Consider the following 144179-nt stretch of genomic DNA (forward strand, 5'->3'; position numbering starts at 1 on the left):
TGTAAACATACATACCAAGACAGGTATGGACAACAAAACTAAATTAAAAATAAACACTTAGAAATTAATTCCCCACACAGTCATAGTATTGACAAAGCAATACTAGAGAGGCGAATGGTAACAGGCACAATATCTAAAGCTAATAGGATGAAGTATTTTAACTCCGACTATTTGTAATCCTACTTTCCTATGGATGTACCAAAGCAGTATACAATTACCATGATGATAAAACTAATGGAGAGAGTGACTATTAAAGCATTCAGCTGTGCTTAAAAACCCTGCAAGACCACGTAAGCCAGCAGAATCAAAATGCGGCTTACCTTGACTCGCCTTGGAGAGCACTTTACCGCCTGCCGGTCCTGGACCGGCCACGTAACAACAGGCAAGCCCCGCCCACCAGGAAAATCTCTGGCCCACAGTAAAAAGGCCTGGTCCTGCCTTTTAAGTCATTTCTACTTACTGTACCCTCTATTTTATTGTGTTATTACATTCTTTTACTGTAGCTTTATTATTCATTCATCATTTTATATTGTTGGAAGATGCTTTGAGCACTGTAACTATCCTGGTGGGGAGGGATATTATTTTCCTTAAATAAATATAAGCAGACAAATGTCCTCTGCTGGGCATACTTAGTTTGAAGCTTATGAAGCTGTGGGTTGTTTCCCTACTTTGGTTTGCTCTCTGTCGTGACATTATAGCCTGTATTTCTTTAGGGTTTCTATTCACATTACTGTTAAAATATGAAGCTGTTTATTTCTTGTTAGCTAGCAAACCAATGTCAAAATAGAAGCCTTTTAGCTCTGATGAGGTCCTTAAATATATCAGGGACTGATCCTGGAACTTCTATGCATCTCAGCCTCTGCACTTGCCTTCCTCAATGTGGTGCTTTGTGTAGGATTACAATTCCATAATTCCCAGACATGCATTGGCCATGATGACTGGGGATGGTTGCAATTCAACACATCCACAGAACCTCACCTTAGGGAAAATGGCACTGAGAGGCAGTGTGGTGCAGTAGTTAGAGGATCTAGCCTCCTTTCAGCCATGAAATTCATTGGGTGGCATTAGGCTGAATATCAGTGAATGGCCTAAACTACCTCACAGGATTGTTGTGAGCAATAAATGGAGATGAGGACAATTACGTGGGCAACCTTGGGTTCCTTGCTGGATAAAAGACAGGGTATAAGCATAAATTTATGGCAACTTTTCTTCTTAAAAAGGTTTTTGATAATCAGCTGAAACACAATTTCCACAGAAAACAATGCCGTTAAAATGGTGAGCTCTTTTACGAAAAGCTCTGGCATTCCTTTGTGACTGACAGTTCCCTTGTGTCCTTTCCACATTTTGCTAAATGGCAAGAACCTGTCTTTTGGTGTATTGGTGTTTCAGATAAGCCTCCAGTCTCTATTATTTTGCCTTGATTTCTATCTGCTGATGCTTTCTATTGATATTGTTACTGTGTTAACTGATGCTAGCAGTGGAGCCCAGCTTTCATTCTGTAAGCTGAATGCAGGTCAGTCAAAGAAGAGGGTTTTCCTTTTACCACTCCCTACAGTAGCCACAAGGGTCTGTTCCCGGAGTACGTGGGGATCCTTAGGAACAGTGTGGGATATAATGCTCAGGATGCAACTGGAGAGGAATGTTGGTAGCAATTATACCCTTTTTATGGGAACTATGGAAAAAATTAAAATCCAAATAATTTTTCTGTTGTTCCCCCCTTCCCCAAATATTAAGACAATCTTTTATTTCCTTCTTTGTAACTGAAACATTGTTTTTTGTTTATTAATGATTAAGTCACCTTGGACTACTTGTAGAAAGGTGGAGTATACATTTCCAAAAATAGATAAATCTGCAATGCTAACATTTTGATTCATGCAACAAACGATATGTAGATCACTGTTAATGCCCAATGATATGTCACAGTATGCCAAAATACATTCGTATTTGAAGTTAGAAGAATTCATTTTACATTTAATGGCCACGGAATGGTGGTAATAAATACAGCATATAAATATGTTTATTTGAAAAATAATAAATCAACCAAGAAATAGTAGCAAAACAAAATTATGGGTTTTTTCCCTTGGAAAGCAGTGTTACATGAAGTGCATATTTCTATAGGCATTTCTAGCTGGTTCTTACATGGATACTTACCATGGAGACTTGTCCCTAATATGAAGCCATTCAATACATAAAATGACATGCAATGGGTCATTCTCCTAATGTAATTAATACTGTGACAACTTGGCAATAAAGCTAGAGTAGAAAAGGGTCCCTTCAGGGAACTGCAGGTTTTAAGCTCCAAGGAAACTGTCAAAATTTTATATTATATATCTACAGCAACATATCAACATCCAAAGATTTCTGGAAGGCAACCACATTCAAAAGAGAAATGGTTAGCATAGAAACAGTACTCAAGTTACTGAAAAATGAAAAATTCTATCAAGCCTGAAATAAGTATCTCAAAGGTGTCTTCAAGTTTTTTCATCACACACACACACTTTTTAATTTTATGGTTTCATTCCGCAGGAAGACTTTCATACATAGGCAATGTATCTCTTGATAATTTTATCTCTTGATAATTTTATCTTGAGAGATGAATAACCTAATGGCTAGGTTCACACATAACCTTAACACATAGTATGACTGCTTAGTTCTGGGTTGATATGATGTGTTAAATATGGTTGCAGTAACAAACCATTATTTGTTAACCACAGACAACTAAAAAAAAGAACCTATTGTTTATTGTTAGTTATTAGTGGGGTTGCATGCAAACCAAGAACTGTGGTTTGTTCACCAGGTTACAGAAGCAGCAAGCAAGAACAGTCAACAATGAATGCACCCAGACACAACACTACAGTGCTGTAAAGGCCTTTGAGATACAGAAAGGGCACTGACAAAGGAGAAAACAACTCAGGACTGAGAAAACAAATAATGATTTGTTCATTCTTCTTCTGGGCAAACCATGGTTAAAGAAGCAAACTATTGGTTAGCAATACCCTTTTCGCCTACCAAATCAGGTAACAACTCTACACAATTCAGCAGATGCCAAGTATGTTTGTGAGGAACTCTGTTGATTACCAGTCTGAAACCCAAATCAGGCAGGAGTCATCTGCCCCCATTCTGTTATTCATGACATGATTTCAAGTGGGGGGAGGGCCATTTAATAAGAGGGGGAAACCAAATCCAATACATTTTGAGCAGCTATATTTCTCAGGGGATGCAGAGGAAGAACTTCATAGTTGAATAATGTATGTCAGCCTGTATCTGTAAGCCAGAGTTAATGTATTTACTTCACTTGTCTTGATCTCTCTCATTCTCTGACATTTGCAGCCAATACATAATTGTGTCTTATTTTATTCCAGATGTAAATTTCAGCCTCTTACCTCTTCCAAACCTCTAGTGCCTGTTCAATAAAACTTTGGTTATATCTGAGATATTTAAAGATATTGTCATTTTCACATTATTCCATGTGGGTCCCATCTACAAAAAAATATTCTGTGCCAGTTACAGATGTTGAATTTGGTTCCAGTCAGTTATAAAATGATTCCCATTTACATAACGCATTTAAAAACCAAACAGGATGATCTCAGTTTAGCATGAGCCCAAACAATGTACTGTTAGCTGAAAATTACAACCCACTTGAGAGCGCCAGGCTGATGACTTATTTTATATTGTTAATTCGTTTTATATTTTTACTGTATTATATTTTTATTGATGTTTTGTGAGCAGCCCCGAGGCTTCGGCGAATGGGGCGGCATAGAAATTTTCTAAATAAATAAATAAATGAATGAGTATTCATTTTGTTAGAGAATTAAGCTCAGCAGAGTGGTAAGTGCTCCATCATCAAATAATTCATAGCTCTCTGCCTCTCTAAAGCTAACAGCTCTGCAGCTGGCATGTTGGGAGCAGTTTCCGATGTGACAAAAAATGCAGATGACTAGATAGTGCTTTTTGGATGTCTGCAGCCAAGTCTAACAGTGAAGATGATATTCTGTTCACATATGCAGCTTTGGCATGTCACCCATTGAGGTTCTCCATCAGGTATTATGGTGGAAGCTGACCAAGCACAGTTGAAAGTCACTCCGGCATCTACTCGCTGGCACATCTTTTAATCTTATTTCCATATCTAAGTCATTGTACCACATCGGTGTAATTGGTAGGTAGAATTCTGCCCCAGTGAGAATTTTGACTGGAAAATTTAGTTGCCACTGAAGTGGAATGATTTCTAGATGCGTTTGTCTTGCTACATTCTGGTGGGCTGCACATCCATTCATAAAAAAACATAGTGATCCCAGGCTTGCACTAGCACTTGCCTCACAGAATGCATCTCTGCTTGCAGGGGGTCACTCACAGCATCCAGGGCACTGCAAATTGTCTACCTCTATCTTAGATCAACACAACACTATTTGTGCAAAGAAAAGAAAAGCCAAGCAAAAATAATGAAGGGGCTGCAGGGAGAAGGGATGTTTGACACCTTTTGTGCTCTTTCTAGCTGGGGAGGGGCATCAACTGGCCTCCAGGCAGGTAGCAGCAGTAGTGGCTGAACAAAGTAAAGAAAATGCTGTATTAGCTAGTCTAAGCTGCAACTGTGGGTTGTTTTAAATCACAATATTTTGCTTAATGTGAGAGGTACAGAGTTGGTCTCACTAGTACACTAATTGTGACTAGTGCTCCAGAACCTTTATTGGCTGTGTGTCTCCAAAGTGGGATCTGATTGCTCCAGCTCACTGCCTCTCTCATACAAAGGAAAATATTATGAGATAAAGTGCTACCCAGCTGTAGCCTAGACTCACATCTACTGTGTAGTAAGCCTTGCCTGGCCTGCTCTGGGCTTGTCTGGGAGGCTCTGACACCATAGCAACAACACTAACTCCTGCTGCCAGCAAGGGGACAAAAGACTTGCAAGGAGAAGACAGCAAGTGGTTCTCTTTCTTAACTCCCCCCCCCCAACTGCCATTTTCATCTGCCAATAGGTTTTTGCATGTATTACCGTTTTGCTCTAACAACCTATGGAACACACACATAAGGAAAGGTACCTATATGTTTCCTTCCTGCTGTAACGTGAAGTGGTGGGAAGTGAGCATTTAAATCTGTATCTTGCCCAAGGAACCAATCTGCCCCCCTCTTTGAACCAGCCCTGTTTCTAGGGCTAAATTTCTGTTTCTGGAGCCTCTAGTACCACCAAAATCATCTTATAGAACAGTACTTGTGGGGAAAGGCAGCTTTAGGAAAAGTAATCTCTATGGTAAATAATGTCTTTACCCCCAAAATTGCCTTTAAATGGAATTCTTTTACTATCCTAGTCTTTTTAAATATACTTTCAATTAAAAGGACAGGTTCCAATGTTACAGTCTTCTCTCAGGCAGGTTAGGCACAAACAACCGGGCAACTTTGATGTCAAACTCTACACCCCTTTTTAAGCAGCCCACATTACCATAAAACTCAGAAAGGAGCTTGTATCATGCAGTCCTAGAAAAGGTTGAGGATGCTTAGAGAAAGGCTGTAATGAAAACAATTTCAGACAAACAAAAGACATGAGAAAATGTTTAGTTCAAAGATAAAAATTGCCACTACCCCCAATTCAGAAGGGTGAAAAAAATAGGTAGAAAATGTACTCATCCTACCCCTCAACTGAGACAACTGGAACTAAAAATATGTTTGAGGGGTGAAGCCACCTCATGCTTTAAAAATTCTAGTCCAGCAACTGGCAACTTCCATAAGCCAGTATGGCCAGTGGTCAGGGTTTCTGGAAGTTATAGTCTAAAACTTCTGGAAGGCAATACGTTGCTTTGGAAGAATCCTCAGTTTGACTTGTGCATGTGCAAATCCCACACAAGGGAAATTCAGGTGGGTTCTGGCAAGCAGTGTTTGTGTCTCCCAATACATGTATTGTCTTGTACTTTTCAGGATGCAAAAATTCAGCACATCATCCACATATGACAAGATACTGGAAGCTGCCCCAGTTCACAGGCATTCTCTCCAGGTTAGATATCTTTTGATATTATGTGTCAGTGTATCCCTAGACAAGGGGGTAATTTTCTGAAGCACACAGTCATCTTTGGACATGAATGAGATATGACATCTTTAAGAACTGGATGATTAGTCAAAACATTTTTTAAGAAAAGGTTTTAAAAGTGGATTTTTTCAAAAAAGTTATAGCAGTTATCTGTTGACTAACACGGCAGAATCTTGGAATGAAAGAAAGACATCCACCAGCTTGGTTTTATGTTTATTGCATTTGTTATACCAATTTCTTTTAAATGGTGGCCTTTGGATCGAGCTGCTTTAGCAGACAAATGCAAACAGCTCCCATGGAGAGGAAGTGAAAAGACTGGGCATACAAACAATGCGGCTGCCATGTTCAAAGCACAAGGGAGACTTCACCATAGCACAAAATGCGGTCCTTAGGAAAATGGGATTCAGGCAATTTCGGTTTAAGATAACATCATTAAAAGCCGAACAGATTGTGCTCAGTCCCTGCTGTTTATAATTAACACATTCCTTCCAAATACTCCAGGGTCTCAGGTTAAGAGTCCTCTGCTCAGATCCATCCAGACCAACTAGAGTGTTTTCATCAGATCCCATGCTGAGCCAGCACCTGTTTTGGACAAATCCAATAGAGCCCAAAGTCTCCTCTCCCTGGATGGCTGAAGTAGATAAGCAACATGGCTTGCCTTAGTTGTCATCACAGCATATGTATGGACCTCACAAAAAGTCATACAAGTACTTTATTATGTCGAAGTTCACAGTCCTGCAAACAAACAACACAGTATGTCAGCACAGTTAAATATCTACTCCCCACTGGAAGTCACTACTTCATAAGGTACTCTTGTGAGCAAACTGATGCCTCAGAGGCAAATAACATTACTAAGCTTGACTCCTGCCTAATTCTTTAAATATGAAAGGTTAAATTACAGAGTCCCAGTTCACAAATTTACCTGCTGGCACTGCCAAGAAGTGGACAAAAAGGGTCACCTCTCCCCTGTGCAAAATTCATCTGAGAGGGTGCTCTGCATGCAGGCCTGTGTGCTGGCGTGGTTCTAGACCTGGCCATGCTCCTGGAGGGACAAGTGGCAGCTGCAGCCACAGTGCCTTTGCCTAGCTTTGGCTAGTGTACCAGTTTTGCATCTCCCAGGAGTTGGTGTATTAAACCGCAGTGATCAATGCCTAAATCATCTCCTGTTTTGGTTACAGCAGTGTATTCTAGGTGTGGCTGTCCTGAAGTGTTAAGAAACTGCAGCTAGTACAAAATGTGGCAGCTGGATTGCTTCCTGGTATGCACCTTGTAGATCATATAAAACCAGTCTTATGCCACTGGCTCCCAATTTGTTTCCTCACTCAATTCAAGCTGCTGGTTCTTATAGTTTAGGTTCTGAATATTAAAGGATTTCCTACCTGTTGCATGTCTGTTGGCCTGTTGCTGGTGCCAGGATAAATTAGGTTGGGGAAAAGGAATTAAGAGATGGTGGAGAAATTTGTTTACTCTGCATTTTTAAGCAAGTGGACCTAATTTGCACTTCTTGGTCAACGACTATACTAATTGGAATGCTATCAGCCTTTGGACTGCATGCTTCTTCGTATGTATTTTGTTCTTAAAAAATTGCATACAAAATGGTTATATTAAGGAAAGTTGTATACACAAATGCAAAAATAGAAAAATGTGTTACAAATGTGTATATTAGGGAAAATGGAATTTGATAATAAATGCACGTTTTCCTGAGGATCTTTTTTTAAATTCACAAATACTGTTTGGAATGGACTTATGATTTATTATCTGTGAAACTAACTCAGACCAGATACTGATTCATCCATCCCTACAAAGAACAGGGCCTTTTCTGTGCAGCACTGATGTCTCCCCTGCTTAGCTTTAGGGAGGCCTTAAGGACTTTAGACTATTTCCATAGGTTATAACGTTTTATTCTTCTCTCGAATTGGTTTAGAGATGATTTGTTCTTGATTGTTCTGTGTTTAAATGTTTCTATTGAGATGGACAGAAAGCTGCTGTATACCTACTTTAATCAATAAATAAAATATGCCCCAAATGTGATTGTTATATTGTTACTCCTCCCCACAATAAAGGAGAAAAAATTTCTGCTTTGTCTTCCTATGGAATACTCAGATCATGTGATACAATATTGGGGGTATACCAAGAGCAAGACTATATCCCCACTGCTGCACAACTTGGCTTAGCTGCATGTATGAATTGGATATGAGTTTTCCAGATGCACATTTTTCCAAAGATTTGAAGTTGTTCATTCTCAGCATTAAGCTGTAAAACAAATTTAGCTGAAGAATAAAAGGGTGTTGGGTATTTTTTAATGCCTAGTAAACATGGCACACAATTTGGAGATGCAAAGCAGCAATCTTGTCAGCTATTGAACATTCTGTCCATCTTCCAAACCACCTGTTTCAGCATTATGTATGGCACAACTCCTTCATCTGTACTAATTTGCAATCTGTGTCCTTCCACTCTTGACAATAGTTGACCCTTGCTTTTTAACTACATTTGAACAATGCAAGAATGCTCAATAGGACAGAAGATTTGAGAGTATTTTTTGTTCTTTGTTAGAATGAAGAACGATACATGGGGACCAGGGGAGACATCTTTTCCCTTCTTTCGAGAAGCATTACAATGAATACAAATAGCATTCCAACATAGATGTATTTTTCTTATATAAAAGGTTTCACCGCAAGATATGACAAAAATGAAACATTTTGTAGAAGAATGCCATACTGTGAAATGCAACTGAAGGTATAATTCTGAATTGGATCTCTTATTTGTCAGGGTACTTATTTCTAGCTCATACGTCATTTCCTAATTCCATATATTTATATAATCTCTGGGGAAGTATGATACAGAGTACATGAAAACTTGAGATATTTTGCAGCTCTGCAACCTGACATCATGCTCACAAAATATTCTTAAGTACTGCATTACATACAGTAAAAGATAAGTGCTGTGTCATATTTAATATGTTATGCCTTCATTAGAGAGATACAAGACTGAGTTCTCTGGAAAATATTAAGCTTACTAGATAAATACCACAATCAACGATTCAACTTAATAAGTATCCGGGAGAAGCTTTGTTCAGATATTTAGTTCTCTAACCTAGCCATTTGCACTGCTGTAGGAGAATTTTAAGTTTATAAAAGAAAAGAGAGTTGAGTCCACACAGAGACACAATTTTAATTACACCTGGGGCGACTTCATAAACATAAATTTGTTACCATTAATTTTTGTTCTCAAAGCCTTGGAGAAGGCATTCCTTAATCTCAGGGTGACAATCCCTTCTGGGGCTTATAGGTGGAGTCAAAGCTGCTTCTTCCAGGCAGAACAGTTAATCATTTTCAAAGTAGGACAAAAGAGGCCAGTGCCCTAAGCCACCAGGACCTTCTGTAGTACATCTAACAGCTACATCTGCGGAAGCAGCAGCATTATTTCTATGTTGTTATGTGTTGTCAGGTAGTCTCTGACTTATGATGACCCTATGGATGAATGCCCTGCAAAATGTCCTGTCCCTGATGGCCTTGCACAGCTCCTGTAAGGTGGCTGTTAATTTTATAATGCTTGGTAAAGGCATGAACAGATGCCCCAGTGGCAATGTCGATTATATGAAAATCCCCTTTAAATGCTGCAGAAGCAGCTGTTTCCCCAAAGGACTGGTCTCCTATTCCTCCTGGAGGCTGTGTATCCAGTGCCTGGAAGCTACTCCTTCAGTCAATGTGAGATAGTGGTTTTGACATCATTTGTCCCAAAAACCTAGGTTGGAAAGAGTCAGAAAGAAACTTTGACCTCCTAATGGCAGCAGTTCTGTCCAAATAAAATTAATGCCTGCTTTACATCCAGCCTGCCAGTTCTTATCAGTGAACAGGCCTGGGACAGAAAATGGGGAACAAAGATCTTGAGTCCTGTGCAACAAAGAATGAGACTTCAGGAAGAAAGGTCAGTTTGCAACACCTTATCCTCATGGATAATGTGTAACTGTGGATTTGCAGGCAGGACCCCCAGTTGGAAAATCCTGCAGGTCAAGGTAACCGCAACTAAAACCACTCTCTTAAGAGTGAGGATTTTCAAAGAACTAGATGCCATGGATTCAAATGGCTTGTCAGTGAGCAATGTAGGCACTCAATTGAGATTCCACATGGAAAAATGGTGCACTAAAGGAGACACTCCCTCACGAAACCTTAATGTGGGGATTAGATGAAAGAGATATGCTGCCATTGCATGTCCATATGCTAATCAAAGCTGTTGTTTGGTAATTAAGAATATTAGTACTCAAACTTCAAAATTCAGGCTTGCCTGAAGAAACTAAGACCTCCATAACCTCACTGAAAATTAGGCACCCATTAGCCCTGCTAATTCAGGAAGGACCTTCAAGTTGTATTGTAAATTTTGTTTGTAGATATTTGTCTGGATAAAAAGATCATTTGCAAAACTTCTGGTGAGTAGCTCAATAGTTCTAACCACTGAGTTTCAGCCTCTAGATTGCCATTTTGAAAAGCTCTGAATGAAAGTCTCTGCAGGGTAGATCTCTTTTAATAGATTGCCTACACAATTTCTGTTGAGACAAGCTGACAAAACAAAAAGGTTTTCAAGAAAACATGGTCTTCTTGGACAAAGAGGTGCAATAAGAATAATTTCCATGGATTTTCTGGATCACAGGGTGGGAAAGCACATAGGAGACCACCTGGCCAGGCATATTCCAATATATTTCCTCCTCCTGCTGTGGAACATTGAAATACGGAAAAGAAGCATGGTAGATGGGCAATTCCCTGGTGGCAAACAGATCCACCAGAGAGCTTCTAAACCTGAAGGATTCAGCTGCCACTTTGACTCCTGTATGGATGTACAACTGAGCCAATCTGCTCTCAAACAGGATAGATAATCTGTCTATACGGACTTTAGATGTATTTCTACCCAGACTATCTTTTGCCAAGCAATTCAGCAACAAGGACTAAGTCGCACACTATTTGTTCTTGTATGCCTTGCCTGTGGTTTTGTTCCCATCCCAACAGTGGATTTCTGAAGCATCTGTAAACTCTTGAAAAGCTAGGTAGACCACTTTCAGTTCTAGCTAGTTAATGCTCGTTAACATGTCCTTTTCTGGCTAGGTCCCCTGTGCAAACTTGTCATCAGATGGGTCCTTAATAAAAGGGTCAAGCATCCATTGTGATAGTCTTTTTCACCAGTAGGAGCTCTACTGACTGGCCCCATTTATATTTCATATATTCCAGCTACCAGAAAATTTGCCTCTTAAGTGATATTGGAATCTTTATCTCCTTGGGTGCTTGGGCAGGTATATGATACCAAAGAAGAAGTCAACAAACAGGAAAGCACAAAACTGTAAAGAAAGCAACTAGAGTTGGAGTTTAAGAACTGTAGTTCAGCTCAACTGTTTAGTCCAGCAGGCAGATCCAGTCTGAGGTGAGGCTTGCTTCTGTTCCCATGAAGAAGCAACTTTAGGCTCTATCTACAAGCTCCAAAAGGAGGTGACATCCTGAGGTTAGGAAATGGCCTTTGTAAGGTTCTGGAGAACTTTAATTTTTTTTACAAAGTAAAAATTATAGATTTTTTAAAGAAATTCAGAGATTAAAAATCAAAATGCCCATAAATAATTGAAGGAGAATTATCTTGGTCATTACCAGTCTTGAAGTAGGTTGCAGCCTTATGGGCTCTGTAATACTTCACGATAGTTGCACACTTTATTATTTACATCACTGCAGAAAACAACTTTAAATAAGTGCAAAAATAATTTACATATGGAGCTGAACTCTCCATGAAATTGAAGAGACAAATCATTCCTGTGGGGAGAGCTTTGTTTGTATACATCAGAGCTTCCGTATCTGTGGCCTCCAAGACCTCAACTGCAAATTTATCACAGAAAAATACATCCATTCCAAACATATGGTTTATACATAATGCATGCACATTACTTGATTAAATCAATTAGATCTTTAAATCAACTCCATTGAAAAGTGCTATGTCGGAGGTGTTTCGAGGTGATACAGAAAGTCTGTATATCATGTCTGATTTCTGATGGTTCATTCACACATGAAAGTAGATCTTTGAAGGCTTAAGTGTGAAAGTCTTTTTTATTTTAATGTTATGCAATGCACAATCTTACCCAATACATGAATTTACTGGGCATGAGTAGATCTGTAATATTTAAACCAGGATGCAACTCAACATCAACTATCAAATGATGAGTACACACAAGTGAAGCGGTTCTTAGGGAGCTGGAAATTCATCTATGGACAATTTCACTCAGACTGAGATATTTGTATAATTTATCTGTTAAATGTTTATCCTTCTTTATCTCCAAGAAGCCCAAGGCATGGTCCTCCTCATCTAGGCTTAGAGTCAGTGACTGCCCCAAAATCACCCAGTGAGCTTCATAGCTGAGTGGGTTTTATTACATGACACGAGCTATATTTTTCTAAACCAACTGCTGAGACCCTTCTTTCTCAAGCAGGGGGAAACTGAACATGGAGTGATGCTTTACTGAAAGCTTTATTACAATGGAACTATTAATTTTTAACCCTCACTCCACACAGAGCAGCTGTGCTGTTTTATTCTGATTTGATGATGCAATTTCTATTATATCATTATGAATTACTAGTGTACATTTTTCATTTCTTTAAAAAAAGTCACTGGCACAAATGATTGTTATGATTCAAAAAGGTTTACATTTTCTCCTTCTAGAACAAGTGAAAATCCCACCACAGACTAAGGACAATCCAAGGAGATTCCAACTTAATAAAATATCTCTTGAAGTACCCAAGGGATGTAAGGTAAATGCAATTTGTGACTAATTTACTTTTGGGAGAAGGTGCCTAAATATTTAACAAAATGTTTCTGAAATCCTTTGGGCTTTTGATTTTAAAAACTGATTCTCAAAGTAATAAAAAGCATATTAGAAAGGAGATATTCTAGCAGTCTGATTAGACATTATGCAAATTGTCTTCTATTGTTTACCTCAAAGTCCAAGACAGTGATGAACTCAAAACCTAATATAAATCTGGTGATTTTTCTCTGTAGTTTTTGCCATGTTTACTTGAGCTAACTCTGAGTGATGCTGATGAATTAACCATTTCAAGGAGGAAACAAACAGAGGACAACAAACCATGCTCTTGCCTAAATGTTTCCTAAGCTTTGAGAAGCATAGAAATACTGTATGGATTGTAAGAGAAGAGGTTTCCCTCTCCACTGAAAAAATACAGACTTATAAATAAAATCTTGAAAAAATAAACTGATTTCCCAGAGATTTCAAGATTAAAATCTAAACTGTAAAATCTACCAGCTATCAATAAATGATAAAAAGGAAACAAAAAGAAAAAATGCAATCTTCCTACACTAACTTGATTGTTTCATTGTTTTGTCTAAGAAGTTTATGAATTTATTTTATCTTTAATATATCCCTGATTTGTAAATAAAACTTTTTAAAAGAAAAATAAAATCTTGTGCATTAAAGCTATAAATGACTAAGGGGTGCAGACAGGCAACTACTTGAAAGGCATGCATTTATGTTGCTCTATGCATGTATACATCTGAAAATACTGTGATGAACATATGTTATCCTATGGATAGTGATGTGTAATTGGTTGCAGCTCCCTGTGAAGCACAGGTGGGTTTGATACTGAGTAATGTGTGAAATGGCTTTTAATCCATAGCTCAGGAGGAGAAAATGTTCTTTTGTTTCACATCTCACAAGTGAGATGTTTCATATGCTTGCACAGAATCTGTATTAAAGCTCAAGTCCTCACTTGCAAATACAGTGAAGTCCAAGTCTGTAAGCTGTTTTTGTTCATATTCACTCCCCTGCCTTTTCTTCCTCTGTCAGACCCCTCCCCACCTGCACCTTCCAAATCTAGACTTTAAGCTCATTAAGGCAGCAAACTGCCCTTTCTTTTTATGCCATTTGGTAAAAAACCATGCTGTTATAGTGCTGTATGCATAAGCAAGTAAACAAACAGATGACATTATTAACAGATCCTCTTGGACAGGGATCCACAACCTGTAAACTTTCAAATCAGACACTGTCCAGCAGCCACCCATGTCATGACACTACGCAGGTACAGTACCACTTCACACATAGTGGCAATCTATGGGTTGTTAATCTATGGGTTACTGGGGTCACAGACAACCAAGTGAGCATGTTGCCTCCTGTTCACTCACATTTTCCACCCTGCATTTTGTTTAACCAATAACCCAGCATGCTCCTGGGCTGTTTGCTGGAATGTCCAAAACTGACACATTGGGCTGTTGGGAGAGATAAAGCCTTAAACCTATGGTTAAAGTTAAACCCATGGTCATGTTCTTAGGTTAAAACTCTAGGTTGTTGCTCCTTTAACTGGGATCCCACATCATAAGAAATTATCCAGGAAGAAGCATTTCCTGAACTGTTTTGTAATTGGATATAAAATGATACCAGCTCCTTCATGCATGCTACTGGCCAATTATGGGTTAATTGTTTGTTACATGTAAACCAGAAACACTTATGCCTCCTGTGGGTTTGTCAAGCAGCATAACTGTTGGACTATATTTGTTTGAGAGGTCACACAATGGGTATGGATATTACTGAAATACAGCTTGACCTCTCTTTTTCATTTCTATAAAAGAACTTCAGAATTTTTTGTTATAAAGTGGCACTGAAATGACATAAATAAATATATAACTTTGTAGCCACCTTTTATTCATATTGGTCATCCTAGGATACACTTCCAGGAACAGCTTGAAATGAAGAAATGACTGTCAGCTACAATACTTTAGTTGATATTTAGATGTCATTTTCCCCATTGTAAGAGTTTGTGAATATAGCACCAGGAAGTGTTAATACGACTTACCTTGAAATAGCTCTGATGAAATCTAGATTGACGTTGCACTTGTATCTTGGCCCATTAAGCTGGTCATCATGGCCTACCAAGGTTAACAGCTGAAGAGTCACAAGGGAAGTGATCTAAAGAAAGAGAAGAAAATTCACTCATTTTACCTTCATCAAGTCAACTATCATGGCACAGTGCATATGATCACTTTCTTAATTAGCCTGTTTTATATACTGCCTTTCAGTTGCTCAGATGCAAACAAAGTCTTAAGAATGAAAATGAGACAGTTGTTCAATAAGCATAAACCACAACAAACTGAAACTAGCAATAAAATACAGCACAGGTGGCCAACCTGCAGCCTGAGTGCCACAAGTGGGAGCTTGCAGTAGGCTTAGGCCAGAGTAGAAGCACCCATTGGCCTGTCTATTGCACAAGTAATTCCTGCACATGCCAAACTACCTTTCCAACAGTGTAACCATATGTGCTCCACGATTTTAAACTAGACATGAAGCCACAGCAAGTCACAGTGGACTGTGTACTACTGGTTGTGCAGGCTGAGGCCAATGGAGGCTGAAGTCCAAAATTTCTGGAGGGCACCAGGTGGGGGAAGTTGGCTATCTAGTATCAGCCCAGTGGGCCTTTCCAACATCCTATCGTTATAAAACCTGAAAAGTCTATCTGTTATAAACTAAACTGTTCAAGATACCCTTACCAAAAGAGAGATGCTATGCATAATATAAGTCTGAGTAATAACATTTTAAAATTGTTTTGCTGTAGACATCTTAGTTACTCAGGTTTACAAAACAACTATGTTGAGAACACAATTGATGCTTTATTTTGAGCAATGTAGAAAAGGAAAATAGAAGGAAATGGATCCAGATTTGCCATTCAGAAATTATTTTCACTATAATTTTTTCTTCTACACCTTCCACATTGTGTTGGGTGTGTGCATGTATGTGTGTGTGTATATATATAATACACCCTCTAAGTTAGGGCAGAAAATTGTTCTTCATTCACTCAGGCTCTTATTCAGTCAACGATGAAGCATAATGGAGTAATCTGTTATTACAACTGCTCTTTTACACCCCAGTGCACCATTATTGGCTAATCATTTTTGCAGGATACGCTTGCAGCTGGCCTCTTACACTCAGAGACTACCAATGAAAATAGGTCATATTCCACAGCGGGAATGGCATGAGGCTCATAAAAGCTCCCAGCAAACATACCAGCTCAGATGACTTGGAGTTGGACCCATCTAAATATTATGGAGGATGCAGAATTCAAAAATGACCTTGCCACTGCATTACAAATGTGCCAGCTACTGCATTAACAAAAAATAGTGATCAATTTCCTCTTCTTTTCCCAAAATGCGGTAAAATGGAACAGAAGGTCAGTATTGTAAAATTGCTCTCTAAATCTTCAGGCTATAAATCTAAAATGGTGTCAACCTAGATATGAAATTTCTGATTAATGTGTGAAGAATAACATGCTAGAGAAGATATAAAAGCTTTGGTTGTCATTTAAAGACAAGACAAGGTTGCTTATCTGGGTAACCTGCAGTCCTAGCCACCAGGTTTCATTTTCATAATTCTGCAACAATAAAACTCAAAGTAATTCACAAAGAAAGAATAACTGTTGGTTCTCTCTCTCTCTCTCTCTCTCTCTCTCTCTCACACACACACACACACACACACACAGAAGCATGCAGATTCATAGAACAAACCAACTTTCTCCATTTGAGCAAAACTGCTAGGATCCTAAATATGCTAGAATTTATGAAACATCTATGAAATGCAGCAGACTTTAAAACAAACAAAAATTAAATTCAATTAATGCCATGGATAGCCAATAGATGTATGGGGTAGAATCCACACAAAATTCTATCTTGGATTCATTAGATGAGGGAAATCCTGACTACAAAAATAAACACAGGACTTCCCATTTCAGTTGTGACCCTCACGAGAAGGAGCAAGAGTCAGACAGAAAGAGGGGGAGTAGGAGTATGAGGTTCCACATGAAATGTGTCTTAAATATAATCCTGGGCATTGTGACTGGACAGCCTCTTCCTCAGTACTTTCAAGAAATATTGCATCACTTTTTACTGGCTAGTATATAGTACCGTATATACTAGCATATAAGGTGACTTACGTATAAGACGAGGTCAATATTTTGGGCTGTTTTTCTGGTGTATATGATAACCCCCAATTTTTACTTTTCTATTTTTGGTTTCGGAGGGGGGGTTATACACCATTATGTATGGGTATTTGTCATCTGGAAGCTTGTAAACAGATACCTGTGTGGAGAAGGCTGCCCTTCCCGTCAAGGGCAGGCAGTGGACTTGGGACTGAGTGTGCAGCCACATGCAAGGCTCATGATGCCAACGACAAACTATGGTAAGAGAAATTTTTCACCTGGCATGTAGAACATACCCTGATTTCTGTTTCGCTAGTTTTGGTTTCAAGGGTAATCTTATATGTCAGTATATATGGTAAGCAAATATAAGCAGAGACCTGCAAAAAAATGTTGCTGTATATCATTATCTCTTAGCAGGAGCACTTTTGCTTGTAGCTTCAGCCAGTCTTCTACAGTGCTGCTTTGGGCTCATGGTGTTAAGGATAACATTTCAGGAGAGGGAGGAAAGGGAAGTGATTTATTATATAGCAGGCTGAGGAAATTTCTAGTCAGTGGAAAAGGAAAAAAGGCGTGCATTCTTGAAAGATCTTCCTATAGTGGAGAGGACAGTCTTTTAAGCAGGTGACCTTATTTCAAGTTCAGAGGCAGATCCTTTCTTGGTTGGCTGGCTGCCAAAACACCTCCATGCCTATCTTTATTTTTTTTTTAAAGTTGAGCTGTGGTGTCCAGGTGCTTTCCTCCTTTGTATTCTCTGGGGCAGCTGCTGCTGCTGCACTGGGAATGTTCTTTCTCAATGTGACAGATCCATTTTTTAAACTATGCATGGTCATGTGCAGAGCCCTGAAAGGCTTTCCAAGGCTGCTCAACTGTGGGACATGCCTGGTGTCTTGAGGCACTCCAAATAAACTAACTTACCAACTAGCTAACTAATTCATGAAATTTACTCAGAGTCTGTGCTATCCGATTGGGGGAGACCCCTTTGCTCCACAAAGGAGGGGCTCTTTTGTAAGATGGGTTGTTGCCCATCAGGACAATGCTGGGTGGCTCAATGAGTCAAACCAGCCAATCCGTAAGTGAGAACGAAAGTGGGAAAAGGAAAGATGAACAAGTAAGGAGAGAGGAAAAACAGTGTGTCTGAGCATTCATGCTTGTTTGCTCAGAATTTCTATGTTTAGTTTGAGGAACCAGCTGAATCCAATTCTGATATGTAAGCTTCATTAAATAGGGAGTAGTGGGGATGGAGAACTATGTATTACTTTTGTTACTTCTATTACTAATACTATTCTTCTACAACTTCCTCTGCTTTAAGTTTGTAGTCTGCCACAAATTGGTTTCTGTGTTGTTAGATACTCTGTGTGTATATAAAATGGGGGGGGGAGGTTGATAGTAGGGCAGGGGTCTCAAATTCAACTTACCTGGGGGCCGCTGGAAGTAGAGTCTGGGTGAGGCTGGGCCACATCAAGTATTCCACCACCGTGGGGGTGGTGGGCCGCTCATCCCACGGCTGGCCCAGGCGCCGCCGGCGCTTTAAAGGCCACAGGGCCCCTCCCCCGCGCCCCGCCCGTCCCGGCAACTGGCCCACGGGCTGCAAGTTTGAGACCCCTGTAGTAGAGTGATCCTTTGTAGGTCTACCCAATCTCAATACATTCAATGGGATTTATTCCCATGTAAATATCCATAGGACTGAAACTGTTAAGAAAAGGGGCAGATGCATCTTTCAGGGTAAATGCTGTGTGTGTATTTCTGTGTGTGTGTTTCTTTCTGTGCAAACACGTTTTAATTTGTATGTGTGTTTGCATGTGCACGAATGCCTTGGATGTTTTGTATTGCTTGTATTGTCTGATACTCCACTACCACCCATGAACAAAATTGGCATTCATGATTTCCAAAAATGTGTAATCTACTCCCTTCTTTGTGTGATGTAGAATTATCTTTATTGCATTTACTTATATATTACATTTATATCCCACCAGTTACCTTCATGGCCAAGTGGACAGTAGAACCTGGATCTTCCAGTTCAAATAATTTCAAAAACCAAACAATCAATCACTACACACTGGCTCTAACCACATGATTGATACTGATACTGAAATTTTAAGTGTGGCTTCATGGGAATGCTTTTGTGTAGATTATTAGAACTATTGTAGCAATTACTGTTACAACAGGCAAAAGATTCATTTTGAATGTTGTGCCTGATTATGTGTTCTGTTACAACTGCAAGTGCTCTACAGCTGTTACACCTCTGTTGCTGGGAGGAAGACCAGAGTCATTATGGTGTAGTAGTCCAGGATTCTTATCTAACTATTGGGTTGGTTTTTTTGTATTTTTGATTTTGGGGAAATGGACTAGTGGGGGGATAGTACTGTGAAGACTTCAATAAAAAGAAGGCTATTGACCTTAATTTTCTATGTTAAGGATACAATCCTATGCACACCTAGACGGATTTAAAAGTCCCACAGTACCAGCACTCATTAGCCAGCCATTCTGGGAAGAGCATGCTGGGAGTAGTAGGTTTTTATGTTGAGACAGGCATAGGACTGGCTCTTACACTGACTTCTGACTTTATGGTTTATTACACACAGTATAAAACCCTAACAATCGCCACAGCATGCCATGCATCTCATGAAATGCGCTGCACTCCACAAAAACTTGTACCAGGATAAATTAGAGTTTTTAAGAGAATTGCTACTAATAAAATGTCTTTGAGCTGATGTTCCTGCCAAAGATAGAAGCATATAGATGGGACATATGAGAAGCAAGAAGAATTGATACAAATGTTGTCTATTTACTTATCTATCTCGTAATACAAGATATGAGAGTTTGTCAGTTTTCTAAGGGTCTGTACAAGGTAAATATTGGCCTGCATTTCAAAATGCTTGTCTCTAGTGGATACACATGAATATGTGCACCCAGTAATACAATACAAAGAAGGCTATTTTGATGATGTGTAAGAAATTTGGTTTGGGGGTAGGAATCCATCAGATATTCCTGCCTAAGTTCCATGGACTCCAGCCAGCTTTCGGTTTGACCCAATCCCAATTTTTGCTGAGCATCTGTGTGTGCATCTGGCAGGAAGTGAATCCATGCAAGGCCTGTTTGAGCACATGTTGCCCACTGTCCATGCACCCACAAGTGAGGTAATCCATACTTTGTGCAAGAGCAAGTAGTTCAGTGTAAAGCAGAGGTCCACTAGCATTTCTGAGTGTTCATGGACTTGATGTCACCTTGGCTTTCTTTCTAAGCCAGGGCTGAGCACAGGAAAAATGACCAGTACACACTGAAGAGCCTGATTCTGGCTGAATATTCACATCCCAAAACCATTTTACATGCTATTTAGGCATATTAGATCATCAAAATACTTTTTTCTAACATTATTCCCTTTATTTTATTACATTTATGTGCTGCCTTTCAAGAAAGTGACACCATCAGTAGCCATGACCTTTTAACTCCGCTCCTTCTCAAGTATGTGCAGGCAGGGCACCATTTAAAGACAGGGGAGAACATGTGAGAAAATGAGAACAAGACAGGGGAGAACGTGTGAGAAAATGAGTTGGATCAGGTGAAACACAGATAAAAACTTTGTACTATATTTGGAAACTGATAAATACTATGTCAAATTAATTGTCCTCCTTAGTAGAGGGGACACAAACCTCAAAGGGCTTCTTGTTATTGTTAAAAGAGCTTCCTTTTTTTCTTTGTGCCATATCTTACATTTATAATATTTCATTGTCACTAATAGTGTAAACATCTGACAAGGACTTAAACACACCAAGAAAAAATGGTATAACTTTGGATTAAAAAAGAACTATAGCTAAGTATAATAAAATATAAAAAGTGTGTGTCAATATATTATAGACACATATCCATCATATTCCTGAAGTGTAAGAAGAAATGAGTTTGAGATGAATAAATAGTTGGGTTGAAGCACTGGCAAAGGCTTACAGAGTAAATGGTTGCTGTTGAACTTTCACTTGTGAATGTAATCCATATAAATTGCTAGGAAGAAAATGATAGCTTAAAAAGTAATAAATTCTAATACTGTCTGCTCAGAAATTCTGTATTATTCGATTGAACAGGTGAACAGGTAAAAAAGTCTGTTTTGATATAAAAGGAACACAATCAGATAAACACCTTTAAAAATGTAGAAATCATGGTTTAAAGTCTTGGCTGTTTCCTGATTTGGATGGAATAGGAAGGCTATGGTTAAAGATTTCTTAGCTTATTACAGGTCAAGGAGGAGATGTGAAAACAGTTTGTGCAGGCAAAATGATCATGGATATCAAGACACAAAGCTAGTGTATAAATCATACTTCGCCATTCTGTCTGAATTCACAAACCAATGACACAACAGTTACTTCCACTGCTCTCTCACAAAAGCTACTGCCCATGGAAATGGCAGCGGTTCCACTTTTAGCGACTGCAGCATCACAGAGTGCATGAAGCAAAGTGCAAAGTGCAGAATGGATAGGAAATGGAAGGAGACAAGCAGCACATATCTGTGGCATACCTGTGGTACATTTGGAGGCTCATGGTTTAGGTTCCAAACATGGTTCAGCAAATGGTTTGGCATGATGCTTGCACTGAGTCATGATGAAATGCCAATTATGGGAATTAGCAGGGCCCAGTGAACAATACTGGATACGAGTCTCAGTTGAAGTAATGTATGTCTTGGGTAGAAGTGAAAATGTCACTTTTCATCTTTAGTTCTTTAATATATATGTGCACTTATCTATCATATTTAAATTCCAAGGACCTCAGAATAGTACTGCAGCTAAAATCCTGCTGGTTGTTACCCTCAAGGAAACAAAAGGAAATACGAGACTGGCAAACTCACAAGGAAGCTATATATAACTTACATGAGGAATGACTCATGCTTGGAAAGCCTAAACAGAAAGGTGTACTTTAATAAGGACAGAGAATCTGTCTAAAGGTTAATCCCCCCCCCACCCACCAGAGAGGTCTACTGTTTATTTTTGTAAGGCATTATGGTTGTAAGGACTAGGACACACAGGGTAGTCATAAAAGACTAGCTACACTCACAAAATCTTCCATGGATAAATTCACAAACCCAGAACAAAGCATGCTACTGGCAGAAAGCAGGAATAAATGAGGTGGATAGAACCAATGATGCTGCAGAGGGCACAGCTCCAGATTATGCAAGTTATGTAAATGAAGGCATCTCACAGAAAAGGACAAAGACTGAATACCCCAGAAAAGGCAGTTTTGGGAACCACAATTTACCACCACGAAACAGTGAGCGACTAAGCCAAGAATCTGGAAATCTCTATGGCTTGTACACTACTGTTCGTACTACTAGTCACATGTCTATTTCAAAAAGGTTATACTATTTTAAAGCCTAACTTATGGCCTATTTGCTGAAATACGTTGTATTATGAAAATCACCTTTCCAGTGTTTGAGTCACTTTCTTAAAGTCATCTTCTTAACAGAGTAATCCATACACAGCTTTCTCTGTTCTTTAAAAAGAAGCCCAACATTAAGTAATTTTGGCTGCACTTGTTCAAAACCCACTGCTGCTGGTACTTAAATTCATACAGATGTTAAAACCACTAGTATGTAACAGAAAGCATTTTGAAAACCAGATGTCATTTTGAAAACACATTTCAGACAAAGTGTGCAGAACTAGCCTCATGGAATTAAATTCAATGACGCTTGCACAAATTTTGCTGGCATAAAAAGTCATTTAAGCAGTTTGCAGCAAAGCAAACCTATGCTGACAGAAGGAAATAAGGCGGGGGGAAAGGATAGACTATTTCTTTAAAACAAAAAGACGTTATTCAAATTCCAATTTAATAATCTTTGATGACGGACTCCAGAGATTAAGAAATAGTGTAATGAGTAAAAGCCCATATGCGTAATGAAAAGAGACTGCAAAGAACTACCTTATGCAAAGGATGCATTCTGTCAGCAAAAATAAGCTTTAAAATGATATGGAATTTTAGGTCCTGTGTAATTTCTATGTAATTAAGTAACTTGCATACCTAAATTGATGCATACTAATTTGGCTAGTCAGAGAAAATACATCATCTGAATGCCAATGTAAAATGTCTATTCCCTCTTCCCAAAAATGTGTCATAGGAAGTAGATTTATCCAGCATAGCCATGGATGCTGATAGTTGTAGTCCAACAAAATCAGGATGCCATAATGCCTTACAACAAATTCCCTGCCCCTACTCTATACTGGGTGGCTGAGAGGCAGAAGGAACAAACCATCCCCAAGGAAGAAAATAATATAGCTTTCTCTCTACTCACAAGTGCCTAAGAGGGGTCAAGGAGAAAAAAGGATGTTTTTAACACACATACCAATATCCCCAGGGTGCATGAATATTGAGCGGCCACATAATATGGCTGACTGCAGTAGGAGTTAGGGATGGACTATCCCTTTTCTTTCTGAAACATCCTTCCTTCTTTCTTACCTTATCTCTTTCTCCGCCTGTGCCCTCTTCCTTCTCTTTCCCCTACCCTCAATGCTGAAAATTCTGCTGCCCAGCATGGCAATTGGGCAGAAGGGGAGAAAGCTCCCAGTTTTTTCTAAGACCTACTATTATTTTGTGGAGGGGTAGGGGTGGGCAGAGGGTAGAAGAATATGGGAAACAGAGAGTTAACCATTCATCTCTTTATTCTCTCTTGTACTAAAGCCACCAGCATGAAGAAAAGCAGTGCTAAAGTTTCATTCATTTTTGATCATTATTAATTTAATCTCCCTGTTCACTTATTAATGGACCTTACTCTTGCCACACTATATATTCACTCACTGAACAGACCTCACTGAGGTCTGTTTTCACAATGTCTTGAAGGAGCTAGCATTAATTCATCTGGATTCATCTTCTGCACCTGCTTACATATTCTAAATGATTCAGATTAAGTTTATATATTTGTATTGAATGCGTCACTTAACTCCATCCATCCGTCACTCACAATGGTCTCCCATCTAGATGACTGATCAAGCATATGCTTGTTTATCTTTAATTCTGAAGCAGTACAGCTATGCCAGCTTTCCAAACATATTGCCCTCCAGATATTTTAAGCTACAATTTGCAAGGTTCCTGTCCATTGGGTATATTGGCTAGGTTTGATGGGAGATGGCCACAATTTCCAGAAAATACTGAGTTCAGGAAGCCTGGTCTACACCATACACTAAGACATGTATCTGTATTTTTCTGTGGCTTTATCTTTTCAAAATGGAGTGCAAACATTGCAGTCCATCATAAAAAGTCATTGGATCCATTCACATATGCCTGTTTTCACTATGTAGCGAGACCTCATGACAACATGGCAATCTCTTCATGTGAATGATGCAGAACAATGAGGTGGTCTTGGTAATTCCACTGTTTGCTGTGGAGATAGTGTAAGATAAACCTGCAAGTGCAGAAATGCTGCTGGTGGTCTCTATGCACTAGGCTGACTACATGCAGAGGAAGAGAGGCCTCCTGTATTTCAAACAGTGGTACAGAACAGGACATTTTTACAAGTTCAGCTTTCTCATGGAAGAATTAAAAAAGTGAAAAATGCTGAACATCCCTGTCATGCAATTATTAAAGGTATTCAGGTGTTATCCTTTGTCCCAATCTCAGTCCACTGTATACTGCCCAGCAGATCACTGCTGTCTCTCTCTACAGCCATTTATGCAGACAACTATGTGGGAATAATAGGTTGGGCTCATGATTAAAAACAAGCGAACAGTTCTTGTGAGCATAGGACAGAGTAACCTGAGGCTCCTTCTTGAGCCCCTGCACACACCGTTCCTTGTGCACATTAGCCGAACTACTGTAATCATGGCGCATCTGCCCCCTCTCCCTAGTGGCTCTGCCTGTTCAGCAGTGTCTCCTCCAGAACCAAACGTGGTCTGGTTCTCACCAGTCACTTGTCTTCTATCTTGGAGCCCACTGGCCTTGGCAATTCAGTTAATAAGTCTAGCCCCACCACTTCTTCCAGTTCTGGTTTAACTACCTTAGAATGCTGCATTTTAGGGGAAATGGGCCCAGTCTCTACAGCAACATGCAGTGTTTAAAACCTGTGCTTATGTAGCTTTCTCCAACCTGGTGCCTTCCAAACGTTTTGAACAACAACTTCCAGTATTCCTGGCCATTGGCTGCAATGGCAGAGATTGACCGAAAGGAATTAAAGTCCAAAACATTTGGTAGACACCGACTGGCTAACACTGGTATATGTGCAAATCCTTTCCTCTACAGTGAATATCAGCAAGTCACAACCCTTTTGTGCATCCATTTTATCTGCAAGATGGAATAGGGTTGTACAAAAATAATTGTGACAATCTGACAACAGTGATAAAGTGTTAAGAGATGCTGTCACATAGTATTTCAGATTTAATAACATGGTAATTTTATTGTCATGGGAAACACCTGTTCTTTTTCATATGAATAAAACTCATTCTTTCTCTTATTTTAAAAGCTCCTTAGTTAATTTAAAAATTCAGAGCTGTATGAATTGTTTCAAGGAAGTCAGTAGGAAAATTTAGTTGTCCAGTATGCAAAACTGAGTGTCTAACACATCAGCTTTTTTCTGTTCCAATAGGTCTAGAAAGATCCTTTCTTTCTTATTAGCAAAGGGACTCACTTTGGGATTTTCCTTGCTCAGCTAAAGGGGGCTTCAGCTACAGAAATTGTGTATGAACTTCATGACGCTATCCCTTCATGTTACCTTCCAGGATTACCAAATATAATCCTTCCACAAATCTTTCCTGACCAAGCAGGAAGATAGTTAAGCTAAGAGATTAACTGCAAGATGTTTTGATAGTGTGAACCTGTCCTCAAGGAGGGGTATATTGAAGCCAACCCCTTCAGTAGCCTCCATATTCACAAGACTCTAAAACTAAACTCAGGGAGTCTTTATTTGTAAATCTCTGCCTCTCGTTAGCATACTGAGGCCCAGCCAGACTAGAAGTTTTCACTCAGGGTAGGACAGACAAGTGTGCCCTCCTTCCCTTCTTCCTGGCTTCACATTCACAAAATGCCCAACAGCCTTTGTTGGAGGTACTTGCCCTTTTGGTGGCACCCCTCCTTGGAGGCACGCTTTCCCCAGCCTCTCTGTGTTTAAGGTTTCTTCCCTGCTTCCACACAAGGTCCAGGTTTGGATATACCTGCAGTCCTTCTGTCTCTTTCTGCCGAGTCCTTCCAGACTCCTTGCCAGGGCAGGGAGCTGCAAAAGGGATAGGCAGGTTGCTTACCTGTAACAGTTGTTCTTCTGGCACGGCACACAGCAATTCCCTCCCTTCCTTTCTCTTTATACAGCCCCTCCTGCTACATCCCAGTAGAATACCAAGAGCCTCTTCTTTCTAGTTGCTGGGACACTTCAAATGTGGTATCTGCATTTTAGAGGGTCCACCCTTAAAACTTATTCCCTACATAAGCAAAATATCTTAAACTTGCTTTAAAAATGTAAATACTCTGAAGTTATATGTCCTTTGGTGACTGCCTCTGCATAGTAAGAGAACACAGCAAGATAGGAAGAGGATTCTCACACTTCCATTATTTGTTACAAACTAATGTTGTGTTCACACATAACGGTAACTGCACAGCATGGCATCTCATGTCATGTCCTGGCTTCACACATTCATGTGATTTCTATGCAGGCATGCTTCTCTATCTTGTCTCCAAACAGGGGCATGTATCCCATCAACCTCCTTGGCTCAGAATCAGCTCCAGAGTGTACTGCTCCTGTCTGTATCACCTGCTGCTCCCTCACTGGTCCACACATTCCCCTGCATGTGGTCTTGGCCACCTGCATTTCTGGGTTTTTCTTCTGCTGTTCTTCTTTCCTGGTCAATAGAGTAAAACTGTTGCTCTACAGAAGTGCTACAAATACTGCTCTGTGCTGCCCTGCTCTGTGTTAACGTGCAAGATTGTGATACTTGTGCACATCCCACACACTCCTATTATGCAAAGCTGCAGAGAGCAAACTTACAGCCTTTTCAGAGCACTGCTCCAGCAGTGTGTACTGATCAGACTGGAGTGCCAAGTTTGGCTGACTCCACGGTTGCTACTGCTCAAGATGGCATCGCATGATGCCCTGCTGCCACTGATATTCCAAAGCTGTGGCTGGCTGTCGGGAAGACAGCACACAGACAGGAAAGAAGTGGCACAAAGCAACCAATCAAGCACAGCTGCAGCCGCTTCAGCAGTTGCTAGGCAGAACAGGACAGAGAAAAATGGCAGATGCCATTGCATCTGCTGCAACTATGACAGCTCTTGCTGCCAAATCCTATGGTGGAAATGGCTTGGAAACATTGTGAATAGGGTCACGCTTAATAACAAGCTATGGTGAAATACGGAAACCCTAAGGAAGTCACTGTTTCTCCACATGATTTCATGGAAACTAAAAGTGTCATGCTTCACCATAGATGCTGGGCTCACATGTAACGGACAAGTCAAACAAGTTTCCAACAAGCTTGTCAATGTGTGTTAATTTAGCCTAATTCTACATATTGCTGGCTATGTGTCATGATGAACTGCCCATAAATAAAGTAGATTGAATTTGTAAGTTCAAATGCAAGCCATGGTTTCTTTACATATCTCTATCTAGGGACAGCACTGACATATTGACATAATTAGTAGACTATAGAAAATTGGATATGCTCCTCAGTATTAGGTCTTCATCAACACATTTCTAAACACATTTACCTTCATGCAAAATCATGCTTAACAAATACAGCTTCCAATTTTTATTTAAAAAGTGTGAAAAGAATGTGTTAATTGCTGTCTATTTTAAAGGATTATGATAATTAGAAGCTGAAAGGGTATTGATCCAATCTGGCTCAGGGATGCAAGACATTAATAATGTCTAATTACAAAATACCACCCACACACCAAGAAGATTTGGTTGATTATGAGTTTTGAAATGCACCTATATCTTAAAAATGTTATTTCGTGTTGTAGCCTACTTTCAAACATGTCATTTCCAAACAACACTACTATGTGCCATATTTAGTATCTCTCAATATTTCCAAAACAAGTCAAAAGACACTGTGATCTAGGCAGATGGTTGGAGATTTCTGGTTAAATGTTAGTTTAGACAAAGTTTTATTGGCTAGACAAGCTCCAGTCAAATTTGAAAATGACATGATTACCTAGCCCAGCCAACTCACAATTTAAACCCACCATTAAATGGGCTCATTTCCATATGGAATACAAAGGCAACTACAAAAGAAAACACATCCCTCAGTTCCAGACATTGTAATTGTTTATATATATATAAGCAGCCATCTACCACAGTTCTTTTAGGTGTAAGTATTCACTGTCTACCAAATCACAGAAGCTACCAGAAGAAATTCAGGAAGCAGTTTTATAGAAAGCTATACAGAGTCATGGGACTACAGGACCACCTACAACCCTATACTTGTCAGATTTCTGTATTAACTGTGTTGTAAAATTCACATAAACATGTCCTTGAGCTGTATGGTGTTAGTATGTTGCTGTCAAAATCACAAAAGTCCTGAAGGTAATATAAGGAGTAACATTTTATTGAGGCAGGAGCTTTCATAGACTGCATACAACTGGTATTAAGATTCAGTCTTGACCAATTCTCCTTGAAATGTGAAGATATTCTGCTGCAGTGGTGCTTAGTGCATTGGACCTAAACAGTTAAATCCATCAAGACAAAGGTCCTGGGGTATTCACTGCACTTTGGTTCCCACTGTGCATTTCACACATTGATGAACTTCTTCCTCCCCATGTTTCTAACTAAGGCAAGAACTCATTTAGAAGAATGAGAAGGATGACCCCCAAATACAGCAGGGCTGGCTTACCCATTTTAAAATGAAGTCATAAACAGTACAATTGATATTTATGGCAGTGATTGGAATATGAGAAGTCTGAAGACTAAAGCAGGGAAGGTCACCCCTTTTCCTGCAGTCTGTTTGTGGCCTGTGAAGACTCCTACCCTTTCTCTTCAACAAGCTGCTGCCAGGCCTTGGGGACTTGTGGTGGGCAGAGGAATCCTTTTGTGATCTGTGATCTCTCCCCATGAAAAGTGAACAGTGTGCAAGCAAATTCCTGGTTTGCGACAGGCAATGACAAGGGGTTGGCAGAGTAGCACATTGGCCTTCCTAGCATTTCCCCAATGAGACAAAGCACATGACAGGCAAGACCGATTCCTGCTAGCTATGTTGGGATGATCATCCCCAACACTATGGGGTGAGTGTGCATAGGGTTCCCACATTTATTTATTTATTAAAAGCTTTTGTATGCTGTCCTATTATACAAGATCTCAGGATGGCTTACAATATTTAAAAAGACAATTAAAACAACAATTTCAATAAATAATAAAACTGAACAAAACAATAAATCACAAAACAAACAGAGCGACTCAACTTAAAAACTATTTAAGTTTAAAATACTGTTTAAATAAAAGGGTTTTGGCCTGGCGCTGAAAAGAGTATAAGGTGTACCTCTCTGGGGAGTACATTCCAGAGTCTGGACGCCACAGCAGAGAAGGCCCTACTCCGAGTTGATGATCTTTTTACTTCTCTTAGAGAGGGTTCCCAGAGGACTTCTCCCATAGATCTTAAGGGGCGTGAGGACATATAAGGAAGGAGATGTTCCTTCAGGTATCCTGGTCCCAAGCCATTTAGGGCTTTATAGGTCAAAACCAGTACCTTGAATTGGGCCTGGATTTCAACTGGAAGCCAGTGGAGCTGGTAGAGGACTGGTGTTATGTGAGAGTAACGGCCGGTCCCTGTCAGCAGCCTGGCAGCTCTATTCTGTACCAGTTGCAGTATCCGGACCATTTTCTAGGGCAGCCCCATGTAGAGCAAGCGTGAAGTTACCAGAGCATGTATCACTGTTGCTAGGGAGTGCTTATCCAGGTAAGGATGCAGCTGATGGGTCAGTCGAAGTTGAAGGAAAGCACTCCTTGCCACCACTGCCACCTGGAACTCCAGTGACAGCTCTGGGTCAAGGAGTACTGCCAAGCTGTGGACCCTGTCCTTTAGAGGGAGTGCTACCCCATCCAGAACTGGATCAAAAACACCTACCTGGAGACCTGCACTGCCCACCAGCAGGACTTCCGTCCATCTGGATTGAGGCTCAGTTATTTGTTCCTCATCCAGCCCATTACTTCGGCCAGGCACCAGTTCAGTACAGCCACCGCTTCACCTGGAGCAGATGTAAATGAGAGGCAGAGCTGGATGTCATCAGCATACCGATGACTCCGCAGCCCAAACTTCCTGATGACCTCTCCCAGCGGTTTCATGTAGATGTTAAAGAGCATGGGGGACAAAATAGAGCCCTACGGAACTCCATGGCAAAGCTGCCATGGCGCAGAGCTATAGTCCCCCAGCACCACCATCTGGAATCGGCCAGCTAGATAGGAGTGGAACCACTGCCACGCAGTGCCTCCTACTCCCAAGTCAGCCAGCCTATCCAGAAGGATACCATGGTCGATGGTATCGAAAGCCACTGAGAGGCTTTTTACTACATTAAACTAGCCTGTCACCAATCTAAAATGACCTAACTGCATTACTGTTTGAAGAATAATAGGCTCCCAACAGGTGGCAGTGGAAAGGGTAGCTGTGAAGGCAGAGGCTCCTTCTCCATCCTCTCCTTGTTATCCATTCTCCACATCTCTTCTTGTGCTGAAATGCAGCTAAAGAGAAGCATTGCATTAGATGCCACTCATGAGTCACATCCTGCATGCACCATTGTAATGAGTTTTGCAATCTACCCTCTATCCAGTCCTCCCTATTTTTCTTGTAACCTACCGGGGGGGGGGGGGGGGGGAGGAACTACCTTAGTGAGGTATCTGTGATGCAATCAGCATGAGCCAGGGTCCAGAAATTAGCCTTTTTTTAAGGGACAAATGTATGCTGCAGGGGTCTCACATTAATACCAGCCACTTCTAAAGTAATAATCACCTTCCGTGAGGTAAAGCTCTTGGTCCCGCTTGTACTAATTAGCCATGAAATATTAATAGCTGTTTAACCTCCTCATTTCTTTAAATACACATGCAGCACATAATTGGAAGGCATTTGAGAACAGCCTCTCCAGTGAAAGCCTGCTGAACAGCAATCCACTTGCTATCAGTTGTTCCATACTCCCATTCCCTTCCCAGTAAAGGCATGCTGTTACCATCACATAAACAGACATGAAACCAGCTCGCATTTCATTTAAACACAACCTACTCTTCAAGTACAACCAGAAGCTGAAAAGGCGCCTGGGGATGAGCAACACAATACAAGTTTTGCATCCGAAGCTGCACTAAGTATAATACGTATTGCTAGATCAGGACAGAGAAGCCATGTTGCCAAGCTCAAACAGCCTTTTAACACAATAAACTCAGGCTGTGGGTAGTACAGAACAAGGCAATGGATTGGAAGCAGGCTTGCCAGTTAAAGGGACGTTGGATTAAAAGGTCAGAGTACAGGGAAAGATTCTATAAACATGGTACCTCAGAACTATTTTAAACAACTAACAAATCATAATGACAATCATCAGCCAATAGAACAGAATCCAGTCCATAAAAGTTTATGTATCATGCTAGTTTATTAAGGTGCCATAGGACTCTGGTTTTGCTCCAACCTAGTATTGTGGCTACCCCATTACAAATTATTCATACAGCTTTACACTTTGTACATGAATGCCTTAGAGAATAGGCAAGAAGTATTCAGATTTTTGTAACAACAACCTTAAACTCTAAATGGACAATAGGAAAAACAAAAGGTGGGGGGAAGAAAAGTGTGGCATAGTGGTTAGAATGCTGGACTGGGGATCTGGGAACTCAGCCACTGAGTGCTTTTGAGGCAGTCATGGACTAGCCTAACAGAGGAGTTACTGTGAGAATAAAATTAAGAGGAAGATTATGTATGCCACCTTGAGTTCCTTGAAAAGAAACAAAGTGAGATATAAATATATTAAATAAAAAAGGAGAAAGGGATGAATGCAGGCAAATGTTGCATCTGCTCAAACTTGGCTACAGCTGAAAATAAGGGAAGACTTCCCAATCATTGTGTCCTCAGATGCTGCTATTTCAACTCCCATCATCTATGGCTGTTGGTGATACTGGCTAAAGATTGCAAAAGTTGTACTCCAACAACATCTGGGTCCCAAAGATTGGAAAATGCTGGTCTAAGCCAAATTCCTCATAAAAAGGTGGATTTATGGGTTTTAAATTAGTCCTTTAAATCAGCTATATGTTTATGCTGGAAGATTTGTCTTTTGGATTAATTGTTTCTGAGTAAGCAATACATATTATTCTCTGGACAACTTGCAAAAAAAATTAAATCCCTAGAATTATCATTACAATGTTTTAAAAACTTGTGAATAATCATTATCATAAAAATAGAAACTAGAAAATCATAGCAGATCAAAAACAAATCTATTAAAATTGCAGCCACATCAAAACAACAGGTTAAAAGTATCTGGTTTTAAAAGTCTGAGCTAATAAACTTTATCTTTTACAAAGGCTATAATATAGGTGCCAATGCTAAGAACGCCCTTTCTTGTGTGGCCACCATTTTACTCAGCTCACAGAGGCATCTGCAAAAGAATCTTGTCCAGCACAAGATCAAGAAGTGGTATGGTTCAGGATTTTAAGCAAAGAGGAAGGTTTCAAAAGAAAGGTAACCTTGTACACTTGGTGAGGCTGAGTATGAATTGATTTTTTCCCTTTGTGAACTGGATTGTTTCTTGCTGTCCACAATTTATCCTTAGGTAGTTAAAAAGAATCTGTATAGTTTCACTTCAGTGCCAGCACTTGGGACCCATTTTGGTTTTATGAAAGGCATGGGAAACCAGCAGCATGCAGGCTGGATATGATTCACAGAATGTCCTGACCCAGCCTCCTCGCAGAGTTCTGACCTGCTCTGTAAATGCTTCTATACTGAAGGTTTGGTCTGCAGCACAGACTGGTAACAGATTCACAATTTTCTGTGAGGTGAGAAAGGGGCTTCATCTGTCAAAATGCAGTACTGTTATCTCCAATCACCGTGCTGTTCTTCACAGTGACAAAAAAGCACCCTCCACCACTGTAAAACATGGAAAGGCTACGAATTTGTGAAGAAAGGGAGTGAATGGGGACCCTATTTCTTCATCCTATCCTGCAGAGTTTATGACTGTCTATTTCCCTGTCCCCAATATTGCTCAAATTTAAAGTTTAAATAGCTTTAAAGAAAACTTTAAAGAAGTTTTTAAAAAGAACTCTTTCTTATGACAGCTCTTTCTTATGCATAAAGACAGTGGGATATTGATCTATCTCTTCTGGAGTACCTCTGGAGTGAAGCGAAGCAACACAATGAGATGAAAAAACCTACAGGTTTATACCACACTGTGGGAAAAGTATTTGCCAACCCTTGAGGTGGAAGAAAAAGCTTTACTACATTGCTTTTCAACTGACAGCTCACCAACTGACTGCAGTCAAGAGTATGCAAAACCACTTACATGCAGCCTCACTTGGCCAATGTCCATGAGTAATGGATACAACATTTTGACAGGAGGCACTTGCCAGGATAATGGCCAGGCAGGACTCCACTCCAAAGGGCTGTTTGGGCATCACTGGGGTGGCTGTCATTGATAGCAACATGGAATGCTAGGGGCGGGGAGTGCAAAAGGGGGTCATAGCCAGAGCAAAAGGGGAAAGATAAGTTCTATCATGTAGACACTGGGATACCAACTGGAGAATGGGGGAAGAGAGAGCAACTTATGGAAAGCCTGATCATCTGTCAGGTACACTCTGGGCTGTTCCATCAACAGCCCATACTGTGCTACTTGTTTATGCAGTCAGTTGCTATGCCATGCAAACCTGCATACCACTATCTCTACGGAAATTGCAAAGTATGCTCAGTGCATACAGTATGACAAAGAGACGCAAGGCTTGGTTATAAGACATAAACAATGCAACTATTTTTCTGTTTAGTTGTAAATTAACATGGTTTTGTTACTCTGGTTTAGAAACACGATCAACAGCAAACTTAATTTAAATTGGCCTTTTCCTTACTAATTTAAATTATTGAGCGAAACTGCTATAATTTAAATCAATTCATCCAGATTCAAGGTGCCAAGAACAGACTACTTCTTTAAAATTATGCTTGTTCCTGTCATGCTGTTTATTCTATTAGCATGTCAGTGATCTATGGTCCAAAGGAAACTCAGAGTAATGTGTGAGTAGTCTACTTTCCACAGCATACACAAGTTTAAAGAGTTTAAATGAGATGCTGGCCCTCAATGGAATCCTGCACAGATAAGTGCTTTCCTCATGTCCTGCCTGTATTGGGTCCATCTCATAGCATCTTTGTGCATCATGAAAAGCAGCCACTAGTTTCTAAAATAATTAAACCAGTCTTCAATGAAATATGGCCTTAATATGATATGCCTTTAAGGGACACAGTCCTTAAATTTTTCTGTAACTGAAAACACTCCCTTCTTCTAGGTCAGTCACAAGGTTGTTTGATGCTACTTTTCCATTTCTGGATGTATCACATGCATTATTTCTTCCATGTAATGAAGACAAAATTCATGCAAAGAATATAAAGTATAGAATAAAAAGGAGAAATACATATGAATATTCACCAAAATTCAGTCTACCAGTTTATTATAGGCCTGGAATCCAGCTGTGCTTATATATTCTTATATACTTGCTGACTATAAAATAGTCAACATGTGGGTGCATCTGAAAGGATTGTGTTGTAGACCAAAAAGCAATTCACATTTAAATCCTGAATGCTATATGTGACACAGTCCCTGGCAGTCATTCTTCAGACACCTGTAAATGCTTTGTTTGTGAACAAGATGGACAGAAAAAGAAAATGTTACTTAATTTGGAGAGTAGAGTTTTAAAGAGACACTACCAAAAGCAAAGAGTTTTGTCTGAAACTGTTGTTCATTAGTAATTTTCTCATTTTAAAAATTATAATCACAACTGCACCATTAAAACAATCATCAGAAATGGATTAAATTTTACTTTTTGTAGCAGTTCCTTTGAACAGAGCTCAGTTTTAGACAAGGAGAGAGATAAAACTGAAAAAAAAAAAAAAAACACATTAGGCGTGCACGGAACCCCAGGGGAAACCTTCTTGCCACCTGACAGAGAAGAACAAGTAACACCAACTTATTGAAACCCACATCACCTCACTGTGCCATCTTCTTCCATCCCACACCTTGCTTGCCTATACCAACCCACCAATTCTACAGAGAACAGTGCAGCAACTACCTGTGTCCTGTTCTCTTGCCAGTTCTGCAAGGGCAACTGCTCAGAGAACCACACTGGCTGCTCTATCCCTGGGGCAAATGTCATGACAGGTGAGCAGCTGGCAGAGCTCCCTGAAGCAGTGGAAGTGGGGCACTCCTGGCAGATTCAGGGGCTATCAGCTCACTGCATGATTTTCAGCCAGTCATGGACTCTCAGCCTAACCTACTTCACAGGTTCTTGCAACGCTGAACTGGAGAGGAGGTAGATTATCTGAGTCTCGGGTTCTGTGCAGAAAAAAAGGTGGGACAGAAATACAATCAATACATACATTCCTTCCACCCTGTCACCTTATAAAGGCAGTTCTACCTACTTCACTGATGGGCTGTCCCTGCATTCAAAAAGCAAGACTAAAATTACTAAAGCTGTATAACACTGAAGAAATGAATGTTTCAGGTTTTTAATTGTTTTCTTTCTCCACTGAACTCAGGCTGAGATAATGTGCTGGCTCTGATATAATATTGAACTGTGGACTAGCATAAGACCAATGAGCCTAGGCAAGAGAGAGCACAATCCAGCTGTGAAAAGTTTGCAAGTTACCTGTTTTAGATTAAACACAGCTTGTTGTGTCATCCAAAACCAAACAAGTTGTGGTTAATCTTAACTGTGGTTAGTAGAAACAAGTCAACTTCAAACCATAGCTTATGAAACTGGTTTCTTTTCAATGATATAGTTAAATTGGTCATTTTTTCCAAGACTGGATATTTTAGTAAACTGTGGTTAATGTAACCCTGAAGCAGAAGCTTCAAAATGCTAAATCATGGCTTAGTATTTTGTGTGTGCTGGACTAGTAACTTGTCCAGCCCTATGGAGTTTGACTACTGACTAAGGATTTTTCCCAGGTGTCCCTGGAAGAACTCCATCCCTCTACACTTTACTATTTGCCTAACAGACAAGCAGCACTTGATTCTCTTATAGAGCATTAGGACTCATTCCACACTACTTTTCACTGTTTGTCCAGAGTCTGAGGCAGAGGTCTCTATCATCACGTCTTACCAATACAGTGGGGAACTTCTATTATTTCAAGGGCCAAATTCAATTTTGGGAAAAATCTTAGGGCCATATTCTACTCTTCGATAGGAGTGAATGCAAAAGGGGTAGGCCCAAAATAAAGGCTACCCACCCCTAGCAAATGGTAACATAAAAGTTTGTTTGTTTAAACCATTTCTATGCTGCCCCATTCGCAAAAAGCCTTGGGGTGGCTTACAACATTAACAAACATAAATCAACAGTTATATAATTAGACTTAAAAAACCAGAAACATCTCGGCACATACATAAAAACCCAATAAATACAATTCACAAACTAACAATTAAAATAACTTTTAAATAAAAAGGTCTTGGCCTGGCGCCGAAAAACACATAATGACAGCGCCAGGCGGACCTCTCTGGGGAGCGCATTCCATAGGTGGGGCGCCACTGCAGAGAAGGCCCTCCTCCGGGTACTCACCCTCCTAATATCATTCACAGAGGGTTCCTGGAGAAGGGCCTCTGCTGCCGATTTCAAGGGGCGGGAGGGCATATATGGATGCAAGCGTTCCTTTAGATACCCAGGTCCCAAGCCGTTGAGGGCTTTATAGGTGATAACCAACACCTTGAATTGTTGTCAGTAGCTAAGTTTTTGGAGACACATGACCTGTTAGGAGAAGATGCAGAAAAGCAGTGCTTGGGAGAAAGAGGAGCCAGGGCATCTGGGATATCAGAGATCAGGACTGAACCCTTTGGCCTAAGATTCTTCATCACAACTTACCTTCGCCTGAAAATCATAAGCTCTACCACTGAGCTACTGCCCATCACGAAGAACTCATTTATACTATACACATATATATCTACCTATCGCGAGATCTGACCCACCATTCCTATGCTTCACATCTGTGTGTTTAGTGTACACCCTTTGATTTCTTCCAAATAACAAGACATGAAAGCTGTGAAGTGGTCAGCTAACCTACAGGGGTAACTGACCACCTAACATGGTCAGAAGTTAGGGGTTGCAGACAGATATGAAAAAATGATCAAATCAGGATGCCCAGATGGCTTAAGAATCTCCTTGCAACTGATGCCTGGTGGGCTGTTAAAGGAAGCGTCTCTCCTCCAAACACTAACTTTACAATAAAAAAGAATTCAGATATGTGCACACATTCTCTTTGGAACAAAGCCTAAATTTTCACAATGTTATCAATATCGATAATGGTAAGTGAGGTAAATAAAACAAAGGTAGCAAGTTTTTAAACGCTTTTTTTAACTGGTCCTTTTGGGGGCCAATTCCTATTAATTTCCATTCTGTACATTTCAAGTTTTAAAAGGAAGCTACATCTTTCTTCTTACTGAAACTAAATCAGAGAATGTATCCATTAGACTTGTTGAAGCATGGCTTTTCCTTATACACATCTTGATTATCACCACTCTATTTGCACAGCAAATGGTATCAGCAGCATGGGTGAAGATCAAACAAACGGGCAGCATCACCCTGTGACTCCCATGCAGTGTTCAGCAGGCCACAGGATTTATAAAGTCCACATTCTGATGCGGGAGCTGAGACTCCTGGGTGTAGAGACCATATATGTGATGCACAGAGATTATGAAGAACTGGCCCATTTTCATTATAATCCAGTTCTGCAGTGACATGTAAACATAATACAAAAAACGCATTAAATCTGCACTTACGATCTCAATCTGAAAGCAGGATCTTTCAGTCAAAGAAACTGAGTTAAACCCTGCTTTTTTACATAAACAATCCTAGGTTTTGAGATTAAACATTATAAATATGACACCAGTCATATATTGTATTTATTATTGTATACTTGTTTCTAGTACAAGGCATGAGGCAAATCTCTCTCTCTCTCATTTATTGTTAAGTTAACAAGATTATCCTAACCATTGCCTATATCCATTAGCAACACCAAACACTTGTGTGAATTGTATGGAGGATGCTAAATTGTTATGAGATGACAGCATTTTTTTGACTCTGTGATATAACTTCACATGGCATGAGTACTTATGCATCTATCTTGTGGATTTTCCTATTTATTTCATTTCTATATTATTTCTACTACTCTTAGTTCTATGGGTAAATACAGCTTTAATTGCTACTGAATATGTAGAAATCCCTGTTTGAAAGTCACATTATTTTTTTAAATTACCATTACTCAACACTGCCTGATTGCTGAACACTACAGTGGTTGGATATCAACAACAAGTAACTCAATACATTGGAAAGAGATGGAAAGAAATTATTGGTCTGAGTGTGAGGCAGAGGGTGATTAATCATGAAATATTCTGTCTTAATTACAATTACTGTATCAAAGGCAAGACTTAATGCAGAACAGAGGAAGTAAGGATCAAGGTTAATGTCTATTCTGTAGAGAATTTACATAAATTAGGTCCTGCTACTGAACTGAGAAGCTCACTTTGCCAATTTATGCTATGTGAGATCACAGCAAACAGAGACAGCAAATTCATATTTATAACACCTTCTCTCTGCTCTCTCCAGGCACATTTGCAGTATTCAAAACTATGTTCCTCTTTAATCAGAATCATTTACTTGTGGACATCCTTAGTTCTCACTCTGCCTTTGAATTTATGTCCATACAATATTTGCTGAGGCAACCATCCTCACATAAATAGCAAAAGTGCCATTTAGCTGAGCTAACAAAAAAAGTCATTAAGCTCGGCAGGGAAGATGAAGGCCACATTCATTCTTAGGGATTTTTTGTTGTTTTTAAACTGTTCTGTATTAACTGGAATCATAAACACTCTGAGACATATTAGACAGCTGAGAAGTTTTCATTAAAGACACCTGCCTTATTGATTTTGTATTAGGTGGCAAGACAAGATCACTAACAATGCAGCGGAACAGAGCTAACAGCATAAGCACCAAGGCTATCCTAATCGACACTCAGCTGGGAAGGACACATTGTTCAGACGCATGACATCAGAATGGAGCAGGTGCTAAGCTGGCAGGTGGCAGAAAGAAGCAAGCTGCATAATGCAAGCTATAAAAAGGACTTCACTGAAGAGGCTTCTGTGGGATGCAGTATGGATATTTTCTATGAGAACACTTTTGTTTGTCCATGGACAGCAAGAGACAGCTAACTGGAGAGATGTCATATCTTGCCTCTTACATACCTCCTTCCTTTTGTTATAACTTACAGTGCTTTTCATTGCCAGCATTTGGATGGTAAGTTTCAAAGGGGGGCATCCCATCTGTTTTGCTTCCATGATATAATCTGTGAAGTGGCATGTACCCTGATGATGCTATTGTTCTTAGTCTCTCCCATTTGTAATGAATGAATGTACAAGCATTGACCATTGTCCTTTGTTTTCAGAGGTTCCCATAACTGCATGTGGCCAATCCCCTAGGCTGGCAGGCAAGATTGCATCTATTACAAAAATATTTGGGCATTGTGAAGAGGAAAAGACATCAAGCATGATGCTAAAATCCTGTGGTCTTCCAGGCACCATCAACTATGTCAGATTGCTTCTCCTGAGGCTGAAGAAACTCCCAATTACCTTAGCAGGCAGAATCTAACATCAATTCATTCTCCCTTCCTCACAGTTGCAGCAGAAAAAACCATAGGGGAGAGGTTAAAATGTGGGTAAGAGAGTTACTGTCGGGTGCTCTGTGTTCCTGAGGGCTGGGCTGGGCTGGGCTGGGCTGTGGGTGGCAGCAGGGAAGGGCAGAATGCCAGGTCCAGGGTGCAAGCTCAAGCAGAGCTTATTATGGCTCAAAGGGTAGGGGCAAGTCAGTGGGTCCAGGTCAAAGGCATGGAGGAGAACAGTCAGATTTCACATGTACACAGTGTCAGAGCACAGTTCCAATGTTAGTTTACCAGTGAGATGCTGCTCCAAGGGTAGGAGCAGACTGGAACGAGGTGGGGGTCTACTCAGAGGAAAGACAGGAAGAACAGAATGGGCACAGGCTGGAGCAGGGCAGGAACTAACTGTAAAAGGGCTTGAACAGGACTGGAATGAGACAGGAACCAACTGGAACAAGGCATAAAGATGCAGGACCAAGCACAAGGAGTCACCAGGACAACTTGTACTGAGTGTGGCAAAGAGCAATAGTGCAGGGAAGGCTTTTATACTGGTCTCCAGCTATACTGTGTAATTGCTTCTCAGGTGTACCTTGCAAGTGCCTGCAAAGGTGTTCCTGTTTCTGCAAGAAGTTGCAGGGCCACTCAGGCCCCAATCCTGACAGGGTTTGACTAAAAACCATACAGCTTGGGAGTGGCTAGAGGAACTTGCTCTGGGGTTTTAAGGCCAAACCATCTTTTTCAGGCACAGGACAGGACAGGAGGCATCTAAAAACTGTCCTGGCAATTGCCAGACAATTAGAAGCCTCTATACAGGCTTCAAAGCATTATCTAAAAACTATTAGCCTAGCCTACATCCATTTGCAGAAAGCCGAGTACCCCCAGTCTCCTGTAATTTAAGCCTCAATTCTGAATCATTTTAGAATCAGTTATGGCCTCAGCCTTGAATTAATATTCCTAATAAATGTAAGGGCATACACTGTAATCCAAAGACAATTATGTGTTTGACTATTTCTATTTCTTATTGTATAAATTCAATAAGGAAAGAATTCAGCTCACAAGAGAAACAAGTGATGTAGAACTGATGAATTATTTTTAAAATGAATATGCATAACATGGTATATCTCAACATGAACTATATTGTTGATGAAGACCAGGTTTATGACCAGAAGGCACTAATTCCTCATCTAATGTGTAGTTCTGTTAAATTGCCCCAAGTGGTTAAGTCTAAAACCTTAGATGACATTTAAAACAAAAATAAAATAACATCTGAACAACAGTTACAGACCTTACAAGAAATATTCAGGAAAAACAATCTCTTAGAATCAGATGAGAAACAGAAATAGCATGACCTTTACAATACATTAATTACAGAGGCTATGTCTTATTTCCTAGGAGATACAAAGAAAAGATACCACAAAGGTTTGAATTTTCATTAACCAGGTGAAAATTCTATGAGACCTCTCTAGAGTGTGAGGGAGTCTACTTTTGCTATAAATTAAAAGCCATTTATCCCCATTAACCACAAATTTACAATATATGTGGGACTAATTAGCCAAAAAGGTTTAAGCATTTAAAATACAGGTAATCATGTGATTTTTAATTACTCATTAATGTCCTTATTTTGCAAACCACCTGGCTTCAAAATTTCTCTTTTGAAGGTCAGGTCCAGCTGTCCTTTATTAACTGTTAAAGGTTCAAGCCTTATTTGAAGGGGTGGAGTGGGCAGCATGTTATTCAGATTGCCAAAGTACTTAAAATGGATGTGCACAAAATGTGTGACCAATTATTTTCTTAAGTTAAAATGAGTTGCCTCTTCACGTTTGCTTAACCAAACATGACATACTGACTTCTTTCACATTGTAAATTTAATTCGAGTGACAAATCTGGAACATTTCTAAAATGGCTGCTTCTCCTGAACTAAATATCAAAACAGCTGCCACCAACCTCCACAATCTTTCAATGTATCAGCAAATGACATGCGCATAAAGTTCTTAATATTAATTTCGGCACAGTACCAATGTCAGCTCTTCTTCCACTTTTGTTATTCTCTGTCAAACAAGTTTGGTTTTCCATCCACTTGTGCCAACTTGGCTGTTCTATTGAACATATTTCCAGAATATATCATTCTTATACTTCACATAAGAGCATTATTAAATGCAATGAATATTTTTGTCAGGCAATTAAATGGATTTAGAGAGGCCTCTGTTAGATACCCAAATGTATCAGGCTATCGGAAAGGTGGAGGGAGACCAACTGGAATATACTGTCCTCAAATTCAGTCTATACAGAAGGATACCAGAGGCAGCAGTACTGAATGCTGCCATCAGGTCTAGGAAAAGCAAAAAGATCTCTCTCCCTCCCTCTCTTGGTACAGACCAAGCATCAGGGAAACCAAGCCTTCTGTTACAATCTCTAAAGTGAAACCTCAACTGAAATCTAAATAATCCATATAATCCAGAAGAGCCTTGAGTTGGCATGCCAGAGAAAAATTTAAATAAAACCTATTAGCACCTCCTTAAAATACAGGTGCCCCTGTGAAAATGATGAATGACACAAAATGTGAGTTATATAGTGTTAACAAAGTTATCATGCATTGTTAGAAGAAATAAACCTTGTTAATATTACCTTTTAAATAATTAATGCTGGGGAAATGAACCACTGTGCATCTATTTCCATCACACTGCCATTGTGTTTGCAAAAGCTGCACCTGCTAAAATTCTCTTTTATGTAACTATTATGAGAACAACTTCTGTACCCAGAGCTGCCTCACCGTGGATTTAAAAAAATATTTAAGAGTTCAACAGAAGTAAGGAGAGGTGGCCATTTCGTTGTTCTTCACATGCTTCTACTAAAGACTCTACATTGATTGTAGAGTCAAAGTCATGATGGCTACATGCAATGTTACTCTCAAGTGTCATACAAATGCATCAAGTCATGAGACTTAGTTCTACTAGAACTATCCCAGGGACAAATATCATTTCAAAGAGAAGAGCTCCACTAAATGACACTGAAATGATGCAATGAAGGAGAACAATTTCTTTAGTGTCATCTCTACCAGAATACAGAACCAATACTGGGAACTTACCTGCATTTGATCAAATTTGTTATGATTTTTTCTCCACCTGCATTCATCTGTCCACTTACTTGGAAATGCTCCTGTCCACTGTCTGAATTTTCTCACTGTTCCAGTTGGCAACTATGACTCTGACAAGAGTTCCAACAAAACTTAGCAAGATTGTTTTCCAGAACCCTCTGAAATCCATCAGCCTCTAGTACTGGACCATTTCAATAAGTATGCTGCCTTTGCAAACTCTTAACAAGAAAAGATCCAGTCATGCCATGGGAACAGGTGTCAAATACCCCATTTTCAGAACAATATTGCCCTGGCCAGCTGGGAAACCAAATCGAGTATGTGTCCTGATTTGGCTGCTACGTAGATTCATAACATGTAGGGACAACTCCATAACTTTTACAACAATCATGGAGTCCTGGAATAGATGGAAAACCACATGATAAGCATCCAGGGAGTCCTCGGTCCCATTCCCACTTCTGTCATGCTCACAGAGGAGGCTGCTGGGCAGTACAAGTGCCTAACACACAATAGAAACACTATAAACTGTTATTCATTCCGAAGGCTTACAGAGGAAGGTAGAAATCCTGCACATGACAGTGTGTTTCTCTTTTTCTTTCTTTTGCACATACCTCGAGACAATGTGGATACTGCACTAAATACTCAGAGAGGCACAGCTGAGAGATTAATTTCTCCCAGCTTCCCTACCCAGGTGTCAGTAATATAAATTAGGTCAACCTGCACATCCACAATTAAATCTTGGAGGACAATATTCACACCTTCTGTTACCTAACCCAAAGAATAGTAAGTAGTCCTTTTGGTATGACTTCATGGTTTGCAACATTTGCCTATCTGTAAATTCTACTGTATGTATTTAAATTTAGTGTTGCACTGAAGAAAAATAATGGTACATTAAATGCACACTGTAATTTGCAGTTTAAAACAAAGAATTATTACTATTAATGGGTTATTAGTGTTCTGTCTGTGGGTAGCAGCAGGGTCTGAGATTAGCCTTGTTCAAATATTTAAGGCAGTCCCATCAGGTATTGAAGACAAACATTACTGAAGAAAAAAGCCACATTTGCATTCAAGTACTGATCAATCAGGCACTGCCTCGAAATATGCTTAAGCTGTTAATTGCACCAAAACTGCTGTTATGAATCAACTCTCAAGGTTATGCATTTAGGACTTCTTCTTGCCATGGGAGAAACTATAATGTCCTTGTCTTCTTGGCATTTATCTGTCGTGTAACAAGAGGCTTCTGAGTGCAGTGGGCCAAGGTCACTTTTCAGAGTGCAGCCCAAACAAATGAGACAAGTCTGGAGAGGGGAGCCCAGAAGGATCTGCAAGGTCAGGAAAGCATAACAGAAGCAGGCAGGGCCAAATGAAAAAAGCAGAAATTGAGCTGTATGAGGACCTGTGCAAAATGAGGCCACAGAAAGGGGAAGTTATATAAGGACAGAAAAACCAGAAGCCTGAACCTAGAAAATCCTCCCAAGTTATTCTCTGGCTTTTCATGCCTTCACCATTGTCAGCTCTCTCTCTCTCACTCACTCACTCTCTAGCAACGAAGACAATAAAAGCAGGTTGCTTACCTGTAACTGATGTTCTTCAAGTGGCCATCTGTGCATTCACACATATGGGTGCTGCGCCTGCGCTGGAAGATTACAAAGCTAATGGTTTTGGCGGGGAAAAAGCTCCGCTCCCCTCCCCCCCTCCCCCCATAGTATAAATAGAGCGGAGCATCTGCCATTTTATTCAGTCTTGAAGACCGACGTTCGCCCCCTTGCAGTTAAAGAGGGCAGTACAATAAGTATCATTGGTACCGTAAGATTGGTGCAGAACTGATGAAAAAACCAATTCCACTCACCGACACCATGCAGGGCCGGCGGGTGGGTAGTGTGAATGCACAAATGGCCACTCGAAGAACATCAGTTACAGGTAAGCAACCTGTTTTTCTTCTTCGTGGCCTCTGTGCATCACACATATGGGTGATTAGCAAGCTTACCAAACTCGGAGGAGGGAGGTGTCGTCAATGAAGAATGGTGGAGAGGACTGCTCTACCAAAGGAAGTCTTGTCTTGCACGTACATCAAGCCGATAATGCTTGGCTAAAGTACATGGAGCAGCCCAGGTTGCAGCTCTGCAAATATCCTGGATCGGAACACCTGCCGCAAAAGCCGACCAAGTCGCAACTGCTCGCGTAGAATGGCCTCTTGGAAGTGTAGGCAAGTCCATCTTTGCTAGCTGATATGCCAGAATTATGGTCTGGACAATCCATTTAGACAGTCTTTGAAATGTGACTGGAGAACCCTTGTCATGATCAGCGTATTTAACGAAGAGTCTATTAGAATTCCTGAAGGATTCTGTGCGAGACCTATAGAAAGCCAGGCAGTGTCAAACATCGAGAGTGTGGAGAGAGCGTTCAATCGGAGTTAATAGGGATGGAAAGAACACGGGCAAGACAATGTCCTGATTCAAATGAAACGATGTAGCCACTTTAGGAAGGAACGTTGAATCCATCCGAAGGATGACTTTTTCTTTGTGAAAATTCAAAAACGGTGGATCTATGCGAAGAGCACAAAGCTCACTAGCCCTTCTGGCTGAAGTGACTGCAACAAGAAAGGCAGTCTTCCATTATATTAAACGCAGATCCACTGTCGCCAAAGGTTCAAATGGGGGCTTTGTAAGAGCTTAGAGTACAACAGAAAGACTCCAAGTTGGCATAATGGGACGGACTGACGGGTGCAAGTTCTGTAGTCCTTTTAGAAAACGGCGAATCATAGGTTGAGAAAAAACTGATGAGCCCTGTATGCTGCCCCGATAATGTGAAATGGCAGCAGCATAAACTTTTATAGATGACGGTTTAAGTCCCGAATGGTGTAATTCAAACAGGAATTGTAAAATGTTCTCAACAGAGGCTGATCCCGGAGAAAAAGAATGGCAGTCGGCAAAGGATGAGAATCTTCTCCATTTCGCCATGTAAGATCGACATGTAGACGGTCTTAGAGCAGATTCGAGAATTGCTTGGATATCAGGATGTAAGGCCGTCAGTCCTGAAATGGTTCTTGACGGTCCCAAAGGAAGAGTCGATTGTGTACTCTGTTGAACTGAGTATTCGTTTTGTCGAGATGCCATCGGGATCGATGGAGCAGTTAAGTTCAGCTAATGTTCCACACTGTCAACTTCAGAGAAGCTAAGTCTGGGTGCCGGATCTCTCCATTGTGCTGAGTCAACAAGTGAGGAACCATTGGAAGCCGATGGAAAACCCCTTTGGACTGGATGAGGAGAGTGGTGAACCAAGGTTGTCTCGGCCACCATGAGGTTATTAATATTTCCGTAGCGTTGTCTTGAACAATCTTCAATACCACCCCCATCAAAAGGGGGATCAGGGGAAACGCGTAGAAAGTCACGTTGTTCCAATTGATCATGAGGGCATCTCCCCTCGAGTCCTGTCCGATGCCTGCTCTGGAGCAAAACAGTTTGCATACCCTGTTCTCTCGGGTAGCAAACAAGTCTATGTCCGGGTATACCCACATGCGGAACAGTTTGTCGCAAATCGGTCGATCCAACTCCCACTCGTGGGTCGTTGACATCTGTCTGCTCAGTGCATCTGCTTCCACGTTGTCGGTTCCTACAAAGTGTACCGCCAGTAGCATTATGTCCCTTGGGATACACCAATCCCAAATTTGCATCGACAATCGATGTGTTGAGGCGGGGTGCTTGGAGGGCGCGGCCAAAGAAGAGGCGGAGCGCTGAGAAGGCACAGTCGAGGAAGAAGTAGGCCTTGAGACTAGTTGGTCTGATTGAAGCAAGGCCTGGTCCCACAGCAACTTGAGGAGACGATTCTCCCTATTCTTCCTGGCCTGTTTAGTAAAGGCCAGGCAATGCCCGCATTTGTCGGTCCTATGCCCTTCGCCAAGGCAGAGGAGGCATAGGTCGCGTGGATCGGTGGGAGACATTTTTGAGCCACACTCACTACATTTGTGAAATGCCGCCTACTGCGCCATCATGAAAAGGAAAAAGATGATAGTGCAGAGGGTAAAGAATAATATTTTTGTTTGTTTTGTTTTTTTTAGGAAGAAGAAGAAGAAGAAAACTACAACACGGATAAGAGGGAAAAACTGGGAGTATAACAAGGTGAGTATAACAAGTATAACAAGGTAAGTATAACCAAGGCAAGAATCTAAGCGAGAGATGAACAGGCACGAGGCACAGCAAACAGCGGTCGCAAAGACTGAATAAAATGGCAGACGCTCCACTCTATTTATACTATAGGGGGGAAGGGAGCAGAGCTTTTTCCTGCCAAAACCGTTAGCTTTCTAATCTTCCGGCCTAGGCACTGTGCAGGCGCAGCACCCATATATGTGATGCACAGAGGCCACAACGAAGAATCAACTTTTACAATGACTGCTAGATTCTGAAGTCTATGCTAGATACTTGATTCTGCAGTTCTGTGGTCTGCTTGGCAACATTCAACCCTGCTTAGTGTTGAGGGTCACACAGACCGGCTTTTGCATGAGAATGCTTGGCTTTACCACTCTGCAACTGAGGCATTTCAACTGTGGAGAAGAAAAGTGAGTTCAGACCTCTACCCAAACACACAGTATGCTTACCTAACCTTTAAGACAACTGAATTGCTCTGAATTCAAGCTGAGTAAAGAGATTCTGTGGACTTTACATGCCCAATGAAATATTATAGGAAATAACTAGGCCTTTATTATCGTCCACAACAGGTCAGGAATAACAATCAGTTACAGTGCATTCTCGTTGTTATACTAAAGAGATGTTGGATTAACAAAAAAAAGCTTCTCTTGTCCACAGTATTAGCTCAGGTCATAGTGTTTTCTAATATAAATTTGCATAGGATTCTTACCAAGAGAGAATAATTCAAGTCAGTGACTGAATGAAGGACTGCACACAGTTAGATGTTGTTGTTACATGCCATCAAGTCATCACCAACTTATGAAAACTTATGAATGAATGCTCTGTAAAATGTCCTGTCACTGACACCAATGCTCAGTCTGGTAAAATCAAGACTGGCTTCCTTTATGGAAGCAATCCATCTCCTGGTTGGTCATCTCCTCCTCCTCCCTTCTGCCTTCTACTTTTCCTAGTATTGTTGTGTTCTCCAGTGAACATATTTAAATACTGAAATACTTTCTCAAAGATCCCACTTTTTATATATTATTTCCTGTACTATTTTTAGATCTATAAAAATCAACATGAAATATGAGGGGCACTTTTACATCCTTTGGATATAACAAAGATCAAACATTCAGAACCAAAGATGAACATATGATAGGAGAGTAAGGACAGAGTATCGGAATCATTAATGAGCAAACAACTGTTTCTCAAAAAAAGTACAACTGCAGCTAACACTTGTAAGTCACCAGCAGTACTGAATCCGATAAATCTTAGCAATCGCAATAATCATTATAAAGTACATCCATTTATGACAGGTCCAATCACAGACTACAGGGCTGTTTTCATATTAATCGTAACCTTAAAAAATGGTTTTAAAAATGATCATGGATTAACCACTGAGTTGTTTAACCTATTAACGACCCAGTGGTCTGCAGTCACACATCATGCTACTCAGCTGAGAAGGAACCCATCATGGGTTTATACTGTCAAGTGGAAGAGGTGGGCACATTTTTTAAACCAATAAGCCGATATTACACATGAACCAGGTCATCATTTTTTGATGGAGACAAGTGTCTGAAAGGATGCACAAAATTGCTCAAGCTGCACATTCAGAAGCAATGAGTCTAAAATACAGAAAAATATTCAGGAGCAGCTCTTCATATTGTCAAGAAAGAGATTCACACATAGACTGTACAACCGTATATTAATAGATTTGTGAAATTGCCTTATTTAACACAAAGTTAATGACTAAGGAAATACATACTATATTGACTTTGCTGCATTGTGGGGTCTAGAAATAAGCAGAAGGTTAAGTTGACCTTAGCTGAACAATTAGTTGAGCAATTGAACAAGGGCTCCAGGGAGGTTCCATCACCTTCCTTCTAGAAGCAACTCCATGTTAATAAGTACAAGCTGTCATGAGCCACAGTTCCTCCTCTGCTCATTCAAAAACCACAGTCCTCTTTATCGACTAAAAGCACAAACCACCCAGAATGAATCTCTGAGCATACACAGATTGGTTTGTTGAACCCAATCTAGTAATCACCTCCATGAATTCTCTTTATGAACATGCCTGGGCACCTTCCTTTTCGGAGGGGCCTTCTGAAAGCAAGCATTCCTCCTCTGCACTTCTGCTTCTCTAATCTCATGTTTTGGCATGGCCCATGCTCCCAAATTAAACCCCAGTTCTGCTTCATGTTCTGATACTTCTGAACCCCTGGCAGCAGTCCTTGAGAACGAGCACCCAAAGTACCCGTCTTTCTCACATATTATATCAGTAATTCTTTGAATACCTTAAGCCATAATTACAGATAATACTTCCAAGGAGCAAAATAAAGTAACTATGTGTATGTGAGGGGGCCATATATAAAAGTATTGCTTAAAAAGCCTAGAGGTGAAAAATTTACTTCATATTTACTAAAATGAGGCTCATCACTTACGAGCCCTAAGGACAAGTGTCCATTAGAACTTCTTTTCCATGCAAAATGAACATTTCCATCTTGCTCTGCCTTCATTTTCAGGAAGAAGACTTCATTTTGTTTTAAAACATTTGAATAAAAATAAAACTATTTCAATTCTGGAAGGTTCACAAAGAATATAGACCATTCCTTGCCTCAAAATCTGAAAGAGAGAATCTCTCCTCACTTGCATTTGAATGATATTTTCATTCTGGTCTTTTAAATAAATTTTCTCATTTTCAAGCTTGCTTTATATAGAGGAGTTATTAAGAAAAGTTGCACCATTACCACTTAATTAATCTTTGCTCTACTAACAGATAAACCAGATGTGCTATTATGTCTTTGTTCTTCTCTACATGGAGATGAGCTGATTATTTATCTCCAAACAATAGGAGTTTGTGTATAACAGCAAGATTTTTAAAAAGAAGAAAAACAAGTTTCAGATGGATTTGTTTCATGGAAAAATATAGACACAACTCAGGGGAAGTATTTTTTGTGCAAGTCTCACTGAAAATGGGAGCTGCTCTGTTAAGACATGCCACCAGTCCAAGGTTTGTACTAATATTTGTTTAGAATCCAATCTATTGTTTGACCTTCCAAAAACCTCAAAGCGTGGTTTATCTATTTTACTATCCTCTTGCTACTCAGCTTCCACATTTTGGGGTGCAGGAGCCCTCAGTAGTACAGCCATAGCCAGCATAAGGATTAAACAATTCAAGCACCACACCCGCCATAGTTAACTTTATTTAACCATAGTTAGTGTTATCCCTAAATTGATGCAGTTGTAGCACTTACACTGGTTACATTTATGTATTTAGTTTTAGGTATTTCAATCTCTGTTGCTGAAAAACAATAAGTAGTACGTTTTCAAACATCCTTTTTAAAAATAGACTTCCCACTCCATGGCCACATATACATACTAGTAATTGGGAAAAAAGACACTTGCAATAAACTCCACACAAATTTACCAGACTGCAGAACTGAGTACACATAACACAATAACCCACATTCAAGGGTTCAAACTGGACTGAGTGTGGGTTGTGTTGAATTAGGGGCTTTTGTTGAAACATGGCATATTCCACAAGCTGCCCTGAGGCTTTTTGCAAAGGGGGCAGCATAAAAAAATGCTCTAAATAAATAAATAGCTGAACCCAGCTGCCCTAACAAGCCATGGCTTGTTAACCATAAACGACCCATGTTTTGTTGCTAGGATGTGAACGGTGTATTGTTCACCATGGTTGAATCTTGGCTGGATTCAGACAACGTAGCAACTCATGGTTCAACAAAAATCCACACTCAGCCCTCTTAGTATGTTATCTAAGCCTATTTGGTAAAGACTGCACAAAGGCACTTAATACAAAGAGAAGGATCAGCTAGAAAATGGAATCAAATTCCACAATCAAAGACTTTGACTGGAACACTATTTCAGAGTCAGAGCAGAAATATTATCAAAACTTGATTGCTGGCTTGCATTTGGAGATTCATTTACTAAAGCAGCGAAGGAATTTCCCCTCCCACCATGCATAATTCTTAGGCACCAACAACCATGCACAGGGCTAAGCATTTATTTTAAGAACTTTGAGAACTACATAGTGGTGTGTCTGTTTCCAGCATAGCTCTTTTCCAGTCTAAATGTAATTAAATGGCAATGAAATCCAAATTTTCAGGTAAGACCATATCCATACCTACATGCTCAATGATAATATGAGATGGTGTATCTTCAGTTTCCAAGGAAGACAGGACATAATTTTCTAAATTTCTCTTTAATCTCTACTCAAAATCAAAAAGGAAAAAAGAATCTAAGGCCACTCTGATAAAAGTTGGAAAATAGATACAAAAAGTGATATCAATACTTTTAATGGAAGCATAACTCATAATTAGAATGATTCATTGAATATAGCCTGATTATCTGCAAAATATAAATGAGGAAAACAATGCTTCTATCTCCTGATGAGAAGTATGTTTTAAAATCATTTACATGCATGTGACTTATTAGTTATTGCTTCCTATCATCTTTAATTTGTAAAAATACAAAAAACAAACAAAAATTACACACACAACCCACCATCCATTTTAATTAGAAATATGGTGTTTTTCTTTTTTCTTCATTTTCTTCTTCTTTTTGTTCACACCAATGGCAAGCCTTGATGTTATTCTATCAGTAATTTACTATAAAAAGTACAGCCTGCTCATTTTCTTTAATGCAACAGCAGGTTCTTTCAAAGTGCCACATTTCATACTGAAGTGCTAACCAAAGCTACCATGCTGCGCTTTCTACACTGTTCCCACTTCTAACTTGAATGTTCTTGCCATAATTGTCACAACTGAAAAGTTTGCAAGAAATAACAAGAAAATTGGGGGCTTTTAAAACTTCTTTTCATCACTCCTTTTTCCTAAAATACATAGTATACGTAAGCCAAATGTGTTGGTGCCTAACCTAAGAGGTAGATTTTTTTTTGCAAACTGCTATCAAAGTCAAGGTCAGACTTCCATAAAATATTTCAGTGATGGAGGACTTATTCCATTCAAAATCATAGTCCAGTCTAATTATTTGTTAGAAGGGAAATACTGTCAAACTATTCAGGCATTCCCAATGTAACAATGTTCTAGAAGGTCACTGGGGACTGACCATTTATGAAGACAGCTTGCCATTCAAAATCTCACAAACACAGTAATAGTGTGCATGAGCCACTGAGAACCCTTCCTGTGCAAGAAAATATGGAGACTCATAAAAGTTCATCTATACTCTTGTGTGGAACCTATTTATTTCTTATAAAGGAAGATAGGAAAAGAACCAATTTGGGATGCAATTTACAGCATCAGTAGGAAACAAGAATTATTGTAGCTTTTACAGGGCCTAGGAGAAGCCTCTAACTATCCAACAGTATCCCAACTGACCTATTTCTTCAAAAGACATGCAATAAGCAAGGCTTCCTTCCAGTCCATGGAGACCACACCACAGACTGCTTCCATGGACAAATGAGACAGAAAATCCTAAGCTTTAGGCCTTGTTTTGGAAACAAGAGGTTATTTATATCTAGCAAGCCCTTTGGATGGAAATTTTTATTTTGCTGAGTGCATGCAACAAGTCTCCCTCATTGTGTTTAATTTCCACATAGACTTTGGGAAATAATTAAGAACATCATAATTGGAGCTTGCCAAGTTCCATCCATTCAAAACAGAAGAAAAATCATGACAGGGGGATAATCTGTCACATTGTCCCTCCTTCAAAAGCCCAAACATTTTGGTTGTTATTCAGATTGAGTCCCTTTGGCTCACTCCAGCTGGAAGCATGGTGAAAATGCTGCTCATTATTTTGACTGAGTCACATCGGATTAACATTCAGCATATCAGTTTAAGTAATATAGCAGTAAATATGAAATACACTCCTAATCAAATCAAAAGCTTAAGTTATATTTCATGGCTAAGTTTCACTTAGCAAGAATGAAGTCCAGCACAGTGGCTCATCAAGAAATCCTTTGTCATGATGACTAAGAGCAACAGTGTTGGGGTTTTTGTTTTTGTTTTATAATTAAAGGATACACTCAACTTTATGGCTTAAGGTCTGTGGCAATGTTGTAGAAACTTAAATACTAAGAGTTAAACTGAGATGAATGTATGCACAAGCCAATGCTGGAAATGTGCAACTTACTAATAATTGGGTACAACAAAGTTAGATATCAACAGGAATATGCTATGGGAATATTAATAATTATACATCATCAGAGGAATAGATTAAATAACACTTTTCTTTTTTTGGCATCAGTATTTATCACAGGAATAAATTAAACAGCCCCTTTCTTTTCAGGTATCAGCATTTTTCACTCACCACGGATATGAAAGTCTTGTACTATCCAAAAGAAATTGAGGGAGCCATGAAGATATGAAATAGTATGTCTATGTATTCTGATAACAGTGCAAAAGAGCAATTTATGAAGAATACAGGAAGAATCAAATGGAATGAAGGACTGAGTTTTCTCTCTTCAAAACAGTTGCCAGTTTTGAGTAGAGCAATTCACTGAATGGTGTAAACTGGGGTAAACTATATTTAAATATCCACCAGCCATGAAGCAGCTTTGGTGATTCTTCATTGGTAGCAATCTCTTAGCATAATCTATCTCTGCCATGAGGATATCATCAAAAACCTCACAGGAATTGCCCTGAACATCATATTTGGATATAAATGTAAAAGATTTATATAGCCTTATGACCAACCCGTCCAGATCAGATGAAAGTCTAGGTTAGTGTTCTCTGTTCAAACTCTTTACATCTTTGCTACCCTAAAAATAATGTGTTTGTGGAATATACCCTGTAACTGAGGACATAAACTTTACATGCATCTACAAGCTCATTACACAGGTTCAACCAGCAGTGCAGAGTTCTGTCTTTTGGTTCTATTTGCTAAATATTAGAAAAATGTATCTATGAAATTATAAAAGACTTTGTCTACTCTCCTTCTCAAGAATGTAGCTACAGTTTAGTGCTTACCATCAATTTCCTGTTATCCAGTTTAATGTGTCAAGAAATGTTATCTGCTTACAGAAAATGAATTCAGGGATACATAACAGAAACCCAAGGGACATTATTTAATAGCTACACAAAAATATCCATTTTTTTTATTTCCAGACACAAGTTTCCTCCTCATCAACTGTAATCATCCAGTCAAAAGTGATATAATATCAAGGTAATAAGAAACTGAACATTTTCCAGAGTACATCATCCGAAAGAAAGAACCCTGTATAAACTAGTCTTGCATAGAGAAGACTAATTTCGTTGCTGCTATTGTTAAACAATTGGAAGTCAGAATCTTGCTGAATACCTGGAGATTTACCAAAATACAGGCCCACCTTCTATTAGTCCCTGTACTCTATTCTTTGCTTTCCCAAATTATACTGTAAAGCTCTGTTTACTTCTAGTACTCAAAAAGAAACCTAGATTTATGTTTAGTGGTATAGAGCAAACCCAACTATAGACATTAGAATGCTAGGCTATGGGAGTCCCAACAGGAGCAGGCCATTTCCAGTTGTGGTTAGAAACGTCCATCTTATCTTCCAGCGTGCAAGTTTCATTGATTTGTATCAGTATGAAGTAAAAGCATCACTTGTTCACTCTCCAATGATCAAAGCATTCAAATGGCTAGGGGATATCCCAATGAGCTAGAGCCTCGATAGATGCTGCATATGTGGCTCAGGGCATGTCATTTATTTGAAAATTTGGAAAATGGCAGAATTTTGCACTTAACAGTCAAAAGCTGGGGCATGGTGTTTACCTCATTACAGAAGCAGTATACCAGCACAGAGAATGCCAAATGATAAACAGGAGTGTGACTTCCACCACATCTTCAAAATTGGATGTGGGGAAGGGGAAAGCCAGTTGCAGGAAGAACAAAGAACTATGTTTGCGAAGGATATGCATCATGTACTTGCAATCCTGTAAGGTCAATATAGTATTGCAAAAACATGTGAAGAGCACTTCTTTTACTGTTACTATTTAAAGTGATTTTGGATGGGCACCAAAGACAGATGAAAATTTAAAAGGGACAATCTTAAACACTGAACTGGAAGTTGCACCTTCATGTCTAAACTGCTTCAGTTCTACCAAACAGTCTGTGAAATGCTTTTTGGCAGCCACAGATGGCTGAATATGTACAAACTAAACAAATTACATTTTAACTCTTTGAACCTCAAAGTTCATTTACTGAGTCTTGAGGAAATAAATGATAACTGACATCTTGAAGCTTTAACTTGAACTACACTAGATCTTAGAATTGGGAATGAATTAAAAATCTGTTTCTTATTATTCTACTAGTGAAGAAAATCTTTCAAGAAGAATAAGACTAATGAGGAGAATTCTGCATGAGAGAAACACAGCAGAGATATGAGACAATCTAAACATCTATCAATGATATCTGCTGGCACACACAGTCATCCTTTGCTAGTGATTATCATTCTCAGCTGGAATTTAATAAACACCAACCTGAAACTGATCCAGTATTTCTAGAGAATGCATGGTGAAAACAGATTCAAATATAATCCTTAATGGGTATATAGCACCTTCACAAGAAGTTTGTGAAACAATTGCAATCATATTTTATTTACCTGTGATTACAATAAAATATTACCTAAAGCCATTCAATTAAAATCATTTCTGACAATATATGAAGCAAAACAGCCTTGTAAACAAGGAGTCTTGTTCACTGCAGAGTCAGGATACTTGTGTGACATGCCACATTCCCATCTAAAGTATGCCATTAAATATGACTTCTCCAGCTACTATTCCCTACCACCACCACCACCCTATCTATGTGGTTTCTAGCACACAGCAAACACTATCAATAGGGTTTCTAACATGAGTTTTATCTATCCTATCCTCACTCCTGCTAGGGTGGGAACTGGGTTGGAAGACCCACGCACTAGTCTTCACAAGCATCACCCTGGTATAGTCTCTCCCCCCGCCCGCCACACACGTGCATAGGAACACAGAGTAATGCGGGACAGCACCACAGAAATAGCTCCAAGGCAGCTCTTTGTGCATGGGCATGGGCACATATTGGGCTTCTGTTTATGGACACACTTTAGACTTCATTGTGTTGCTGTAAATGAAATGAAAAATAAAATAAAGGAACATTTTAATCAGTTTCACTTTGTTAAAGAATCTGCCTAAAATGCAGTTTGAATTCTTTGACAAAACTGCCATCTAGTGTATATTCTGAAACAGAAAAATAGCAAAATCTACAAAAATTGTAGATAGTACTGTAAATCTATTGGAAGAAATCCAAGAACTTCAGAAGGATAACATCTTTATTAGAACCAAGTAAAAATTCACAAAGTATTGAACAACCTTTTGAGTTCTCCAGAACTCTTTTTCAGATTATTATTATTATTATTATTATTATTATTAGATCTTCAGAAAAAAACATGTTAGGATACATCAAGTATCATTATGCAAATCTTAGGATCTTGGAACGGCAACAAGATGATCTTCTACCCCTAAAGATAGTACTCAGCTTTTGTAAAGTTAACCATTATATGTATGTGTGTGTGTGTGTGTGTGTGTGTATTCCCAATAATATTATTCAAGAGAATACTTCAACTGAAGACTTTAACAGCACTGCTATCTGGCCAGAGGCTGTTCCAGTAATTGATAAAATCCTAACCTTTTTGAAAGTCTGGATGGAATTCATTTTTGCCTCCATAGCAACTTACAGCATGGCAGTCCAAGTCTTCTTTTTCCCATTAGACCAGATATGGTATGCATGTTAATTGCCAAGTTTTTAGTAAACAGATCCTTGCAATTATTAACATATAATGCACTATCTCCTCTAAATAGGCTTCAGCAAGGGGCGGCATAGAAATGTTCTAATAATAATAATAATAATAATAATAATAATAATAATAATAATAATAATAAATCTCTAGGAATCTAATCTTTAGTGTATGAAATTACAGCAGTTCAGACACTGTAATTTCTCTGAAACTGTGTATTATCTCTCCAATATTCTTCAACAGTATTATAATGCCACCATAAATTCCTCTATCATTACACCTTCAGCACTTGTTACCACTGGAAACATCCTACACATCCTGACTGCTGTTTAATGCCACATATAAAATAGTATATAAGATGCTATTAGTCACACCTACTACGTTCCTACAAATCCTTAAGCAGACATAACTATATTGCTCCTCTAAGACTTCTTCTTGTACTTTTGTTTAGTTGCCTCCATTCCATTATCATATATATTTATATACTTTTTCGTAAATTCAAGTTTAATAGCCTCTCAAAGAAGCTTGAGTTCTCTTCCCATGTCTCTTCCCCTAATTACTTCTTGTGTATAACGTCTGATTTGCAAGCACCGAAAAAGGGGATTAGGAACAGAGTTCCTATGAGAGGATGGCTGATGTCACTGTTGGGGCACAAGGCAGAAGTGGTCCTTCACAGTAAGATGTTGCTGTAGCACACCCAACAAATTGCTAGAGAGAACATTACTAGTTGCTGTCTCACTACTGCAAATGTCTCTTCTTTTGGGCTCTCCAGAAGACCTGCTGGAGGAGGGTGAAAGGCAACCTCTTTGTTTTGTATATACCAGGGGTCTCAAACTCGTGGCCCGCAGGCCAATTGTGGCCTGTGGGATGATATTTTGTGGCCCCCACTTGATATCAAAGTTTAGTGATAGCGCGGCCCGCGTGTTTTTCTCACACGCACCTGCGTGAGTCGTTACCCTGGGCACAGTGTTCCCTCTAAGCTGTGCACTGGGACGGGCGGGGCACGGGGGAGGGGCCCTGCGGCCTTCAAAGTGCTGGCGGCACCTGGGCCGGCCTCTGGGAGCGACGCGGGATGAGCGGCCCACCACCCCCGCGGTGATGGAATACTTGATGCGGCCCAGCCTCACCCAGACTCTACTTCCAGCGGCCCCCAGGTAAGTTGAGTTTGAGACCCCTGGTATATACTCTATTACCATCTAGTTTTTGAATACAGTTTATTTTCTGCATCTTCATCTTTCAAAAAAGTTACGAAGTATTTTTCTGGCTTGTTACCAAATTCAAACATTCATTGCTTTGACCAAAACATGCTTTGGCAGCCAAACAGGCATCCATTAATCTTAATATATCACTGACCAGAACTTAATACTTGTGTCACAGTTTGAGTGTGAAGCCAGTTGGAGTGGGGGTGGGGATAAGTACTTAAATGTTGATTACACCTTGCTTTAAATCTTGGTTGAAAATGGCATTAAGATGTCCTGCCCAGATGTTGTCTTTCATCCAATACTAAAGCTGTAAAATTGAATGTCTCTAAAATTGTGTTTGTCCTGATTTTGGGGCATATATACAACCTAAAGTTAAGTTCGTCCTTTCTAATATACCCTTAAGAAAAATTAAATGCATTTCAAGGTCTTTCAGTACTAAGGACCAAAGGATGTTTTTTCCTAGAGGCCATCATAACTCATTTTGTTTAAATAAAGATAGACAAATGATCCATTGAACACTGTCCTAAGATACTTTTCATATTCTGTTTTCAGTTTTAAGATCCTGTTTAATCTCCTTCTGTAAGAAATATTAAGACCATCTATGTTTATTGATAAAAATGTACATTATCATTGCTGTCAATTTATATATATATATATCTAGAAACAGAGACAAATTGAAGAAGATAGACAAGAACATAAAAGCAACTGCACATACAGCATTCAATGAAATGATGACACACTAACGTAAAAAAAAAAAAAACCCTCCATAGTTCTTATGCACGTTTACTGCGCTTGATAGCTAATAAACCAACATAGTCTAAGACAGAAATAAAGATAATTTCTAGCTCCTCATTCTTCAGTATGCTACAAGAAATATTATGTTTTACCATGTTACTTTTCTCACTGGCTTCAAATATAATTGAGCTGCCAAAAATCATTAAATTTATTTCCAGTTTGGTTATTATTGATGCTTTATCCAGTACACCAACTAAAATTATAGTTCAGCTTTATTAATAAAAGGAATATTTATCTATCTATTTAGATAAATATTTATCTATTTACTATTTCTATATTGTCCAATAGCTGAAGCTCTCTGGGCAGTTCATGGCCATACATCTCTCTAATTTTGCATTCTGCCCCACAAGGGACCTTTATACTTCACTTAGTGCTGGAGAGAACTCTGAAAAACTGCTGGTCTGTAGGGGGAACGGCCATGGTTGTTGCCTGTTATTCAGCCTTGCTCTAAAAGAATGTCACATCTGATTTTCCAACTGACATTGGATGATGGCCACAATGTCTGGATAATCAAATCTGAATAAAAGAAAAGTTGCTTACCTAAGTATGTGCAGGTATGAATATATGAGAATGTACAGTTAGTCTGGATAATCAAGACTTGAATAGGTTCGAGTAGAATAGGCTCTACTTTGCTTCTCAAGTGTTGGCTATTAGAAAGCAGCAATATAAAAATTGAGTCACTACCATAGAGCTATATAGAAAACATGTTATTTCTGCTTTCTGCAGTGGCCTGAGTCATATTCATATATAAGAAGGGGAAAGCCATTAGGAATACTAAACCTGTGAAGAGGAAACCAAGTTCTAGAAAAAGTTCTAGTGCATCCGTGTTCCTCATAGGCAGACAAAAGCATTAACCCCCTTGCATCACATTTTGACAGGATTTCAGGAGAGGGTGGTTGAAAATTGGTATAGTTCAGTGGCTGAAAACACTGCTGGCAGGCAACTAGACTGGGCACCTCTGGGGTCTAGTCCATGTATGGGCACAGAAAGCCAATCTTTTGGACTTGGATAGATCCAGGCAAAAGTAAAGATAACTCTGTAAGTCTTCCGTAGTAGTAATGATACTTGGACATTCTCCCAAACTTCACACACTGCTTTGCTCCATCTTTGCCAGCCAAGTGTTCACTTCCCTTTCAGTTAAAGCATGTTTCTAGATGAAGTTCCCCTATAGCAAAAGGCCTGCAAAAGCCTCGAGTCTGATTTGGTTAAGCACCTGCTTTGTACCTCTAGTTAAATGACCTCCAGTAATAGGGCTGAGAAAGATCTCTGCCTGAGTACGATTGGAAAGCCAATAGTACTGAATTGTCTGATCCAATGTAAGGCATCTTATTTTAATAACTGTGCAGACAACTTCTCTGTCAACCAAAACACAACTTAGAAGGTGGCCTTGTGTGCTCTTAGGTCTGCAACTTCTATTCAATGTGAAAGGCAATGTTAGTGCCCTTAGATCTGCTTTTGTTTAGTAGGTTATGCTGCCATCTAGTGAAAAATCACAATAAAAATTTCAAATATAGTAGTAATAGACAACTAAGTATACATATATTACACACACACACATACACACACGCTAATACTACCTTTATATATCTAGTAAGACTTAAAGGTTTGGTGGTGGTGGGAGGGGTCAAAAGGAGAATCCAGTTATCAAGGAGGAACTCTACCAACGCATTGCAAGAAAAATTGTAATCTTAAAGTTACTCAGGTGAGAAAGAACAAAGCTCTCTGAGGTGGTCAGAAGTTACACATTGAACAAACTGATGCATTCATAGATATCCAGCCCATTAATGTGATTCATGGTAGCCACTTGGAAGCAGCTGCCACGGACTGCGAATTGCAGGTTCCTGAATTGCTTTAGGAGTTTAAACTGTTCTGAGAATTGGCAAGAGACACTTTGATCCTGGAAATGTTCTGAAAGTTCTCGGACACAAGAAGTGAGGTGAATGGTGTTCCTAGTACATACTACTTCAGGGGCAAAGAGAAAAAAGTATTACTGGCAATTTTTCAGTAGGTTATACAAGATGCTACAAGGGGGGGGAACAATGTGTTTTGTGCTGTCTGGCAGCACTGGCCAATTGCATCTGTTTGGAAAAGATAGATTTTGGAGGTTTTCTGGAGAAGCCAGTTTGACATTCATAATTATGCTTTGTAATAGATGAGAGATGCTTTTTCTTTTGGAAGGAAAGGAGCTGATTCTAGTGTCTGTCACACTGGTTGCCAATAACAATAATTCTCATTCCGTATTCTAGGGTACCTCATAGGGTACCATGTAAATGAAGAGACACCTTTAGTTGGGGTCACTAGATACCCTGAGTATTTTTCACTTATATGACCTTGTCTAAAGCTAGTTGCACTTCTCTGTTGCAGTGACAAAGGCAGAAGCCAAGATACATGAAAGCATGACCAACCTTTTTGAACTACTCATTCTTAAGCTAACCCTTCTTTTCCATGCTCCAAGATTCTAAAACCCTTGCATAAATTTGGAATACTTTTAAAAACAGTTGCTCATTTAGAGTCAATGGACAATAATCCAAGCATGCACATTTATTATCACACAAGTATGTTATTCAGCTTGCTACAACGTGGTTATTATATCCAGGTAATCAGTAGTGACTGAACACAGCAGATGGATTTTACACAGCAAATACTTGGCTGAAGTCTGCACTGAGAATACTTTAATTCAAATCTTGTAGTCAACAAATGTGGTGTGGGGGAGGGCCAAGAGCATGAACTTTGGAAGTTTCTATTACTGACTCTTATTCAATTTCTCATTACACGTATGAAGTACCTTGCTGTGAATAGTTACGGCACAACCCAAGCTTGTGATTATTCTGTAAAAACAGCTCAGTTTAACTCACCTGGGAAAAGATATTAGCAGTTGGAGCAACTCTGCTGTCAACAATGCTGTATAATATTGCCAACAATCTGTCCAGCGGGAATGGCTTTGGTCCAAGAAGGTGATTGCTGGTCTGTTTTTAAAAAAGTATTTTCATTAGCTGAATATTCTTTAAAGTAATCAACCTATTTTTTTGCAATGTCTACTCAGAAATATGCCTCACCAAGTTCAATGAACCCTCACCCAAGGTAAGTACAAATAGGATTGTGACTTTAATTTTCTTTCTTAAAAAACATGTTCTAGCTGGAGAATACTGGGAGTTGTGGGACTTACTTCTGGCTAAACATGCGTAAGATTGCATCCTTAATTTACTGCTTGGCTGATTATAAAATAATGGGATTTAATTGAACATTCTTTACCCATATTACTTTTGCCACTCAATCATAATAAATGAACAAAAACAGGCTATTTTTTCCATCCTTCCCTGGATCATGAAAGACTAAAGATGGTATTTACATCCTTCAGAAATGCTGTTCAGATTAATCAGAACAAGCAAGGAGAAGAGCAGTAGTTTTGCAGAAGTCAACAATAAATGCCTTTAAGATCAATTAAATCCTGCACGAGAGGCCCTAGATTCCTTTTTGCCATTTATCCCCTTAAATCATTATAAGCTCTCAATGGTCACACGCCTATCTAGTATGATCTGGTATATCTGTGGAAGAGATGTTTTCAGCAAAAAGGAATTTGTAATGCAGAAATACCAAAGAAGAGGGTCATTTTCCTTGGAACAAATATTTCAGCTAGACAGGTACATAGTCCTCTATTAAGAAAAGAACATCTGTGTACAGCATCTTCTTTTAACTTCAAGATTAAAATAATTATATATTTAGTGGAAAAAATTATGGGGCCTTGGAGAAATATTCCTTTCTCATCTGCCTTTTTCATGTTTTGTTGTGTTACCATCTGGAACTGAAATGGATTTAATTACCATTGTTACTAGTTGATGTACACCAGATACTCAACAGTGTTCGAATGCAAAGTATTTTTTTATTGTGCCACAAAAGTAAACAAAACCAAACTGGCACTAGGCAAAACCAACCCAAGACTTGGACTATCCATGACTCATTCCCTTTGTCATGAGTTTTAAAAGAATCACCACACACGTCAAAGGTATTCATAACAGAGAAAACCTTTCCAAGGAAGACTAATGTCAGCAATTGGACTCCAGTGTGAGTTTTTTAAAAGTCTACACACAGTTTTCTAAGATCCTTATTTTGGTATATGCCAGAATTTTTTCCACATTAGGACAGTTCAGTTATTTCCCTGTGTTAAGCTTACTTTCATCTGATATGGATTCTTGGGAGAGCAGGGAGGAAGGAAAACCAAGAAACATCCTTTTTGTTCTAACCAGGGGTCCTCTGAGCTTGGACATGACAGAAAATTCTGATTATTTTAAAAGTAGATGCAAAAACATCATTTTATAGCTCCTTTGTCTTCATGATGCTCTTTGTTTAGATATGCTCTTCAACAAACCCCGGGGCTTTAATGTGTGGTCACTAGAAGTGGGTTGTTGTGAGGATAACATGGAGAACAGAACTATGTAAGCCATCTTGAATTACTTGGAGGAGGAAAAGTGGTAAGACAGAAATCTCATATTGATTATGACTGAGGTCTATAAATGGAGGAAGGGGGTAGAAATGATCAGCAATTGTAACAAATCATTTGTCCTATGGTTCCTTTATTACAAATACAAATTTATGAAATATAAAACTGGGGACAAGGAAGTATTTCTTCCTCACTGAAACCAGTATTCTATTTCCACTTCCCTTTTTGCAATACACATTAATTATTTTTTCTGGCAGCACAGCTGTAATTAGAGCAAGATCTTCCCATATACACCCACCCGGACCATAAGCTCATCTAAGGAGATCCTTCTTTGGGAGCCACCTTTAAAAGAAGGAAGGAAGGTGGGCACAAGGGGAAGGACCTTCTTGGCTGTGGTGCCCTGACTATGGAATCAGTTCTCCAGGGAAGTGAGCCCGGTGACAATGCTATATCTTTCAGTGCCAAGTCAAAATGTTTTTTTATTTTAATTTTCCCAGCATTTTAATTGTTAAATAATGCCACTGGATTTTATATTGGTTTTATCTATATAGTCATTGGGATTCTGTGATTGGTTTTATACTTGTATTATACTGTTATCACTTATTGCCATTTGGATATCATGCTCCAATGAACATTATTGCCCTGTTGATAATATATGTATATTTGCATTTAGTTTTCAGATTGTTTTAATTCTTGTACACTGTTTTGAAAGTTGTTTGCTAATTGAATTACTTATATCAGTTTTAAATAAATAAATCTTCAGGCAAGAAAACATGCTTCTAAATCTTAGGGAAGACCAACTATCTCAATAGAAACTTAAGCATTTCCGCTGTGCAAGTTACCTGCAGCCCTTTAATTTTAACACAGCTGTTGAGTGTGTATGGGGTGGGGGAAGAACCTTCCTTCCTTCCTTTCTAATTTTAGGCCGTTTTCCATATTCTCCATAATGTTATCCATGTAATATATTACTTCTGCAATCTATATAAATTGTACAAAATGTTTATTCTGTTAGTGTAGTACAGGGTGAAACAAAGCAATGGGCAGGGCACTGAAGTTTGCTTCAGACACCTAGAATGCTTGCATGTGAGGAATTCCATATGCATGCCTGGGCAGTCTGGCACTGGTTGGGTCTTTCCGACTCCAATGAAACAAGTTACTGCTCAAACTAAAAAGGCTCAAACCTTCAGTGACAGAACCTGCTACAGCAAAACCATGTTCCACCTTACAGACTGCTGTTTCATAACAATGCCAATCATATATTCTTCAATCAATCTCATGGTATTATTTAAGCATACACCAAACTGGAGAGAATCTATAAAATAACATCTCAATTCCGAATATATTTTTTTCAGAAATAGAAACCTGAATACCTTTTCATGTTTTTTCTGAAAGTTTTTCTTCCTGATTTTTCCATGATGCTGCAAATGAAAGAAAAGAGTCAGTAGTTCAATTGTAAACTAACAATCATGCATACTTTTATAGGAGGAAAACAGACCAAGTACTACCTCACAACTCATATCTGTGGCTGAACTACTCTATTCTTGAATACTTAATTATTTCAGGATTATTTCTATTTATTTTTCACAATGTATTTGTAGAACAACAATGCTGAAATATGGCCAGGTTTGGTATTCCTATGGTGCCTCACCCGCTCTTAGATGTCCACTTTAACAGGGTGAGGGAGTTTGAGAGTGTCAAAGAAGCCGAGAGCAATGCTGTCAGGAGGCCAGAATAGTTTCACTAGGCTGGTCTCCTAGCAGGGTCACCCAAAGCGGGATGGTCACATTTGAAAGGCTAAGATACATCCACCCTCTTCAGGAGTAATGGTCACATCAGTAAAAAAAGAATGGCTCTTATTAATGGTGATGCAGGAGGATAAATGTCTGAAGGACAGCAACTGGGCAGCAGTGGTATTTGAAGAAGACACCGGTGGACAATCTTTTGCAGACAACAGTAGTGACGCTCAAGCTAACTCTAGTTAATATCGTGCAAAAGGAGAATGCAGTAATTCACTTTTGAATTTTCTTACTTTGAGAACCCCATGATGAGACAACACAAAATGAAACAAGAGATGAGAAACCCCACCCCCCTGCCTAGCTTGGGAGACATTTTGTAAGTTACTGGGGAAGGGCAAAGGACAAGTGCAAGTGGCGCTCTCACTAACAATGCTATAAATCAAACCTGAAAGGAAGATTACTGGGTGACATTCACAGAGGTGAAGGGAAGACCTGAGTTTCTCCCGGATGTGCCATACATTATTTATTTATTTAAAACATTTCTATGCTACCCCCATCGCAACAAAGCCTCGGGGCGGCTCACAACAAAAACAAACAAAAGCATATAAAAATTATACAATAAAAATATTAAAACCCGGTGCATCTCGGCTTAAAAATTTTTTTGTTAAAAAACCTACATAATAAATTAACAATTAAAATAAGTTTTAAATAAAAAGGTCTTAGCCTGGCGCCAAAAAACAAATAACGACGGCGCCAGGTGGACCTCTCTGGGGAGTGCATTCCATAGGTGGGGCACCACATGGTTTAGTAAGGAGATGGGTCTGTGACCCTGAAAGACAAGACTATGCCAGCTCCTGTTTACACTCCTATAAAATGTGATAAGGGAAGTTTTTTCCCCTCAGGGCTCCTTTTTGTCTCCTTTGTGCATGCAGGCCCTTTTTTTGTAGAATAAAGTTTTTTCCACCTCACACCCTGAAAAGTTTGATTGGCTATTGCACCTGCCAGGACCAAATCCCACTTTTGTGGACAACAGAGATGAAAGTTAAGTCTGACGCTGCACAACACTTACAACTAGAACATGGAACATAAGAAGTATAAATCAAGGCAAGCTGGAAATTGTAAAGCAAGAAATGGAAAGAATGAAGATCACAGTACTTGGTGTGAGCAAACTAAAGGACACTGGAATGGGACATTTTCAATCAACAAACACAAAGTGTTTTACTCTGGAAATGACAAACTCAGAAGAAATGAAATGACTGTAATTCTGAGGCAAGATGTAGCACAGGCAGTAAGACAACGCAAATGTGATATATAATGAAAAAACTGACAAAATAATATCAATAAGAATAACTGGAAAACCTAACAATATAACTATCATTCAAGTCTACACTCGAACAATAGAAACTGAAGAAACTGAAAACTTTTATGCAGGTGTTCAAGAGAAAATTGATGATATACCAAAACAAGACATACTGCTAATCCTAAGTGATAGGAATGCAAAAGCAGGAAACAAATAAGAATCAAATATTGTTGGAAAACTTGTCCTGGGGTAAGAAATGAAACTGGAGAACAACTTGTAGATTTTTTTTTTAAAACAACCTGTTTTTTGCAAACACATATTTCAAGCAACTTTCCAGAAAACTGTACACATGGACATCACCAGAAGGCCAATACAGAAATCAAACAAGTTATGTAACTTGAAGTAGAAAATGGAGAAACTGTATTCTTGCTGCCAAAACAAGACCTGGAGCAGACTGCATTAATGACCGTCAGTTCTTGATTTCAAAAATTAGAGCCAAGCTAAAAAAGATCACCAACAGAAACATAGCGCCAAAATATAACGTAAATAATACCCCTGAATCCACATAAAGAACAGTTTTACATTGCTCAACTTAATTGACCACAAACCAGAATAACTGCAGACTCAAACCAGAGACATTACTAGAAAAGAATTCCAAAAGACAATTCCTGCAGCAACAAGAAAGAAAAACCCTAAATGGATGGCAGAAGAAACATTCACAGTTACATAAAATAGATGAGAGATGAAAGCAAACAGCAAACAGGTCAGAATCCTTAATGCAATTTTTCAGTGACTATTACATAAAGACAAAAAGAACTATTATAACAATCAGTACAAAGGAAACAGAAGAAAGCAACAAAAGAAGAAAAATAGGAGAGATCTTCTAGAAGACTCAAGAAGTTCAAACATAGATTAGGAATGCTAAAGACAAACTAGGGAACATAGTATCTGACCAGGTGAAAATAAAGAAAAAGTAGAAAGATTATGCAAAAGAACTACAGGGAAGAGATGAAAGGATGATAGACTTCTATGAAGAAGAGTCTGCAATATTAGAAAGAAAAATGAAAACTGTTCTGAAAGCTCTCACAAAGAATAAAGCATCTGGAATAGATAGGACACCAATGTAACTATTCCAAGTGGCACAAAATGAATCAGTCAAAATCCTAATAAAATATGTAAACAAATATGGAAAACAAAACAATGGTCCTTAGACTGGAAACATTCAATATATATTCCAATCCCCAAGAAAGGAGTTCCAAAAGAGTGCAGCACTAAAGTGAAAACTGGCAGGAGAAACATCACTAATTTAAGATATGAATATGATACCATAATACTGGCAGAAAGCAGCAGTGACTTGAAACCACCCCTGATAAAAGTAGAAAAGCAGGACTGCAGCTGAATGTTAAGGGAGCAAAAAAGATGCCCACAGAAGAATAACAGAACTTTACTGTTAATAATGAAGAAATCAAAATTGTGAAGGATTTCACATATCTTGGCTCTGTCATCAACTGAAAGGGACACTGTAGCAAAGAAATTCTAAGAAGACTGAGACTTGGAAGGGCAGCAATGAAGAAATATTTATTTATTTATTTATTTATTTATTTATTAAAACATTTCTATGCCGCCCCTTGCCAAAGCCTCGGGGCGGCTCACAGCACAAAATAAAATACAATAAAATACAAAAATAACAGTATAAAATTAACAATATAAATATAGAAGATCATAAAGTGTAAAGACATTTCACTGAAGACCAAGATTATCCACAGTATTGTATTGCCAATCACAATATATGGGTATACAAGCTGGACAGTGAAGAAAGCTAACAGGAAGAAAATTAATGCATTTGAAACATGGTGCTGGGTGAGAGCTTTGTGAACGCTTTGAACCAATAGAAAGATGACAAGTGGGTCCTAAGTCAAATCAAGCTAGAGCTTTCCCTAGAAGCAAAACTGACAAACCTGAGGCTATTATACTTGGGACACACAATGAAAAGGAAGACCGATTAGGAATGAAGGCAGAAGACGAAAAGGCCAAGTATGAGATTGATTTAATCCATAAAAGAAGCCATAGTGTTGAACTTGGAAGAGATGAATGGAACTGTCATGGACTGGACATTTTGGAGGGTTTTCATTCATAGGGTCATCATAAATTGGAGATGACTTGACTGCAAATAACATGTTTTTTTCAACAATGACTGAGAGTGTATATCAATGGAAAGATGCAATCATCCTAAAAGTGGATGGCAATTAGTAAAGATCAGAAATAATTGTGTGCATTCATCAGAAAACCATTATCCACAACCTGAAAAGCCATTTCATTAACTGAATTTATCCCATTTCTATACTGCCTAACAGCCTTAAGCTCTTTAAGATTAGAACCATGCAATATAAAATCCTAAGGAGAAAAAACCACTGAAAACAGGAAAAAAACACAATAACAATATTACAAAATCCTAAAAAGCAGTAATTCCTTTCTTAAGAACTAAGCAATACAAAGGGCTTCCCCGAGTACTAAGAAAAGTGCAACATGGGCACCAGACAAGCCTCCCAGGGCCATGGGGGGCATTCCACGGCTGACATGCCACCAGTGAAATGGCCCCCTCTGAAATATGTCGTTCTTCCTTGGTCAACTATTAGAGCAGCTACTTGAGAGAAAATATTTTTCTTTCTATCAACTAACAAGATGAATCATCTACTGCTTTACTTTAAAAATGCTGTCAATATTTCCTTGCTTCTTTATCCAATCTAGGTAAAGTAAAACTGTTTGAGGCAAGAGCCAAAATTCACTTTAGCCAATTCTGGGCCCTGTTCAAAATAGCAAGTGATGGCTGGCTGGCTGGCTGGCTGGCTGGCAGAGGTAATTGCCCTGGAGTGTTGCCAAGCAACTGTCTGTAGCACCTACCACCCAAATGGGAAGTTGCTTCAAATTATGATAATTATCTACACTAAGCCAAGTTGTTATCTTGCTATGTCATTTTATTTTAAAGATTGAAAATTATTCATAGTGATTGAAAAAGGAACAAGAATTACATATAAACTGTTACATTTATATTTACATAGACATATGTTATATCCAACATTATAAGCATAATAAAAATAACATCTTAGAATCCTTTATTTAAATCTGATTATTTAGCCTTAATTTATGCTTTTTCTCCCAGTACTCGAAAACAGTACCCACTGATCTGATGTCCTCAATTTATTTAATTTTTCCTTCTCTAAATCTCAGATTATATGTTGGTTTTAAGCACATTATGGCTGACCAACATCACTTTTCATGGGTCCTCACTGCATTGTGGGTTGTATCCATGATTCAACCTTGCACTATAGTTTAATGAAGGGTTGTTAACCAAGTACAACCTGGGAAGAGAGCACATTTGTGGTTAAGTTGTGAACTCTGGGTTGTTTGCACAACCACATTTAAACCATAAACTTTTGTATGTAAAGACAATTCACAATTCAACCACAACCCATACTGAACCCAAACTCTAGGTTATGTATGAACCTGAATATCAGCAGCTCTCCAGGGTTTCAGGCAAGAATATTCTTTCCCCACATTACTTGGAGATGCAATCACTAAACTTGGAACTTGTTCTCTGCCACTGAGTTACAGCCAACCCATTCCAGAAGTACCCATTATATAGGCTTGGAATACATATCTGGATACATTTATGCCATGCTCCACAGAGTAAAATGCAAACATGCCAAGATCTTACAATTCTGAGAAAGGCTGTCACAAGGCAACATATTTGTGCTTCTACACCATAAATATGTCCAAATTTCCTCTAATAATCCCTATTCAAATTCATGTTCTAGAAAGTCTCAAATTCTTTTTCCCCTCCCATCCAGTTAACTTCTCTTATACCTAGTGTGAAAAGAGGAAAATATTGAATAAAGAAAGTATTTTTTTCACTCTGTTGCTTTATTTTATTTTATGGTGCATTAGTGCTTAATTTTCTCTTCATGAAAACATGTTTTCATCAAATAACATTTTCAGTGGGATCTAAAAAATGCACCATCTAACATACATTAATTTCCAACCACAAAATTGAAAAGGAACATTAACACATGTAAGGTTGAAAAAGAGAATACAGTTTAAAGATATTAAGAGGGTTAATGAACCACAGTTCTAGTTCATACCTAATGACAGTCCTTGGTTTAAACAAGCAGGAGTTCACAACTCCCAACAAACCATGGGTTTTCTTTCTCAGATGTCTGTATGATAAGAAACTATGGTTTGTTAGCAAGGCTGGATTCACACAAGATGCCAATTTGCAAAGAAGTCCTTATGTTAGGGCCCAAGTGGAATGATTCTCCAGAACATGATCACAAAGGGGTACCCGCATCACACAGCCCATAGCACAAGTTCTGGTGGCACAGGCGGCATCACAATGCATTGAAATAAAAAAAATGCAAATATGATGTTTGATTACTCCCTTATGTTACAAACATTCCAATCTAGTTTGAATGCAACAGCAACAAATAATAGATTAATTAATCCACAATTTGTATAATTAGTTGTTTCATGATACACGAACTCAGACATTATGGGTTATTCAAGGAGTTAACAACCTACAGTGAACTTATGGTTATTCTTAGGTTGATGGCAGATTTTTAATCCACAAAAAACCCATAGTGTCAATGCTCACAGATCATGAAGCAACCTTGAGTGAGCAGATCAAGTAATTACACCAAGCAGATACATGGGGGTGGGGGTGGGAGGGGAGGGATTTGCTACCATTACATCCAAACAAAGCTACTGACATATTTTATTAAAATCATGTTGTGGCATTGTTATGCTCTTATAACACTATGCATGCACGCACATGCAGAAACTTAACAGTCAGGCTATACAGCAATTGATCTGTATTTTTTTCAACTGTGATAATCTTCACTCACATCAAGATGAATTTGGTACTGCTAGGAATCAGTTTTCTTCACTTTCCCTGCTGGAAGATCAGGTTCCAGCAAGTGACAGAACTGAAAGTGTACAGGCACATAAGCATGTTGAGCAGGCTACTAGTTTGGTTATTGTTAGGCACACTCAGCCAGATTTGACCTTTTCTTCTGTGACTATCCTTCTTTTGTGCCATACTGCAAACTGCTTTTGAAATTTCACTCTATTTCAACAGTAATTTCTCATGCAAAATTTGGGGCTGGGGCTTTTTGAGAAATAAATGCCCCGCTCAGAGTGTCCAGAATTGGGCCATCTTTGCTTATTTTATTTTGGGTACTGGCCATGATTTCTACTTTTTAGGCAGATACTGCAAACAGAATGTTAAAATTAAACTTTTAGTAATGTAAAGCACAATTAAAGCAATGAACTTGAAGCTTCCAGATAGGTTAGGGCAACCCCCACCCCAAACATTACCTTAACAAAGAACCTTTTATCTGTCCTGGCAGGATTGTAAGAAGCAAGGTAAGCAGCAATTAAAAGGAACTTGGAATAATATGGAAGTTCTACATGAGCATGGGCTGAAAGTCCTAGAAAGAAAAATAAAAGATAAAATATAATATTTTGAATGACAAATTTAATGGTGCACATGATTCCCCACCAAACACAGAAAAGAAAAATACATATTATGGATCTTTGCAGCCGTTTCTGTATTTCTGAGCTGTTGGCAAATTTGAAGGCGCTTACTAAGAGACACTACTGTGTTGCTTTCAATTATACAGGTATTTTATCATCAATAATTAATTCTACAGAACTATTACCTCTACACATACCTTTTAGTTGTCCTGGTTCTCCATTATCTTGCTGCAATTGTTCCCACTGGGAGCTAAAAGACAAGGCAGCCATTTAAAAGTAATGTATTTGACATGCCTAAAAGCAAGGCACTTATGAATTTCAACTGCAAAAGCTGGATGCATTTGTGATATCCATGAATAAAAGGAACAGTACAATTAAACCTTTCAACAGTATATGGAGAACATGAACAGAGATGCTGGAATATTCTACTAAATAATCAGTGATCTAAGCAGATTTGTAAAAGCTATTAAGGGAGCAACTTTGTACTTTGGTTTGGCCACCATGAAGGTCATTGGCTTAATCTAACTCAATATGGACCTACTGGGCCCACAGACAAGTATCACTAATACAGAGTGGATAGAAAAGCTATCCTATGATCCCTAACATTGTCTGTCTGTTTATACCACAGGATTTATACTACATTGTCTGTTGTTTATACTACAGGATAGCAGGATTCCCCTTCTGGTGCCAGAAACAGCACACTGACATTTGAAGAAGAAGTCAAAGAGCTGAACCCCTGTCCTGCCCACTAACAGCCAGCATGAAAAACAGCACTGCATGGCTTCCAGGGTAAGAAAATCTACCTCAGGAAAAGATAGGCAAATCCTAGAGAGGCCAGGCCATGAGGTTCATTCCTTCGTCCTCCTCCACAATTGCATTGCTATACTTGCAAAAAACCTGGTATAGAGAAAAACACAATGACTGGAAGATGGGAAGGCAAAGGTTGCCTCAACCTCCTGCCCTGCCAGCTTCAGCTCAGAGGGCACTGGATACACAGATGCTTTTGTGTTTGGAGGCTTCTGCCTTGCAAAGGTGCAACACAGCAGGTTACACAAGAAGAGTATCAGCTCAAGTGTCTCTCACTCCTGTAAACCATGTTCCTATGAAGGTAAACTTCTGCTCAGTCACTCTCCTGTAATATGGAGATACTGATCTACAAAGCAGGGTAACTGTAAGCATTACTGAGTGAAAGCTATTTGAATATTCAAACATACCATAAATGATATTATTGATCACATATACCTATATTAAACTTTAAGAATGACAAGCATGAAATGAAACAAACATGCTAGCTGCTAGGGATTTCAGTATTTCAACGACCTTCCTAATAGACAGCAATAGTAGAAAAGACAGACATTGATCCATCAAATACAAGGAGCCTTGAGTAGGGAACTTCACGGGGCATGGAGAAAAAATCTAGCTAACAACTCAAGAATTTATATTTATGGCTTGCAGCAGTAAAAACTGCAACAGTTATTTAAATTAAAATGGATAAATGCTATGTCTGGGTAAAACAAAATTCTGAGTTATAATCCATTGTTAACAGAAGGCTTGCATCAAGACTAAGTTTATCTCTAAACTTAGAGATACAAATATTGAACAACATGATTCAAAATTACTTTAAAGCCATAATTGCTAGAGGTTTTTTTAAAGTGCAAATGTCTTATCAGTATAAACCAATTTAACAGTATTATCTGAGTATCCAGGACTACAAGTTTGCTTTAACTGATCAGCTTCTCTCTGATCTCATTAGCATTCAGATATACAACCCTGCAGATGTCCCTGACAAAAAGAAATCCTGAATAGTCCTGTTAAAAAGTACAGCGATAATAAACTTTTTAAAGGAATCAGAGCTGTGTTGGTTATCTGTCAAACTTTTGTTCTACCATAAAAGAGATTTTTGAATATTCATTAATGTTCCTATTTGGTGGTATCTGTACATTAGCAGGAACAAACTATTTCTAAATTTAAGTAGATTTAAAAGAGTCAAGGTATTATTTTTGGGAGGAAAGAATGCCATTCTTCACTCACTCTTGACATTTTATGCAGGGTTCCTGACAAGCAGTTCTCCAAAAAATAAATAAATAAATAAATAAATGGAAGATAACAATTACCTTGATATTTCTCGCAGATAAACAGTCTGCATAGCTCTCTTCAAGTGGGACTCAATATTTTTCCAAAGTCGGCGTGTGTCACGTTCATTTGCTACATTGTATGCATAAACACACAGATGGACACATAAACACATAGTATTAATTCAAGATGAACTTTGAAACATGCAGCAATTGTTTGACTTCATGCAGCTAAGAGACTAAGAACCACAATGTTTCTTTTGGGATTCTAATACTGATATTTTCATACCATCATACTATAGGACCACTGTATGTTAAACTGCAACTATAAAAATATTATACATGATACCATTCTTTGATAATCTGTGGTCCATTCTCCCTGTTCTGTCACCATTCTTTTAGCTGAAAGGATTGTTAGTCTCACCCTTGTCTTTTGATGGCTAGAGGCTCATATAACATCCCCCAGTGAGAGATCAGAATTGCTTCATGGGAGCATGTGTTCCCTCGGCTCCCACGTTTCTCACTTTTTCTCTCTCCTGCAATTATTACAGCATTTATCCTTTCCACTTGTGAAACTCTAACTAGCACTAACCACAGCATGAGCTCACAAGATAAGCACATATAACACTGGTCCTTTACCATCTACACTGGCTACCAACTGAAGTCCAGGCCCAATTTAAGACCTATAAAGCCCTAAATAGCTTAGGACCTGGATATCTGAAGGAGCGTCTCCTTCCCTATGTCCCCTTAAGATATGGGTCAGAGGTCCTCCTCCAGGAGCCCTCTGTGAAGGCGATTATGAGGGTGGCCACCTGGACAAAAGCCTCCTTTGTGGTGGCACCCTGGTTGTGGAGGTGCACCTGGCACTGACACTTTATTCTTTTTGGCACCAGACCAAAACCTTTATATTTTGCCAGTATTTTAAGGTTTAGATTGCGATTGTGTGTTTTTATTGTATATAATGGATGCTGTGCTTCACTTTGTTTTATTGTAAGACCACCCTGAGACCATTTGGTAGTGGATGGTATACCAAAGTTTCAAATAATAAATAAATAAGTCATGCCAGATGTGCTAAACTATGCGTAAAGGACTGGGCAGTGTTATGTCTGCACCTGAAATAAAAAAAAAGGGGGGGTGACTAAAGTCCAAATCACCATTTAAAACCTCTTAACTATGGCTTGGGAGGTAAGACTAATAAACAGTAAGTCCTAAATGCAGGGTGAGGGAATGTTCATGCAAGAAGCAAGGAAGATGAGCTAGGTCCAAGTAGGAATAAGCTCAAATGGTGCTCCTGGTTGCCTAATCATGGTTAGGCAATTGCATGGTTAGCACTGCATCAGCACGAAGCTGACAAAAAGCACATATAGACTCAAAAAAGGGTATGTTCTTTTCCTGCCCAAAAAGGAGAGTGATCCATTATTTATTCATAAAAGGCAAAACACTCACCTTCTCCTTGAACCACGGGCTCACAGTATTTCGAAAAATTGAGTGCTGCCTACAGGATAAACAGTAAGAGGTAAGTAAGTATTACCCTAAGTTTGCAATCGGCATGTCCCTAGATTTACCATGTGCCACTCTGTCAGTTACAAAAGGATTTTACCCCTACTCAAGAAGAGCTATACCTTAGTTTTCTAATCTTGACAAAAGCCTATTTACAATTACATAGACAATAAAATGAGCAAGGTTTGAAGAGACAGGTGGACGGTCAATTGTTGAGACCTGGGAAAACTGAAATCAATTGTGACTGGCACAGACCAATGGGGCAGTTAATTACCGTCTCTGCTTGGTAGCTCTAGATGGGCAGACTAGTTTTAAATATTAATTATTCTAGTCAGCTCACAACTGAGACAACCAAGATAGCACAAGCACATCTTTTGGAGCTCATCCAAAAACTGGAGAGGCCTGGAATGATCCAGGTATCACTTTAACTATTGGCACTGACAGCTTTCTACATCTTTACAGCTGGTTTCTATATTCCGTATTAGACTATGAAGATCTCTACAGATGATATTTATCCAAAAGTTCAGTGGCAGCTATTTTTAAGTGATGTCAGATGAATGACAAGCCTGCCCAATTCTAGCCCTTCTTTCCTTTATTTTTGGGTGGTACAGATGAATGGCATCTTGTCTTGCTTGGTCTGCTTGATCTGTTACCACTTCCTACTGGCTTGGCAGTGGAATCCAGTAAGTTAGGTGTTGGTTTCCTGAAGCAACAGTTGCGTATCAGGAAGGGAGTAGAATCAGGGCGTTATAAATTGAGGTTGGCCTCCTGGCCAACCCACTTGGTGGATATCTGGACCTCCAGATATAGGGAAGGCTATGAGTCATAATTTCAAGTTGATATATACAGGGAATGGGTGGGTTCACATATTGTACTAACTCACCCTGTCGATAAATCATGGCAAGTTGTCTGTCTTGCCAACAACCCAAATAACTGGGTTCACTGTGACTTGCTCTCCCTTTCCTTCTCCCTCAGCCATCCAAACAATGTGCCAAGGAACACCATGGATGAAGCCATCATGTATTATCTCCCTCATTCCCTTTTATCCTGTCCCCCCTCCCACCACAGCAAATATCACCTCCTGCAAACTCCAAAGTGACAGCCAGCGATAGTTCCACCAAAGTGCCTTAGCAGGACACTGCAGGAACTGTCATGACTTGTCACTTATTTTTTAAGTGTGCTTTTTCCATATTTTTTTCCTAGTCAAATTTAGGCAAATATGGGGTAAGTACTGCTGCAGGTTCAAAACAGGAAGCCTCACGCAGGCAGGCAGTACCTGCTATCAAAGCAAAACATATACCTAGTCTGGTCATTGACCCATAGAGGTTCCATATAGGCTTATTTTTGATACTGTTTTCAATTAACACCTGTCCAAAGTTGAGCTTGAGAAGAGGAGGATGCAGGGCAGTAATTCTGACAGAACAATAAGCATATGAAATCAGGGTACTTCCATCTCTAAATTATCCTTTTGTGCCCTTCTTTAATTTCTGTTTAAAAAATTCCCTACTTTTGAAGTGAGTGTCAGCAAAAAGGGGGAAAGACTGCATTTACCTTCTCAAGCACTAAGTGTCTCAAGAATGGGTGGAAAAGTTGGGGGAACTGGGAGGGGCACATTCAAAACTGCAGGAATCTTGCTGCAAAGGGAGGAGAAGGCTCAGGGAAAAAACAACCCCTCTGCAGGAAGCAGTGTAAATTTTGACAACATAATAACCCACATGATTTGTTACCTATAATGGGTTGTCATTTCATCATAACCAAGTCAACATGAGTGAATATCACACTCCATCCCCTTAGGCTATTCTTCCTACCCAATTTATACAGGAGGTAGGCCATGTCACTTTCCCTTAGTAGCTGGACTATCAGTATTACAGTCCACCAAGCTATTGTGTCAAATTAAGGAAGCTGTAAGCAATTGCAGATATTTTTCAAACCAGCTCAGTGTATATCCCCCATTATTTCCTTGTTCGCTACCCAGTGCAGACAGAATGGATTCCAATTCTGTTACCCTCTGGCCTGGTGTAGGATCTTTTAACCATGATTAAGATCCTACATGGGCTTTCAACTTTCCATGCATGGAATGCACCCTCTGTGAGGGATGAGGCTCCACCAGTGTAAACTACCTTTGGGACCTACCTTTAAAAACTGACACTTGTTTATGATATGGCAAGGAAGGATGGGCAATGCTACCCTACAAAAAGAAGGTTAAGTTCAACCAGGCAGGCATAAGCCCTTTGGGCTTAGTTCCTTAGTTTGTGACCTTAACAGACTACATCTGGATAGATGCGAGTCGTATGAAGGAACAGCTCTATTATATATCTATATAGGACAGGCTATAAATTTCGAAGCCAGAAGCAAAACTATGATCTCCACATTTATTCGGAAAAAGCCCTAAGAGATCTCTCACCAGATGTCGGAGTTCCTTTAGGTCCCTGCAGACAGGATAGAAGACACCAAGTAGAATATTTATATATGCAGCATAAAAATCAAAAGAATACTCTGGAGGATGGTCATGGGATAGAATCTTCTGTAGATGCCCTGTTTAAAAAATAAACCAGCATATTTTTTCTGTAGAGCAGAAATCTGACTCAATGCATTGCTTGCAGACAAAAAATTAAGGAGGAACTAGCAATACTACCTGGCATTTATAACAGCATTAGTAATTCTTTACAAGCAGTTTGTATTGAATACTTTTTAACTAGCTTTGGATAATTCAGTATAGGTCCAAGCACATCATGGAATCCTTTATGAAAAAGCATCTTTGGCAAAGGGACAAAAGTGCCTTACTTCCAGCCAAGCTCACCATGCCTGATGCAGAGGGCAGCCTGCACAGCATCTCTTGACACCGAAAATGAACATGCTTTTAGCTTCAGGCAGCTACAAGTACACTGATGTGAGCAGGTCAAAAGACCTCGGGAAAAGCCTCAGCACTGAGCTCTTCTCTACAGAGGCCCACAGTCTGATAACTAAACCAAGGACCAGGAAACTCTTTCACTCCAAAGGCCAAATCCAATTTTGAGGAGGAACTTGGGTGTCACAATTTAAGCAGTGGGTGGAGACAGAGACAAAAAGAGTGGGGTGTAAAATACAAAAAATACAGGTATACTATAACATAGCAAAGCTCCTACTGTCAACTACAAAGTCAAAGCAGAGGCATTCTGACCTTTTAGAACAGGAAAAGATCTGCAGTGCACAAAAGCTGGGAAGTGCAAGGTGCTTGGGGGAAAGGGACCAGGCCAGGGTGAGGAAGCCACATGTCTGGGAAACTGAAGAAGGCCAAACTGGGCCACATTTGGGCCTGTGCCTAAAGTTCCCCACATCAAACCTAGATTCAAATTAAAGACCGAAGTGTCAGAGTCACTTCTTTCGCTAGTCATACAGAAAAGATTAGCTTCAAACATCCCTCCTGCCACTTTCCCTCTCTCTAAAGTATATGGAACAACAACACAGTTCTTCTTCACTTCAGTCAATTTGTGTTTCAGCACCAGATAAAGTATTTTTAACTGAACAAGGCGTTTGGATATTGTGCTAATTTTTACAATGGATAATAATTTCCTGCTGTGATTACTATGTGCTGGAGCATGAAGAATGGGGGAATGGAGCCCACAGAGGGAGCTCAAGCCTCTATGGGCCAGATGGGCAATCTCAGTGGGCCTGATTAGGACATAAGTACTTGTGGGAAATATTATGAAAATGTCCAGATATAGTACAGAACTGAACCAACTGTTATCCTATTTGCCCATGTGAAGGCTGAGGTTTCTCTTGATGAACAAGATTAATCATTTGCTAATTGCTGTCAGAACCATGAGTTTTCAGTGGAAACAAAAATCCTTCTCCTTTGAGAGATGGGATGCCGAGAATATGGAAAATAGTTTACATGCTAAAATTTACAAATATTATACAAATTAGAGGAGACAGACAAGGAATAAGAGTTTTATTTGAATGTGGTCTATCCCTGTGTTTTAAAACAACAAACAGCAAGACAAACTACAACCATATGATTTATTGGGAACACTATAAAACAATCAACAAACTGTTTGTAAGCCTGACTTTTTTTCTTTTGATAAAAGCACAAGCCAATGGGCATGCCTGTAAGCTTCCAAACCTAGAGGATTATAAGCATTCTATGCTGAGTATACTATCTTGCACTATCACTAATGTAAATTATGTTGCAGTCAAGTTATTTCTAGCACAATGCCAGCAGCATTGTGGCATGATGTGTTTAGCAGTAATGTTGAATGGGTTGTCATTATATGCCATCAAGTTGTCATCAACTTTTGGGGACCTATGAATGTAAGTCCTCCAAAATGTCTTATGCTTGCCAGCCCTGCTCAACTCTTCCAAATTCAAGTCTGTGGCTTCCCTAAAGGAGTCAATCCATCTCATATTTGGTCTTTCTTTTCTTCTTCTACATTTCCTAGCATAGCTGTCTTCTCCAGGAAGTCTTGCCTTCTCACGACGTGCACAAAGTATGACAGCCTCAGTTTAGTCATTTTTGCTTCTAGGGAAAGTTGAATAAGTAGTGCCACATACAGAGATGCACAGATACAGCAGTTTCCTATTCATCTGTGTGTGTGTGTGGTATGCATGAATATTCCCCCAAAGGGATTTTTAAAATACAAAAAAGTGGATTGTATCACTGTGGAGGACTACCTCTTCATTCATGAAAGTCTAGAGACAATCCCAGCACTCAGAACATGGGCTAGGGGCAGGGAGTTGTGAGTGGCTGTTTCACTTTCATTCTTGTCTGGGGATGGTGTGGGAACCTTCCAGTGGCAGAATCAGCAGTAGCAGCTGGAAGGAACTCTACCTAGAAAAGCTACCTCAGCCTGAACTGAACAGTTCCAATTGTTCTAAGATAGGCAAGCAGCTGAATGTACCATTTGTTTTCATCTGTCCAAATAAACTAGTTTTAACTTTTAATCCTTGGTGTGAGAGTAGTGACTAAGAGAAGGAACATGCATGCTCCTGGGAACTATCCCAACAAAGAAAGAAGACAGTGACAGGAAGGGAAAACATGGTATTCAGGGCTTTACCCTAGCTAGACTGAGGCTGTTGGGCCTAAAGGTTTGTGGTGAAAAGAGAATGCTACCACCAACTGCTGGTGTTGCTGAAGAACTGGAAAGGGAAGGCTAAGAGAATTAACAACTTCTGTAAATGCCAGGTAAGAGACAAGTAAGATACCTGAGGGGAGAACAATGACCTGGGTAAGGCCTGAGTACAAAATCCAACAGCCTGAGCATGGGAGCTGTATGCACAAAAGATGTATGTGGTTACAAACCAATAAACCTGCTACTAAGTGGTTCGACAAAGGTGGGGCAGTGCAGTGCAGTGTGGCAGTGACACAACCATTCTGCTAAACACACACACACTCCTTCTCCCAAACTAGGAGTTCTGAATTCCTCAGACTGCAGTGGTGGGTGGGAGTGCATCAGAACTGATCTCCAGAATCACCTCTGCTTGCAACAGTAGTCAGCCAAATGCTTCTGGAACCTCACAGCAGGGAATGGGCAAGATAGCCTTCCCCTGTTTTTCCCAAGCACCTCAGTCTGCTGCCTCTCTTCACAGAGAAGGCATGTGGCTACCAACCACTGTTAGACCCAATAATTATATAGGCATATATTGCATGTTACCTATGCTGTAGTCTGGAAAATATATTGGTAATGGCTCAAGGCATCCTGTAGCTGGACGAAGAAGCTCCCACACAATTTCACTCAGAAGAACCACGGTCACATTTCTCTCTGTCTGGAGAGGAGTGGAGTAGGATATTGGAGAAAGAGGGAAAGATGACCTTGAAATTACATTTTTAGTCATAGAAAAGCATTTCAAGCTTTCTAAAAGACTGAAATAAATTAATCTGAGTCAGCATTTTATAGCAAAATTATTTGCATAATCACAAGCCCTTAGACAGCCTAATCAAGCAGCTAATACACTTGAAGTTTTTTAAAAAAAAATCAGAAATCTTTTATTTCTCTGTATTATGAAAGGCTACATAAAGTCACACATCATAATTGCCATCATAAGCCCTACTCATAGTCAGCCACTGGGGCTAATGGGAGATGTAGTCCAAAGCATCAGAAGGAAACCATCTTGCCTAGCTATGTATTAAATTATGAGCCACCAGAGTATGAAGGCAACACCCTTCATCTTGCAAAACACCTGCACAACATGAAATCCAAGGAAGAGAACTTAGGTCTCAGGAACCTCTGACGCTTGGGCCAGTATTCTGTGTTTGAGGTTGGAGTGTTACCATTGAATATTAGTGCTGTTCTCGGAATCACCTTCAGGCACAGAAGGAAAAGGGGACGTGTGACTTACCACTGCAACAGGAATTAGGAAGCCTCTGGATTGGTCAGGCCTAGTATTAATACTGAGAACTGGGCCTTCTGCTTTAGCCTAGCCTAGAGAGCAGTACCCTTTGCCTGCTGCATTTTTAGCTCAGCATCTGATAACCTGATCAGGAGCATGTACCATTCAGGTCTTGATCCGAGAACCACTTTTCTCCGAAACCCAGTCCAAGCCTATAGTCATCAATCCCTTCTCCCTCAACAAGCTCATACAAAGTAAAATCCTCCCCTCTGCACTTCGGGAACTCTACAGAGATATTGGTAACAGATGAAGAAAGATGGATTGTTTTTCATACTACCTCTATTTGGAGACACTCACTCCAACACGGCAGCTGAACACCATGAAAGGAGGAGAGACATTTGCCATTACTGGTAGAGAACAGCTTATGCTTCCAAATCTTACTTTTCTCAGCAAACAACAGGATCTACGTGTATACATGATATTCTAGATCCTGGTCAATTAGCTTTTTCAGCTTATTTTGCTTATTTTTATTGTTCATAATCACTCAAAAATGGTACCAGCAGTCACATCCTTCCCCAAGGTAGCATCAAGAGATTTCAATAAGCTGATTTCTAATCATTCTCCCCATAGGAGGCTTGAGTGTTTTATTTTTCACAACACTCCTTGGTCTCTACCTACTAGCAAGATATTAGAATCATGCAATATGCTTCTCTAATGCACTTGAATGGCTGCAAAAGCCATCATCAATCCAAAGCAAAACACATTTCTCCCTGCAGTTGAAGTCTCACATTTGTTACACCCTGTTTGATCAGATTACAGCAAAGGTAACACATGAAGGTGCCAAAGCAAGTGACACAGCTGCTCTCAATTCCACTATGCTACCAAGATTAATGAACATCTACAAAAACTGAACAGCACACTTTCCCAAGTTGCAGCATACAGTGGGAAGTGGCAATCACCACAGCTCCAAAGCATCATTTCAGGTGCTCCAGAGCATATACATCACCTCCCTGTCCCAGAAATCACAAGCTAGGCCAGGCTTATGGAGTAACAGAAATAATCCACCCAAGGCAATATATTCCAAGGCAGAAAGAGGCAGTAATTATTTTCTTGTCTCCCACATACATCTTTGTATGTGTCACATTTAAAAATGTAACTGATATTCAGCACAGAGGGGGGACAGTTATCATCAAGATTTGTCACTTCAGGTACAAGCTAAAATGGGATTTGGAGTAGATTTCTTCTTATTCATGCTTGAACACAGGCTAATCCACCATGTACAATGACCAGAATACCCCTCACTCCTTTAAATCATTTCCTTTGCATTAAACAACAAAGCAGAAATTTAGTTTATTGTACTTCTGCACTCTTGCCTGTTTCTTCCAACATTCATACACCTACAGTCTTCCTCACCCATTTATATTGGCTCCTGCTTCCTCTTTACACACACCATATGGATTTTCATTTATAATAAAGTTTTCCAATTTCACTAAGCCCCACGATCAAGCCCCATAAAAAGCCATCTTGACCCATCCTAAAGAATTGGAGGTGTTTCTGCTATCTCCTGTTAACTCCAGCTGTGGAAACAGTGGGTTGTATCCAACATCCTAGATAGATCCATTGAGATAAATGGGAGTTAAGTTAAAGTAATACTGGATACAACCCAGATGTGATGAAATGCGTTAAGATTTTTTCATGTTAATGAACTATCAGAACTGGGTTCCACTAAACTTGGGCACAGACACATCTCATGGGTAAAAAGTTCCTTCAAAGTCAATAGTTACTGCACTTGCTTTGCATGCAGGAGGTCCCAGGTTCAACCCTTTGTATCTGCAGCGAGGGCTGGGAAAGATTGTACCTGAAACTGCAGAAAGCTGCTGCCAGTCAAAGGCTGACAATGTCACTTTCCAAGCTATTACAATACAAACTGTAGTCAGGGTCAATGTGAGCTTCTGAGAGATGAAAAGAACATTATGAGGAAGCAGAGATCCATTTCACCCGAAGTCTCAAAAAAGATGCACCTGAGGTTTTTATTTTGTGGGAGTGGGGAAACTATTAAGTGAAGAGAAAAAAAATACCCTGCATCCATCTTTTGCTGCAGGAGCTACAGCAGTAAAACAACCAGAACAGTTTTGAATCAATCTTTTTTAAGCCTTTTGATGTGCCACAACTAGCATTGTAAGGTGGAACACAGTTTGTGGCCTAGTCACTTTTGTGAACTTGTTCACAAAGTTATGCTAGAGAAGCTATTCCAAATAAAAGGCACTACTAAATACAAGCACAAACTGTCAGACCAATCTTACTGACAGTGAAGTTGCTCTATCAGTTTCAATTCTACTAAAGAACAACTTCTGATAAAGTTGTAGCAGTGTTTGCTGGACCTTCTATTGTTCCCTGCTGAAACTGGCTCATTACCTAATTGGTACAGATCTGACCTTTATTTCAGAAACATCAAAATAATGCGGAAGCTGGATCAAGTAACTTGGACAATGTACTTACTAGCTCTTGTAATCTAAGGAAACCTGGAAGAATGTTTGCTTCAATTTCTCTTAGATTCTCTGCATTATCCAAAACCTTTAAACAGAAAAGAATTTTATTACACAACACCAGTTCATAAGCAATTTAAAATGATCTCTATCTGCATGCATGTAGTAATGTTTAATCAGCACAAAGATATATCAAAGCATGATTAAGTCAAATAGAGCCATCCTGAGTAGAACTAGTTCATTTATTTTCAGTTAAAAATATAACACTAAATAAATTGGTTTAAAAGTACAAGTAATTCAATTAATCCAGTCATCCACCAAAACATTGACTAAAATATTGCAGACCCTGTATGTGACGCAGAGAGAACATAAAGAGAGGTACCCATTGCTAGCAAACTTTTCTTTATGCCTGAGTCCCAATTCATACACAAAAATGTAATCACCTTTGTAATATATTAATTATTTTAAATTAAAATTAAATAAGGAATTCTATCAGTTCCCTGCTTAGGTTGTAATTATGTGGCCTCTGTGTGCCCCAGATCTGAGTTCCTATCAGAATCCTCACTCTATTCAGACAATACAATGGGAGCAAAGCAGAGCAGAGATCTGTAGCAGACACAGCCCTTATCTTGCTATTGATCTGTGGCAGTATTGCAATTGCTATAAATGACTATAAATCATTTCCCAACCAATGTGGTGAAGTGGGGGAATTTGCTTTCTTTTAGAAAGCCCAGAGAAGGGAGGGGGAAGTGCAAATTCCAATCCCACCCCCCCCATCTTCCACCTTGCTGGGTTTGTACTGGCAGAGCTTCAGCATTGTCAGAGGTTCCAACGCCAGGCCTCTCCATTTTATTAAATTCTATTTTTATTTTCAAACTTTTTGTGCATGTGCATTCTAAAATTGTTTTGCCAAAGGTTCCCTTCATTGGTAAATCCCATACTATGCAAGAAACAGCAACAGAAAGGCTCATTTTCTTTTTAAAAAAGGATTCCACTTTATATAAACAGATCCTTATTGGATCCTTCACTAAAGTAAAAAATGTGATCGTCCCAAATTAACACTGAATAATATTAATGAACATTTATATAATATTTTATATATATCATTTCAGTTGTCCTTTCAACAGCTGTGTACAGTCAGTATTTTTATCCCCACAATAGGGGTGAGATTGGGTGGGGTAACCAGGCAGGTGGGAAGAGAAGAGAGAAGAACTACAAATGCATGGCTTGGCTAAAAGAGCAATTCAACAAAAAGGAAAGAGTCGAAACAGTGATTCTGTGATTTGCTTTGGATTATCATTATATTACCTCTTATGGGTTGAAGTACCTTAATTGGTGAATTACAATGCTAAACACACAAGAGAAGAAACATGAAGGACACATTGTTCTCAAGGTAGGCATAAACACAAAGTTTTATTGGCACCATCTTTCACTGCAGGGAATGAATCACTTTGAGCCTCATGATTAATCATGATTGTTCGGTACCTGTGCTTGGATTAAAAGAAGCGTTTAGAAGCCACTGCAAGAGACTAACCATTTATCTTAATTTTCTCTGGATTAATTGAGGCTGAAATATCTTGCATTATTTACCAATGACATAAAATAGAATAAATTAGTTTTGCCAGCTTGTGCTACCAGAACGTAAGTTTCCCCATTAATCTCCATTTAAACCGCCTCATAATAAATCCATAAGACACAGGTTAATTCACATAAATTGATTTCTCCAACACTCTTGTCTATTTTCATGCAGAGCAAAGTGAAACACTGAAAGTTAATACTTAATTCTTCTGATTTAGTAACACTTTACCCAATATAATTGATAATTTTGCAACGTTTAATGCCCTGCCCTGGTCTTTATTATCCATTTCAAAGAACCTCAAATATTATGATAAGTAGCACTGTTAATGAAAATTGCAAACACTGTCTCTGAAAAAAGCTAAGCAGAGGGTCTTCCCAACTGCAGCAGAATAGTAATCTTCCAAAAATCCACAACACATTTTTAATATGTTAATGTTTCAGCTGGAATTCTGTCACATGAACCTTTTTTCTGTTAAATCAATAAATATGATGGTGGAGGATCTTTGAAGTAAATGCATAAATTAAGACAGTGGGAACTTTAGATATGTCTAGGGGATACCCAGTAGAACATTTGGTATGTTCTTCCATGACATATTAACAACTTATTAATATATCGCCTCTGAAACACTCCTGAGTTTTGCCATGTGGAATAGGCGACTGTTCCCTAATAAGTATTTAAAGGCATTTTTGGCACACATGAAGCTATCTGTCTGGATCTTTGGAATGTGACCGTATTATATTTAGCACTGATTCATACTTGTTGAGTCGCAAGTAATTCAATAGTTCCCATTCAAAAATCATGCAAACACAAATGTGAGCAGGAATGCAATTCTTGGAAAAAGTTTACAATTTACCAAAGTTGTCTTCATGTTCCAAAAAAGCACATCTGCACACTTCCCCAAATCCCTCCAAATTAGCATTTTTATTTATTAGCATATGGGGAGAAACGTGCATTTTTCAGGCACAAAGTGCTTTTCAAAAGTATGTGCACTGTTTACTCTTTTACCAATAAAAATATGCCTTCTTCACCAATTTAAAAAAAAATGTTCACTTTCACAAACACAAATGAAGCAAAATGATCTTGTGACAAAAAATTTAGAGAACCTAAGTGAGATCAAGCTTGCATGTTTGCTCATTTCTCCTCAGGAGTGTATATGAGACTGCTCATGCAGTAATGTTGCCTGTGAAATTCAGAACCCTGATGTACAACATGGAGCCTGCAAGTCACACAATCAAGGGCAGATGCAACTGGGCAAATCATTGCCGCCATGTGTGCAGGTTCCACAAGGAGGCGCCAAGTACTCACAGTGGGGTTGCTATGTTAATCATGAACTTTCAGTCTTATCTTTAACAACGATCAACTTTTTTAAAAAAATACTGAGGCTAATTATAGGACCTCTGACCAAGCAACATAAAATATGGAATGAGAGGACTATGCACATCAAAAAGCAGCACCATTACTCAGAGAAAAATGGCTGTGAAATGGATAAGCCATTCATTCCTAAAGAAATGCTGTAGTGCAAAGTTTAAGTTTTCCTGGTTTTCTGAAAGGTCTTCATTAAATGAGTTGGAAAGGATCCTGTAACTGTTCAACCACTACAGCAGAGACTTTGTCATGCTTGCCAACTTTGGCAGTCTTTAAGGTGACCCATTTAGGGCTTTGAAAGTTAGCACCAACACTTTGAATTTGGCCCAGAAATATAGTGGCAGCCAACACAACTAATCCAAAAATGGTGTTCAGAATTTCTGGCTCACACTAACATGCATTTGGCATCTGTGAAACTTTCCATGCAGTTTTGAAAGGCAGCACCATGTAAAATTTATGCTGAAAGAGCATGCAGAGTAAGATGGAATGACTCTGAGACACCTAACAAGCTAAAGATCATTGGCTAGTCTCGAAAGCTGCTAAAAGGCAAAAAAAAAAAAAAAAAAAAAAAAAAAGCCCAATAAAACCAAGTCCCCACCACCAAAACCAAGAAGACAACCAGCACTGAGTTCCCCTGCACATGTCAACAAAGCTGCTTCAACCTTGAAGCCTGAATCCAGACTGGAATGGCTCTAAAAACAACCCATTTCTTCCAAAACACCTGGATTTGGGACACCATCATCTTCTCCAAAACTTTGCCCAAAGTGGAAGATTAAACATGGGATGAAAATTAGTTAAAGAGCATGAGCCCAATCCTGATCTCTTTAGCTGCTGCTTTTCTAAAGGCAGCTCAGACAGTCTTCCTCAAGGAGGTGTTTAATAGTGCTAATGGTCCAGTCCATCTTCCAGTTGTTTTGAGTAAATAAGATGGGCAAGGACCAAAGTAACAGATAGCATTTTCAAGTAGCCTGACAAACTGAAATGTATCTATTAGAACATAACTAGAAGGATACCTCTATCTTTAAACTTGTCATAACCATGGCATCAAATCTAGTGAGAAACAGTTTTGATTTAATGAACCTGGGGTTTAAGAGCTCAAGACTGGGCTGCTGGTTCAATCCTCATCCCTGCTTCTCTAAATGAATCTTGGAGTGAGACTAGTTTGACTTTAACCAGGTTTTATGGCAGTCACATGAAGAAGAAAGTCAGCAAGAACGTACATAGGAGGAGAATTGCATACCATGCCACAGCCTGCTCTCACTCCTAAGGCTAGAATTGAGCTGTAGGTCAGAGCCCAAGAAACATGGGAAGCCAACTTTTGCCCAGTCAGTCTACTTTCTGACCTAACTCCATACTAAGTCTTCTGACTAGAAGCAGTTCTCCAGTGTCTGAGGCAGTTGTTACCTGATCCTTTTAGCTGGAGACTCCAGGAATTGAACCTGGGACATTTGGAAAGCAATATATGCATCTTACCTCTGAACTACTCGGCCCGATCTTTAATTAGAAATATGTCTCATTGAAATTAGTGGGAGCTATGCCCACATAAGAATGCAGTCACAAAGTATTACAACAAAAGTCATGCTATAGGTCACAAGGCCAGCACTTAATGTATTTTGCAGTTGCTCATCTTTGAGAACCGAGTGTCTTTCAATATCTAGTCCCACTTCTGTTTTGGGCAAGTTGCTTCTAGCTTATTGAAGGATGCACCATAGAAACAAAGAGGAAAATTACAAGTCACTCAAAATTACCATCCACTTTTCAGTGTGATATTACTTTTTCAGTTTTATTCAAAAGTTTGGAATGAGATCTTTCTCTTGAAAGGAATTCAATCTGTTCCCCCTGTGACTCCATTAACTGGTGTTCTCACATTAACTGTTTGCCATATGAAGAATTACAGAGATCTTTCAACTACATTCTCTTTCTCCTCCATCTACTCTTCATAGGCTATGAAGAATTATGTTGCCCAATTAATTTTTCATTGCTCTAGTTATCCCTACATACTACATTATTTATTCAGCATACTTACAACTTTTAAAGCAAGCAGCCAGTTTTAAATCTTGCCCCTGGACTGTAAGATCCATAAAATTTAACTGATCTTTATTCAAAGGAGCAAATTCCCTTCCAAAAATGCAACTTCATGCTAGCCTAACTAAATCTTCCTCTTTACATACCTATTCTTAGCTGCTCCACTTAATTACTGTTTATCACATTCCCTTGCAATAACAGTTAAAAGAGGAAACATGGCAGTTATCAGATATGTATAATTTATGTTTGTTCTCTACTCTAGATAATATATGTACAATGATATATCCATTATCTATACTCACCTTTACAAAATCAGAATCTTATTAAGCTGTTCAGGGGAATGTGGGAATTCCTTGGAAGCATATCTGAGTTGGCTCATTCCAAAGTTCAGTAATGGTAGACAAGCTCCTCTGAAAGACAGCTTGCTCACCAGCAAAGATCTTCCACTGCCACATATAGCTGCAGGAAAGTTCTGGATGTGTCAAAGACTGCATTCCTAGTTCACAAAGGGCCATGCAGATGTTCAAGAGAGCTACATGAATGAATGTGTGCCCTGGAGCAGGGGAGGGCAAATTTGGGGGCACATCTGGCAATTTGAGAGACTGTTCTGGGTACAAATCGGCTGCCATGGGAGGCATTGCTAGTCATAAAGGACAGGAAACATAGCCAAATGATCAAGTGCAAGAAGAATTGGGTCTCAGCTTCAATTTGCAAAGCAATTCTTTTAAATCCAAATTCAGTGCCAAAAGTAATCTATTTCACAGAAGGTGAATGTTCTATGAACATTTCATCTTCCATTTCACTCCTGCCAGCAAACACATTTCCCCTACTTTTTTCTCTCTCACTCGGGGTCACCATCCCCATGTTCTTCCTCACCCTGGCTCATTATTCAGAGACTCACTCAACTGCACTCTCTTGCTCTCACACAGACACTGGCCTTAGCAACCTTGGGAAGCAAGTTGCCCATCCTTGCATGAAAGCATGACACTGGCATTGTGTAGAGATTCTGTAACAAGTTAATGAGGAAAAAGCAGAATATTGAAAACGACTGACTGGATCCAAAGCTGCCCTTTCTGGCTCAGAGGAAAACTACTTCTGGCAAAAAAAAAAAAAGTGTGCAGGAGGCAGAGGGGGCACAATGACACTTTTGGATCTTATATAAAATATTAAACCAAAAACTTGTAGAAGTTCTCTAAGCTCTTGACATTTAAATCATAATCAGCCGGCTCTTATTTTAAGCTGCGAAGAAAATTATTGAATGGGAAATGGCAATGTGTAAAAAAGGCTGAATTGTGCCCTACTTTCCGGACGTTTAGTTACAGCAGGTAGCAGCTCACTTTAAATGGCAGTAATGCACCTGGACTTACATACTTACAATATATATAGTTTGATTCTGTAGATCAGGTGCCACAGTTGTCCGTTTAAATAAACGTACAAAGTCATTGAATGTGTCACAGGAAACAAATGGAACATCATTTTCCTTGATGGAAAGGCACTGCAGCTGTCTCAAAATTTCTTCTAGGAGCAGTCTTGAAGTAAAACATTCGATACAATTCACAAACACATGGGGTAGCTAAAATGAAAGAGAATTAATTCAGGCTTGCTTTTATTCATACTATTATAAGAAATGGCAGAGAAGGGGTAATATTATTCACATACATTTCTTGTACTAAAACTACAAGTCTTCAAACAACCCAGATCAGTTTTGCAAAGTAATGCACCTAACAAGCCCATTTGCAAAGCCACGCCACAGTTTTCCTGCTGGACTCAAAAGATCTTAGGAAATTCATTTACTATGATGACTAGCTGCAGAAGTTAACAGCAATCAAACTGGGATCAGGTGTTAAATGCATCTATTATAGTATTAAGTATTTGAATCTCTGGAACTCTTTTCAGGGCAGCTAAGGATTCCCAAAATTCTTTGAGGAAAATCTTACTGGATTAGTACCCACACTGATTGCTAATAATTCTTGAGGAAGCAACAAAGATGAACAAAACCAAAGGCTTTTGAGGTCTCTTCTCCCCCTCACCAGATCCAACACCCTCACCCAAAAAGCTTTCTGATTATGTAGTACAAATTCATTATTCTTTTTACCTCTAAGGTTTTCAGAAGAGTCTGCATCACATAAGTTTTCCCACTCGATGTGTGTCCATAGATGAAAAGGGATGGAAAGCTAAAATGCTGACGCTGGACCAAAAAAAAAAAAAAAGTTTGCTTTATTTTTAAGAAGTGCAGCTTGGTCTTTCTTCAGTCAAACAGAAGTTTGACTCATCAAGTTTTCTGCTGGATGAAAAGCTTGACAATAAAGGGACTCTCTAAAAACGCAGCAGCTAAAATCCACCAGGGCAACTTATCTACTTGATTTTATAATCCACTGAATATTAGGGAGCCTGGTTCAAAAGCAAGAATGGCTTGTGTACAGCAGTGAAACCCCTAAGACACGACGCAGCCTAAAGCCAGCACTGAAACTCCCAAAGATGGTGCAGAAATGAACAGTGTGAGTGGCAAAATCTAAGACTTCATGGCAATAAGCCTTCAAAATGGTATATACTAATAGCTTTTGAAGCACATAATCATGAGAGCACCTAACCATAAGTTGCTTGAAATGCCAATCTTGCTGGAAAAGTAACTTATAAATACAGTAAAATAAACTTATTGAGTCATAGCAACATCACAAACTGAGTTAATAACTTCATGGAGTGAAAGCAAGGTGGGTCAGTATATTCTTATGGTTTCAGCACCATCGATACCTGTGACAACAATATTTATTTTTTTTTTGAATGATTGATTTCTCTATCACCTAACAACAGAAGCATTCTAAGTGGTAAACAATAGTACAAAATACAGTAAAATACATCATACAGTGTATGCCAACATTTAAAAACACATAAACAAAAAAGATAGATGCTTGTCCCAAGGAGATTAGCGTGAAGTTTGATGGCTGTACAGGAATAGCAGAAACAAGAGATTCAAGGAATGAATATGAACAAATTGCAGTTGTGCCACTTCATCCACACAAAAGGTGGCTTCTGAAGAAAGATTTCAAGGAAAAGGGAGAGGATGCAGTGGGTTATGTCACAAAAATTTCAGTGTTGGTGATAGTGTTCAGAGCCAATGTGGTGTCATGGATAGAGTGCTGGACTGGGAATCTAGGAGATCTGGGTTCTAGTCCTCACTTAGCCATGAATCTCACTGGGTGACTTTGCATCAGACATTCACTCTCAGCCTAACCTACCTCACAGGGCTGCTGTGTAGATAAAAGGGAGCTAAGTAAGCTACCTTGGAAAGAGGAAAACAGGCAGCATATAAAAGAATGTAATAATAAATACATTAATAGTTTGCCACACTAAAGTCACTAAATGAAACTTGAAGGAAATTTTAGGACAAAGTCAGAAAAAATCAAATGTACAATGAACTTTATCAGATTTGTCTCATCCCCAGCCGAAAAGAATCAGGAAATACCAACAGAAGTCTCCCTGAAAATAAGCATGCAAACAGAAAGGGGGGAAAGCCTCAATGGACAAGACAGAAGAAAGCTAGAGTCTCATTCAAATCATGGCATGTTTTCATGGAGAGGGATGAAATATTTTCTGAATGTGACCAGAAATCAAAAGAAGAAAAGCCAATGGTTTGTGAGTATAATTAAGTATAATTTACACACATCCTTCATGTCTGATAACTTTTTCAATTAGCAAGAAAAGTCGCACATGCAAACTTTTGATTAAGTCAGGAACTTATTTCTTAAAAACCATTCCCCTAAATAAATTAAAACAAAAATGGAAAATGCACTAATTTATTCTGCAGATATAATGCTACTTTCCTAAGCACCATGTAGTAACTTTTCAGATATATGTATATTGTTTGAACTAATACTTCCAAACAAAATTGATAAAAGAAAGCAGGTAAAGTGTTTCCAGACAGAATAAGATTTGAGTAACAATGGAATTTACTTCTTTCACATTACTATCTTCCAGATAAATGCCCCAGTAAATCAAAAAGTCTTGCAGTGCTTCCTGAAAGCACAATTTAAACATTCATTTTCATCTTGCAATTTATTAGATCAAAATCATCCCTACTGCAAAATAAACTAAACTAAAATATTTTTAAATTTTCATTTAAAAACAATCTATACCCCTTGCCTTCATGGTGAATACATCAATACTGCATGTTTTGAAAGTTCATCTGGCAAAATTAAATGCAACAGAAGATTGTTGACATCAGTTTTCATACTGTGAACCAAATGACATGTTCCTCTCCTAAAGGGCTTGCATAGATATGATTAATTACACAAGCATGCAGATAATGTCAATCCTCTCTAACAAAGCCCACAATAACCACTGTACCAAAATCCATGTGATGTAAAACTGCTGAGGGGACAGATGAAGTATTTTTTTCATTACAACTTAAATAAATGCTATCCCATCTCTTTTTATAAGCTACAAAAATATGTCATTGTTTTAAAGACTTTTTGGTACAGACAATGAGCCAAACATGTTCCACTGCAAATTTCATTTCAGTCATGAATCTATGTGCAAGTCTTACATAAGCTACTGTCTGTTTGTCAAAATGTCCCATGTGAAATATGAGGATAATATTGGCCTATGCCTGGGTTTGTAAGGATTAGCTACATTATGTAGAAAGTTAAAGAAAAAATTAGAACATTTTCTACCTCAATTTGTCTGCCAAGGAATCAGAAGCCTCATACACCGCAAAATATTCTGTACTGTGTACAAACAAAAACAGTCACATAGCAGACTACCTAGGCAGGCCTATCAGATTTCCCATGTAAACTTCAACTGCATCCTAGGGGAGAAAACACACACACACACACACACACACAGAGCGAGAGAGAGAGAGAACCATATGGGCAGCTGCATACTACAGGAAGTCCTTCACAGTGGGCAATCAGTCTTTCAGAAAATCCTGTCCCTGTCTTTCAGAAAATCATATTTATATACAGAACCCCTAACTATGCACCAAAGATCCCCAGAACAGTCTACTCAGGTTGGGAGAATACAAAGAAACTATATGTAAAGAAATTTGAAACCTCAGAAAGGCAGAATAATTACCTTCACCCACAGCATACTGGCAGACTAGATAACATAAAATGAGCAAGGCCCCATCCTGAAGTTCTGTCAACATCCCTCCCTATACCCTTTCTTTCTTAAAAAGTTATTTTGTCTCCAAGGAAAGAGAGCCATGCAGCTTTATTCCACTCTCTGCAGAGAGAAAGGCAAATGGCAAAGGCTTTGATGAATTTGGCTCCTCCAAGCACTGGCTGAGACAACTGGGATGGGAACAGTATAGGAATGAACTTAGCCAGGACCTGTACTTGCAACCAACCCTTGGTCAAGAAATGTGGGGAAATCCTCAACTTATCTGAGATCAGAGACAGCACAGCAAAGGGATAAAGTTACAAACAAAGGGGGGGGGGACACTTTGTTATCTCTGGAGATATAATTGGGATGCTCCCTTGATCAGGGGGTGATGATTGGGAAGGGGGCAGGGCATGGGAAAGGGAAGGGACAGGGGCTACAGAGGGTGCTCAGCCTGCCCTCGACTGGATTGGGCTCCAATGCAACATGGAACAGATCTGCAAACCAGATCTTGCCTTCACCGACCTTAGGGAAAATGCATCATATTTACTATGCATTAATATAATTATTTAATTCCCTCATTAACTTGTTGCCATAAATGCGTATTGAAGTCGTATGTCTGTACAAAAGAATTTTATAAAATCTGTCGCTTGCCAGAATTTTGTATGTCAAACCTTACACACATTAACAGGTTTGACCAGTCTCCTGAGTAATCAGGAGAAAGATGACAGCACGAAAAGATACTGTAAAACCTTTATTTTCTCCACAGGTGAGAACAGAGGTGGACAACATGTAACTGCAGTCTACCAACATCTGTGGGGCCGCATCAGCTCATGCCAGTGCTGAGCGATGATAGGAGCTGCAATCCCATATCTGGATGCTGTGAGTTGTCACTTCTGGCTTAGAGAGATGTGCAAGGAATTAACCTACTGAAAATATTTGAATGTCATGAAAAAGAAAAAAAATGTGAACGTACTGGTGCTCGATCTCTCCTGCTTGGCTGCTTCTGCCAGCAGGAGCGATTGAACAACATACAGCAGCAAATTTGTTCATTCCCAATAGTGTGACAGCCAGCTATGGCCCTTGTATCTTCATAGCATCAAGACAGCACTTTCCCTAGAAGCAAAAAATGACAAAGCTGAGGCTGTCACGCTTTGGGCACTTCGTGAAAAGGCAAAACTCCTTAGAGAAGGCAATCATACTTGGGAAAGCTGCTGGTAAAAGAAAAACGGGAATACCAAATATGAGATGGATTGACACCGTAAAAGAGGTCACAGGCTGGAATTCACAAGAGCTGAACAGTGCTGTCACGGATAGGAAATTTTGGAGCTTTCACACATACAGTTGCCGTAAGTTGAAGATAACCTGATGACACATTAACAACAGCATCTTAATAACCATCCAGTTAGACAGGTTATGGTAAGGTGCCAACTTGCTAATGGACCGAAAACCTAGTACACTCTAGATCAGGGGTGGGCAATTAATTTTCCCATGGGGCCACATGAGAAACTTTGACAGTTGTTAAGGGCCGGACCAATACACTTATAGCTCTGCTCAATATATCTCTCTATAAAAACAATAAATGAAACATTACAATGAAAATGTGGAGCACAGAACAACACTATTTAATGAATATTCACAAAAACAATAGTATTAACATTAACATTACATGAAAAGCAATAAATTCAATTCAATTTAGTAGAACCTTCAAAATAAAAGCAGTACAGTTGTATTGCTTGCATCTATATTACGACGATATATATTTGCATTGACTTTTAATTTGCCAGTGACCTCATGCGGGCCAGTCAGGGTCAGCCATCAGGCCGGATGTGGCCTGCAGGCCATACAATGCCCAGGTCTGCTCTAGATGTTTTGGATTAAAACTCCTATAACTAACCCATTAGCTGTATCAGCTGGGGCTGATTAGAGTAATAGTCCAAAATATATGGAAGGCTGCAGACTATATGCTCCTTTGTGCAAGACTTCCCAGGAAGCTGCATGCAAAGCAGAGATTTGAACCCAGGTTTCCTTGCACCAACACCAAACTAAACAGAAGTGAAACAAAACCCTTCCTTTCCAGCAAGTAAACAGCACACTACCCACTCTGAAAACAAGGCGTTTTAAAGTGCAATCAGAAAAAATAGACAAATGTATGATACCTCTCCAAAGATTGACAATAAGGTGGAGACTTGAGTTTCTCGACAAGGCACCAGGCCTTCCAAATGAAGCAATATTTCTTCAGGATACTCTGGATGTTTGAAGATAGGCATTTTAACTTCTGTTTCTATAACTAAGTACTTTCACCTGGCAGCTTCCAGGATGCAAAGAAAATGGATCTGGAAAACAAAGCTACAGTTATTTTAATACTTCCTGTGAGGTCATACTTACCAAATACAGATTGACAGATGATCACTAATTTTACAGCATATTGTTCATATTAAAATTAGTAAGAAAAATGTTATAATTAAGTGCTCACCTGAACCCCAAGACTATATTGGTCTCAGCCTTAGACAAATGTAAGATTAGCATCAGCCCCCAAAGTCTTCCAACCAGATAATTAAAATAGAACAATTACGTTAACAACAGAAATGTTAACAATGCAACTAAGGTATATATGAGGTAACTCTAAGATGCATAAAACACTACAATATTAACAAAAGCAATGTGTAGGACTTTAGATGTCACCAAATTCAAGGGGTTAGAAATGGGTTGCATCCAGGCCAAGTTACCTGGCTGTATATCCCATTGAAATCAATGTTGAATTTGCATTGATACCAAATTTCTTTCCAATATTCATTTTGTGATAATCTGGCAATTATATTCAAATAAACAGACCAAGCCTACAAGCTAGGCTCCAGCAGTATGTGGACCGAGAACTACCAGAAGTACAGGCAGGATTTCAGGATGTTCCAGAAAAATATCTACTTCTGCTTCATTGACTATGCTAAAGCCTTTGATTGTGTGGATCACAACAAACTGTGGCAAGTTCTTAAAGAGATGACCATCTTATTTGTCTCTTGAGAAACCTACTTCAAGAAGCAACAGTGAGAACTTGACATGGAACCACTGACTGGTTCAAAACTGAGAAAGGAGTTTGGCAAGGCTGTATACTGTTGCCCTGCCTATTTAACTTATATGCAGAGCACATCATGAGAAAGGCAGGGCTGGATGAATCACCAGTTGGAATTAAGATTGCCGGAAGAAGTAACAACAACCTCAGATATGCAGATGATACCACTCTAATGGCAGGAAGTGAAGAGGAACTAAAGAGCCTCTTGATGTGGGTGAAGGAGGAGAGTGCAAAAGTTGGCTTGAAACTCAACATTAAGAAAACTAAGATCATGGCATCAGGTTCTCTCACTTCCTGGCAAATAGATGGGGAAGAAATGGAGGTAGTGAAAGATTTTATTTTCCTGGGCTCCAAGATCACCGCAGATGGGGACTGCAGCCAAGAAATTAAAAGACACTTGCTCCTGGGCAGGAAAGCTATGGCAAATCTAGACAGCATACTAAAAAGCAGACACATCACCCTGCCAACAAAAGTGTGTATAGTCAAGGCTATGGTTTTCCTAGTTGCAATGTATGGTTGTGAAAGCTGGACCATAAGGAAGGCTGAGTGCCGAAGAATTGAGGCCTTTGAATTGTGGTGCTGGAGGAGACTCCTGCGAGTCCCTTGGACCACAAGGCGATCAAACCGGTCAGTCCTAGAGGAGATCAAGCCTGACTGCTCTTTAGAAGGCCAGATCCTGAAGATGAAACTCAAATACTTTGGGCACCTAATGAGAAGGAAGGACTCCCTGAAGAAGACCCTAATGCTGGGAACAACTGATGGCAAAAGAAGAAGGGGACGGCAGAGAATGAGGTGGCTAGATGGAGTCACTGAAGCAGTTGGTGTGAGCTTCAGTGGACTCTGGGGGATGGTGGACAGGAAGACCTGGAGGAAAGTTGTCCATGGGGTCACGATGGGTTGGACACGACTTCACGACTAACAACAACAAAGTCTTCTACTTTAGGTTCCCGATCCGGACTGGAGTCGTGCATCTACTGTACAACACATGAACCGAAATCAAATGATTTAGCTGATTCAGAGCAGATTTAAAGTCACATTTCTCTGGAAACCTGAAGACTGCCTTGTGGGGAGATGAGTCAAAACCCCATGCCCTTTCTCCGTGCATACGACCCAATGATCTCTCTACACTGCAGGTCATAGGCTTGGGCCTGTTCTGCCAGTTATCCTTTCCAGACCGACCACGCGTGTCACCCAGACCCCAGGGCGTTGGACAGGCGTGAAGGGGCCGCTCGCTTGCTTGCAAGGACACAGCAGCTTCCATTGTTTTAAGAACCGCCAACTGGGACGCTGCCGGACCGTGGTGTCGAATGGGCGCCTTGCCCAAGGAACGAAAACAGCCTTTGCGTGCAACCCTCTTCGCAGCTACCCAGAAGCCAGCCCCACTGAGCGCAATGCATCCGACTCCCAGGTCAGCGTGCAGCACAGCCTGGGCAAGCCAGTGGCCGGCATATACCTCCACCTGCCCTTCAGGAAAAAGGTCTGTCGAACAAACGTCTACCTACGGCCAAACAAACGGCTCCCCGAGTGAAGCGCACCAAGAGACGGAACAGCCGGAGTCGGACCGCTCATCAGCCGACCGGAGGAAACCCACGTGATCGCAGTCGTTGCGGGGTAAGCGCGAACTGATTTGATCCCTAGGTTGTCACTCACGCAGTATTAGCCAACGACTTGCGAGCGAAGGCGGCAGACAACGCCCTCCCTCCTCCCCCTCGGGACAGAGCCTTTTCCCGCGGTTGCGAAGATTCGCTTCGAGGGGTGCTTTAGAGCGCCCGGCCTCGTGACACGTCCCGTCGGAGCTCGTCCCAGCTAGGGAAACCTGCTGCGGGAGCCCAGCTTAGCATCGCCGTTTATACAGCTTCTCGGCTACTGGTTCCTCAGCCGTCATTAACATGAAATATTGTACCATTTTACAATTCATTTAATTTCCAGCTGGCTTAAGCGGAAATGAACAGCGCACTTGTGAATTGTGCTGCTGGAAATCCCAATCCAATATTGTATATTCAGTCCAATGCAACTGGCTCCTAAGTGTGTTTAGAAGTGCAGTTTAATCTTGAAACTAATCCCAGTAGGAAAGTGGTAGGGAACTTGTGGTGGTCCAGATGTTGTCGGACAGCAAATCCTATGAGCCCTAGCTAGTACAGCCAATGGCGAGGCATCAGGACTGATGGGAGTTGCATTCCAACACCATCTGGAGCACCATATGTTCCCAATTAGGTGTGTGAGTGAAAAAAGCATCGAACTCAGATTTTATTGTAATAGATTGTTTTTCTGTACTGCCCAATAATTGAAGTTCACTATTTGGTTTACAAAGATTAAAACTTTAAAAATACATTATAAAAATCTACGTACATAAAGACATTCAAGAGAGAAAACACTAAAATGTAAGACCTGGTTGAACCTCATCATATGCTACCAAATGCCTGGGAGAGATAATAGAGTTAACCAGAGCAACTGGGGAGCCATCACCGAGAAAGCCTTCTCTGTTGCTTTCTGATCCTCCCTCACAGCAGTCACCTGGAAGAGGGCCTTGGATGATGGATGCAGTGTTCAGGTAAGTTCATGCCAGGAGAGTGCTCCATCAAGTATTGTGATTCCAAGTTGTGTAAGGTTTTCTAGGTCAAAACCAGCAGCTTGAATTGGACTAGGAAACATACAGGAAGGCAGTGCAAGCAGGCAAGAATAAAGGTTCTGTGTTCAGAACTTTTGGTATCTGTTATCATCCTGGCTATGCAGAAGGCTCTGCTTCTGAACTACTGTCAAAAACATCCCCATGTACAGCACATTGCAGCAATCTAACCTGGAGGTTACCAGACCATAGACAACTGAAAAAAGGTTATCCCTGTCCAGATAGAGGCGTAACTGGCTCACCAACTGAAATTGGTTGAAGGCACTTTGTGTCACTGAGGTTGCCTCAGCCTGAAGAGATGGTTCCAGGAGAACCCCCCAGAATACAAACTTGTTCTTTCAGCAGGCCTGCAACCCCATTCAAAACAGGCTGGGCACTTGCCATCCAGTCAGAAGCTTCACCTGCTAAGAGAATCTCAGCCTTGCTTGGTTCAGTTTCAGTTTGTTTGTCCTCATCCAGTCCCATTCAACTGGTGCTCTCTAATCTAGCAATGTCACATGCATTTTTCCAGGGCATTTATATCTGTCCCATTGGCCACAGTACTCTGCTAAGCCGCAGCAGGAATAAAATAATGGTGGGGAACTCCTATGAAGTATTCCCTCAGCATCATTTATGTAGGCCACCACCTACATATTAAGATTGTTCTTCAAACGCACACTAAGCTATCTGCATGCCAAGTATAAACTGTTCTTCCCTGCCTCTCCCCGCCCCCCCCCCCCACAAACATTACATTTGTATGAAGTGATTTAGACTTTCTAAAGCAGTATTTGGTTTCATCTTTTCAAGTTTCAAACCAGTTTCACCACAGGCTGACAGAAGCTCCCAGATTCAGTCCCCCGTTTCTGCAGCTAGAGCTGGGCAAGATGCCAACTTGAAATTCTGGAGAGCCACGGGCAGTCATTGCGCTAGGTAGATATTATTGAGCTAGGTCGATGCTCTGTCCTTACATAAAGCTGCCTCATAATAGCATGCACACTGTTCCTATGCAGAATATAGATCAATGGTGTGGAGATGCAGAGAGATCAAATTCAAATATAAACATTCTTATATATGCTGGGAACAAAAAGAAGTTCCTCTTGTTTGTTGTCTGACTGAAAGAGACAGGCAACACCTGCAAGTGTTGTTATTTTTTTTAAAAAGACTCCTTATTGTTGATGCACACAAGCAATAGAGAGTGAGACCATCTCCAGTTGGAACCAGTTGCCACAGTCAGCATGCACAGCAAATTTATTCATCTATCTTTTTGTAATTATTAGTAACAGAAAACATCATAACTGGAAACATTCAGTTAGGTTTGTACATGGTTATCATGAACCACAAGGCTTTTGAGGAACAGAGGGTTATTTTATATTTTCAACCCTTATGTGTCTGTCTGGAAGAACACTAAGTAACTGGACTTTGTTGTTTGGTCATCAGGAAAAAATATTTTCTTCATATATGTCTATTCAGAAGTAAGTCCCATTGTATTGAGTGTGATATGCTCCCAAGTAAGTGTGCATAATCTCCATTGAACCTTCTTTTGTGTTTTGGCCTAAAGCTCTCATCAGCTATAGCTAGCATAGCCAACAGTGAAGAATGGTAAAGAGTTGTAGGCCAAAATATCTACAGGGCCACATTTTTCCCATCTTTCCCCTAATCCATCACCACTCATTCAAAAGCTCTGCCTTCTTCTCTTTGCCCTGTCTGGTTCAGGGCATATTGTAATGCATGGGCAAATTCCAGCAGCATTCCACCTCACAAGTTCTTCAGCATTTTAATAAAATGCTGTAATTCAAAAGGGACATGGAACAGATTTCACCATGTTGTGAAATATAGTTATACAGCTCAAACAATGGACCCCATGAGAAGAGCTGATAAATTCTAATCTTTAGTAAGTAGCACCTATGATACACACTGAATTATATAAGTTTGCCAGGCCTGGTAGAGGTGATGCAGAACAGTAATTGTCTGAATCCTCACTTTCTACCCCCACCATGATAATCAATGTCCTAGCCTTCCATTTTTGCTGTTGTGCATGGAATTATACTTTGCTTCCTCTGCACAGTGCATTAGAGTGTTCTGCAAAATTCTTGACTTTGCATTGCTCAAATAATATGCTTTGTATTTTTTGAGAAAACCTGCTGTGATGAAGACTGAGATCTGCTAAATAACATCTGTACAGACACATGTGTGTGTCACTCACACTTAAAATCCTTGCAGCAATTTTGTTGTTCACACTCAAGCTGTATTTCATGTAAGTATCAATCCTATTGCTACAAGTTTCTACTAAGACATGAAGAAGAGTTAAAACTGATGTGCTTCATGTTGAGGCACAAAAATAAACAAAACATTTGAACTGCAGAAAAAGACACTCTTTGTTACAGTAGAATAAAAAGGCTCAACACAGACATGACTTCGCAATCTATAAAACTTTTCAAGAACAGCTGCATTTTACTCTGGGCTGATAAACTGCTTACTGAGACTAATAGAAAAATCCTGTCCGCTACTCAGCTTGATCTCTTTCCTCAACCTATTTTCTATGAGCATGCAGCTGTCTTGGTCTTAGGTCTACATGTCAGCAAAAATAAGCTTGGCACATTAACAAAGGAAGAACAACTACACAGGAAGTGGGGGTGATTCCTGTCCCTCTTCTTCCATCATTTCAGAGTACAGACTAAAGATTTATCAATAAAAGAATTAGGAAACCTTCAATTAACTTGGCTGATATGCTGTATAATTGACCAATGCTAGAAGTGTGGGCAACTTCTAGCCCTCCAGAAGTAGTTGGACTGTAATTCCCATCAGCATAGCCAATGGTGAGGGATGATGGGAGTTGCTGTCCAGCAACATTTGAAATGTCACAAGTTGCCCTTTGCCATGTCTATTATACATAGCAGGGACAATTTGCTAAGAAAATGAAGCACCATATGGGAGAGACCAACTCACACCCTCCAACATTTCCTAAAGGAAAAGTAGAAAATGTTTGTAATGTCCTTTTCCTCATACTGAGAATCAATGCCCCAAAACCTCCTGCAGCAGTACTCTGGACTGTCAATACTTCTACTACAATTGTATGCTGAGATTCTTTTTCTTTACAACAGGTTGTCTTCCTCCATCAATTTAAAAGCCAGGAGGCTGTTGTTTTTCCTCTTTAACTTAAAAGATATACTTAGAAAAACAAAATTGCCGGACAAATCACTAGTTCCAGGGTGGCCATGTATCGTCCTTTATAGAGGACAGTCCTCTGTTCTAGTTTATCTTTGATAGCTGAAAATGACTTCACAGTTTTATAGTCAGGACTGACCTCCTTTCTCACCTTTCTCTCTCAACTGTTTTATCTGTCTTCAGAACACCAAGCTCAGATTTCATCAAAGTATTACTTGCTCCCCCACTCAGCCTGCTTTCATTGACTTTTTATCCCTTGCCTAGGATCTGGATGACCACTAAGACAATTTCCTTCTTTTCTGCTTTCAGCTTAAGATTCTACCAGTTTTAACACTGCACATTCTGAAATGTGTTGTAACATTTGATCTTCAGGGACCTAGATTAATTGTCAGGCTGAATTTAGACATTTCTTTTAGATAATAGTATTGCTACTGAAAACTCCAGTGAGTCATCTTGTAATTAATGGCTAACATTGACCCCAGTTCTAACACAGCAGCAGTTCTATGATTAATCCCATCCAATTTATATATTCTTCTACATGTAAAAAATGGGGTATTAAAATGACATTTAGTTCCATGTGGCTCATTCTATGTCTGCCTGTAACAGACTGCAATGGTGTATGGAGCAACCAGTTCCAACATGAAGAGCGAGATATTGGTTCAGTGGCGAAGATATATTTACACAACATACCTATACATGGACATTCCAGTCATTATGATAGATATTACAGGAACAAAAAAATGCCAAAAAACCTGGAGAAAAGATTAAATGTAACCAAATAACCAAATGTAATCTGGTTAACCATAATGAAACTAGATGGTAATGAAACACTGTCTAGCACATAGTATTGTTGTGAGCTTGGCTGTCTGATTATTATGAATGGCTCTATCATTACGCATAAAAAGTCAAGGATGCGAGTGTGTCAAGATTTAGAAAAACAATTTTGATGTTCTCTTAATGGCTGTGGATGTTTTCACCTGCATAGGCTACTCACCTTCATAAGTGGGATCTGAGACTGTTTATGTACAGTATTTCTATAGTACTTCACATTCAAACAGATTCTGGAATGATGGTCACTATGAGGTTAAAACAAATAAACGCATTTAAAAGACTGAAAAACAAAATTTTCAGCAAGAAAAGCCTTTCTAGAATATGATTATCTTTAGCAGCATTGTCTACCTGACCTCCCAAGGCAGGAAATTCCACAGATATGGGGCTGCCATGCTAATGACTCTCTTCCAATCAGGCCATGGGTTACTATGGAACCACAAAGAAAATGTCTTCCAATGATGTCAGTGACCAGGCAGTTTGGTACAGGAGAGGTACTTTCTCAACTATCCTGGCTCCAAGTTGTTCATGACTTTGTATACTGGTACTAGAGCCTTAAACTTGCCCTAATAATGAATTGATTGCTATTGCAGTTCCTTCAGCAAAGGAGTTGCATGCTGAAAAAAGAGCCACTTTTTTCAGTACTAACTCCAGCTTTCAGGGCAGCCCCACATAAAGCACATTGTAGTACAGGTAGTCCCAAGGTTATGAATGTCCACATTATGAAAAACCCATAATTACAAATGTGTGGACTGCTATAAACCCTATATGGATATCTCTAGGAAATGCCATGAATATCTTTAGGGAACTATGTTTGGTGATGCATCATCAGTGGCTGTGCGGTTCCCTAGAAGTGCAGTAGTCATGGTTATCCCTAAGGAACTATGAGATATATCTTTAGGGAACTGCACTATGTACTTGGCAATATGTCATCAGTGGCAGCCTAGTTCCCTAATGATACAATATTCATGTCTTTTCATTCTGTGCCATTGGCTTGAGTGTACCTAAGCCAGTGTGTTCTGAGGCATGTGTAGGATGCTAGGTTTTCCTATGGTTTTTCTTTAGCATTTGCCCTTGCAACCAGGCCCTCAGCTGCTATAAGTCCACTTAAGATCAGAAAAAGGAAAGAGTTGCACAAACAACCCTTATTTCGCGTGATTCCAGTACAACCCCACCCCTCTCAAGCACCACAGTCAAACTCTGACTCTACAGCACCAGGTCTATCTCTATCATCATCAGTTAATGTTAGGCTTAATGTTACCTCAAGAATGTTCTAAACTGTTTTAGGAACTGTTTCTTTTTGCTTTTTTACAATACAATACTGTATACCTACACACATACATACAGATTCTCTCTCTCTTTCTCTCTAGTACCCACAGTTACTTTACTATTACTGTGTTGTTATTATAATTCATACTGTATCCATGCTGTATTGTGTTTAAGATATTTCAGTGAATATGGAAGTGCTTCTTAACTGTTTTATACACATAGACAGGTAAAATCTATACATATACTAAGACAAACATTTGGCTTATTCATGCGATCTGACTTACATACAAATTCGACTTAAGGATGTTCTCAGGAACAGAACTTGTTCTTAACCTGGGGACTACTTCTAATCCTTTCTTGAGGTTGCCAACACTTGTATCATTTGTGACCAAGCTATCCATGTCAAAGAAGGGCTGTACCTAGCAAACCAATCAGAGATAGAAAAGGCATTTCAATGACAGCAAGGCATTGAGGAATACTTCCAGACAATAAACCTTTCAAAGTAAGAGGCACCCCAATCTAGAACAGGCAATGAGCCTATCTTGCAGACAGGAACCACACACCTGCAAAACTTCTGTCTTTCCATTATTCAGCTTCAGTTTGTTGCTGCTCATCCAGCATATCACTGAGGCCAGTCCCTGATTTAGGGCTTGCACAGCCTTTCATGATTCAGTTGTCTCAAGTGAATGGAGCTGTGTGTCATTAGTAGACGGATCCCTCCAAATCTCCTACGAACCACTCCCAGCACCTTCATAAAGATGTTAAATAATACCAGGGACAGGATGATACCCTGCAGAGCCCTATCACTCAATTAGCAGGGGTTAAAGGATTTGTCACCTAATGTTACTCATTTCAGAGGCTGCCTCAGTATGAAAATGGAAGTCACACTGGACCACTGTCCTGGGCTGTTCCAACACTAGAGGCCCGCTCTGCCAGCTCAGCTCAGAATGCTGGGCAGGAGGGTGGCATCTACACCATCAGCACCTCCGATCTGTCTCTGTGACCCAACATCAGGTGCAACTCTTCAAGGCTTGCTTCAAGGCAGATTGGTCTCCTGGTGCCAACAATGGAAGTTTGGTGAATCATGACAACTCCCTCCATGACAGGTGCTCTGCAGATGTATCTGTGCATGTGTGTCAGTCAAACTACACACTCTCTTGTATTTTTCTTCCTTCTGTACTGCAAATAACAACCACTTGGGAGAGAGCAATCAGCATCAGGACCACAGGGTCTTGATGAAAATCATCCCCACAGCTGCCATGGACTCAATAGAAATAACCCCTCTGAAGCTCTTTGGGCACAGGAAGGCAGCTCCCATTAGTTTTGAGTTGGCCTTGAAAAATGGCACCTTTGGACTAGAAGGCTGGGGGACACAGGAAAGATTCTAGCTGTAGCTGAATGAAACGGGTTGTGGCCCTGTGGGGGTGGTGATCAAGGGGTTGTCTAAGCTCTCTGGGGTTTATTCTGCTGTATATTATTTATTTATTCATTAATTCCTGTGCATCCCATTAGCCTAAGATTTCTATTCATTTCACTTATGCACTGTTTTTATTTGTAATATACAAGATATATTATGCTTATGATCCCAAACTTACTATAGGGCAGCCTTCCTGCATTTGGCACCCTCTAGAAGTTTTAGAGAAGTCGCAGTAATCATAACTACGTAGGCTGGGGCTGATTAGAATTAAAGCCAAATCATCTGGAGGGCACGACCCTCAGAAAGGCTGCTCTATTGGCTTCAGGGGAACTAAATTCTGGGTACATAGGATTGTGCTGAAGTTCTTACAATGCTTTCGGGTCCAAACAAAACTATCTGATTTGAAAATGATGATGACCCAGAGTACAATGTGAGTAGGGGTTTTTGCTGTTGAATTGTAGTTTGTCATTAGGTGTGAACCATGCACTACGGTTTACTCTGGGTTAATTGTGACAACCCAGAGTTCACAACCCAATAACAAACCATAGGATCTCTTCCTGAGTTGTTCATGGTTAATAACCCAGAGTTAAACCATAGTGCAGGTTTTGCATGTAATGACAACTAGTAATTTAAATTTATGATTCAGTGAAAACCCATACTTAACTTATACTCAGCCCATACTCTGGGTTGTCATTGCTTGTGAACAAGATCACTACCTGTCAGGATTGTCCTGGGAAACTCCTCCCAGTTTGGGGAAGTGGGAAATATGGAATACTACTAATGGTACTATGTATCAACATACCATGAGGAATTATGCTTTGACAGAGAGTATGGTTTTTAAGTGCCATTTTCCCCCAAAGGCACTATGAAGGTATGTGAAGGCACTTTATTTCTCTTCAAAAAAATAAAGTATCTAGTGTCTTAAGACAGAAAAAAGCAATTTTGACATGATTCACAGTAATAATAACCTACAGTATTCCTTCTATTCCATTGGGCCATTTGATTATTTAAAACTAGTATTTCTTGTGAAAGGTCAAGAAAATCTGCAACAGATTTTTCTTCTTCTTCTGAAGCACTTAATATATTTCAGAAAGTATGCCAAGGCAAAACTGTGCCATTTCCCCCAGGATTGCCAACCAACCTGGCTTTCCTAGTCCAACTAGTAAAATTGTTTTCAATTAGCTAGCCCTTTTCCCAGTTTGGTGCCCTCAAGATGTTGGATCACAATTTCCAGAATCCCCCTGCTCAGCATATGAGCAGTGTCACTGCTAATAAAATGTTCCACTGCTGCTTCCCTGTGAGCCCTGGCTTCACGACACACTGGCTATTAGGTAGCAATAAGGGACCATCAGGAATAGTCCTTCGTTTGTACCTTGCACGGTGTGTTATCATGCCATCTAACAGCATGCATTGATAGCAGGAGCTGCCGACATATATTGGAAATATGAATCAATATGTAAATGTGCTACCATATGCATAATGAAAAATGGCAGATCAAGTATGATAGATGCATGCCAGAATATACCTCAGATTGGAGGATCTCCAGTCTCAGAACCCAGAGGAAAGCTCATTATGTATATCCTGTTAATCTGCAAAAGAAAATGCATACAGAGAAGATCATTTCTAGAACTGAGAGATGTGCTCTGACATGATAACCAGTTTAACCACCCCACCCCCCTTTTTTGGTTTGGTCTCGCTGAGATTTGAGCTAAACTACAGAAGAGCTCTGAAAGAGAAATTCACAAATGGCTGGTTAATAGAAAATATGGAGAGCTGGTATTGTTCATATTTGTTTAATACTGCTGCTATCACTACAAAACTGAATAGAAGCCTAATCCATAGGAAGGATTCCTTTTTTTCTTCTTCATTTTAGAACCACAGTGAAGCTGCAATTTTGCTTTACAATGCAGAAACAATTGTTACATCCCCATCTATTTTTTAGTAGCATTTATGGTTTGAGTGGAATAATTGGACAGTGGTCAGCAGTAGGAAAGACAGATTGTACAATGTGCTATGGAAACAAAACTGCCTTATTAATCCAGGTACACCTTGGTATCTATCCCACTACTGGACTTAATATGTCACCTGGCAACAGAAGCAAATGCTGACTTTTCATCTGCCTTGTATTACTGCTTCATTCCATTCTTGTTCACCATCTGAATCCATCAAGTCTGATCCTAGTCTGCCCATTGTCTCTTGAAAGTACATTAAGGGCAAAATCCAGTGCCCTCAGCACTTGATGCAAGTAAGACTCCATTTTTTACTCTCTCCAGAGTATGTGTGGGAAAGCTGGGGTGACATTTAGATATGGTGGAAGCCAGCACAAACCCATCACAATATTGGAATAAACACCTTTTCACAAAAGAATGTGGAAGTGCATATCCAGACCATGTGGAACCTTAATACATTCTCTGTCTCCCTGTTCTCAGTGTTTTTTCCATCAAAATAGCTGCAATTCTTAGTCTAGGGCAGTGATGGCGAGCCTTTTAGAGACTGAGTGCCCAAACTGCAACCCTTATTTATGTAAGCCGTCCTGAGGCTTTTGCGATAGGATGGCATATAAACATCACAAACAAACAAATATATAAATACCCACTTATTTATTGCAAAGTGCCAACACTGCAATAAAACCTGAATACTGAGGTTTTAGTTTAGAAAAAATAACTCACAACCAGTCCAAGAAAAAAAAAAATTCTTGGCAGCACACTGACCGGCCATGCAAAAGCTCGGATGAGTCGCAGCTCGTGACGTCATTGCCTGGCACCGCTACTCCTTTCCAAGCATGTGCACGGCCCCTGTGTGCACTGTTGTCTGATGCTTGGCTGCTGGGGCGATGCTGGGGTGACTTGGCATTCATGCCATAGGTTCGCCACCACTGGTCTAGGGAATGCAATTCGAATGGTGATCATATTGGTGTGTTTACACTAATTAGTAATCCTAATATCACCTCTGTTTTATTGATTTCTATATATTACATTTAAAAAGCTGGAGGATTTATTGTCTTTCAGAGTTGCTATGGTGGGGATAAGGAAAACATGAGCTATGCAAATAAAGACATGGGCAGGGTTTGTTATTATGGAAAGAAGCATTAAGCAAGTAAGCAAAATGCTGCCGAATATGGAAGACCAATTCAGATCAGATCATCTGGGTAGGGTAGGATGAAATCACAGCTGCAAAACTAATTGAGCTTGTTTCTTAATATAACATACCCTGCATTTAGAAAATAAATGCAATTGCTCTGCAGTTCCATGCTGTTTCCCTCCCCAATACTAATACCCTAGGATGCTACAATCTTTTCTTTACTGCTTTCCCCCTCCTGAACCACCTAGTTATCTACAACTAGACTAGCAAAAGAACTGAGTCGTGTGTCCAAAGTTAAATGTAAATTCTTCCCATGTTAACATCTCGCTGGAAACTACTGATTTGATATCATGATAAAAGTTACTGTTCCACTTAAAACTTTCCTTTCTGGCATTATCCAAGCCTTTCATGTTGTTTGCTTGTTCTAAGGCATACTGCATGCTCCGAGTCACTCTAGAAAAGATCAAAGAAAAATCTGGTTAGCACCCATGTAACTTGCTTATGAATCCAGGCTTATGTCAAATAAATATTACAGAGGGCAAAAAGGAAATCCTTGACTGTAATTCAATTAGACACCTGCATAAATCCCAAAGCTGCTGTGTTTAAGTCTCCAAGAGGGCAATAGTTATTTCTGTGGCCCTTCTTGTGAGAGAGAAAAGAATGTTGCCAGGAAGCAATATTCTGGAAGCACCCTACCTCATTCCATTCTGTCTGGAAAGGAAGAATGGACAGATCTAGTAAGCGAAGACAAAATGCACTTGACATTTTTCACCTAAACTGTCTACTGAAATGGACAAGGGAGTGACCTTTATAGACTGGTATGGGACCTCCTGAAATCATTAATGCTCGATCTTCCTCTGCTCCTAATCGAATCAAAGCAGCACTGTATCACCTATTGATTTTCAATGGCCAGCTAAGCAATTTCAAGTGCCCTTTACAAGAACTATTTAAAATTCCATCTAAAACCTAGATGCCCCTCTTCAGTTAAGGAGGGAAAGTCAACTTTCTTTTGTGCATCTGGAAATTGCCATTTCAGGGCTGCCAGGCTCTTTTGTCAACCTTTGTAGTGAAGAATCTTTGAATTCAGTAGCCATATTTAAGAGTTCCTGGAAAGCAGGGTTCAGTAAATCATGGGGTGGGGTGGGGTGGGGTGGGGTGGGGGCTGTCATGCATAGGTTGTGCCCCACATAATGTGATACACAGCATACATCTTGTATGAGCCCTATGCATATACAGCAATACAGGAAACATGATAGAAACATAGAGTATAAGGCAAAACTCGGCACCTTGGTCCAGCTAGCTCACTACTATTGGCACTGACCAGCAGTGGCTCTGCAGGGTTTCAGAGAGATTAATAAAGTCAGTGTGGTCAAGTGAAAAATGCAGAAGCACAGTACAGCTGCCTTCTAAATTTTCCCAGCAGAAATATAGTAGAACATTCAAGCAGCTTGAACAACCAGTCGTTTAAATAAAATCAACTTACAGCATGCAAGTAGTCAAATGCTTAAATCTTTGGCAACTTTGTGATCAGCATTTTCCAGGATTAACATTCAGCAAGCTCTGATGGCCAGCACTAATAGAACATTAACCTCCATTCTTGTTCTTTTATTGGATGTTCCCAGTTATGTGTGTATCCTGACATGGGGGATTACCCATGTGAATGATTGTGGTTGACATATGGAAGTATCGAAATTGGGCCAAGAAACAAGATGTGCCTATGCACTCAGCAGCTTTCCCCAACCTGATGCTCCCCATGTGTTACAGCTTCAACTCTCATCAGTCCCAACCACCATAATCAATGGTCAAGGATATTAAGTCATACTCCAAAACATCTGGAGGACTTAGTTAAGATAGGGACTTGGAATCAGAAAGACATTGTCAAGCTCTGGATGCTCTCTTCCAAGGATATCAGGAGGTTGCTCTTGGTGAATTAAAGGAATAGCAAGTCCAAATAGTGATTCTTGTGCCCTGGTTCATCTTAAATGCTTCTTTAGGACAAAAGGCAGATACTGGGGTGAATGCATGTGGGATGTAGCATCCCAAATAGCTTCTTGCTAGCAGATATTTCTAATTCTCATTAAGTTTTACAAGATTGCCTGAGATGAATTCTGAACCAAAAACTCGTTTTCATCAGCAGAGGCACTCTGCAGTCACTATGATAGTTCTTGTAACATGACAGTCCTGGTGTGTTGCAAGGCAAGGTACAATGATCTTATCTGGCTACAAGGGAGCGAGATAAGGTAAATGACATTTCTTTCTGTTCTACCCAATTTATAGACCAGGAACTGAGATAGAAATTAAGACTTATTTAAGGCTATACAGAAAACCCATAGCTGAACCAAGACTTCAAATCATGGAGTTAAGTACAATCCAAAGGATCAGAATGACCAATGAAACTTATAATACATATATACACATGTGCTTAAGCAGGATCTTTAGTATTTCAGCTCAGATTATGAGAAGAATCCATTTTCACCCCATGCCTAAATCTAGTTTATCTATCTAAACAACAAGCAACACAACTGTATCTTAATATAAATGCCGTTGGAATGTTTCACTGCCTCACATTTTATAAAATCAAAGCTGACTTTTCTATAAAATGTTACATTAAATCATGTTTTCTTCATGAATTATTTTGTCTTTGAAGAGACCCCTTCGTTTGACAGTTGGTGAATTAAGTTGACAGCTTGATATGGATGCACATTAACACATGGTAGGATTTATGGGGGTTTGAACTGAATAATCTAATACTGCTTCTTACACAATTGTCCTTACTTGTCAACAGGAAGACAAGATCAATCACAGGATTAAATTTTAAAAAAATCAGAAATGTTTTCTTCCCACCTCTTTGCAAATGTGGATGGAGCATCTTTGATGTCAAGCACTGCATCTCTATAAAGGCAAGAAATGAGAGTGTGGAGGAAAAAAACCTATCCAGAAAAATGTTACTTTTTGTTGTAGGTAAAGAACAGTAATTGGGAATGTGCACTGCATTGCCGTAAGACGTGGAAAAATCCATCCCATTTATGCTGTGCAGAGTGAATGCGGACTGCATTGGACTGATACTTCAGATTAGGATGTGTACCAGTCATTGTGATTACAGTGTAACAGCACTTCACTACTACCTGAGGGTGGGAAGTTCTATCAGTAACAATACAGGGTTTAATTTCTTTTTGATGAGAAACCACTGGAGATTTCTGACATCTCTGTATAATATTTGCTTCATCTATATGCACAGTGGAGGTAAACAAGTGCTCCTATAGCAGGAGCTAAAGCAGACAGCAAAGTGTTCAGCTTTCCTAAAGCCATGAGCTACTTTTAGCTAATTCTACCTACAAACTGTCAGCTCTCCCCTTTCCTGTATCTGGAAGGAAGTCATCTTCTCCTGGTGTTGATGTGTAACTTATGGCAATTAGACACATCTCCAGTAATCAGGAGACCATCTTCTGGGACTAGAGCCCATTAATCAAGAAACATCCTCTAGCCATCGCTGCCTACTAACTATGCGTCCATCCATTCATCCATCCATTAGCTATGACATGCACAATGCACAATGACTTAGATGTAATTTCCAATTTGATTATTCATGCTGGTATTGTGGTATAATTCTCCAGTTGGCTATATGTTTATTATATCAGTTACTTCAGAAATGTATCAAAAACATCTGCTTCCAGCTGCATGTTTGTTCCTTCATGCTCTGGTCATCCCAGTTCCCACTATTTGGTGGGAGCTCCTTTTTCAAATAAATTTGGTAGGTTAAAAGCATGATCCTAGGGCTCTTAGGCGGACAATATAATGTTGGATATTTCCTTTTCCAAGAAACAAGGGATGGGCAAGTACAGAAGGTATAGGGGCTACCACACAGGCCTCAGTTTGCTGGCAGTCTGATTTCTTTAAAAACCCTTTTCAAATTGGTTTTTAAAACTACAATGTAAACAAACTATTTTTTTTACCCTTTTGGCATATTGAAGTGGCTACAGATGCCTTAAAAAGTATTATACATGTGTATATTATACACATACACAAAATTATGTGTATATGCACATAAAAGTGTTATATGTATACACAAAATTAATCTGAATTTTGCAGGGTGGCGGAGCTGCATCTGGCCCACAGGCCAGATTTTGCCCACCCCTTCCATGGACTTTAGAAGGAACAATCCAAGTGAGGTCTCCCCCCGCCCCCACCATCATGGGGTTCACAGTGGCTTTCTCTCCTGGTGTTGTGACCAGGAGAGAAAGGAAATTGGTCTGATGAGACCATGCAAGTGGGCAAAGAGGGCTGTAAATTCGTGGGATCCACAAGACTATCAGCTCTCTTCCTTGCTCTCAGCAGAGCAACTCAGCTAGACAGGTTCAGAGTCCTGCCTACTAAAAAAATGCAGGTAAGAAGGATGGCGTGGGGAAAACAGCCTCCACTGTTCCTTCTGCCCTGCTAGAAAGGCAGAGCAGAGAGAATTTGGAAGTTTCTAATCTTGGGTGCTTTTGTCTTCCAGGTGGCATTTCCATAATTTTGATTCTTGAAAGGATTGTATTACAGGAAGTATGAGTCTGCTCATTCTCTTAGTGGTTTATACTGAAGTACTGTGAGCAAGAAGCTCCCAGATCAGATGCTGAGTGGAATGAGGGATCCCTGGAAGAAAAATTGAGGTCTTGAAACAGAGGCTGAACAGCAATCGGTTGAAGGATGCTTTAGTCTTGGATTTCCTGCACTGAGAAAGGGACTGAAGAGCCTCATCCACTTCTGTAATTCTACAAACCAACAAGTATGGATTAATTCTCTGCTCTTGAACAGAAAACACTGCAACTGCAATTTTTAGGTGTTGCTTTGAGCTGTAGTTCTCTATTGTTTATAATGACATAAAATGGAGTGACCTTCAGGAATGATGTCATGGGTTCACTTTAAACTAAGAGTGTACCAAATCAGAGCCCAGAATTCATTATTTCCCTTTCTTCATGTACAACTCCTCCTGCATTTCAGCAATGAAGAATCCTGAAATAATAAGGCTTATCTAGATCCCATGATATTATCTATATATTCCTATTCATCCCTTAGCATGCATCTAATAAACTAGAGTTATAAAGAATGCAAAATGCCATTGTTTGTTTATTAACAAACAGAACACCTGCAATCTCTCTAGCACATCTTGGCTTTCTCTGCAGCAGACTCAGTCTCTCAGTGATTGGATTTTTGTTCGTATATGCACTCAAATGAAGTCTTAAGATGATTATTTTTTCATACATTTGGCAGTAAAGTGGAGCCTGGCAGTTATAGGCAGTTCTCAAGGTCCAAGAGACAGCCATTCCCATGTGCCTCCATTGAGCAGGACTGAATGGTGGTTAATGGAAGTCCTGAGCTAGTAATACTGCCTCATTGTGGAAGGCTAATTCTAGTTAACCTCAAAAAGAGAGAAATACTTTCAACTTGCTGAAAAAGATCATTAGATTTTTTAGGAACTACAACATGTTTTGGCCCAATATATTATTTGTGGAATTCCTCAGGGACCCTAATGGGGCAATAGATTAACCAAACACATTTCAAATAAATTGCACAAATAGTATAAGTTTGTATGAATTGCAGAGTTGCCTGTGTGTACTTACAATTCTTTAAAGGCCTTTGGAGAATACTGTCAGGAGTGCCCCATACATTTGAAGATGGGCAGGTGGAATCATAGTTAAAGGCAATACATTATAAAGCACCCAGTCTGCTTCAGATGTGTTAATCAGCACTTGAGATTAAATGTCAGGGATGATTGGGGTGTCTTGCTGCACAGAAGGGGAGTGTCTCCAAATGCAAGGTCTTGATTACACAAGAGGGGGAAAAAATCAATTTCCTCACTGAGGCCTTGAGAGGTTGAGGATGTAAGTTTAAATACACTCCATTTATTTTCCTTCCTATTCTGTATTTATCTCTTCTACTGTCCAGAATTTCACATCCATGGTATTGTGTTCTTGTTCTATAAAATGACTGAATAATGGTGTGTCCATTCTTGTATTCCCAATATTACAAATGTGTCCTCCCGTTCTTAAGAATTCAGGATATCTTGTCCACATTTTCTTACAGGAGCAATGAATGGCACATGCTACATTTCTGGCATTATACATCATGAACTACCTCAAAGAATAGCTCTTCTAATTTTAAGAACCCACCCATCCAGTTAATTTAAAAGTGTATTTACAGAACATACAGGGATGAGGGCCTGTTATGATGCTATTGATCCTGGCAAATATTTATGAGTTAACCTGCTTATTTTAATTAAACTCACTCCTGCCTGAACTCAGCCCTTATGTGTCATAAACCATCCGGTGAGCATTGGCTATTGGGTAATATAGAAATAAAATAAACAGACACTAAATATTTTTGAAAAATAATGTTTTGGATAACGTTCAGTGGTAGAACTACTTGGAGCAGACCTAATGAAATGAATGAGATTTAAATTAGTCACAATTAGCTTAAATCCCATTCATTTCAATGCTACTCTAAGTGGGCCAAACATTGGACAGTACCCTCTGAGTTCTTTTAAAGGAAGTCAGTAGCATATCCTAATACCCTGGCATACCTTCTCAAATGTGCCAGTACTTTTTAATGTTTCCCTGTAAGCTGTTAGTTACCTGATAAAATGTTAGGATGTAGGATTTTTTTTAAAAAAAAAACTTTAAAAATCACTTCACGCTGCTGAGGCTTTTGTCAGACTGCTACCACTGAATAACCCAGGTCTAATAGTTGTTTTCTTCCAAGTTGGAGATTCATATAAGAAGCTGTTTTCAGATAAATAAATTCCATTTCAGTCTCAGGAATTAACCATAGGATAGATGGTTTCTACATGACTTGGAATGTTGGAATGTAAGCTATGGTATCTCAAATAGATGTTTCCACTGATGGTTTTAAAGTAAATAGAGGTTATCTATTTTATTTTTTGGTAATTGCCAGGCCCAAGAAGTTTATTACCTTAAAGCTGCAAGGGGTATATACGAGGGGGTTCAATGTATTCTCAGTATCAGGTTGATTTGCTATTGATGTGGGTAATTTAATTATTTCATTAGCTAATGACACTATCTGAGGGCATACATGCAAAATTTCAAATAAGTGTGATCATTAGTTCCCTAGTAATACTCACTGAAAAACAACCATAATGACTGACGCGACAATGTTGAAGAAAATCAAGCACCACGCTGTGATTAAGTTCCTTACAAAACAAGGAAAAAGTAAAAAAAACCATACACAAAGAGATGGTGGCCGTTTACCAGGACTCTACACCTTCATTATCTACTGTTAAAAAGTGGTCAAGTGTTAAAAGGGGCAGAGAAAGCATTGAAGACAACCCTTGCTCGGGCAGGCCAGTTACTGCCACTACGAAAGAAAATGTGAAAAAAATTGAGAAACTTGTATTGGAAGATGCCCGAATAAAAATCAAAATGTTAGCAGAGATGACAAACCTATCCATTGGTACCATATTTACTATTTTTCATGACCATCTTAACCTTAACCATCAAAGGTCTGTGCAAGATGGGTGCTGCAAATGCTCATGGCGCCTCAGAAACAAGTGTGAGTCGAGTGCTGTAGGGAGTTTTTAGAGCTCTGTGGTGAAGATCCATCGAGTATTTTCAACCTGATTGTTACAGGAGATGAAACTTGGGTTCATCACTATGACCCTGAAAGTAAGCAGGAGTCCATGCAGTGGCATAAAAAAGGTGCTGACCCTCCGAAGAAATTCAGAGTCACTCCATTGGCCAGAAAAATCATGGCCACAGTGTTTTGGGACTCAAAGGGAATTTTATTGATCGAGTACATGAAAAAGGGTGAAACCATTAACGCAGCATCTTACGCAACCACTCTGCATAATTTAAGAGAAGCAATTAAAGAAAAAAGGCGGGGAAAACTGACCACAGATGTGTTGTTTTTTCACAACAATGCGCCTGTTCACATCACGCGTGTTTCGAAGACTGCTGTGCGAGATTGTGGTTTTGAAGCAATAAACCACCCACCCTATAGCCCGGACCTGGCCCCTAGTGACTACTACCTATTCCCGAATTTAAACAAAGATCTTCATGGAAAGCGATTTTCCGATGATGAAGAGCTCAAGACAGCAATTAACGCACATTATTTAGACAAGGAGGAAGGGTATTTTTTACAGGGAACTGAAAAGTTAATTTCTAGATGTAATAAGTGTATTGAAGTTATGGGGGATTACATTGAAAAATAAAAATTATTTCAATTTATTATTCCTTTTTCTTCGTGCTGATACCAAGAATACATTGAACGCCCGTCCTAATGGGTGTTTTTGTCTTTTAAATTCACCCCATCAAAAATCCTTTTAGATCTGGCTTGTACACACACACCCTTGAAAAAAGAATCATCAATATATCTGCACCAGTTGATTAAATGCACAGAGAAGGGGATTTCAGAAGAAACAATGTTTGTTCACTTATTGCTATAAATAGATTGGCAACCTCAAGTGCCATGAGGCATCCCATAGCAACCCCTTTGATTTGCCTGTAAAATGATTCTCAGATTTAAAATAGTTCTTAAACATAGCCAGCTCAGCTCATTTTGCCAAAAAAATAAGTTGGAAGGTTCCTGACTTCTCTTTTATCTAATGTGTAATTTGTGCAAAGTTTGGTCCCAAAATATCCCATCCAAAGTCACTAAAATATCACTTCCTCTTAACAATCACAATGTGCAATCTGTTAATAAAATACACTGAATCCTGAATATAGGACAGGATCAGAGAAGGGTTCTCAAAATTTATGGTTCATTCTCTAAAACCATTTATATCCCTGGTACCATTCAAAAATCCACACTACAGCCAGGCCTGCTCAGAGGAGTTCTTACCGTGTTGTGTGAATGACTCATGATTGGAAGGAGGCAGGAGCTCATTCACAGATGCAACAGAGATAAGCCGTAACCTTCTATCTCTGTCTCAGAATGGCAGCATGGTCCAGATACAGAGAAGCCCAAACTCTGTGAGTGGATTCACACATGGCGACATCCATGGTGGAAACCATTGTGGCATGGATTGTTATGTATGAACCCAGCAAGTATGCTGCGGTGTAGCAGGGATGGTCTCCAGGGAACCATGCAGAGAAACAACACTTGGTTGAATTGTTTCCACAGGCAGGAGCAGGGCATGTTGGGATTGATTTTTAGTCACAGGGGCTGATGGAACACCAGCTGCCATTAGGAGGAAAAATGGAGAAGCATGGAAACCACGTGACAGTTTGAAGAAACTATGCTGCACAATAACTGTGCAGCATGTTTAGTGTTCTGTGTGAATGTAGCCTGTGTGCACATGTATGTGTGTGTGAGAAAGTGAGAGCGAGGACAACAGTATTATGTACCTGCAGTGAAGGCCAACTGGCAAGGAGCCTCTGCCCATGGGATTCTATCTGCATAGCTATACATCAAACTAGCATGTCAAGTCACATTTGCTAAACTGGACAGGCACGGGCCTGCAGCTAGCTGGGTGACCACATGTGGAAATGGAGCAGTGAGTTGGACTCAAAGGCCTTATAGGCCCCTTCCAAGAATGGGTAAAATGCTTTATGTAGATACTAAGCAGCTGCAGTGGAGGCAGTTCAACACACTGAACTTAAAGTGCAATAGGGAAATGCAGAGAAAGCAGATGATATTATCCATGGGTTAGAATTCCAGTGTTGAGTAATGAGAGGGGAAATAATATGCATGTGTGTAAACCAGCCATATATATACCCCCCCCATAAGTAGAATGCTTTACTATACACACGTGCATGAAAGCATAAAAGCAAGCAAGTGCAGTCCATACGCAACAGGATTTATTGGCCAATTTCCCCTCCAGTAGTTTTCTTCTGGAAGACAATTTTAAACACAGCATGGAGGTTTCATAGTGATAACTGGAGGAGAGAGAAAGTGACCAAATAAGTTCATTTGCACTTGTGATCTGATGTGTACAATGTTGGATTTTGGCCAGATACAAATAACAAGAATGTTTTAAGTCACATTTTTACTAAGGCTTCTTCCCCCACCTGAGGATTATTTCAAAGACTCCCCCCGCCACACACTGCCCCATGGGTTTCATTGTCTCAGTTAACATCATGTTGAGACATGGCTGTTTCACTCCCTCTCCCACAACTCTATCAAACCCCCCACCTGCTCTATCAGAAGCATTGCTGGAGGTCTCCGAATATATTACATTTCTGAAAGACTTGCACAAAAGGAAGGGAATGAGAGTACTACTACTGGAGCATTTTCAGTGAGCCTTCAATAATGAAATCCTCCTCAAAAGTGCTCAGGAAATTTACTAACCTTTGAACACTGCACCAGGAACGGCCTTCTGGGGTACCATTCTGCCTCACCTCCACCCCCATTGCTGCACGTTGTTTCTAAATAAGGACGTGATGCAAACCTGGGGAACAGGTTCTGCAGGCAGTCACAGTTTCCCACCTCGTGCCATCATCAGTCACTCCATTTCTGCTGCAAACCTTGTAAATAGCACTTCATTTTTATTTTATTCACATTTGAATCTAACTATAGTATTTAGCCCAACACATCTAATGGGTGCTAGATTGAGGGAAGAGTGAACCATTGGAGCAAAACCGCTTCAGACTGAATTCTGGATTGTGGGGAATCTTTAGATTTCACTACAGTAGCACAAACTTCAGTGCATGTGGACATAGGCCAAGCTTTAGCAAAGTGCAGCCCCAAGTACTTCTAAGTCAGGTCTGATGAAGAGCCCATTATACTCTCATCATTTCTGGATAGGTGTGAAGCTCGCAACAGCAGTGAGTGAATAATTGAAATGAATTTTGATTTCTAGTTTTACACTATTTCAGAGGAAGAGGTTCCTGATGGGAGTCAGGTTGGACAGAATCAGAAATTGCAAAAGTGAGGATTCCAAACAAAAGCAGGTAACACCTTTTCTGAGACGTACTGTGTAGGGTAGAGAGTTGTCATATTTCAAGAGTCATTTCTTCCAGAAGCAAAGAAAGGTTTAGTACAGCTTTAAACCTTTTGCTACCTTAGTTGACTTAATCATCAGTACCTTCTATCTGCTAAGTGAAGACTCAGGTTTGCTATTACATATGGCTAGGTTGAAGAGACTGATCCTATTCCTTATATAAATGTATGATGGACAGGAACCAATCAGCTGCAACAGGCAAACTTATTCAGAAAATGCACTGCTCTCTTGTTTCCTTGTTGATCAAATAATCTATATTCAAAGTCTATACATTTCAGTGTTCAAAGGGGAAAACTGTTTATATTTGAAAAATGTACACTTCTGAAAAATGTGTACATTCATAGTGCAACTGATGGAAGTAAAATGCATTTATTTCAAAAAAAGTGCACAATTGGGCATATATATGGGACTATGTACCTGAAAGAAGGAAAAAACCAAGCTTGCAATCTGGAGAACCTTCACAACCTTTGGATTTGCTGAGTTACACATCTTTGCTCTTACCACTTCTGGCTCACACCTGTTTGAACCTGTTCTAGATAGTTAACATAAACTGCATGTCTTAAGAGGGCTGCCTAATTCCCAACATAAGCACATTTATACAGTGTAAATACCTTGGGTTGGATCCAACACATTTACATATGCTGTATGATCTTCCATAATTGAATCCCAACTGTGGCCAAACCCAAGTACAAGCAGTTGTATTTGTTATTTATCTCTTTCTATTAGGGAAACTCATTGAATTTGGATGAAGCTGAATGCTGAGCAGAAATAGGCCATCTGATTCAAGTCCTGTCCAGACTCAAGGTGAAACAGTTTCCCTCAGAAGCCTAAAGAACTGAAGCTGCCCCAGGAAAACATTCCATTTCCAATCTATGTTTCAGATACAATGCATGCCTACAGGTTAAAATGCTTATTTAAGTTACTTAATGATAGAGCCCTCTCAAGATGGTGTCTTTTGGTGCCACTTCTCTGCATGTGCTGAGAGAGGAGGCAGGGAGTGTGACTAAGAGACTGAGAAATCAATCTTCTAATACCAAAGCACATTTTACTTTGGACTCTAGTCACTGTATTTTGGGGATGGCAAGGATGGAGCTGTGGGATAGCTATTCTTTAAATGCTACCATGCTTTACTATGAAAAAAAAATTAAACCGGTTGACAAGCATCAAGGTCCTACACCTACCCCTCTGAAACTTTGCAGTGTTCTTGCCATGCAGACACCTTGGACAGCCTATCATTGGTGTTTGCCCAGAGTTGCTTGTTGAGAGGGACAAGCCTTTTGCTTTTCTTGCCAAATGGCTCTGTAACTGTTTTGGCCACCCCTGGGCTTAGTTTACCATCTGGGTTCAGAAGACATTTTAAATCCAGGGATTGTTTACAAACCCAACAGCTGAGTTTATAAACCATTCACTCCCAGGTTCAGATTGCACACTAAGCCACCTGGGGTTGTAATCCCAGTTGGCTTACTGTGTCATGTGAATCCAGTGTCAACACTAAACTGAAAGGGGTTTTGTGTGGGTCAATAAAAGCCACAAGCTATTAAGGTGGAATAGCAACCAGCAGCAGTGTGTTGCAGCAGATAGTGCTGGAATGCAATGGCGAAACTCTGTTCAATCATCATTGCTTTGGTGGTGGTAGGAGTTTCTTTCATAATTTAAACTACCTGACAGGGTTGTTGTGAAGTTAAAATGATATTCTGAGCTCTTTAGAAAAGAAGCAGGTAACAAATGAGAGAGAGAGAGAGAATTGCCAGTGTAAAAACTGAGAACCTGGAACATTTAGTTGAAACAACCAAGTGCATGAATCAGCAAGAGTTCCTGCATACTAGAGATAAGTAGCTGCTGGCTCAAACAAACAATACATCACAATAATCCAACCTTGAAAAAGGGAAGACATTCATCAACTTTTAAAAATCATCTTCCCTTAGCAAAGAGTTGTGCCTTGTGATATTTCACAGAAGTACAAAGATGGACCAGTAAATGAATGGAAACCTGTATCTATTGATCAAACCAATAACAATGTTAACAGCAAAGCTCTTAAGTCTACAAGATGGATTTTTATATTCTTTCTCTGAGGTCAGACACACAATCAGCAAATCCTTCCCAGTCTCTGTCCATGATTTGCCTTCACAGAATGCATTTCTGTTGGGCCTTCCAAAAATCTTCATTACCTGAGATTTTTTCATGGTGGGGGCATGTTGCTCTGTGTTTTCTCAGCATTTTTTTCCAAATTTGCAGTTTGACCACATGTAAAAGTGCTAAAGTCTACAAACCAAAGCCACTGGATCTCTTGAGTGTAGGATTGCATACTGAAATGTTTAATGGAGAATGTTTCCACAAAACATAATCTAACTGCCTAATCTAAGCTCTTTTTATCATCACCCCTTTAACCTCATGGAAGTGAAGGGAACTTCTCTTTCCAATTAACACCTTCCAGCTGGACTAGATAACATGGGTGTGAAAAAATGCCCATCTGGGCAAACAATCAAATAAAGTTGGTGCTTCAATTGAGACTGCAGCCCCTTCTCCCTGGGAGGACACCTGGAGGCCAAAGGGTGGTGCAGATCTCCCTCCCTGCGGGCAGAAGGGGAACTCTGCAAATGCCACACAGAGAGAGATCTGTCCTCACACATTTCCTCACAGAAGAAGCAGCTCTACCAGCCTTTATGTTCCATTGCAGATGCTACAGAAGCAAAACACAAGCATGCTGGGGCTGTGCCAGGAGCAGATCTGAGGAGGCTCTGGATCTGCTGAACAGACATCTTCCTATTTCCCCAACATCACCAGGACAAGGGGGGAAGTACATCAACCTGGAGCGCTTGCTCTCCTTCTAGCTGTCCTCCCCACACCATATGCATGACAGGGTTTTCAAATAGGCAGTCTTCCTTTCCCATCCTCTTTTGGTTGCTCTGTTAAGGGCAACATGCTATCCATTAATTTCCATGGGGAGAAAATAGCTGTTCTCTTATCAACCACATGTATGTAGTGTTAAAGATATACCACCAAGAGAAGACAAAGGCATGGCTCCTGGTTTCCATGGTCCAAACTGATGGTCATACTATCACAAAACAGAAAACCCACTCACTGCGATGCATGTATACACCACTGCTAATTTGCTGTATCTACACAAGGAGCTGCATAACCTCTCCAAGGCACTGTAGTGTAACAGAATAGCACAAACACACAAGAGGAAATCATACTGTTTTCACTTTCACCATACTTTCTCTAGTCTAAAAAGAAAAGTCTGCCGAAAGTACTGGCTAGGCACAAAAGCAAAACTGCAGGCTACAACACTGTGTGAAGAACCCATAAATAACCATGATTAGGAAATAACATGCACATAATAAATGCCCCATGTAGAAAAGTCCTCTGTCCCAAAGATGAAGGTGAGGTTTAGGGATGTGAAAAAGCCTTTTCTAGAGGCTTTTCCCTCTAGAGGCTTTTCCCACATGCAAAAATTTATCTCATGTAAAAACTGCATAATATTCCCAACCTCAACTTACACAGCCTTCTGAAATGCTCCAGGAATTTGATGTCTCTTTTCCCCATCTGGTCACACACTTTTAAAAGCACAAAAGCAGCTATATGCCAAAGGCAGCACAGACTTTGAAATGCATCAACTCCCAAGCATCATGGCAGCAGGAATTAAAACTTTTGTACTTGTGGGCCAGACATGACATGCTATTCCCAATGCATTGATGATAGACTGATAGCTCTTGTTTGGGTGAAAATTTGTTTCAGAATGGGGTGACTAGCAGCAAAATAGAAGTGAGGGTGTATAATCCTTTTTGATACCAAACATCAGACTCCCTCTCCAAAATGGTTTTCCCCCCATGCAAGATTTCAAAAAGCATGTCTTGCCCCTCAAATATCAGCTTCTGATTGTTCTCTCCTACTGTGGCATTTCATCAAATAAAAGCATGATTAGCTACCATTATGTGCATACAATGGCCCAAGTCATACAATTATCATAGCTTAAACAAACCATGGTGGCTTCTTTGAACCCTGGTGCTCATTGGGCACCACTTGCCTAGCTACTTTCCTGGTGCAGCTTGTAGTCATGACATGGCAAGGCTTGTTGCAAGGGGAAACAACCCCCAATTAACCCAACATCAGACACGAGTTGGGTTGTTTTCCCATCAAACAACTAATGCAGCCCAGGTTAGGCAAATAGTATTTGGCATGTGCCATGACTTAAACAAGCCACGGTGATCATGCAAATTGGGCCGATGACCAGATTGCCTTATGACTTGGCAAAACAATGACCCAACATAAATACTAGGTTAGAGGGATCAAAGGCACCATAATATATATTTCTAATCTGTAACTTCAGTTACAGTGGCATTTGCTGTTTGTATGACATTAGATGAAGTCATGGGCAATGTCTTCATTCTCAGGATCCACTCAAAAAGATGGTGCTCAAAGGGAGCCTTCTTTAAAAAAAATTGCAGAAAGCCTCTGAAAACAACTTTATATGATCATGTAGCATCAGTCCCAGGACAGTTCCGGCCCCCTTTGAAAACAAGTGGCAGAAGAATGCCTCCCAGCCTCTCCAAGAGATTTTTATCTTTAAAGAAGCTAAAGAAAATAAAGGCATAAATATTTTGAAAGTTCACCTTGTATCAATGTAAGTTTAAATTTGTTATTAAATCTGTTATCTAAATCTTGTAGTAACAAAGGCATTTTGTTTAAACATAAAACATTGAATTGTAACTTAGTGAGCCAATGCAAAACTGGACAGGGAGAGTTCTCCCATCACTAATTGAGCATGCAATTCTGTCCATGTTTACACAAGAAAAACTCCCAGCTTCAAGTCCTGGCAATTTTTCAGCCAGTCATGCTGGCTCAGGCATGGTCTTGCAAGGTTTTTTCCCCAGTCCTACCCTGCATAGGAGTGTGCCCTAAGAGTAATTTGTACTGGACCATCTTCCTATTGCATGTAATGCTTTTAGAATTGGAATGTTCTCTGGGAAAAACTGCATAGTCCACTGAAGCCAAGAACTGGGAATAGCTGAAGCAATTTCAGTGGATCCTGAATCTTTAATAAAGTTCATAACTTGAGAGGCAGGTATCAGTGGGCCAACTCCCACTCCCTGGTCAACATAAAGTTTTTTAGAAGGGGAAGCTATTTTAAGAAACAAAAAGCACTTGAGTTTAAAAGAAAAAGTATTGATCAAACAGCAGGCACAGAAAAAATAGAGAGAGAGAGAGAGAGAGAGAGAGAGAGAGAGAGAGAGAGAGAGAGAGAGAGAGAGAGAGAGTTGAAAACACTGCCTCCAAAGTATATAACAAAAAAAAACCCAAAAAAACAAAAAAACAGAAAAAGGTAAACACTATTCCCAATAATTTGGGCAACATATGGTAGCCATAAACGGTGTCAATATATACAGAAAATTCAAACCAAGCAGTCAGCCAGGAAGTATTGCAAGTTCACAAAAGAACTTTGGAGTTCCTGTAAGGGCTAGATACGAATATAATTCTTATATTCCATGGAAGAATACAAGTGAAAAGCATTGTGTTTACACAGCAAGCTAGTTCTGACAGGCATGTCCCTGCCATCCCCAGCTACAACCTCCAGTGGCACTTTCAATAGAACTGTGACTCGGACATCATAGATCTAACACCATACCTAGTACTTCCATACCAACATTCATAGTGTTTTGAAATGGGATTGGTTCACACAGCCAACTGTATGACATGTAAAAGAAACATACATACAGGTTACATACATGTATGTTTAATGTAGACAGCTCTAGGTCTAAACTTTATCTGTTAATGTAGGGCCTCCTAAGATCTTAACAAATTTGCATGATACCATTCTTGATCATTGATCAGCTGCTCCATTTAATTGGACCCTTGTTGTGTCTTCAATGAGCCAGAAAACCATTTTGCTGCTTGTTTTCTGAATATCTTGCAGTTTTGATTTCTAGCTGACCAAATGCAGATATATAAATACTTTCCTACTTCTACTTTCCACAATATTATATTCTGACAAATTCTTCAGACTCCATTTCTTCAGAGTCTGATCTTGAATGCTGCAGTATTTGTGTATTGCAAAAATCAGCATCCCACAGTATTGCAGCCTGGTGCTCCAAAATACATCACAATGATCAAAGAGAATGCCAACACAGAGAAAGTGCCAAAAACAATGTTACCTAAAGCAGAGATAGCAAACCATTTTTCTGCTGAGAGCTGCATGCTGGTAGGTGGGCGTGGTCTGGGCCAAAACTGAGCAGAGCCTTCCCTTCTCTTTTTGCCACTCCCTTTTCTCTCCTTCCCCACTGAATGGGCTGCCAGAAGAGGATTAGATTGCTCTGGCCAAGCGCATTGGTTATGGAAGGCATTTGAAATTATTCTGTGGGATGCATGTGGGCCTAGTGGCCATCCATCCTGCCGTCTATCTTCCCACTCTGTGTATGAGCCAACCAAGGGGATGTAGTATCAGTCAAGCGCTCAAACCCTTACTTAGCAGGGAATACATGGACTTCAACTCCCATCAGCCCAAGCCAATGGGACCAATGTTGAGGGATAATGAGAGCAACAGTCCAGCAACTTCTGGAGGGGCATATTCCCCATCTGTGCTCTATCTGATATTTTTGCAGCTCTTTTCAATAATTTGCCCAATCTTGCATTTTGAATTTATGACACTCCACCTACCAGCAATGGGTTTTGCCCTTGTATCCATGGCCTACTTAGGCAAAAGTGACTGTATTGCCTACCGGAGGATGCAGACCGTTGCTGAAACACTAACATTGAAAGAGAATAAAGAATAACCATATATTAAGTTGGTTCAAATAGAAATGTCTCCTGACCTATTTTTTTAAGGTTCCTCACTGCTCTCCTGCTGTACTATTTTACAATAGAACTCACAGGTCTCCACTGTGCTGCTAAGCACTGAGAAGAGATTTGAAGAAGAAATGGTCTTTGGTCTGAAAGCATCTTCAATTGATCTCCTCTCTAGGGCACATCTGAATGACATGCCATTTTCTCCCCCACCCCCACTCCTGTTCAGTAATGCAGAGCTGATGCAGTCTTGGTGGAATGAACTGCAGCTTGTTTCTGCTGACCCAGCAATAGAATTTTTAACTAGGTTCTGATTGCAGAATGTTTTGTTGCTAATGTTGTGCTAATGACGAAGACACCAAATCAATGTCTATATTCCAGGTTGTATTTCTAGTACATGAGAAGCAGGATTGGTAAATTATTCTTTTAAAATTGACGTCTCAAAACCAGGGAAGTGGGTGGCAGTGGAAGAAAGGTTAGTGCAGGACTGCAGCTAGGCCAGACCAAAAAATAAAGCTATAGTTGGTCCATCAGAAAGATACAATCTGACACAGAAGCAGCAGTAGCCTTTATTACGGTTCTCCAAAGCTCACAAAGGGGTGACTTTCAGGTTACATAAAATCCTTTCTCCTGTTGCATATTAAAGAAGGGTGATGGGAGAAGAGAAAAAGATGCTGGTAAAAGGTATGGTAGAGTCATGACTGCAATATGGAAAAGTCTTAGTAGAGACGTGGAAAACTTGTGACCCTTCTGATGCTATTGGACTTCAGTTTCTATCAGCTCAATCAGCGTGGCCAAAGGCAGAAACAATGGGAGTCAATCCAGGTCCCCCATCCTGACCTAGCAAATAAACTACAATTAATTTCCTGCGTTACTATGGAATTCCCATTTTTCCTAACTTCTTTTGTGCCACAGAAGGGTACTACCCTGTTTCCCCGAAAATAAGACCTATCCTGAAAATAAGACCTAGTACTATTTTTGGTACATGCTAAAATATAAGACCTACCCCGAAAATAAGACCTAGCTGTGTTTATTCCCAGGGCTAGTGGGGAGCATAAAGAGCCTTTTTAAACTTTATTTTTTAACTTAACTTTAACTTAATGCACTGTGTGGAGGAAACATGGTTATGCAGCTCTGCTCCCTCTGCTCCCTGTGGAGGGAGCAGAGCCGCATAAGCTGATGCCTCCTCTACAGCGCCGGCTCCTGTGGGCAGAGTGATACCAAATGTATCAAATGTACATGTATTCATGCTGTTGTACATGAATAAGTGTGGTTGTTGTACACATTAAAAATAAAATAAAAAAAATAAGACCTACCCCAAAAATAAGACTTAGTGTGTTTTTGTGAGCCAATATATATATATATAAATATAAGACAGTGTCTTATTTTCAGGGAAACACGGTAGCTGCTACAGGCAGATCTGAAAAAACTGTTGACTTTTATAGTTTTAAAATGGAGAACTGCCACTGCCTCTTTGTTCCACCTGAGACCTTTGGCACTTTAAGGGCACAATCCTCTGCATTCTTAGACAGAAAAGAGCCAGTGGAGAGCCAGTGTGGTGTAGTGGTTAAGAGCACGGGACTGGGACTCAGGCAATATCTGGGTTCTAGTCCCCACTCAGCCATGGAGCCAACTGGGTGACTTTGGGCCAGTCAGACTCTCAGCCCAACCTACCTCACAGGGTTGTTGCTGTGGGGATAAGATGGAGAAGGTGATGTAAGCTGCCTTGAGCCCTTTATAGGAAAAAGGCAGGATATAAATCAATCAATCAATCAATCAATCAATAAAATAAAAGAAGTCCTGCAACTCCCTAGAACTTTTCAATGGTCTTGGTAAAGCTCTTGTGAGCCCACCAGTCTGATCTACAGAAGAGACTGCATCTTTCTTCATGATGTGGTTATGAGTTTGTCTCCTTCCAGTTTGACTCTGCTGCAATGACTCTCCTTCATCTGTGAGAAGGCTACCTGATTCCCATACCTTAAAGGGAGATTAACACTGTTGAGTAATTGCTGATGGCCCAAGCCTTTCGGGGTAGAAGGGATGGACATGGGTGAGCCTTCTACAGATCCCAAAGCTGCCCAAGCTTTGTGGAGCTCTCAACCTTCCTTTGCACCCTGTTGGAGTTTGAGTGGCTGTGGCTGCCACCGTACATTTTAATTTCCCAGCAATGCATCTGGGATGACAATGTATCATTGTTCTGATGTGGCAATACAGCCAACTCTGGACAACCATGGATAATCTGGACATTCTTTTTCCCTACCCTCAGATGTGCACAATTTGCCTAATGACCCCTGTGGTGTATAGTCTGAACCTGGCAACCCTAAAACAAGCCACAGGTTCTTGGGTGGTTTCAAAGTCACCCCTATTGCCTATCTCACCAGGTTCAGACAACATGGTAAGTCACAAGCCATGAAGCTAATTGGGTAAATTATATGGCATGCACCCAGCATACATGAAGATGGGAAAGATGCCACCATGGCTTCTTTTCCTCCTGAAGCTGGACTGTATCTTGTCTGAGAAGCATTGAGGAAGAATAAAACCATTGGGTGCCACCAGCAGAGTGTGCTCATTACACTGGCTGTAATGCAGGTGCTGTGCGGCATCCACCTGATTCTGTCAACTAAAAGGTAGGAGGAGGAGAGGGCCACTATGCTGGAGAAGTCGCTACTGACAGTAATACTGAGGCCTTAGTTGAACCTTATGTTGACCCTGCTGCCTCTTCACTATCCCAGTGAAGTCTGTCTTTTCCCCCTTCCTTCCCATTAGGAGTCCAATTTAGAAGAATAGTTTGCGCAAGACTGAGGGAACTCTGTTACACTCAAAACGGGAGAGGAACCTGTTTCAGCCCAAGGGCTGAATTTAACAACAAAGAAGGTTCTGGGGCCACATTTCCATGATGGATGGGGCCATTAAAATAACACATAACAGACCTCATGTTTTAGCTTAAAGCTCTTCCTACAAGTAACTTAGCCTTGGAAGAGGCAATTCAATATTTAGAACGGGGAAAGAAACCGCACCAAATCTGGGAAATGAGTAGTGATTGAAGGGAAAATTCATGGCTTTCCAGAGAACTGGATTTGGCCTTCAGGCCTGAGGTTTATCACCAGTGCTCCAAAAGGAATAGTTTTCAGGGCTATGCTTTCTGATTTTGAATTTAAAAAGGGACAGCCTCTTCTGCTAAAAACAATAGGCTAAAAAAGGCTGGCTCTAATTGTGAACGTGCATGTTTAAAGCCCCACCTGGATCTGAAAATTAAGTCTCTTTTTTCATAGGTGTGTTGCAGGATTAACATGCTATACTGTACTCCTTGGAGGAAGGCTGGAATCCAAATATAATCAAGAAGAAAAAATCAAAGGCCCCTTCATTGGATGAATGACTATACATTCATGCACTCACTTGGAGTGAACAAGGCATTCTATGCTGGTGCTCTCCAGGTATGGCAGCCTCCCCAATCTGGTCTCTTTCTAGATGTGTTGGACTAGAGCTCCCAAGATGGCTCAGAGATGGAGTTGCAGTCCAAAAAATCTGGAGGTTATTAGGTTGGGGTGAGCTGAGTTACAAAGCTCATCAAAACCCAGCATCTGCAGGAACAGTCTAATGCCTTTTTCATTTGGCTTCTTCTGATTGTGCCCAGGGCCTCTAAATTATTCTGTCTGATTGGATGGTGACCAGTATGGCCATGTTGGATGGGGATAATGGGGCTTGAGTGCACCTTGTTGGAATACCTTCTGTACTGTAAGGTGGAGTTCAGATGGCCATAAGAGGCAGACATGGAATGATTTTTCAAGATTGACAAGGAATGACTTTTTTTATTATCACTGACTCGGATTCTGCAAAATTAAAATAACTGAATGGTCACAGAGGAATGTTTATGAGAAATCCACCCTTTAAGAGTTGCCAGAGAACTCGCTAATTGCTTTAAATCCCCTGAAGAATTAGTATCCATGGCATCCATGGGTTGTTTCACCCTTCCATCTTGTGATCTTTCCCTCTGGGTGCCTAGAGTCCAAAAGCTGACGTTTTAAGCATAAATTAGCACTGCTTTTCCAGTGTACTCAGGTTGACCTATGATCACAGCAGAAACCATTTGTCTGTCTGCACACAGTGGGTGGGTTCGTGTGACATGAACATCAATAGTAAAATCTTACCATTGTGAGTCTCTTGTGTCATCCAGACCCCATTCCAGACTTCCTGCATGGTAGGATTCATTTTCTGAAACCATGGACAGAATGAAAGGTCTGTTCTAAGGTTTGTATGCTTCAATAAGGCTTCTCTGGTTGTCCAGAACAGGAATTGCCATTTTATCATACCAACTCTGGGAAGAGCATTCACAGAAGAGACCACTTCTAGCCCTCCACCTTTGCTACCTTCAGCGCCCTAGCAACAGATGCATCATGACTAGTTTCATTCCCATTGTCTGAGTGATGTGTCTGTCTCCTTGTCTGCATTTGGAAACAGGGAGACAGTGTGAAAATACACAGAGGATGAAGCAGGGGATTGTGACAAAACTGATCACTTTCATTTAGGAGAAACTGCTATAGGGCTGGCAGCAGCTAAGGAGCACTGTAGCCTCAGAAGGGGGAAGAGGGAAACCTCTCTCAGGGCTGCAGTGGGCTGACCAGGAGGAAGCTGCTGAGGCCTCCAGGGAAAAATAGGGAAAGGTTAAGGATTTCATTCACAGGGGCCACTGGAATGTGTGGCAAGGCTGGGAGGATGGAGCACGGAGTGTGGAAACTGTTGCTCGGATAATCATATCAGTATCATCTCTCAACAGTAAATCTGGGCAAAAATCCATGCACCATGGAAACAGCACTGGCTTGTCCTATTGTGTGAACCCAGCCAGTGTCCTGTAACACATGAAAACTAATGCACAGTGTGTGTGCATTTGGCACTGGAAATCCCTGCCTCCCCACACACACAAAGATAAATGTGCCTATTATCATATATTAGGGAAGGGGAAGCCATGCATACATGTTTTTCTACTAATTTCCATAGGCTGTATAGCAGCTCTCCAAACCCCAGAGGAGTCATGGCCTGCTTGCCTTTTTAAGGGGTTAATGATTGCCCTTGCCAGCACTTGTCAGGCAGGTCGGCTTCATCTCAGTGGAGATGCTGTTAATCTTGGATGTAAGCTTTTAGCAGCTAGCTGCAGTTTTCTGAATACAAGTCTTTGGGGTTGAGGGATCACATTTCTATGTAAAATTATTCTTGAGCCGCCTCCACTAGATAGGAATCAGCCGACCTGCACAGATAGTAATTGAGGTCATGCCATCCCTTTCAGCACCTCCACATCTCTGGTGGCTGAGAATCACATTTTGTTGTTGCCAGTGAAGCGTTTCTCACAGCTTTATCTTCAGAAGAACATCAAAGCTTGCCCCAGAATGGTTCTGTTATGACTTAAAGGTAAACGCAGCCATTAGTTCAAAGGGCCCAGACACCTCACCTTTCCAAGCCTGACAAAGGCCAGAATGATTTGCAAAATATAAATGGTGTCAATCATACTTTTCTGGTTTTGTACATGGCTCTTGGTTGCTTCCTTTCCATTCAGGAATGTTTGAAAACACATCCTAAACATCATCCAAAACCCAGAAAGAAAAGGGAAAGCCACCATTAACTCATTAGAAATGATCACTCACATGGCAATGAAGTACACAGAAGGATTGATGAATGCACAGCTTGGTCATTCTCCAAATCACAACAATCTGAAATGAGGGGTCTGTTATAATTCCTCAATTAGAGATGGACAATTGAGTGTCACTGACTGTTTTGACTAGCTGAATTAACAAATAAATCCAGAATTGACCCTGAATGCCAATGAACTACTTTGAAAGCCAAGATCCTCTTATCATGTTAACAATCAGCAGGTCAAATAGCCACATTTAAGAAGCCTCATGGAAGGGTGTAAGGGGCCTGTTAGATCAGGGCATGAGCCTGAATGGTCTCACTTTCTCTTTCCAACTGTGGCCAACCAAGATGCCTCTGGGCCTGACGTGAAGGCTTCTCTGCTGCTGTTCTCTGATCAGAGGTGTTCTGCTTGTCATTATCATGGCATGCACCCACTGAATCCTTTTTATAAAACCTTTTCAGCATGGGCAGGATGGGGGAATTAGGTATTACCTGCAAACCAAGGCTGCCATTTTGACTGAGAAAATGGAGAAGGCAGAGTGTGTTTCACCCTTTCTTAGCCAGCAGTTTCCCCACTCAAAATTGCATTTGTCTCTTGAATGCTTTCTTCTCCTTACATGGAGGTTTACGAAGGTGGAACATGCACCTAGAATTTTGCGAGATGGGCAGGGGAAGCAGTTCAAGCAACAGCCTGAATAAGATCAAAAGCTAGCAGGGGAAAGATTACGTATCCTTTTCTCTCCCCATCAGCACTCTCCTGATCAGAATTGCATCCTCCTGCAGTTGCTTTTCATTTGGTAAAACTCACAAGGGTTTTGCAATACATTTTTAGGTTATTGCTACTGAGTGGTCAGAAGACAAAAGTGTTTCTCTCAAGAAGCTGGAATTGGGCATGTTCCAGATTTCTGCTTTTGGCTGTGGTTCTGAGATGGATGCCAAAGTGAGAACTGTCTGAAGAAAGACCCTTACTGGTGCAGGCTACCTATATTAAAGATTTGTACTTTGCCTCTGATTTACTGGTTATCACTCTGCTGTATGGTATTGATTTCCATACATTAAACTTGTCTGGAATGTCCCTCTTTCATCTGCTAACTGGTTTCACTGTGCTTGAACGTATTCATACCGATTATATACCAGCTTTTGAATCAGTATGCTTCTGGGGAACATGAGAGACTGTTCCACTCACAACCTTCTGTGGGCTTCCTGTGGGGCTTCTGTTTGCGCATGTTTTCCTGTTTGCACATGTTCTCCTCTGGACACTGTGCAAACAGAGTGTCGGACTAGACTGGCTCTAGGTCTGATCCACCACAGCTCCCATTATGTTCTTCTATCATGTGCCTCTCTGGGTTCTAATATTGTGGGAGACCAAGAGAAACAAAACTTGTTTCCTTCAATAAAAGGGACCTGTGAGGCTTTCAGTGAAAACAAGATTTTCCACTGAAATATATGGGAATTTAGAAGCTCTTAATTTGACCTATATGCATAAAACAGAGTGTGCTGGAACACACCACCGCTGCTACCTTTTGATCTCTAAGTGAGAAGTAATGTATGGAAAATGAGGACCAAGAAATCCCCAAGGCTAGTGTAGCTGACGGACTGAAATTAGCAGTAAAGAATGTTATGACCATAATTCCAGGCCATAATTTTAGGCATAAACTCCAATCAGCACTTTAGGCTTGATGCAGCCTCTGCTGCAATGTTTAAGGTACCATCTGAGTGCTAAACACTGTACAGTTAATACAGGATCACATTAATTCCTGCTCTGAAGCACTTTTCTACCTTTTCATTTGTGAAGGAAAAAATAATAATGGCATGGGCTGGGCAACGGTGCATATAAGTGCCAAGCTGGAAATTCTTACCAACTGGAGGGCTGGTCCATTTGCAGAGAAAATGTGCAACACAAAAGTGGACAGAGGATTAACTTCCTCAGATCTGCTGGTTTTTGCCTGCCAACTCTCTTCTTTAGTTGGGCTAACTTCTCACAGGTCATGATTGGCATTTTTATTTCTAATATAGCATGTTTTCTAGATGGTAAATGAAAAGCTACCAAGTTCCTAAGTTCCTTAGAGCAGTGGCAGCAATACTGCAGATTCTCATTGAGCCATCACCTCCAGCCAAATCCAGTAAAACACACTCAGCTATTGAAGACTGATGGTGAAAGAAGAGAAAACTGAGCATACGGAATCAGACAGTGGCAAACAGCATCTCATGGGACTGGTCAGCAGTGGCCAGAAACTCACTCTTCCACAACAGTTTCTGAGTAGGCACTGTCCATCATAGCAGCGAGATCTCAGTGTATCAGTTTTAGTCTGTGTGCAGCAATGCGATTTGCTGGAGTGAGGAATTATTGGAGCAGGGTGATTTCCCCATGCATAGTAAAGATGAGCTATGGGACTGGTAAATCTGAAGTCAGCCAGCCTTACATCTGCATATTGCATAGTCCTCTCCACTCAACAGATTTTTTTGACTACAGAAACGGCATAGATTATAGACTGGTGTGAGTACTATTGAAAATGTTGGTGCACCTGGAAGAAGGTGAGATCAATCTGCTTCTTTTATGGGGTCAGTGGTGGTTAAGAAGAAAGATCGTCCCATCTCCTTCATTTTTTCTCTGTTCTTTGTTATTATACAAGTATATGTCCAAGGACACACAACTAAAAATGCAAAGAAAATTTTCTTTTGTTCTCAAAACTGCTAAAATGCTACCAGAAAACCTCATGCAGCATTAAGATATTGTGCAAGTTCTTAGGAAGTGCTGAGATGTTACTGTTCCAGAAGACGCATCACCCTGACGGGTGGAGAATATTCAGAGAGGGTGGTGATTAAGCTATAGGAAATCTGCACAATTCCATTCACCACCCCATTTTCCTACCTGTCTGCAAATGAATTCCAACACAATAGACGAGACAGACAATATTTTCTTAATGGGATAACTTTGCTGCAGCTTACCACTTGATTTTGCCATATGCTGATCACTCGCTTTTGTTCTGATATTATCCTTGGCACTGCTGAAGTGACCGGTGGAGGGGGGGTGTCCCTGCCTTTGAAGGCTGCAGCTGAACCATCCACTTGCCTAGCATTCTCCACAAACTGAAAAGGATTGTCATGGCATTGTCTAGTGGTTAAAAAGATTCTCTATTCACTTGAAATCTTACTCACTATATTACCATGTCATTTAAATTCCACAGTCATACTTTAAGAGGTACTGAGTGAAGTGTACTTTTAAATGGGTTTTAAGTTCTTCTAAGAGCAGAGCTGTGTGTATTTTAAAAGTCGCTAAAGTACTGCCAATTTCTGATCCTGCTTACCAGCCCTCACCCACAAGCTGTTCTCCAAACATCATTCTGATCTGCAGCGATTGGCAGGTGACCATGTTTAACTCCACGGGAGGAGATTGAAACCCCATCAGGGAGGCCATTCAAGAATAGGCTGGACATGCACATGGTAAGCATGTCATGAACAGAGTCAGATGAAGCCAGGGGTCAGACTAGATGGTCTGGGAGACCCCTTCTGACTTGCTCTGTTTCTACATTTCTAACTCCATGCTATGAAAAGCTTACCTGCTGATTTTTTTGTACATCAGCCCTCTGTTACAAGGGCAAGAGCAGGCCAGGTTGCTTATTTTTGTCTTCTGATCAAGTGAAAACCAGAGTTATCAGAAAAGCAAAAGCCTTGTGGCACCTTAAAAACTAAAACTTTGAATATGTCACAAAGCATTTCTGAGTATTTGTTCTTTTTGCTGTGGCAGACTAAACATGGCTACTGCTCTGCAAAGTGTACTGATTTATTCCAGTTGTTCTCACATGTAAGGTTAATCGGGTATAGTTGTTACCAGGGGATAGGGTAACAGGGTTCCTTTGCGACTCACTAGTCTGTGTCTCAACATGATCAAGAAGGAAATTGTCAAGTCACCTCCCCTCATAAGAGTTGTATTTTTTAAACTGGGGTGGACATCCTCTGGCCCTCCAGATGTTTGGGTCTACAACTCCCATAAGCTCTAGAAAGCATAGCCAATGGTGAGAAATAATGGAAGCTGAAGGTCCAAAGGGTAGAGGACAACAAGCTGCCCACTCCTACATTAACTAAACCAGTACTTTACCAGTTCTAGATAAATTTCCCAAGTAATTTCAGAACAGTAGTTCTGCAAGGTGGGTAACTAGCGATTTCTTACCAGGGGTTCTCAACAAACTTAGCAACTGCAGTACCATTTTTGTACTGCATAAAATGATATAGAACATTAAATATAAGCTTATAGTCTAGTTATGCCCTTTATGTTCCTTGAATCAGCGATGACTCCAAGAACTGGGGCAGTCCTTGGGCAAGGCACCCTCAGTGGCTTCTCTTAACTGGAAAGTGTGGGCATAGAGGCCAAGCACTCTCTTCTAGTGCTACTAATTTACTGGTTGATTTGAATTCATTTGATTTGATTTGTACCTTGCCAATTTTACCCAAAAATGGCATTTAAGGTGGCTTACAAGAACAATTAAAATTGATTAATAGAACATTGCAATACATAACAATTATGGGGGGCAGAGCAGCACCCAATCTAATAGAGTGATTTACAAGGCAAAGGCCTTTTTGAATAACATAGACAGACAGAAGGAATTAACCCATCCTCCTTGGAAGGGAGTTCCACAGCGTGAGTGCAGCCACCAAAAAGGCTCCCTGTCTCAAATCTCCACCAAATCTGCCTCGGAAGGCACTGAGGCCTCTCCAGAAGATCTTAAGAACCAGGCAGGTCATATGGAGAAGGAGGTCCCAAGCTGTACTTAGTGGGTGTTATATGAGAAGTGACAGTGTTGATTCAGCCAAAAACTTTGGCTTTTTACTGGTATTGGTGCCCTAGCAACAGTCCAGTCATGTCTGTCCAGAAGTCAGCAATGGATGCATAACTTTATGACTTCTAGTCATTCCACCAAATTTCTCAATATAGACTGAAGGCTCGTTAAGCACCTTTCTCTCCCTTTCCCGGGGCAGCTCCTCAAGCATAGCCTTAGGTTGTCCCTAAGGATATGAGAACAATCACTGCTATGACCTCATGCACTACTGCTACGGTGTATTGGATTACTTTAAAAGGAGATTAGACCAGTTCATAGATGTTGATGGCTAACTACATATTTGTTCCAATAGTGCAGGCAGTAACCTCTGTATACCAGTCACTAGGAAACACTGCTCTCATGTTCTGCTTGTGGACTTCCTATAAGAATCTGGTTGTTAACTGTTGGAAAAAGAATGCTGGACAGTTGGCCTATGGGCTGACACAGCACAGCTCTCTGTTCTTTTATTTTAACCACATATTAAAACAGAGCCCATTTACAGAAATGAAGAACCTAAAGTCACTCATGGGGCTATGCTCTAGCTGTAGTGTCAGGACAAGGGTTCTTTCCCACGTTTTTAGAAGGCATCTTTGAACATTTCCTTCTTTCCAAAATGCAATTTATGCCACAAAATGACATACTATTCCTATTACATGCATAATTCTATAATTTATCCTAGAAATACCATCAAGTTGAAATGTCCTACCCAAGCAAAGTGTTTGCTTTTCTTCTCAGGTAATTTAAACAAGGCATACATTTTTGCAGCCCTTTTCACCTGGTTCTTGCCTGGTATGAAACTTCTAAATCAACAGGGCCAGGACTTGACTTCTTTAGTTATCCCTCTAAGTTTAAAGTCATCTGAATTTAAAGTAGCTTATTGTAATCAGCATATACTATGAGTATACTTAAATATATCCTTGAATGTCTTAATTATACTTTGCAAGCTTTTGCTAATCAGCTGTGGAGGAGACAGGAATGGCTAGGCAACCACTTTGAAAAATGTAGGAAAACTCATACAACTTAAAAAGAAATAAGCTTCTGTTAAAAGTGGTGGGATGGTGAAATATCAATAAAGACAGATGGAGGAAAAGACTCAAGATCCTTCTCAGACACTGAAATTGGTGACAAGGAGTCAACCTCCTCCACACAAACACATTTGGAGTAAGAATACACTGAAGTCAGGATTTTATTCAAAGTCTGACAGACACAGACTCACAGAGTTGCAGCCCATCCATTTATTTAAAACATTAGTCTACTTCCCTTCCAGCAGGTTTGAGTCCATACATGTTTTTCACACCTCAATAGAAAATCCAAAACTACACCACCTACAACTGATGCCTGTCTAAGCTTTACCTGAAGATGTTCAATAAGACAGTGACCACCCCTCTAAGTAGCCAGTTCTATCCTCCAATTATTCCTACCATAAAGCAAGTTTTCCTTACGTTCCATTGAAATCTACCCTCTCATCCTAGTGAGATCTACTCTCTGGGGCAGCAGAGAATTAGTCTTTGCCTTCTCCTGTGTGATAACCAGTCAGGTATTTGAAGAAGGTTATCACATCTCCCCTCACACTACTCCAAACTAAACATACACAGATCCTCTAACCTTTCCTCATAGGACTGTTTACATTTTCCTTGCTGTTGGTGTGAGACTTCAGTGATATTCTCAGCAACCCATACATCAAAAACAAAATGAAAGAAAAGTGTGCAGGGGGAAAGTGCACACCTCAAATCGACCAGGGACAAGGGACCAAGACAAGGGTCTTTGCTTCCCTCCCAGTAACCATCCCTGAGAAAAACACTCTAGAAGGTCACAGAAAAGAAAAGATGGATTTAAGGCATAGAGCAATCAACAGCATTTCTAAAAATAGCATAGTAGTAAAGGGGAGGAGAGAGCAAAGCAGACATCTATTTTCCTGTTGGCAAGAAATCTGAAATCTGTAAGAAAAGAATTGGTTATGAGCTTTTAAAAAGTAGCATTACATTTATACTTACTAGATAGTGTTGGTATTGCTATAATTTCATCTAATGTTCATTGTCAAAGGTATTGGCTTTCTTCTCATTTTCTAGAGCAATGTTATGCAGATATAATAAGAAGAAGCCAGTCTTCCTGTATTCCCGGGGTTTATTCCCAGTTAAAAGCAAAGGCCTTGGCAGTTACAGGTAGCCTACAAATACATGAATGAATGAATAAATGAACTCTTAGGAAAATACCCTTCTCATGGCTACAAAGCAATTCTTCTTGCCTCTTATTTCTCAGTTTAAGCCTGAGAAGTGGGGTATGAACTTTCTCCAAGATCAGTAACAATGGAAATGTTTTGGTCTATGAAGATACTTAGCATTTAGTTGCACCATTGTGCTGTTTATCATGTATCTAATCCTTACAGAAGACTTACACAACTTTACACTTAACAATGAAGGAACTGAACTTATGAAAGGCTCAGTCATCAATTCAAATGGAGACTGAAGCCAAGAAATTTGAGGAATATTTAGACTTGGAAGGGCAGCAATGAAAGAAATAAAAAGATCATACAGTTTAAGGACATTTCACTAGAGACCAAGATCATCCACAATATTGTATTCCCAATCACTGTATATTGGTGTGAAAGTAGGACAGTGAAGAAAGTTGACAGGAAGAGAATTGATGTGTTTGAAACATGGTGCCAGGGAAGAGCTTTGCAAGTACTTTGGACTGACAGAAGGACAAACAGGAATCCTAGATCAAATCAAGACAGAGCTTTCCCTAGAAGCAAAAATGACAAAACTGAAATGGTCATACTTTGGGCACAAGAAAAGGAAAAACTTCCTGGAGAAGATAAGCATACTAGGGAAAGCTGAAAGTAGAAGAAAAAAGGGAAGACCAAATACGAGATGGATTGATTCCATAAAGGAAACTATAGCCTCGAGTTTAGAAGAACTGAATAGGACTGTCACAGAGAGGACGTTTGGAGGCCTTTCTTTCTTAGGGTTGCCATAAGGTGGAGTCACCTTGACAGCACATAGCAGCAACAAAAATCCTTACGATCTGGGCTAGAAAGTTTTTGTCACAGATTGCTATTTTGCTGTTGTTAGTTGCGAAGTTGTGTCTGACCCATCGCGACCCCATGGACAACATTCCTCCAGGCCTTCCTGTCTTCCACCATCCCCCAGAGTCCACCTAAGCTCACACCAACTGCTTCAGTGACTCCATCTAGCCACCTCATTCTCTGCCGTCCCCTTCTTCTTTTGCCATCTATTGTTCCCAGCATTAGAGTCTTCTCCAGGGACTCCTTCCTTCTCATTAGGTGCCCAAAGTATTTGAGTTTCATCTTCAGGATCTGGCCTCCTAAAGAGCAGTCAGGGTTGATCTCCTCTAGGACTGACCGGTTTGATCGCCTTGTGGTCCAAGGGACTCGCAGGAGTCTCCTCCAGCACCACAATTCAAAGGCCTCAGTCCTTCGGCACTCAGCCTTCCTTATGGTCCAGCTTTCACAGCCATACATTGCAACTGGGAAAACCATAGCCTTGACTATGCACACTTTTGCTGGCAGAGTGATGCCTCTGCTTTTTAGTATGCTGTCTAGATTTGCCATAGCTTTCCTCCTATCTTAAAAATGAAAAACAAGATTATGCTCCAAATTTCAATAAATGAGGTTAAGAAAAGGAGAAGATGACCTGAATTGTTTTCCTATTTTCTGACTGCCAGAACCCCTCTGAGGTTTGTAATGACTTAAGGTTGCAATTCTATACCCATTTTCCTAACGGTGAGCCCCATTTGAAATCAATGGAACTTTCTTCTGGGTAGCTTATGTAAAAGAGTTCACTGTAAATATTTAGCAAAATTTTTCTGTTTTCTCTTCAAATATTGGAGGCTAAATATAGTCATGTGTTTGTTTAATTAACAGTGCTGAGATTTCTTTGGGATCTTCAACAAATTTCAGGCTTTCTGGCCTGGATGACTTTAGTTGCTTTCTAGATTCCAACCTATCAGAAAGTAGGTTTCAGCTGGCAACATATTTAAATGGTGTAAAGTTATGTTGGAAGGTTTACCAAGTTCATCTCATTATTCAAGCTGGAGAGTGTGCAGATGGGAAAACTAAGCCACCCTGCTGGTGTCAACAAGGTAATCCACCCTGCATTTGAATTAGCCTGAAAACACGCTTGATCTTTGTAGCAGTAAATCTAAGAGAGAGAAACTTGATTTTTTGCAGAACTTAGAGAACAGGAGCATTTTTCTAAATTTCTTCTAGCTGAAGAAACAAAACGGCAAGGGGCCTCATGACACCTTAAAAACGAACAAATTCATTATGGCATGAAGATTTCTTTATGACTGCTACTTCACTGGTATACCAGCCTGTTTATGGATCCAGCTCTTTTTCTGCTCCTGAGCTGCTGCAAAAATTACTTACGCAGTAGCTGTGGTATTCTCGTAGTCGTACTCTTAGCTCACGCATCTCTTCTGTTAAAGCAATCCTTCCATTTTCTCCATGAGAACTGTAATTTTTGAGTCAATCCTATCATGAAGCTCACCTTTGCCCTTATTAACGCTTGCAATCTGCTTGGCTTCCTAGCAGCTTTCCCTTGGTATCACCCTTGCTCCCTGAACTACTCTAGTCAATTGCTTATTCATGCATTCTTGCACTTCATGCCTTGATGATGAAGGTTTTCCAATGTCCGTTTTATAATTTGCTCCTCCTCATTTAAAAAATCTTCTCCACTTCTTTTAATACAAGGGTGCACGAACTCTTTCAGCCCAAACTTGATTTCAGAGAGGCTCTCAGCAATCTTGTTCCAGGAGTGTATGGGTCCAAAAGGACAGGGCAAAAATAACATGAAAAAGCAGCATGTTTTTGCTTAAAGGTCTGACTAGCAGGAAGTAAACTTTAGGAAAGGCTTTCAAACTTTTAGCATGGGGGAGAGAAGTGCACAGGAAGCAGGAAAGTACAACATGACTGGTTGTTGGTGTCCTGGGCTGGGGAACAGGGAAGTGTGCATGTCCATCTGGAAAATCCGGGAGGGCTGGGTTTGGCTGCCAGGCCAGCAGTTCTGAACCACTGCTCTTGTGCAGAGATCCCTGCCTTCTCAGTCCTGGAGAATGGCACTTGCCTTCAAACACCCTAGATGTCTTTGCCAAAAGATTAGTCAAATCTGTTTTCTCTTCTTCCTGTTTGGCAACAAATTCCTCACTGCAGTAATATAATTTAGGAAGTTGTTAGGATGGACCCCACCCCCGACAAATGTTTCAGGCTCCATATGATCTGTCTTTAGCAATGCCTACATCGCTGGCCAACTCACATGTAACATGCTGGCTATTCCTATAAACCTTAAAAGGCTTGTATACCAAAAGCACAAATCCCTTCTATTTACTCTGTGTGTGTGTGTGTGTGTGTGTGTGTGTGTGTGTGTGTGTGAGAGAGAGAGAGAGAGAGAGAGAGAGAGAGAGAGAGAGAGAGAGAGAGAGAGAGAGACTTGTGTTGATAACACAAGTTTCAATCCAGATTTTTAGAACATATGTTCACAAAGTTATATGGTAGTGGATTGTTATCCTTTGAGGATGTGTGTTACTGATGTGTTAACAAAAGCCAATTGTCTCTGCATTTTGTTTTTTGTTACAACTGCATATCTCCTGCAGAGATCATTCTTTTGTTCAAGGAGCTGGCACAGGAAAAGGAATTTATTAATAATTTATCAGGTCCATTCATGTATGGAAATGTTACATAAATGTGAACAGATAAAATGAATGTAGTTCCTCAAAATGTTGGTTGAATATACTGAAATCTAAATTAGGAAAAAAATGTTTTGCTTGGGATGAAAACTTAGACTTTCTATCTGCAGACTCTGAACTGTACCACATACAGGAAACTAGAGAGAAATCACATCAAAACCCAATTATCTTTCAAAGCAACCTTTTAAAAGAAGTGCACATTTACTGCACATGCCATTTTAGACAGAGACAAATCCCTCTTCCCAATTAATCCCACTGAGTATTGGACAACTTTATTTTGGAAATGTATCTTCCACTTTCTTTAGAAAATAATCCCAAAGCAGCATATAACTAATAAATTGCTATGAAATCATAGAAAATTGACACCCCCATCCCTGTCCCAGTCAAACTTGTGAGGATAGATAGATAGATAGATAGATAGATAGGTAACATTTTGCATAATGCAGCAGAACAAACTGAATTAAAAGCCTGGATGAATTAATAGATTTTTAGCTCATGCAGAAAACTTGTAAGATTTAGTGCAAACTATATCTGATCAGGAAGCAAATTCTATAAATTAGTTATTTTTTCACTAGCTTTGAAAGGGGGATTGCCAAGTGCTTTTATAAATAGATGGACATGTTTACTTTGTGTCTATACCACCCCACAGCTAAAGTTCTCTGGGAGGTTTACAATGGTACTTAAGAACAATACAATGAACCCTATATAATCTCATCAAAACATTAAAAAATTAAAACCAGGTAAAAACATACAATGAAGAATGACCCTGTTAAACACACACACACAGGGACACACAAACACACCTCTGAGATG

The 144179-nt window shown here is 39.9% G+C and overlaps 1 protein-coding gene across 5 annotated transcripts; it reads right to left on the reverse strand.

Moving 5' to 3' along the window:
- Window positions 1-6217: 6217 nt before the first annotated feature.
- Window positions 6218-98732, reverse strand: ORC5 (origin recognition complex subunit 5). 5 transcript variants are annotated; one of them, XM_044423390.1, is made up of 15 exons: window positions 98646-98732; window positions 96233-96409; window positions 91072-91164; window positions 90352-90549; window positions 84021-84095; window positions 80846-80957; window positions 77620-77750; window positions 75162-75210; window positions 73758-73848; window positions 71841-71893; window positions 71485-71597; window positions 64449-64496; window positions 61496-61606; window positions 14845-14957; window positions 6218-6751 (listed from the first exon to the last, which is right to left on the reverse strand). In XM_044423390.1, exons 2-15 carry the CDS (start codon window positions 96341-96343, stop codon window positions 6706-6708), a joined length of 1344 nt encoding a protein of 447 aa, XP_044279325.1. In that variant the 5' UTR covers window positions 96344-96409; window positions 98646-98732; the 3' UTR covers window positions 6218-6705. The 5 variants fall into 5 exon arrangements, with proteins under 5 accessions (XP_044279325.1, XP_044279324.1, XP_044279326.1 ...); XM_044423389.1 differs by having other exon boundaries at window positions 98642-98660; XM_044423391.1 differs by lacking the exon at window positions 98646-98732 and adding an exon at window positions 98597-98625.
- Window positions 98733-144179: the final 45447 nt, after the last annotated feature.

The sequence above is a fragment of the Varanus komodoensis genome, unplaced genomic scaffold (genome assembly GCF_004798865.1).
Source record: "Varanus komodoensis strain SLA01 unplaced genomic scaffold, ASM479886v1 scaffold13_3, whole genome shotgun sequence".
NCBI classification, from domain to species: Eukaryota; Metazoa; Chordata; class Lepidosauria; order Squamata; family Varanidae; genus Varanus; species Varanus komodoensis.

What these genes read in the sequence shown, in the direction of transcription:
- ORC5 (XM_044423390.1), bottom strand. Translation starts at nt 96,343, where the DNA reads ATGCCTATCTTCAAACATCCAGAGTATCCTGAAGAAATATTGCTTCAT. An exon ending in ATAAAAGGTTCTTTGTTAAG is followed by an intron (nt 64,497 to 71,484) that starts GTAATGTTTGGG and finishes TTTCATTTGCAG; the next exon opens with CATCATGGAAAAATCAGGAA. An exon ending in CTGCTAATATCTTTTCCCAG is followed by an intron (nt 14,958 to 61,495) that starts GTGAGTTAAACT and finishes CTCTTTCTTTAG; the next exon opens with ATCACTTCCCTTGTGACTCT.